We start from the raw sequence: 142,956 nt of genomic DNA on the forward strand, positions 1-142,956 counted from the left end.
GAAACATCAGGCTTCTATTTGGGTTTGGTGGTTAAGAGCCAGGTTTCTTGCTGTTTTTTTCCTTATTCCTTCCTTCTTGAGCTTTGTTGCTTTCTTGCTTGCCTGCTTTTTTTTTTTTTTTTTTTTTTTTTGCTTTTTGGGTCACACCCGGCGATGCACAGGGGTTGCTCCTGGCTCTGCACTCAGGAATTACCCCTGGCGGTGCTCAGGGGACCATATGGGATGCTGGGAATCGAACCCGGGGAGTCGGCCGCGTGCAAGGCAAATGCCCTACCCGCTGTGCTATTGCTCCAGCCCCTTGCCTGCTTTTTTCTTCCTTCCTTCCTTCCTTCCTTCCTTCCTTCCTTCCTTCCTTCCTTCCTTCCTTCCTTCCTTCCTTCCTTCCTTCCTTCCTTTCTTTCTTTCTTTCTTTCTTTCTTTCTTTCTATCTTCTTTCTCTTCTCTCTTTCTCCTTTTTTTTGCTTTTTGGGTTACACCTGGCAATGCACAGAGGTTACTCCTGGCTCTGCACTCAGGAATCACCCCTGGTGGTGCTCAGAGGACCGTATGGGATGCTGGGAATCGAACCCGGGTCAGCCACGTGCAAGGCAAACGCTCTACCCGCTGTACTATTGCTCCAGCCCCATTCTCTTTCTTTCTTCTCCTCCTTTTTCTTTTTAATTTGTATTGGAGTCACACCCAGCAGTGCTCAGGAGATATTCCTGTGCTCTTGAGTAACCTTTTTGATGCTCAGGGGATGATATGTGGTGCCAGGGATTCAGCCAGGGTCATGGCCATTACAGCCGCATGCAAGGCAATGCCTTACTTCCTGTTTCAGCGCACTATCCTAATTTTTTGTTTTTTTTTTTAAGAAAACTATTACATTCTCTGCTCCATCATTGTTGTTGATGTTGCTGCAATGATAGGAAGCCACACACACACACACAGAGACACACACATCCCTCATTGAGGTGCTGACACATTTTTCATTGTGGCACTTGCCAAAGTCACAATCCTTTAGTTGTGGGCTTGCATACAGTATAGCCAGGGGTCACGCTCTTTTTTGGGGGTTAGAGTGTTGGGATACACCCAGCAATGCTCACCTGGCTCTGTACTCAGATATTAATCCTGGCAGTGTTCTGAGGACCATATGGCAGGCTGGGATCCTAGTCAGCCTCAAGAAGGTGGACTCATTTTGAGGGGGTGGGGGTGGGGTACACTCAGTACTGTCCAGAGCTTACTCCTGGCTCTGGATTCAGGAATCTCTCCTGGGTGGCTCATGGGACCATATGGGAGGCCAGGGGTCTAAGCCAGTTCAGCCACGTGCAAAGTAAGCGCTCTAGCCCCAAGAAGTAGTACTCTTTGGTTGTAGTGTTCAAGCACACTCTGGTGGTGCTCACCAGGGATCACAATTCCTGCCTGCAGTGCTTGGACATCCTTTAGTTGTGGTGCCAGGAATCACAAAGAGCAGGTGACAGGCTTCAATAGCAGAGATGCTAAGATTTCTCTCTCTCTCTCTCTCTCTCTCTCTCTCTCTCTCTCTCTCTCTCTCTCTCTCTCTCTCTGGGTCTCTTTCTCCTTACTTTTGGGCCACACTCAACTACGCTCAGGTTTTACTCCTGGCCCTGCACTCAGGGATCACTACTGGTGGGGCTCAGGGAACGATATGAGCTGCCAGGGATCAAACCCAGGTCAGTTGCATGCAAGGCAAATGCCCTAGCACGTACTATCTGTCAACCCCAAAACCAGTGTTTTCCAGCCTCTTTTTCACTGTGGCTCTCTTCCTACCTGTAACACCCATCCTGTATGTCCCTGTTCTACCAGTTGCCCCCACACACCCAGTCTCGTGCCATGGCCCTTCACTTAACGGACTTTCATCTATGACCTCTAGTGAACTATCCTGGGGAACCTCAGGGGGGCATATGGCCCCCTGTTGAGAAATGCTGTTTAAAGCCACTGAGTTGTTGCTCCATGCCCCAGGCCAGGCCTTTTGACCATGCTTTATCTGTGTTTCCTGCAGTGCTCTGAATTCCTGGGGAAGGAATTAAGTACCAATCACAGTCAGCTCAGGTCATAAGATCTCTTTCTCAGCTTGTTGCAACTGAGCCACGAATTAGGGGATTGTCCCTGGGTCTCTAGTAGTCTCTCAAGACCACCAGGGCAACTTACCTGCTCAGCTTCAACATCTATAGACAGGCAGGACACTCCTCTCTGAGGCAGGTAAGGAACTTCTCAATGTCTCACCTACCTCCGTGTTCCCAAGTCAGTAATCCTTTGCCTCCCACCCACCCCCCTCTATCTCTTGTTTTATCCCTTCCTCCCTCCCTCTTTCCCTCCTTCCCTCCCTCCCTCCCTCCTTCCTTCCTTCCTTCCTTCCTTCCTTCCTTCCTTCCTTCCTTCCTTCCTTCCTTCCTTCCTTCCTTCCTTCCTTCCTTCCTTCCTTCCTTACTTTCCTTTCCTTTTTCTGGCAGAGGGATCTCCCAAGCAGTGTTCAGGGGATCTGGGGATCACTCCCAATGGTTCTCAGTGAGTTGCAATAGAGCAGAGGTGCTGTGGGAGTGGGCTCCAAGGCCCTGCCCGGCAATGTTCGCGAGCCCATGTGGTCCCAGAGATCAAAGCCACATGGCAAGTGCCCCAAGCCCTGTACTCTCTTCGGTTCAGGTTAGAATTTCTTTTGGTTTTATGTGGGGTTATTTTGTTGACGTTATTTTTAGTTTTGGAAGTCTATATCCTATGGTGCTCAGGGGCTATTCCCGGCACTGTACTCAGGAATGAACCCTGGTGGTGCTTGGGAGAACCATATACAGTACTAGCGAAGAAATTCGGTGCCCATACTTTCTTTCTGGCCCTAAGTTTCTTTTTTTTTCAGTTTTTGGGCCACACCCATCAGTACTCAGGGCTCACTCCTGGCTCTATATGCTCAGGAATGACTGCCGGCTATGCTCAGGGAATTGTATGTGGGGTTTTACCCAGGTTTTACCCACTTTACCCACATTATCTTTCTGGCCCCTGTTCGGGTTTTCTTAACTGGAGAGCTAGTTCATGGGTAAAGGCACTTACCTTGCACCTTACTGACACTGGTTCGAATCCCCAGCACAGCATATAGCCCACCAAGCACTGCCAAGTCAACCGAGCACAGAGCCAGAGCCAAGAATAACTCCTGAGGGGCCAGAACGATCATAGAGCAGGTAGGGCACTTGCCACGCACCTGGCTGACTCTGGTTCAACCCCCAACACTCACTATGGTTCTCCACGCCAGGCAGAAGTGATTTCTGAGTGCAGAGGCAGGAGTGAGCCCTGAGCATCATCAGGTGCTGGGAGGGGGGGCATATGGGATGCTGGGAATCAAACCCGAGTGCAAGGCAAACACCCATCCCATTGTACTATCACTCTGGCTCCGTTTATAATATTTTTATTTGTTAATTATGCCTCAAAAAAGCTGTTAAAGTAAAGAGGGGTCGGGGCTGGAGCAATAGCACAGCGGGTAGGGCGTTTGCCTTGCACGCGGCCGACCTGGGTTCGATTCCCGGCATCCCTTTCGATTCCCAGTTCAATTCCCAGTCCCCCAAGCACCGCCAGGAGTAATTCCTGTGTGCATTAGCCAGGAGTAACCCCTGTGCATCGCTGCGTGTGACCCAAAAAGCAAAAAGAAAAAAAAAGTAAAGATGGGCCAGAGAGCTAGCACAAAGGTAAAGAAGGCACTTGCCTAGCATGCACCGAGACCACAATCTTGGCTCAAAACTCGGCACAGCATTAGTCTCTTGAGTACTACCAGGCGTGGTTCCTAAGCACAGAGCCAGGTATGCTCACCCCTCTGAAAAGGTAAGCTTTTATTTCTGGGTGTCTAGGTGCCCAGGATGGAGCCAGGTATATTGGGATTCCATCCGAGGAAACGGGAAACCTGCTAGTCAAACACTTTGCAGTCTTTTATATTACCAGCAGGGGGCGAGCGACAGACATTCTACCTCTATTTGACAGTTTCCTGTCTTGCATCCAGAAGGGTCCTCACAATATAGAGGTACTTATACTCTGAATTAGTCCTTAATTGCCTCTTATGGTTAAAAGGCTACTCTTTTGAGACAATCAGCCCAAGGTTAGTCTAGTTGGACTAACTAGAACATTTTTATTTATCCAATCCTTTATTCAAGAAAGGAGCCTGAAATGATCTGCCTCTCTAGGCTGGGTTCCATGGTTACCCAGTTTCTGACACTTGAAGCTGACTCAGAAAAGATAGTTTCTGACTTTTTAGCTTATTGGGAAGCTGAGGAAAAATCACACATACTTACACATAGAAAGCATGCAAGCACTCATGCACACATACATGTGCACACACAATCTGTAGTCAGATTCACAATGGCCTTTCTTTGGCATAATGCAGGTTTTGGCTTCAGCTTTGATTGCTGGGGTATTCTCTTCAGGGAGCGCATTTCAAATAGACATTGTGCCAAAAAGCACAGAAAGCCGATCTCTTTCCTCGTACCTTTGTTTTAGAGATCTTGATTGAGTTTTGTAAAGGACCACTTGGGCTACTTGGGTTCTCTCTCTCTCCCCACACTTTAAATACTGCTTCCCCTGCCCCATCCCTTTCCTTTGTTGTTGTTGCAAAGACCAGAGAGGCATAATATATACTCTTGGTTGTGATACTTGAATACTTGAGTATTGTGCTCATCAAGCTGCAGTTTGCACAAAACCTACCCTTGAAAACTTCCTCTTGCGGGCCCGAGGGATAGTCCAGCTGGTACAGTGTTTGCCTTGCACGCAGCTGACCCAGATTCAATCCCTAGCTTCCCATATGTGCCCCCCCACACTCCCCGTGCACTGCCAGGAGTAATTCCTGGACATTGCTGGGTGTGGCCCCAAAAGCAAAAAAAAAGCTATTATATATTAAAAATCCACCAGAACAAGAAAGAGTCAATGAAAACCTAATTTCCCACTCTCAACCTCAACAGACGCAAGAACCCAAGGCCAATGAATTCACTTGCTTGCTCATTACTGCTCTCTTCCTCTCATACTTTCTCTCCTCTCTCATTTTTGTTCTCCCTCTTGATCGCTCTCCTTCCTCCCACAATGCCCTTTACCATGATCTTTCTTTATCTGGGTGACCCCAGGTGTGCTATGTAATTTCTAGGTCTTGTGAATAATTTGTTTTGTTTTGTTTGGCGGCCATACCCGACTATCCTCAGGGCTTACTCCTGATTTTGTTCCCAGAAATCACTGCTAGCTTGGGGAACCATATGGGGGTGCTAGGGATCAAACCCAGATCAGCTGCAACCGAGACAAGCACCTTAGCCGATTCCTCATGCGTGAGGCTCGTGCGAACGTGTGGAGAGGGGCCTTGAGCATGGCTGTGGCTAGGTTGCCACATGTGCATAGTGGCAACTATATGGGATAATGCAGCTTGTGAGAATGAAGTGACATCAAATGAGAAATCATCCTGGTTTGGAAGACGGAGAGATCAGTAATACGCCAGTAAATACTAGGGCGGTGAGGAGCAGGAGGAAGGAAAGAAGGAGCAGAGGCTCCTTAGTCAGCCTCAGTAACTGTTTTGTTTTAGTTTTTCATTTTGGGACCACCCCCAGCTGTGCTCAGGGGAATGAGACCCATCATTTTACTGGTTTTGGGATATAAATACGCCACGGGAAGTATGCAAGGCTCTCCCATGTGGGCAGGAAACTCTTGGTAGCTTGCCAGGTTCTCCCAGAGGGAGAATTAGGCTATAAGAGGTTGTGCGGCTGCTTTGCTGCTTTGCAGCTGCGTGGTTCAGGGAGCTTGGTTTTATTGTCTCTGGATGTTGGTTGTTGGTGGGATTACACGGCGCCGGGGGCAGTCCCTGGGTGTGACCGCCTAGCTACTGGAAAATGGGAAATCTGGGCGGAAGAGGCAGTCCCTATCTGAGCAGACTTGGAGGTCTCAGCCCCGAGTCCCACACACCTGCACTCAGGAATTACTCCTGGAAGTGCCCAGGGGACCACATGGGATGCTGGGAATCAAACCTGGGTCGGCCGCGTGCAAGGGAAATGCCCTACCTGCTGTGCTATTGCTCCAGCCCTCAGGAAATTACTTCAAAGGATCTTTAAACTGAGGGACTGAATCGTCCTCTGGTTATGTTTCTTCTCTAGCAGGAAGCAAGAATATGGGAGCATGATGCCCAACAAAAGAGACTGGGGGGGGCAGGGAGAGAGAGAGAGAGAGAGAGAGAGAGAGAGAGAGAGAGAGAGAGAGAGAGAAAGGGAGAGAGAGAAAGGGAGAGAGGAAAGTAAAAGTGTCTGCCATAGAGACGGGCTGGGGAGCTGGGAGGAGGAGGGTGGCAGGAGGGAAACTGGGGACACTGGTGGTAAGAAATGTACACTGGTGGAAGGATGGGTGTTGGAACATGGTATGACTGAAACCCGACCATGAACAGCTTTGTAACTCTGTATCTCATGGTGATTCAATTTAAAAAATATATATGGGAGCATGAAAGATATTTATTGGTGAAGTCAGAGAAAGAGTACAATGGGAAAGGCACTTACCTTGCACGCAGCTAACCCAAGTTTGAGGCTCAGCACCAAACAGGATTCCCTGTGCCCGACCAGTAGTGATCTCTGAGCACAGAGCAAGGAGAACACCCTGAGCAAAGTCATGTATGACCCCACAAAACAAACAACCCCCAAGATATTTATTAGCTTTGATCCCTCCTCTCTCCAAGAAGAGGCAGGAGGAGAAATCGCTTGTTGTGGAAAACTACTTGGTGGCAAACAGAAGCAGGATGTAGGACTGGAGCGATGATAGTGCAATGGGTAGGATGCTTGCCTTGCACAAGTCCAAGTTGGGATTGATCCCCAGCATCCCGTATGGTCTGCTGAGTGCTCCATGAGTGATTTCTGGGGGGCTGGAGTGATAGCACAGTGGGTAGGGCATTTGCCTTGCACGCAACCGACCCGGATTCGATTCCCAGCATCCCATACGGTTCCCTGAGCACCGCCAGGAGTAATTCCTGGGTGCAGAGCCAGGAGTAACCCCTGAGCATTGCTGGGTGTGACCTCCAAAAAAACAGTGATTCCTGGGGGAGGAAAAAATAGCAAAATAAAAACATGAAAAAGAGCAGTTCATGAGTGTGAAACCAGGAGTAGCCCCTAAGCTCCACGGGGTGTGACCCCCAAACAAAACAAAACAGAACAGAAGCAGAAACTAACTTCCATGGAAACGATAGAGGCTATTGGGCAAGCTATACTTTTTACTTTTCAACTTGGGAAATGCACCTTAAGCTTGACATTCAGGGAACTTGGAAAAGATAACTGAGTTGGTATCACCTTTCAGAGCTTCTCTATCCTGCCCTTACCCTGACACCCTAGAAAAGCATAGCTGGCATGTGTCCCATTCCCTCTCAGTATAGCTGCCCAAGTAATGACACCAAGTCAGAGAATCAAGAAGTCACAAAGAGGAAATTCAAGGGAGGTCTTTCATAGTCAGGGACCTGGGAGGGAGGGTATGCAGACGCAAGTAGAGCACTGGAGTAGGGACTATGACCTCTTTTATTATCACAATCAGAGCTGCCTTCTCGGAGTAGTTGCATGCAACCAATCCGGGTTTGATCCCTGGAGCCCCACATGGTTTCCCAGAGCCCACCAGGAGTGATTTCTGAGTGTAGAGCCAGGACTAAGCCCGAGTACCCCATGGTTGTGACCCAAAAGCCAAATAAATAAATAAATGTCTTCTTGAAGGAAAGCAAGACATGAAGGCATGCAGTAATCTATACAAATTTTATTTTTGTATTCGTTTGATGGAAACAAGCAGGTGTCAGCATTATGCAGGCACAGAACAAAAGGAAAAGGAAAAAGAACTCCAGTGATCCTTGCAGTGATATGCACACTATTTGGTTTCAACAAGGACAGGAAGTTTTACTGTTAGCTTCCTGCGGGAACTCCAGTTTCTGCACCTTCCCCTGCTGCCTTTCAGCATCGCGATAGAGCAGGGATTTCTGGGCCTTCAATCGGCAAGCCAGGCACATGAAAATGGACTCCACATTCTGGCTCTCTTTGGGGTCCTTGGCCGATGTCTCAAACAAGAGCATGTTGTGGGCATCGGCAAATTTCAGGGCTAGGTTGGAGGGCACCTGGATCTGTTCCCTCAAGTCACACTTGTTGCCGACAAGCACTTTCGGGACCAGTGGGGGCACAGCATGCCCGTTGCATTCTTGGATCCACATTTTGAGGTTGGTGAAGGAGGTCATCTTGGTGACATCATAGACGAAGACCACTGCGTGCACATTGCGGTAGTAATGTTCAACCATGCTTTTGCGGAAGCGTTCCTGACCTGCCGTGTCCCACACCTGAACCTGAAAAACAAGAGAGTCCACATCTGCATTCAGAAAAGGAAAGATGACTGGATAGGAGCAAAGATAGATCTGTGACAGGAAAATCAGGGAACCGTGGCAAGTCCTGCCACGGTCTGGTGACAGTTGCTTTCAGGACTTAATAAAGCTTGTTTGTCAGTATACTACCTAAAGCACAGAGCCAACAGGACTGCAAGCCTGAGACCCAGACTATAAGAACCCAACTTAAAAATGTGACTGTCAGGGCCAGAGTGATAGCACAGTGGGTAGGGCATTTGTCTTGCACACAGCACACCTGAATTCGATTTCCAGAATCCCATATGGTCCACCCATGCACTGCCAGGAGTAATTCCTGAGTGCAGAGCCAGGATTAACCCCTGAGCATCACAGGATGTGACCCAAAAAGTAAAAAAAAGTGTCTTCTGCCTTAGGGGTGGGAGGGAACTCGGGGACACCGGTGGAGGGAAGTCGATAATGGTGGTAGGGTTGGTGTTGGAACATTGTATGCCTGAAACTGTATTGTGAACAACTCTGTAAATTATAATACTTAATAAAAAATTGTTATATATTTCTTAATAAAAAAATATATATAGTTTTGGGGTGTCACCCCGCAGTGCTCAAGGGTTACTTCTGTCTCTCCACTCAGGAATTACTCCTGGTGGTGCTGGGGGAACCATATGGGACGCTGGATTAAACCTGGGTCAACTACATGCAAAGTAAATGCCCTACCTGTTGCACTATTACTCCAGCCCAAATTTTTAAAAGATTTTGAACTCCTGGCCCAGGGAGGTGGATCAAAGGGCTGGAATAAATGCTTTTATGAGGTAGGACCAGTTTCCATCCCCAAGCACTGATCTGGGAGCAGTCCCTGAACACTGCTGAGTATGCACCATCCCCACCATAAGAAAAAAACCCACAATACAACCAAACACATTTGAATTGAGTTGTTGAAAATCCTGGGGCCTAAAGGAGTAAAAAGGATAATGCTTTTGCCTTCTGTGTAACTGATCTAAGTTTGATCCTCAACACCGCATCATAAGTCCTGCCAGGAATAATTCCTGAGCACTGAACCAGTGAGTTAGCCCTGAGAACTGCTGGGTGTAGCCCAAAAATAAACAAAAAGGTCTAAAGGCTTTTAGTTGAAAAACTAGAAAGCAAATTGATCCACTTGGCTAGAAGGCAAATTGGCAATAGTATCCAAAACCTTTAAAATGGTCAAAACTTTAAGAACTAGAATCCTACTTTCAAAAATCAATACAAAAGAAATAGCAGAGATGAGGCCAAAATTCTGTACATATATTTAATCCGTTTTATTTATATTTCTTAAAAAACAGAAACAGGGCTGGAGCGATAGCACAGTGGGTAGGGCGTTTGCTTTGGATGCGGCCAACCCAGGTTCGATTCCCAGCATCCCATATGGCCCCCTGAGCATTGCCAAAAGTGATTCCTGAGTGCAGAGCCAGGAAAACTCCTGTGCATCATCGCCGGGTGTGACCCAAAAACAAAAACAAAACCAGGGGCTGGAGTGATAGCACAGCAGGTAGGGCGGGTAGGGCGTTTGCCTTGCACGCGGCTGACCCGGGTTCTAATCCCAGCATCCCATATGGTCCCCTGAGCACCGCCAGGGGTAATTCCTGAGTGAAGAGCCAGGAGTAACCCCTGTGCATCGCCAGGTGTGACCCAAAAACAAAAACAAAAAAACCAAAAACAAACCCAGAAACAGGGCCATAAAGATAGTACGGAGGTTAAGGTGTTTGCCTTGCATGCTGCCAACTCCAGTTCAATCCCCTGAGCACTGCTGAGAGTGACTTCTGAGCATAAGACTAGGAGTAGCCACTGAGCACTACCAGGTGTGACCCAACCCCTCCATGAATAAAGAAAGTAAAACAGGAACCAAGTTATTGGTATAGTTCAAGTGACCTAGCATGGGCAAGGCCCTGAGTTTTTTTGTTTTTTGTTTTTTTTTGGGGGGGTCACACCTGGCGATGCACAGGGGTTACTCCTAGCTCTGCACTCAGGAATTACTCCTGGCGGTGCTCAGGGGACCATATGGGATGCTGGGATTTGAACCCGGGTCGGCTGCGTGCAAGGCAAACGCCCTACCCGCTATGCTATCACTCCAGCCCCAAGGCCCTGAGTTTTATACCTGGGTTTGATCCCTGCCAGTACAGGGCCCTTCCTGCACCACTAGGCACACACCAAATCTGGGACTTGTAGCCCTTGACCACCACCAGGTATAGCACTGTAGCACTGTCGTCCTCTTGTTCATCAATTTGCTCTAGTGGGCACTAGTAACATCTTCATTGTGCGACTTCTTGTTATTGTTTTTGGCATATCGAATACGCTAGGGGTTGCTTGCCAGGCTCTGCCATGTGGGCAAGATATTCTCGGTAGCTTGCTGGGCTCTCCGAGAGGGACAGAAGAATCAAACCCGGGCTGGCCACGTGCAAGGCAAACACCCTACCTGCTGTGCTATCGCTCCAGTCCTACCACCAGTAGGACTCTTATAAAACAAGGAAGGAAGGGAAGAAGGAAGAGAAGGAAGTAGGAAGAGAGGGAGAGAAGGAAGAAATGGAAAGAAGGAAGGAAGGAGAAGGAAGGAAGGAAGGAAGGAAGGAAGGAAGGAAGGAAGGAAGGAAGGAAGGAAGGAAGGAAGGAAGGAAGGAAGGAAGGAAGGAAGGAAGGAAGGAAGGAAGGAAAGAAAGGAGAACTGGAGACATTGTTCAATGTGTCCAAGCACATGCTGTGTATACAGGAGCCCCAGGTGTGATTTCTGGCACCTCATGTTTCCCTGAGCAACACCAGCAGTGATCCCTGAGCACTAAACTTGTAGTATCTTCTGCACACCATCACTTATAGTTCAAAAACCAAAATTAAAAAATAGGAAAAAACTTCTGGAACCAACCAACTGCTCACTAGGGAAGGAATAAAGTGGGACCAGAGCAAGAGTATAAGAGTTAAGCTGCTCGCCTTATAGGCTGTAGACCCTAGTTTGATCCCCAGTGCCACACGATCTCCTGAGCCCCATGCATCCCTGGAAGGCTCCAGGCACAGCCGGGATAGTGTGGATATCCCTGGCACCGCAAGACCTGAACAGCCTGGCATCCTTAGGCCCTCATGTTGAACTGCCCATCTACTTGGCTAAGAACTCCCGGAAGTCTCTCCTGCTTCCCCTGAGAACTGCTTGGGTGGGGTGGGGCATGGCCCAAATAAAATGTACATTTTCCAGTGGCTATTATGCTGTCATAAAACTGTTTTAAAGAATACGGGCCAAAAAAAAATAGGGGTCACAGAAATAGAGATAGTACAGTGAGTAAGGTGCTTGCCTTGCACACGAGTGAAGCAAGTTTGATCCCTGGCATCCTATCTGGTCCCCTAAGTCCACCAGGAGTGCTCCCTGAGTGCGGAACACTGAGAACAGATAGGTGTCTCAAAAACAAAAAAAAAATGAAAGGAATGAATGGTAGAGGAAATGCTCACAAACTATAAGTGACAGGGTTGGGTAGATAGCTCAGAGGGCTGAAGTGCATGCATCGCATTTGGGAGCCCAAAGTTCCATTACCGGCACCCATGATCCCCTAAAAATCACTTGGGATAATAATTCCTGAGCACAACTGGTGTTACCCCCCCGCAAACGAAAATACATGTGGAAAAATAGATTTTTAATGGGATATGATCCCAATTATTTACAAATATTAAAGAAATATTTACAGTGGAAAGACTGAGACACATTAGACCATTAATGACTTTTTTTTGGCTTTTTGGGTCACACCCAGCGATGCACAGGAGTTACTCCTGGCTCATGCACTCAGGTATTAACTCCGGGCAGTGCTCAGGGGACCATATGGGATGCTGGGAATCAAACCCGGGTCAGCCACGTGCAAGGCAAACGCCCTACCCGCTGTGCTATAGCTCCAGCCCCTAGACCATTAATGATTCTTTATGGCAGTAGGAGTATAGTTGATACCTAGTTTCTTTATTTTTTCCCATATGTGTCTTCCAAATTTCCTCCTGCAAACACGCATCACCTTGTTTAAGGGTGTGTGTGACTTTCCATGTCTTTTGGGCCACATGCCTAATTCTCAGAGGCCAATTCCAATTCAGTGCTGGTGGGAGAAAACCACGTGGTGTCAGGGATCCAATTACAGGCTTCCAAATGCATAGCATGCACTCCTGCCCTTTGAACCATCTCCCTGGCCCTTTGTATGACTGATATTTTTTGGGGGGCATACCTAGTGGTTGCTTGGGAACTACTCTTGTGTTACCTGGTCGGGGGGCTCAATACCAGTGATACTTCAGTATCAAATACTTTTGATACTTTAGTCCTTTGAGAGACCTCCTCAGCCCTATCTATCACTTTCTGTTTGTTTGGGGGCAACATCTGGCAGAGCTCAGGGCTTCCTCCTTACTCTACACTCAGGAATCATTCCTGGCAGGGACTGGGGGACTATATAGGATGCTGGGGATTGAATCCAGGTCAGCTACTGCAAGGCAATTTCTCTACCAGCTGTACTTTGGCTCCCTGACCCCTGTGTGTTACTTTTTATGATTTTCCCCCATTCCCTTTGTTGTTGCTGTTACAGTGATGACCGCGGTCAAGTATGTATTGGTTGTGATGCTTACACACTTGACTGAGGTGTTTGTGAGGTTGCACACTTTGGTTGCCTTGTTCACACACATCTGGCTGAGTCAGAGCTCACACACTTTGCACAGCCAGGAATCTAGGAAAACCAAGCATTCAAGATGGTATTTGGTGCACATGGGCTATGCTGAGGATCAAACTCATGACCTTGTGCTTACAACAACAGGCTCTTTCAGTGAAGGCGTCATTCCCTGGATCCGTGAATGATTTCTGAAAGAAAACAATTCTAGGGACTGGAAAGATAGTGGGTAGCATAGTAGGTAGGGAGAGATAGTGGGCAGGGCTTTTGCCTTGCATGCACCCAACCTGGGTTCAATCCCTAACATCCCATATAGTCCCTGAGCACTGCCAGGAATGATTCCTGAGCGCAAAGCCAGGAGAAACCCCTGAACAATGCCAGGTATGCCCCCGAAACAAAACAAAACCAAAAAAACAATTCTAGGAGCCAGAGAGATAATACACCAGGCAAGACACTTGCCTTGCACACTGCTGACTTGGTTTCAATCCCAATCCCTGGCACTCCATATAGTTCCCTGAGCCTTGCCAGCAGTGCTTCCTGAGCACAAAGTCAGGAGTCAGCCCTGAGCACCATGTGGTGTGGCCCCCCCAAAGAAAAATTAAAAAATAAATAAAGGAGAGAGAAGAAGGAAGGAAGGAAGGAAGGAAGGAAGGAAGGAAGGAAGGAAGGAAGGAAGGAAGGAAGGAAGGAAGGAAGGAAGGAAGGAAGAAGGAAGGAAGACAATTTCATTTTTTTTTTTGCTTTTTTGGGTCACACCCAGCAATGCTCAGGGGTTACTCCTGGCTTTGCACTCAGGAATCACCCCTGGCGGTGCTTGGGGGACCATATGGGATGCCGGGGATCGAACCCAGGTCGGCCGCGTGCAAGGCAAACGCCCTACCCGCTGTGCTATCACTCCGGCCCCGACAATTTCATTTTTTAATCTCACATTTTTAAAAAAATTGATTTTAGTTCATGTCTTATATAAAAATACTAATTTAGCTCACTGGATTTTTCTTTTGTGCCTTGTGCCTTAGCTTTGGGAAATGCACGATATCAGTAACATATGTAAAGCCAATTCCCAGGGAATACTCTCGAGTCAGCACACATTCAACCACAATCTATTTCCCTTTATACATCCAAAGTCTTGAATAATGAAAATTCATATTCATAATGATGGTCCTAAGGCTCTATACAATTCTCAGTTATTGAAGAAAATTTGGTTATGGTCACTAATTGACTACTATGGCTCTTACAACAAAATACAGCCTTTATTTAGAGTTAGCACTCAGTAAGTATAATCTAGTAAATATAATTGAATCTCTTTGCAGAGTGAAGATCTTACAGGGTCCCAGAATCATCATTCTGAGCATCAATTTTCATTGTTTATCCTCTCCTTCATCTTCTTTATGGATATGGTTGTCATGGATTTTTTTACATGACCTTCAGATTTCACCCACTCCCTTATTTTAATGGGGGTTGGGCACATCCAGCAGTGCTCGGAAGCACTTTCTGGCTCTTTGCTCAAGAATGACACCTGGCAATACTCAGGGAACCATATGTATTGCAGGGGATTGAACCAGTATTCGCAGGATGCAAGACCAGTGACATAACCCCTGTGCTATCTTTCCACCTGAAAGTTGTTCTTTCTTTTTTAATTATTGCGCCATACCCGGCAGTGCTCAGGGGTTACTCCTGGCTTTGCGTTCCAGGGTCAGGCCTGGTGGTGCTTAGGAAACCCTATGATTCCAGGGATCAAATGCAGGGCCTCCTGTATGCAAAGCATATGCTCCACCCAACCCCTTGAGCTATCTCTCTGGCCCCAGATTTTCACTTTCTGTTTTGATTGACTTTTTACCTTTTTTGTTTGTTTGTTTGTTTTTTTGGCTGTCCTCAGGACTTACTCCTGGCTCTGTGCCCAAGGATCACCCTTGGTGGGGCTCGGGGAATTCTGTGCTATGTCAGGGATTAAATCTGGGTCAACCACATACCACATGCATGGAAACACCTGACCTGCTATATTATCTCTCTGGTTCCTTCTATTTTGATTTCCATGTCCCAGCCCCTCCTCTTCTCACTCCACGACTCAAGATAAGACTTTCACAGGAGTAGAGATTCTCATTTCTCTACTCCACTGTCTATGCATTCAGCTTTCCTAGTCCCGGACTGTATCAGCACAACATTCTCCCTGTCAGGTAAATGAGATGGCCCTCTACAACAGGTTGCGTCCAATGGAAATTTCTGTCTACAGTTATTTTCCGTGAAATGTGGTTTCAACCTGCTTAGCTACAACTCTTTGGCCCTGTTAGTTGGCCTGACCTCACAGAATTGGTGGCTTCCTATATGCTCTATCCAAATGGGACCCATTATTTAAGGTTCACTCCCTGCTTCTACCCTTTTCCTAAAAATTTCAATTTCAACTGAATGCCCTTTTGGTAAGTTTGTTTGAGGGCCACCCCCTTCAGTGCTCAGCGCTTACTCCTGGCTCTGCTCAGGGACCACTCCTCGTGGGACTTGAGAGATCAAATGGTGGACTGAAGCAATAGTTGCAGCAAGGAGGGCATTTGCCTTGCATGCAGCTGACCCAGGTTCGATACCAAGCATCCCATATGGTCCTCTGAGCACTGATAGGAATAATTCCTGAGTGCAGAGCCAGGAGTAACCCATGAGCATCTCCGGGTGTGACCCAAAACATAAGAGAGAGGCCATATGGGGTGCTCAGAATTGAACCCAGATTGGGTTTGTGCAAGGCAAGCTCCCTACCCACTATACTATTAGTCAGGATCCTCAATGCACTTTTCTTATGAATATCTATTGTACTTTGACTGTGCACTATGCCATTTAGAATATATCTGGTTGTTCTCAAATTGTGTCCTCATTGTTCTGGAGTCTCTTAAGCTAAAGGATAAGTTCCTCGCCCTCATGGTTGTCACTGTTGTCAACATATCCTCATCATTCTCATTATTAAAAAGCAGTAGTGGGCTTAAGGGATAGTGCAATGGCTAAGGTGTTTGCCTTGTATGGCAGAATGTTCCTCAAGCACCACCAGGAGTGATCCTTAAGTAGAGAGCCAGGAGTAAGCACTGACCAATGGTAATGTAGCCCCGAAACGGAAAGAAAAAATAAGGACAGAAAGGGAAAAGAAAACAAAAAGAAAAGAGAGAGGAAAGGAAAGGGGGAGGAAAGGAGAGGGGAAGGAAGGGGAAGGGAGAGGAGCTGAGGGGAGAGGAGGGAAAGATAGCTAATGAGCACTGCAACCAGAACACACAAAAGCACAACTAAAAGTGTTCAACCTCCTGCTTATCTCTCTCTCTTTTTTTTTTTTTTTGCTTTTTGGGTCACACCCAACAATGCTCAGGGGTTTCTCTTGGCTCTGCACTCAGGTATTACTCCTGGCGGTGCTTGGAGGACCATATGGGATGCAAGGGATCCAACCCAGGTCGGCCGAGTGCAAGGCAAACGCCCTACCGGCTGTACTATCACTCTGGCCTCTTCCGCTCATCATTTTGACTAGGTGTGCAGGACCATGACTAGGTGTGTGATACCAGTCAGTACAACAACAATAACAAGCGGTAAAGTGGTTAAACAGCAGTATTGCCCCGAGTCACCAAAATCTGAGTAGCCTGGCATCCAAGGTTCTGCCAAGGTGGTTTCTCAAGGAGCATTCAACTTTGGTGATCCAAAACCAAAACCCAATAGAAAGCAGGAACCCCATAAGCTCCTGGGAGATTGATTTCCTCAAATTGAGACAGAAAAAAACAAGGGCTGCCAAGAGTAAGCCCTGAGCACCGAGGCTGTGCCCACGTCACCTCCCCACCCCTCCCTCCCCCCTCCTCCCCTTGCCCCCACTCCTCCCCCTCCCCCGCTCCCGCCAAACTAAAACAGTGAAGACAGAAAAGATTTTCTAGGACTGCAGTGACAGTACAGTGGGCAAGATGCTTCCTTCCAGTCCGGCTAACCCGGGTCCAATCCCTGGCACCCCATATTGTCCCCTGATCACTACCAGGAGTAATTTCTGAGTGCATAGCCAGGAGTAACCACTGATCATTACTGGGTGTGGCCCCAAACCTCCCTGCCCTCTATAAAAGGGAAAATTTTTTTTCCTGTTTTAATTTGGAGAAATTACATACAACCTTCTCCACAAAGCCATTCTCTGCTTTTATTCACTCAGGAGAAGCCTGTGTTTTTGCTTAAATGTGTATTTCTCTCTCTCTCTCTCAAACACAAACTCTTTAAGTAAATTTCTTTCAATAAAACGATTTTACTTTGAGGCCAGAGCAAGAGTAAAGTGCATTGGGCACTTGCCTTACATGTAACAGACCCAAGTTTGATCTTTGGCACTCAGTAAGATTCCCCGAATCCCCACCATGAGTGTCTTTGAGCACAGAGAAAGGAGCAAGCTCTGAGCACTGCTGGGTGATTCTCCCCCCCAATACTATTTTACTTCACTAAACATTTTTCTGGGGCCCTAGCCATAGTACAAAGGGTAGGGCACTTGCCTTGTACACACCTGACTTGGGTTTAACCCCAGCATCCTATATGGTCCCCCAAGCACTGTCAGGAGTAATTTCTGAGCAAAGAGCCAGGAAAAAACCCTGAGTACCACCAGGTGTGGCCCAAAAACAAACAAAAAAAAACCTTTTCTCTATCTGTTACCGCTCTAAACAGGAAAAAAGAGCATGCAGGCCACTAACTGAATGAGGTCAGTTCAAGGAGAGCAGGTAGTGCCTGGACCTCACGACCACTTGGCTTCCACTACCCCACCTCCACTTCCGGCCATCGGAACTTCTGCCGGTGAGGGAGACAGGCCCTCACAGCCTGCAGGCATGTGACAGATGCTTTAACACCATGAGCTCAGGACTCTAAAAATACCTGCCCCTAGCAGGGACACGGGTGGGAGCGTGTGAGGTCTTTGAGGCTGAGCTGCTTGGCTTTGGGACTCTTATTTGGGGGTGGGGGTGGGGTCACACTCGTGATGCACAGGGGTTACTCCTGGCTCATGCACTCAGGAATTACTCCTGGCGGTGCTTCAGGGGACCATGTGGGATGCTGGAAATCGAACCTGAGTCGGCCGCGTGCAAGGCAAACGCCCTACCCACTGTGCTATCACTCCAGCCCCGCTCCTGGAAGTCTTGAAATGCTTCTTGGGAGGCTCCAAATGGCTGGAGGCACGGCTCCCTTTCCAGCTCTTCATAAACTCCACCTCAAGCTCTTTGCAACCCTGTCTGTGGGAAGCAAGCTGCTCAGAGCAGAAAATAGTCAACATGGCGTGGCCTCAGGGCCGACACAAAGGGAGAGCACAACGGGCAGGCTCGCTGCCACCAGATGACCTCGTTTTCACGTGGTGTTTAGTATCCCAGCTCTTCTTAGAGCCCTCATGAACCTGATGGAGTATGGTGGCATCTCATTCTCCTTTCACTGGTGTTCTACTCATCCGCTCCTCCCTTCCTGTGGGTCACAGCCACACAGTGGTCTGGTGTGCCAACTGCTCTTTAGCCACAGGTGCGGTCCCCAGATCCTTATCTCTCTGAAGGCCAGTGAGGCTGGGGGTGTGATAGAGTAGACCAAGGTGGTCCAATCAACCGTCTGCAGGCAACTTAACAGACTCTCTTCAGTGTCCTCCTTCGGAAACCGAGAGCAAAGCCCCGAATCTTGTAGGGATGTTGGGAGGAATAGCATTCCCCGTGAGTACAGGTCACCGTGTCTGATACACACTCGCCTGCCTTCCCCATCCCCCATAGCCCCTGCAGTGGCAGACAGACCCAGCGGTAGCTCTGGCATTGCAAGGGCCTGGCTCCCCACGCCTCAGCTTCCTGATGAGAAACCGGGCCCAGGGAGTCTCACAGGACAAAGAGGTTTTTTTTTTTTTTGGCCAAATATCAAGGGCTCAGCATGAAGGTGAGTCAATGTCATGATCTCTGATGGGTCATCAGCTCTGGATCCAACGGGCCTCGTCCTGGAAAGCACAGAAAATTTGGCTTCTTGGTGAGGCGAGAGAGCCAAGGGCAAGGCAGACTGGTAGTGAGGGAGAGGAGAGAGGAATGCTAGATGGAATCGTGCCATAGGATGGCTGGAGGCAGGTCCCAACCCACTGGGGGATTAGGGTGGAAGGTTGAGGCCCCGTGGGAGATGCCGCCAAAGAGAAATTTCACCCTTTGCACCACTTTCCTGGGGCTACGGCTGCCTGAGCAAGCTTTAGCACACACCCCCTCCCCGAACCCCGCCCATGCTCTGAGCTGACATGGGTATTTCTTTTCCCTAGGAGATACACCTTTCTATAGAGGTGGCCTGAATGTCATTTTGTGGGGGAGGCCCGTGGGGGCAGGGCACAAGTGGAAAAGGAGAGTTAAGTAACACCTACAACCTCTGCCTGTGTAGGGTAGCAGAAAAAGTTGCAAACTTTCTATTTCTTTATTTTTTATTTTTTGGGTCATACCAAGCTCTGCACTCAGGAATTACTCCTGGCGATGCTTGGGGGACCATATGGGATGCCAGGGATTGAACCGAGGTAGGCCGTGTGCAAAGCAAACACCGTACCCGCTGTACTATTGCTCCAGCCCCTCTATTTCTTTTTTTCTTCCTTCCCTCCCTCTTCCTTCTCTCTTTCCCTCCCTCCCTCCCCCACATCTCTTTCTTTCTCTCTCTATATCTTTCTTCCATTCCTTTTTTTTGTGTGTGTTACACCTGGCAATGCACAGGGGTTACTCCTGGCTCTGAACTCAGGAATCACCCCTGGCAATGCTCAGAGGACCATATGGGATGCTGAGAATAGGTCAGCCACGTGGAAGGCAAATGCCCTACCCACTGTACTATTGCTCAAGCCCCTTCCTTTCCTTTTTTGTTCTTTCCTTTCTTCCTTCCTTCCTCCCTTCTTTCTTTTGATGTTTGGGTCACACTCAGTATTGTTCAGGGGTTAGTCCTGGCTCTGTGCTTGGGGATCACTCCTGTTGGCCTTAAGGAACCATATGGGATGCCAGGGATTGAACCCAAGTCAGCTGCATGCAAGGCAGGTGCCCTACCTACCCACCCTACCTATCGCTCTGGCCCTCCAAGTTTCAAACAATTTTTTTTTCTGCTCATAGGGAACACACCAGGCTGTGCTCCAGGGTTACTCCCAAGCTCTGTGCTTAGGAGTTACCCTTGGCAGTGTTTCTGAAAGCATATGATGTTGGAAGTCAAACCGGGCCTCTTGCCTGCAAAGCACACGCTCAGCCCCTTGAGCTCCCTCTTGGGCCTCACAAATCTGTTTCCACAGGCTGGACTAGCCCCTCTGCATTTGGGCTGCATGCAGCAGGCTGACACCGAGACTGTCCAAGAGGGGGCCAAGCCAAAGAGCAGCTGGAGCAGAGAGAGGCAGCAAAACACATACGGAGGGTTAATTCACCATTAAGTGCACTGGCAAAAGATGGAAGCTCAAAGCCCTGAGGAAGGCATGATGTCATTCTGACTACAGCAGCTTCATAGAGAACACTTAGTCTGCCTCTGTCTCCTAGGTATTGCAATACTATAAAGTCTCTCTCTCATTTTTTATTTGATTTTGGTCCATATCCAGTGATGCTCAGAGGTGACTCCTGGTTCTGCATTCAGGAATTACTTCTGACAATGCACGGGGGACGAAATGAGATGCTAGGGATTGAAACTGGGTTGTAGCACGCAAGACAAGTTCCCTACCTGCCCTACTATTGCTCCAGACCCTACAAGGTGTTTTTGCAAGAGTTCTGCAAAGGAAGAAGGAACCCACTGCCCTAGGTGCCCAATGCCATGACCAACTTAGGTTTGCCTGGTCTAGAGGATTGTGCTGGAGAAGAGTGTACCCAGCTTGTGGGAGGAACCAAACATGCATGAGGTGACTCGATGCACTTTTACAAAAATGGATTCTGAGGGGCTTGTGCCATCATGCAGTGAATATAGTAGGGTGTTTGCCTTGCGTGCGGCCGACCTAGTTCGATCCCCAGTATCTCATATGGTCCCCTGAGCACCACCAGGAGTAATTCCTGAGTGTAAAGCCAGGAGTATTGTCTGGTGTGATCTCAAAAAGCCAAAAAAAACCCAGATTCTGAGCCTTCTCTCTACTTCTCTTCCACACTTCCAAGTACCATGCCAAATGTGGCACTCTCCAATGTTTTTCTTATTTTTGAGATGTTTGGAAGCCACACTCTTCTGTGATCAGGGCTTACTCCTGGCTCTGTGGTAAGTGGTCATTCATGAGGGTGCTGGGGTAGGGTGCTAGGTGTGGTTCCGGAATTGAACTGGGGCTGGCCAAGTAGAAGGCAAGACCTTAACCCCTATATTTGTCATTTTTGGTTTGGGGTCCATACCCGACAATGCTTAGAGCTTTCTCCTGGTTCTGCTCTCAGGGAACACTCCTGATAGTGCTCTGAGAACCATATGGGATGCCAGGAATTGAACTTGGTTTGGCCATATGCAGGACAAATGCCCTACCTGCTTATACTATCACTCCAGCCCCTTAATTTCAGTATTCCCTCTCTATCCCCTTAAAATGGCTATAAGTTGGGGCTGGAGCAATAGCACAGTGGGTTGGGTGTTTGTCTTGCACGCAGCCGACCCGGGTTCGATTCCCAGCATCGCATATGGTCCCCTGAGCACCGCCAGGAGTAATTCCGGAGTGCAGAGCCAGGAGTAATCCCTGTGCATTGCCAGGTGTGACCCAAAAAGCAAAAAAAAAAAAAAGGTGGCTGGAAGTGAGGTGGTGAATGCTTGGGCCAACAATACTCAAGGTTTACTCCTAGCTCGATGTTCAAGAGTCACTCCTGGCAGTGCTCAGGGGATCATACGCAGTACTGGAATCAAACTGATGTTGGCCATCAAAAAGGAAGGCAATTTGATCCCTGTGCTAACTCTCCAACACTCCAATGCTTTTAGACTAAAAGGGGCCCAGTAAGATTTAGCTGAAGGGTGCCAGAAAGATAGTACAATAGGTAAGGTGCTTGCTGACCCGGGTTTGATCTGCAGCATCCCATTGTGTCCCCTAAGCACTGCCAGGAGTGATTCCTTAGTGCAGACAAGAGTAACCCCTGAGCATCTCTGGGTGTGGCCCCAATCACCCGCTCCCAAAAAAGAAAGATTTAGTGGGAAGCTGGCTGGAGAGATAGTACAACAGGTAGGGCACTTGCCTTAAACAGGGCCATCCTGGGTTTGATCCCCAGCATTTCATATGATCCCACAGGCCCCACCATGGGTGGTCCCTAAGCAGAATCAAGAATAAACTCTAAGCACTGCAGGGGGGAGCACCAAAATAAACAAAAAATTTCCATTGAACCTATGACAGACACATAATGGTCATAAGGGGAACCTCTACCCTTCCTTTGGGGGCTGGGGTTGCCTCCACCCTTCCAAGGCTGACATTAGGAAAGACTCTCCGATTTCCCATTGGCTGTGCTTCTGTGTCCCTATCACTGGTGGCCTTATGGGGGCTGATGCATGCTTCTAAGTTAGGCAGCACTGCACAGGGGAAACACTGCCAAAAGAAAATCAGGCAACAAAGACCTAGGCCTGTGTGGTCTTGGACAACCACTCTCCTTCTCCGAGTCTCTGTTGCCTGCCTGTAAAACAAGGGCTTTGGAGTGGAGATTCTCTATGGTCTCTTTTCAGATGGGAACCTTCTCTGAGATCATCAAGGTGCTCAGAAGGGAAGGCCCAGCTACTCACTTCCGTGTCTGCATTGCAGCTAAGGCAGCATCTTGAAGGTTCCTGGGACTTGGGGTTATAATCCTGGGCCCTTGGCCTGGAGATTCCTAAATTGGCTGCTCGGCTTGCCACCTCCCCCGCCTGCCCTTTCCTGAGGCTAGAAGTGGTCTCCCTCAAGTAGAGTGCAGAGGGGGCGAAGGAGCTTGGGCAGTGATCCTGCCCTGTTTCACAGAAGGCGGGAGAGTCAGGGAGTGACAGGCTTAGGACTCCACGGTCAAAGACTGATGTTCAAGGTCTGGAGTGACAATACAGGGAATATGGTGATTGCTTTGCCTGTAGCCAACCTGGGTTCGATTCCTGACACCCCATATGGTCCCCAGAGCCCTCTAGAAGTGATCCCAGAGTGCAGAGCCAGGACTAGGCCTTGAGCACCACGGGGTATGCCCCCCAAAAAACAAGCTAAAAAGACTGAAGCTCAGTTGCGTGCAGTGTCCACCTAGTTCGTTCTGCTTTCTTTGGCTGCGGACTAGGAATGAAGCAACAGGACTCATTCCATAGGATGGCCGTGAAGATCAGATAGGGCAGTGCCTGGCAAGTGCCTAGTTGGAGCTCATTGTTTATTCAACAAATAGAACTTGTTATTAACAGTGCTGGAAGTTTTTCTCAGGGCTCACGTTAACCAGGAAACGCTGGGCTACAAGTGGGAGGCGGCAAGTGGGACATGGGTGCGGGAGACCAAATGGGCCTTTAAAGCCCTAGGGAGGGCCCCATAATTCAGTGAGTAGCCGGGACAGTTAGATGAGTCCAGCCCCCAGCAGGAGCCACCCGGGGCATAACACTGGAAGCCGGAGAGATCCCACTGAGAGGCCACGCCCTCCCCAGAGACCTAGCCAGGCCCTGGCGCTCTAGGAGGGCTAGTCATGACCGACAGTTTGGCAGCAACCTTTTATTGTTGGCTGTGGGTCTCAGGCCACCTCGCCCGGTCCACACTGGACTTTCCCCTCTCACCCCAAGGGGAAGCCTTTGGCAGGGAGTCACCTCCTAGCGGGGTTTTGGCACTTACTCCTTGAGAAAGTCCAAGCCAGCTGGAGTGTGGGGCAAACATCTTCTCCTGTGGGGCTCAAGAGCTAGCTGCCATGCTGGGCTGTCTTCCCATTGACAAGCTCCCCAGCCAGCGAGCCCTGGGTGGGAGCAGCCATAGCCGGCCCACTTGGAATCCCTTCCAAATCTGCCCTCTGAGGTACCTCCCCAAGTGTTACAAGGCACAAGTGTCCTCTTGGTTTTCTTTTCAAGTTTTTGAGTCACACCCAACATTATTCAGAGCTTACTCCTGGCTCTGCACTCAGGAATTACTCCTGGCAGTGCTCCTGGGTAGGGATACAGATCACCCCATTCTGAATCCCCAGCATACAGAATACTGGAGATCATACCCAGGTTGGGCATGTGCAAGGAAAGCACCTTTCCCTCTGTACTGTCTCTGCAGCCTATCTTGGTCCTCTAGACAAGATCATCTTCCCTTCAAAGTCTGTGTTAAGCACTTAGCTGCAGGCGCTGCGGTACTGAGCTTAGTTAGGGTTTAGAGAGTTACACTGTCACACACATTGCCCTTTGGGAGAAAGTCCGGAAATCTTTGGCAGTGACTATAGAATCCAGTTTGCCAAAGTACTAGGGTATTCAAGGGAAGGAATTTTTTTAAATCCCCCAAAGGCATTGGGTGGTGACCTTCTCCTCCCATTTGCCATTTTCTAGCTTTCTCCTCCTCTTTCTTTAAGATGCCCAAACCTGGTCCGAAGAGATAGTACAGTGAGGGAGGGCACTGACTTTGTACACGACTGATCTAGATTCAATCCCAGGCACCCCATAGGGGCCCCAGAGACCGGCCAGGAGTTGCCCCTGAGAACAGAACCAGAAAGAAGTCCTTGAGCACTGCCATGTGTGATCCTCCAAACCAAAAATAAATAAGTACATCTACATAAAACTGTATTTATTATTATGGGGGCTGGGGTAAGCCCCAAGCACTGCTAGGTTGGCCCTGACCCAAAAGCCAAAAGAAAACCAAAAACATAAATTCCCAAATCCTTCTTCTTCCATCTACATAGCAACTGTGTTTATTTCCTCTATCTTAAATCCACAGAACTCTTTTTTTTTTTTGGCTTTTTGGCTTGGGTCATATCCAGTGATGCTCAGGAGTTTCTCCTGACTCTACACTCAGGAATGACTCTTGGGGCTGGAGTGATAGCACAGTGGGTAGGGCGTTTGCCTTGCACGTGGCTGACCCCGGTTCGATTCCCAGCATCCCATATGGTCCCTTGAGCACCGCCAGGAGTAATTCCTGAGTGCAGATCCAGAAGTAACCCCTGTGCATTGCCAGGTGTGACCCAAAAAGAAAAAAAAAAAAGAATGACTCTTGGAGATCCTGGCGGGGGGGGGGGGGTGCGTAATCCACAGAACTCTTAAATCTGCAGTTTGGTACTTGATTTTAAATACACGACAGCATTCAATTATAATGTTTTCAAGGGTCCAGAAGCACACCCAGAAATAGATTTTGACTTTGGACTTAGTCATGGTTTATAAATCCCCGAATTTCATCACTTTACATCAAAGAATCTGATGCACTGGGAGACATCTCAATCAACAAAGGCCCGAACCTGTGCTTTAGGAAAGGGCAGAAACTAAGACTACTTTGACTAGAAAAAAGAAATTGTAGGGGATTGGCGAGGTAGGGGCAGAGCGGCATGTTTTGCATGCAGGAGCCCCAGGTTCAATTCCCAGAACCATATGGTCCCCCAGCACTGTCAAAAGCAACCTCTGAGTACTGAGCCAGGAGCAACCTCTGAGCACAGTCAGTGTGACCCGGAAACAAACAGAAAAAAGCAAGGCAAAAAAGGAAAGGAGGGGTCACAGCAAAAATACAGTGAGTAGGGCATTTGCCTTGCATATGTCAGACCCAGATTCAATCCCTAGCATCCCATCTATTTCTCTGAGCCCCTTCAGGAGTCATCCCTGAGTGTAAAGCCAGGAGTAATCCACAAGCACTGCTGGGTTTGCGCCCCATCAAAAAAAGGTAGTGATTTTGGGCCCTTGGGGTATATTCCTGGGAGAAAAGTGACTGACATAGAATCAGGCTGGTGGGCGGGAGGGAAACCAGGGACATTTGCTGAGGGAAGTGGACACTGGTGAAGGGATTAGTGTTGGAACATTATATGCCTGAAAATCATGAATAACTACGTAATTCACAGTGATTCAATTAAAAAAAATTAAGAGGGCTGAGCAATAGTACAACAGGTAGGGAATTTGTCTTGCATGCACTCAGCCTGGGTTCGATCCCTGGGAATCCTATATAGTCCCCCGAGCACCACCAGGAATAATTCCTGGATGCAGAGCCAGGAGTAATCCCTGAGCATTGCCGGTGTGTTCCCAAAAGCCAAAAAAATAAAACCCCACTTTTTTAAAAAAAGAAAGATAAGGGCTGGAGAGATATTAAAGAGGGCAGAGTGCTTGCCTTGCATGTAGCTGATCTGGGTTTGATCCCTGGCAACCCATATGGTCCTCCAAGCACTGCCAGGAGTAATTCCTGAGTGCTGAGCCAGGAGTAATCCCTGAACATTGCCAGGTATGGTCCAAAAAAAGAAAAGAAAAGAAGAAGGGTAGTGATTTCCCATCCCATCCCCTGCAAATGCTAAGAGCAAGAACAACAAAAAAGATTATTTCAAAATGGTACCAGGCTAGCGAGATAGTACAGCAGGTAGGGCACTTGCCTTGCACATGGCTGACAGAGATTTAATCCCTGGTACCCCATTTCATTCCCTGACCCCTGCCAGAATTGACCCTTGAGCACAGAACCAGGAGTAAGCTCTGAACATGCTAAATGTGGCCCCAACATCCCCATTCCCTCCAAAAATGGTGACCCATCTTCTCGACCATGAGGCTCAATTATTCTTTTTTTTTTTTTTGCTTTTCGGGTCACACCCAGCGATGCTCAGGGGTTACTCCTGGCTTTGCACTCAGGAATTACTCCTGGCAGTGCTTGGGGGACCATATGATGCCGGGGATCGAACCCGGGTTGGCCGCGTGCAACGCAAACGCCCTACCCACTGTGCTATCACTCTGGCCCCGAGGCTCAATTATTCTTAAGAGAGTTTCCTGACCAAGATCGACAGCCCATCTTGCTGACACCAGTGCCTTTGCCCATTTTTTGTTGTTTTCTGGCAGTGCCAGGAATGGAACCCAAGGCCTCCCGCATGCAAAGCAAATGCTCTAACATGGAGCTATGTCCTGGGACCGTTGGCTCACTCGGTGAAGCCACTTTCAAATATTTATTTTGGCCAGGAAGGTGACTCAAAGAGCTAGTGCCCGCACATGCTGTGTATGCTGGGGGTAGGGTTAAATCCCTGGAACTGAATGGTCCCCTGTGTACTGTCCCCTGAGAAAACCCCCAATTCCGTGTTAGGAATAGCTCTAGCCCCTGAGAATCGCCAGGTGTAGCCCTCAAACCAAACATTATATATATTCATAACCTAAGAGGCTGCAGTCTTGTACGGGTTAGACGGTTCGCCATTCTCCCCAAGTTACTCAGCCCTTTTTTTCCTCCATCACTCACAAGAGAGGCCTCATGGTTCATTTTGGTTCAGCTCGGTAGGGGATTCACCATCTTCCCAGAGTTTAACCATAAACTCAGAGGGCCATTTGTGGGCCTAATGGAGTCGGTCTTCGGTGCCCAGAGCTGTTTGGGGGTGCTATTCTTTTCCAGTACCCTGGTACATAAAATTGCCCTTGCTATGTCCTCTCTCCTGCCATCTTTTGCTCCTGGAAATATTCCTGTCCTATCAAATTTCTCCCTTTTCTGGGCCCCAAGTGACAAGGACATCGGTACTTAGTCTGTTTGATCAACTGCAGAAGCTGGGAGGCGAAAGAGCTTCCCTAGGCCCTCAGATAAGTTGCTCCGCATTTCATAAAGACCTGCTGGGGACAATACCAAGAGAATGGAGGAAGAAGCAGTTCATTCATTAGGTACCTGGGACAAATAAAGAAGGTATGATTGGAGGGGAGTGTTCCAAAAGAACAAGTTCCATCTGTTATGAAGGAATGGAGGGCCACCGACCCTGTCTCAATTTCATTAAAAGGGCTCATGGCTTGGTGCCAGAACCATCCACTCCACCCCCCATTCCAACTCAGCCTTCATCTTAATTATAAAGCCGGAATTTAAAATACAGCCCATTCATTCTCTGCAGATCGCTGTCCTTCCCCCACCCCACCCTACCCCACCCCATCCCATCCCTAATGCCTCGGGGCTTAGCCAAAGTGGTCCTCGTCAGGTGACCAGTGATCGACACCCAAGAGAGAAAAGAGACCTCAAAATGTATCAAGAGCTGAGGGGTCCATTCCCACTTCCCCAGGTTGAGTGATGTCTGACACCTCCCCCGCGCAAGGTGCCGCTGCGCCCCTGCTCAGGGTCAAGGATGAGATTAAACCTGTACATCGCCGCCGCCGCCGGGGCTGTCAGGCAAAGGCAGGAATTCAAGCTCTTTGCCCGCCCGAAAAACATACAAACAAACAAACAAACAAAAACCAATCAAGTGAGGGTGGGAACGGGCCTCAGGGTCCACGGAGGAATGAGCAGGGTCACTGGTCGGGTGTTTCTATCCACCAGAGAGACGCCGCAGGCGAGGCCCCCTCCCAGGTCCCCTCCCTTCCTGGACCTGACCCGCCGCTTCCTTCACCTTGATCTTCTCGCCCTCGATTTCCACCGTCTTCTCCCTGAAGTCCACGCCGATGGTGGCTTCCGTCTTGTCGGGGAAGGTCCCCCCGCAGAAGCGGAAGGTCAGGCAGGTCTTACCCACGTTGGAGTCCCCAATCACGATGATTTTGAAGATGCGAATCTGCACGTACTGGTCCAGCGACGAGTCGAGCTCCAGGGACGCCAGGCCAGCAGCCGAGGCGGGCGGCAGGTTCCCCTGGCCCAGGATGGGCTGCGCCATCTCCCCCGGACCGGACCGGGGCCCCAACCCCCCTCGAGGGCTCTACACAAAGAAAACGGCCACGTTCGTGTGCTCGAGGCGAGCGAGCTTTGTGCGTGTATGCGTGTCTGTGAGTCTGTGTCCGCCCGTGTATGCGTGCGCCCGCAACGTGAGCGCGCGCGCGCGTGAAGGGGGTGCCTCTTACCCCAGGTCCCCACCCCACCCCCCCGCTTCCTTTTCCTCCAGCCAACCCTCCTTTGCAGCTCCGAGGCAGCAGCACAAAAGCCAGGAAAAGAAGAGACGGGTGAAGAAGCTGCCTTCCGCAGTGCCCTCACCCGGGACGCTCATGCATTTGATCCAAACGCATCCCCAAGTCCCTGCCGCACCTTTGCCCAGACCCTCCCTAGCCTGCACCCCAGGGACATCCGGGAGGGAGGAAACCTAAGAAGGTCAAGGATTGGGTGGGGAGAGCCTACGCACACTACCCTGGGATGGTCTATTTCTCTTTACGCCCATTTATATGATAGGAGGCCGGCTCCCCACCCCCCCACTTTCTGGGAGCGCACGGGAGCAAGGCTGGGAAGGACAAAGAAGAGCTGCACCATTTTTGAAGCCCTTCGCCTTGGGAGCAACTGAACTCGGCGCGGATTGGTGGGGGGCTGGCGGGGGTGGGGGGAGCCCTCTTTCACCTCCTGGGCAGCTGAGCCGCACGCGTCCGCGGCCCCTTCTCTTGGCGTAAATGGATGCTCTGTTTGATTGAGCAAGCAGGTGCACTCGCGTCCCAAGAACCCAGAGAGAGCGCTGCTGAAACAAACCGTGGGTTTGTGGGGACCGGTGCAGCTGAGAGCAGGGAGTCGGGGGGCACCGGTGTGCGAGTACGAGGGGTGCTATTTCTGTCACAGACTTGCCAGATGTAGCTGGCGGGGTGGGGGGGGGGCGGGAGGCGCGTGCCAGGCGCCAACCTCCCCTCATCACACCACGAGCACCCATCCTCTGAATGTTCAGGAGAGCGGCTCCCATTGGCTGCCGCAGTCGGTTGTGTCTGACTGGCCAATGGGGAACGCCCGCTGTGGAGAGGGCCAGACGCTAGGGAAGGAGAAGGTGGCGGGCGGGGTGCGGGAGGGGGTTGGTGGGGGAGCTAGTGGTGGCAGCCCAGCAAAAGGGGACTTTGTTTCCGGAGCTAACCGGACCCAGGCAGCGGGATCTTGGAGCAAGAGAGAAACTTGACAGGGTGTTGCATGCCTGTACCCTCAGTATTATCCTAGATCCATCGGGAATACTGATGTATGGAAGGGAATTGGAACCCCCCTAGGAGGGTTCACCTCTGTAACTGAATGTGGACTGAAGTGATTGGGTCTAATTTGCCCGATGTCTAGAAAGATGATAAATAAATAGAATTTTTTTCTATTTCATTTTCTTCCAGTGGTGGGCACACCTGGTAATACTCAGGGGTTACTCCTGGCGGTGCTCCGTTATCCATATGGGGTGCCAAGGTTCGAACCTGGGTCGGTAAGGTGCAGGCAAGTGCCCTACCGCTTGTACTATGTCTCCACCCTGAACACAACTTGTTTTTCTTCTTTTTTTTCTTTTCCTTTTTTTTCCTTTTGTTTCTTTTTTTTCTCTTCTTAAACAGAACTTTCTTAAGGGTGATGTTAGGGGGCAGCTTCCCAAAGCGTCATACATGTTGGTCAAGACCAATCAATATTCCCTCACCCCAGAATTCGGTTGCAGGTTCAGGATTTATTTGAAATCAGCATTCTTGCAGCCCAATTTTCAAACAATAAAACACTCTTTTGAGCTTTTCAGACTCTGCCTTTCGTCCCACATATCATACAGAGTAAGAATGTATTGACATATGCCAATAGTAGCAACACTTGAATTATCTGTTAAAACTTTCATTTTTCTGATTTTGTTTGTTTGTTTTGGGACCATACTCGGTGATGTCCAGGGGTTATTTCTGGCTGCGCACTCAGGAATTACTCCTGGAAGTACTCAGGGGACTATATGGGATGCCAGGGATCAAACCCAGTTCAGCAGCATGCAAGGCAAATGCCCTCCCCGCTGCACTCTCACTCAGGCTCCATGCCACATTCTTTTAAAACTCCCAAAGTTATCTATTCACATAAAAGGAAAAGAGGTCCGGTATTCTAGCCACACAGAGAACAGCAATCTTATTTGTGTGTGAGGCTTCAATACAGAAGAAATGAATAAGACTCATTCCATTTCCACTAAGAGAAAAATAATTCATTGCACAGGTGATGTATTTGTAAGCAAATTGCTCTGCCAATTCCAAATTACTCAAAAATCGCTTGGGTTTTCTAGATAATAAGCTTTTATTAACTGAGTGAACTGATTTATTTAGAGCTAACTCCTTTGGCAGTATGTGGGTTACCCATTTTTAAAACCCTAGATTACACTATTCAATATGAAAATTGTGGAGGATTTTATCTTGGTTAATCCAAGGTTATTATTATGTCAATTACTGGACCCGGTTCAGCCCAAGAGATAGTACAGTGGGGAAGGCGCTTGCTTGCCTTGCATGCTGCTGATCCAGGTTGGAACACCAGCAGGAGTAATTCCTGAGGGCAAAGCCAGGAGTAACCCCTGAACAGGTAGGTGTGGCCCAAAACCAAAATAAATGGAGGGGGTTAACTACTTATTTACACAAAAACAGTCAGTTGAATGGAAAAAAGCTTTGCCAGCCTATAGCCAGAATTAGAACTCACTTCCTGAGGGAGAAAGTATTATATCTGTTGAGTAAGAGAAATAATACAGTGAGTAGGGTGTTTGCTTTTCACACAGCAGACCTTAATTTGATCCCTGAAACTACACTGCATCCCCTGAGCCCTTCCAGGAATGATCCTTGAGCACAAAGCTAGGAGAGAGCCCTGAGCACTGCCAGGTGTGGCCTCCAAAACCAAAAAAATAATATGTCTACACAATAAGGTTATTTAGATCAATGCTCCCAGCAAAAACTTGTCACTGAGTCTGGGTTTACATTTTATTTGTAGGGTAAAAATATTGATTTATGGGGCTGAAGGAATAGTACAGTGGGATACGGTGTTTGCTGTTCACGTGACTGACCCAGGTTTGATCCCTAGCACCCCATATGGTTCTGCCACGAATGATCCCTGAGCACAGAGCCAGGAATAAGCCTTAAGCACTGCCAGGAATGGTCTAAAAGCATGCAAAAAATTAAAACAACAACAAAAATTTTCATCAATTTTTATGATTTCTGCAAACATGTTATCTCAAAATGGGCTCCAAAGACTGGAGTGATAGTACAGCAAGTAGGGCATTTACCGTGTATGTGGCCTACTGGGTTTCATCCCGGCATCCCATATGGTACCCTGAGCACCAGCAGAAGTAATTCCTGAGAGCAGAGCCAGGAGTAAGTAACTCCTGAGTATCACCAGGTATGACGCAAAAAGCTCCCAAAAATGGGCTTAATATGCTGACAAAAATTGTTACCTCTGTGGGGTGAGATTTGGAGGAACTTTCGTTTATAATTTGGAACTAGTTCAAGGAGTGAATATTGCTTTTGCAGACAAAAAAAGATTAAAATGTTTTAAATGAAAAGGACAAAAATAAACTCATAGAAAATATTGCAAAAATAAATGTGCTGTACAATGGCCCTTCTTGATGTTAATCATGCATTATTTTGTGTCCTACTCAGTGGTGCTCAGAGATTACTCCTGGCTCTGTGCTCAGGAATCACTACTGATGAGCTCAGGAAACGGTATGGGATGCTGGGGATCAAACCTGGGTCAGCTGCATGCAAGGCAAGGCAAGCATCCTACCCACTGTACTATAGCTCTGGCCCTAAATCTGTATTATTAAATGCTTTCAAAATTGTTTCCAGAGGTACATGGTCATCATGATTTTGACAATGTTTTCCATTGCCTCCTTCACCAACAGATATGATCGATTTTTTTTCTTTCCAAAATTTCATTTTGATAAAGCACCATGAATTACAAAGTTATTCATAGTTAGATTTTTGACATACATTTCCTCATCACCAACCAACCTAGCCACCTGTGTCAAATTCCCACCACCAGTATTAGCCACCAGTGTTAAATTCATACCACCAGGTTCCCAAGTTCCCTCTCCTAGACCCCCACCCCCACCCCAATCCCAGTCTGCCATCTTCACTGGCACCTTTTAAATCTAGTTATTAAAATTTGTGTCTCGAAGTTTCAGTGTTGTTGACTCTGTGGTTTGAATACTTAGCTCTACCATTCCTTGACATGTCCCATGTATCTGAGTCCCCTTGACCCCTGCCCCCATTGCTTGTCTTCTATCTCTTCTCCCCTTCCCCTTCATTCTTTTTCTTTCCTTCTCCTACCTAATCTCTGGGGCCAAGGGTGATCTAGGCATCTCCTTTATTAAGTACAGTTACGGACTTATAAACTTTTGTGCTTACGTTTCAGTCATACAATGATTGAGTACCCATCCCTCCACCAGTGCCCATTCTCCACCACCAATGTTGCCAGTATCCCTCCCCCCTCCATCACCCCACTCCGCCTCTGTGACAGGAGGATTCCCTTTTACTCTCTCTCCTTTAGGGTGTTGTGGTTTGCAGTGCAGGTATTAAGTGGCCATCAGGTTTGGTCTATAGTTGACTTTCAGCATGCATCTCCCATCCTGAGCTGGCCCTCCAAACATCCTTTACTTGGTGATACCTTCTCTACTGAGCTGCCTTTTCCCCCAGCGTGTGAGGCCGGCTTCCAAGCCATGGAGCAATTCTTCTGGTCCTTATCTCTACTATCCTTGGTTGTTAGTTTTCCATTCTGTTACTTTATATTCCACAATGAGTAGGCATCTCCTTTTATTTATTTATTTATTTATTTATTTATTTATTTATTTATTTATTTATTCCGTGTCTTTTTTTAAACAGTAACAGATTTACACATTTTCATACTTGTGTTTCCCTCATACAATGTTTGAGCACCCTTCCTCCACCAGTGTCCATTCTCCACCACCAGTTGAACCCAGTATCCCTCCCACCTCCTAATCCCATCCCTCGTCCCCCCGCCCTCCCTTGCCTCTGTAGCAGGTAATTCCCTTTTGTTCTCTATCTCTCCTTTTGGGTGTTGTGGTCCGCAATAGGGGTATTGAGTGGCCATCGTGTTCAATCTATAGTCTACTTTCAGCATGCATCTTCCCTCCCGAGCGGGTCCTCCAACCAGAGCTTACTTGATGTTCCCTTCTCTATCTGAACTGCCTTTTCCCCCAGCATGTGAGGCCAGCTTCCAAGCCATGGAGCCAACCTCCTGGTACTTATTTCTACTATTCTTGGGTGTTAGTCTCCTACTCTGTTATTTTATATTCCACGGATGAGTGCAATCTTTCTATGTCTGTCTTTCTCTCTTTCTGACTCATTTCACTTGGCATGATACTTTCCATGTTGATCCACATATATGCAAAATTCATGACTTCATCTTTTCTAACAGCTGCATAGTATTCCATTGTGTAGATGTACCAAAGTTTCTTTAACCAGTCATCTGTTCTTGGGCACTCGGTTTTTTTCCAGATTCTGGCTATTGTAAACAGTGCTGCAATGAACATATAAGTGCAAATGTCATTTCGACTATACTTTTTTGCTTCTCCGAAATATATTCCCAGAAGTGGTATTGCTGGGTCGAATGGGAGCTCAATTTCTAACTTTTTGAGCAGCATCCATATTGTTTTCCAGAAGGGCTGAACAAGTCGGCATTCCCACCAACAGTGTAGAAGGGTCCCTTTCTCCCCACATCCCCTCCAACAGCGGTTGCTTTTGTTCTTTTGGATGTGAGGCATCTCCTTTTAAACCTCATTCAGTTTCCTCATCTAGATACTCTAATTATCACATATAAGTGATATCATCCTGCATTTGTCCTTCTTCTTCCGGCTTACTTCATCAACCCCTATGGAAAATAGTATGGATTGTCCTCAGTAGACTTAAAATTGAGTAATGCTATGATCCAGCAATTTCACTTTTGGGTATCTACCCTGAGGAAAACATTTATTCAAAAGGACATATGCCCATTACTATTTATTGCAGCACTCAGAACAATTGCTAAGATTTGGAATCAACCTAAATGTTCAACAACAGATCAGTGATCATGAAGATGTGGTATATGTACAAAATGGTATATGGAATAGTATGCAGCTTTAAGGAATGATGAAATCATGCAATTTTCTGCAATATGGGTGAAACTGGAAGATATCATGTTAAATTTGTATTTCAACAATCCCTTCTTTATTATTGGTTTTTTAAAATGGCATAGAATATGTAACTCAGTGTAAGAGCATATTTGTGTTTTTTAGCCTTGGGTTTTATCCCTGACATCCTCCACCAAAATTAAGTATTTATATAATAGAAATGGTGATAAATAATATTGGATGAGGCCTTTAAAATATTGCTAGAGAGGATAGTACAGCAGGTAGGGCACTTATCTCGCATATGGCTAACCTGGATTCAATCCTCAATAGAGCATAATGTCCCCCGAGTATCCCACCCCAGCCCCAGAAGTGATTTCTGAACATGGAGCAATGAGCAAGTCCCAAACACCACTGGGTGTGGCCCCAAACCAAAAAGTAATAAAATATTAAATATAATTGGGAGGTTTGGAGGGGTCATTCCTGATAATTGACCTGACAGTGTTGGCAGGATGTTTCAATACTTGGGCCAGGAGATGCAGTGCTGCTCTGGCTCAGAGTTCTGAGGGTCATCCTTGGGGTGCTCAGGCGTCACCAGGCTACACCCAGCATTTCAAGGGAGGCATGAGGTGTTGGGCATTGAACTCAGAGCCTTGTACCAGCCAGTACCATTGTACCACAAACTCTAGCCCTTTGTGTTATCACCCTGGTCTCAGATATAATATTTTTGGGGATTGGACCACACCCAGAGATTCTCATGACTTACATCTGGCTCTGAGCTCAGGGATCACTACTAGTGGCAGTTATCACTACTAGCTCAGGGGACCATTTGGGATACCCGGTATCAAACCCAGGTTGACCACATGCAAGGCAAGCACCCTACCTGCGGAACCATCATTCTATCCCCACCAGATATAATTTTTACCTTGTTATTATTACTACTAGTATTTTGGTTTGGGGGCCTCATGGAGCAGTGCTTGGGCTTACTCCTGGCTCTGCACTCAGAGTCACTCCTGGCAGAGCTAGGGATGGTTGTAGATGGTAATGAGGAGTTATATATGGTACTGGGGGGTTATATAGGGTTATATAGGGTGCTGGGGAGTTGAACCCAGGCAAGCACACTCCTTGCTGTGCTCTCTCTCCACCCTCTTACTATATTGTGAAATCATATTTTAGCATATATTGCTCAAAGCACCACTAAAGGGAATTCTGAATTTTCACTTAATGAAGACTGATTTCTAGGTTAAACCTTCCCACACAATGCCGTGTTTCATTTCGTATTCCAATTCCATTGGGAAGAAAACAAAAGAAAACTGTATTCACAAGATTAAAGCTAAACTCTTGCCAGTTCCAAAACGGCCTACACCATTACCTAGCCTTATCTACTACCTAGTATGCAATTCCCCACCCTGACAATTTGCTGTACTTAGTGTTATACCTCTAAGCTTTTCATTTTAAACAGCATGCTTTCTATAAGATACTTTACAAATATTAACTCATGCAAATTCATAGCAACCCTGTGAGACTGGTAGATGATAAGAGTGAGGTCCAGTTAAGTGTCTTGTCCTAGATGTAGAGCCAGGATTCCATCAGGCAAAGAGCGGACCCAAAGTCCACAGTGCTTGACCACTAAAATGATCACCTTTGGTCCTAAGGTATTCACTGTCTGAAATATTTCTCTTCCTCTATTGCTGATCTGATTTTTACTACTGGTGTAATAGTGAATTCAAGACGCAATTCAAGTACCTCGTGCTTGTTTTTAGAAACACACAGAGGTGTGTTCTGGGGCTACAGTAGCAGGAGACCGCCAAGCACCTGATACAGTATCTAGGACCCAACTGCGTAAACCAAAACGCTACTTGGAGAAAGCAGCAGGAGACCGCGGGGCACTTGGAACAGTGTCCAGGACCCAACTGCCTAACACAAAACGCTACTTGGAGAAATTGTGCGGAAGGATTACTGGTTCCCCGCCCCCCCCCCCCCCATAGTGGTCTGCTGGGAAAGTGCCAGCAGTGACTAAAAGAAACTCGAGCCGAGAAACTCAGACTTCTGGAAAGACGGGAAGTGGACTTTAGCCAGAGAAGCCGGAAGGCTTAGTACGTAGTCGGTAGTGACCGAAAATGAAACCAAGTGCGGTGCCGAGGTCATGCTTTCGTGAGATGCTGCAGTCAGTCCTCGCCACTGACAACGGCGCTGGCCCGGCCACAACTGCAGGCAGAGAGAGCCCCCACAGCTTCCTCCTCGGGCACTTCGCCAAACCCGCTCAGCGCCCCCCCACCCCCCACCGCCGTGTGGCTTCTGAGCCGCAGACACCCGCGAGCGGCCCCGGCGTGCGCCCGTGGACGCGTGGGAGCGTGCGCGCAGGCGCAGGTCCTCTTTGCGGCGGGCCAATCGCGGCGCGGCGCCGGGAGGCACGCCTGCGCAGTGGGGCTGCGCTCGCGCTTCCCCTTCCCCGGCCGGAGCCGGCCCGCCGCGCCGTCCAATGCCCACCCGGAGCTGGAAGGAGGAGCCTGCGTAGAGTGCGTGTGAGCGGGCTGGCTCCGACAGGGTTTGACCGGTCGGGCGGTGCGTGTGCGAGAAGAAAGGAGAGCAGGTCGGAAGTAGCGGCGCCGAAATGTTCCGGTGTGGCGGCCTGGCAGCGGGTGCTGTGAAACAGAAGCTGGCGCCCTTGGTGCGGACAATGTGTGTCCAGGGTCCGAGGCAGAGGAATCGGCTTCCAGGTGACTGACCCATCCCGAGCAATCCCCCCCCACCCGGCAAAGGCCTGGGCGCCGGAGTTTACCCATGCCCCGCAGCCCTTCCCAAGCTCCCATTCTCCCTTCCTCTCCCCTGCCCCCGCCCCTGGGGAGGGGGGTGGAGGAGATTCCAGTCTCAGTTGCATGATTCCGAATTGGCGGGATCCAAAATAGGACTTTCGCAAGCCCTGCCGAGCTGACCTTCAAGGGAATTAGAAGCCAGGAGCCGGCTTGAGGCCTTTCCATGGGAGGGTTTGGCTGTTCAGGCAGTGCAGAACAGAGCCACCTCTCGGGCCGCCTTTTAGAGCAAGGAGTAGTTCTTGCAAACGGTGAGGCTTGAAACTCCAAGCCTTCTGTAAGCAAGGGTGTTATTTGCTCTACCTTCCAATCCGCAAAGGAGATCTCTAGGTTTGAGTGCCCCGCGAAACAGAAGCGTGGCCGTGCTGAGTGAGGAGATATTGGCAGTTCACCGGGCATGGCAGGAAAGTTGGCCCCGAATTAACTAGAGATGTCTGGTCAGGCAATTCTTGGTGGACTTTAAGGCTTCAGTGGAACGCTTTGCAGGACGCATTGTTTTGGCCCTTTAGAGCTGGCAGGGAGTTGGTGGTGCAGTTCAACCCACTCGATTTTATAGATTATAAACTAAGACACAGAGAGGTGAAATTGCTTGCCCAAGGTCACATACCTAATTAGCAGGTAGAGCAGAGGATACTTTGCCAGTTTCTAGGTTCCTAATTCCCTTGCTATAACTCCACACTTTTTTAAAGTTTGATGATGGAAAATGAAGACAATTCATTCCCATTTAGCCCATTGTGCATCAGATATCTGTGAATTAAACTGAGTATGTCTTTGGGCGTGGGAGGGCTAGGGGTTTGGACTACAATGTCCGTGCTTGGGGAAGGCTTCTGGCTCTGCTCAGGGGCTCACAAGAGGTTCCAGGGATGGAACCAGGATCAGCCCACATGTAGGCAAGTGCCATAATCCCTATTCTGTCTCTCCTGCCTTGAGCATGTCTTGAGCCAGTTCATTTTCAACCTGGTCAAGTTCAATGGGGAATTAATTATTCTCCTGTAGGAGGTGGGCTTTTTAATCAGTAATTTTTGAATGGCTACTTTAACCTTCTGCATTCTTTGTAATAAAAAGTGGAAAACATTTCTAAGATTGTTAGTATTTGCACTGTTCAAATGCACGTTTGCACAGTTTTTCCAGTTGCTATGCCTCAAAAAAATGTTTCTTGATGAGCATATTTGCCATGTGTCCCCAAACATACTGCACTTTGAGCTTAAAAACTTCTGCTTGTGGCCGGAGTGATAGTGCTACTTGCCTTGCATGTGGCTGAACTGGGTTCCATCCCTAGCACTCCATATGGTCCTCTGAGCTTGCCAGTGTTGAACCCTGATCACAGAGCCAGGAATAAGCCCTGGGCACTTCCGGGTGTTACCCAACAAACAACTTTCTCCTTGGGGCCAGAGAGATAGTACTTGAGTTAAGGAAGGTACGCCTTGTGTGGGGCCTACCTGGTTTAATCCCTGGCACCACATAGGGTGGGTTCCCGGAGCATGGCCAGCAGTCACTCCTGAGCATAAACCACATGTGCCCCTTTACGACAAAACCAACCAAACTGAAAATAGCTGTCTTGACTTTTAAACTAATACCCCCCCCCGCTTTTTTTTTTTTTTGCTTTTTTGGGTCATACCTGGCAATGCTCAGGGCTTACTCCTGGCTCTGTGCTCAGGAATTACTCCTGCTGGTGTTGAGAGACCATACAGGATGCTGGGGATTGAATACGGGTCAGCCGCATGCAAGGCATATGTCCTGCCAACTGTATTATCATTCCAGCCCCATAACACTCTTCTGTGATGTCATCTGTATGGATTCTGTGCATTCCAATGATAGTCTAATACACATTGCACAGAAATTGACACAGAAACTGATGTAAGCTGAGGTTTTCATCCACACTGGCCTTTTAAACTTTATATATTTACTTTGCTTTAAATCCCAACTCTGGGGCCAGAGTGGGTATAATACAGCAGATAAAGCACTTGTTTTTTCCTGATAATGGTTCAATCCTAGTACCACATATGGTCCCCAAGTACCACTATGCGTGGTCCCTGAGCACTAACCAGATGTGGCCCCTGAAGGCCCCTGTGTATTCCCCTCTTTTCCAAATTCACTATTTTAACCAGCATTCTGAAGTCTGACCAAAGTTCATCTATTATATTTGGATTTGCAAAGTTGAATTGATTTATTAGACGTTTGAAATTGGTTGTTGATACTTGAACTACTGAAAAATAGTCTGAATGGGCTGGAGTGATAGCACAGTGGGTAGGGCATTTGCCTTGCACGCAGCCGACCCGCGTTCGAATCCCAGCATCCCATATGGTCCCCTGAGCACCGCCAGGAGTAATTCCTGAGTGCATGAGCCAGGAATGACCCCTGTGCATTGCCGGGTGTGACCCCCCAAAAAAAAGAAAAGAAAAAGAAAAATAGTCTGAATGTCTAAATACAGTGTTTTTCTATTGCATGACTTTGCTTGAAGGCAGTCTGTTATAGAATATATTCTGACTTCCTGACCCATCACTTTATAGATACTTATTTTGGGACCAGGCACTAAAATACAATATCACCTGTCTTTAGAAATGGGTGAGAATGTAGTCACAACTTCAAAAGAACATTTTATCATTTTAGGAATTAGTTCTGCCTTGTAGCTTAATTACTACTTGCTTTAAATCCAATTTATTTTCCCCGTAGCATCCACCATAGGTTTTGCCTAGAAGGAGAAGTGGTATCTTTTTTTTGCTCTTTTGGTCACACCCAGCAATGCACAGGGGTTACTCCTGGCTTTGCAATCAGGAATTAATCCTGGCAGTGCTGGGGGGGGGACCATATGGGATACTGGGAATCGAACCTGGCTCTGCTGTTTGCAAGGCAAATGCCCTACCTGCTGTACTATCGCTCCAGCCCCGGTATCATTTTTTAATCTAGCATATATCCCTTCTCTTCCACCCCGATCCTCGATTTTTTTTAAAGTCAAAATCCTGGGGCTGCAGCAATAGTATAGTGGTAGGGCACTTGCCTGCGTGTGAGCAATCCGAGTTCAATCACCAGCATACCTTATGGTTACCCAAACACTGCCAGGAGTAATTCCTGAGTGCAGAGTCAGAAGTAACTCCTGAGCACCACGGGGTATGGCCCCAAAACAACAAACAACAAATAAACATGCCAAAATTTTTATTTATTCATTTTTTGCATTTGAAATATCACTCGATGACATCCTTGGCCTGTAATTATTTGCCATAGTCTTTTACTACAGCACAACTGCAGCAAACCACTTTGTAGGGTTTCCCTTCTCTGTCAATTTTACAGAGACTGACCCATTTCCCATAGTTTCCTGTTGCCATCAACTTGAATTAGGTTGATCTGGTGTTCAGCACAAAGGGCCTCCACCATCCTGATGTACACAGAATCATCACAGTTGGATGCAAGCACACAAAGATGGGCTTGGCACTTCTCTAAGGCTTTAGCAGCTTCACAGATTTCCTGTGCAAGGCCATCGTGAAGGAGGGTGGTTTTTAGTACTTCTTGTAGAGCAATATTCACCCTTGCTACACCTCCAGCAGCAATGCCTTCCTTGGCCATGATGATGGGTTATTGATGGGGCTGAATCTTGAGGACACCTGAGCCTTCTCCACAAAACTCCCCAGTGGCAGGGAAAGAGCCCAGTTCTTGGCCAGAATATTAGCAGACCTACTTGAAATGATATCACATCTGACCCCGATTGTCAGGTTCATTTCCCATCCTTTGCTGCCTTTTGCCTTAAAATCGTAATTGTCAGGCCTGAAAGATCATGTAAGGAACTTGCTGTTCCTAAGGCCAACCCTGGTTTCATTGCCAGCAAGGCTTATGGTCCCTGAGTACCGCCAGGAGTGATCCCTGAGCACTACTTGGTGTAGCCTGACGCACGCAGCACCCCCAGCCCAAATCATGATTGTTCCTGTTTGTTCTCTTTGTCATCTCTTCCCAGGCATAATTGGCAGTAACTAATAGGTACTGTTCTATGTGTGCATTCAGTGCCGATTAGCAGGTAGGTTAGGGAGTGGATGTTCTGGTCACCACATGTTCTGCCCGAGAAATCAAATGGATCACTGACCCCTGACCTTAAATGATTAAACATGTCCCTCTGTTCAGAAATCCTTCTCATCTCCTTAAAAAACAAACTGGTGCATAATTGCACGGACCTGCTTTCCAGTGTTCTTTTGTGAGCAGTGTTATTTCTTGTGTGCTACATAAAAGTTGAAGACTAATTAGCAGTATAACTAATAGTAATGCCGCCAGTCTCCTTCAGACAGCTTTATCAGATTGCTTAGACGAATTAGGTAAGTAGTAGACCTTTATAAATCAAAACTTTACAAACACACACCTGGCCTGTCAGGTGTTTCTGGATTTAGGAATCTAAGGTTCGAAAGATGGTGTATTTGAGGAGCATAGGTTATATGAATGGCTAAAAGCATAGGATTTGGGGTTGGTATCCTCGGATTGGAATTCCAGCTTCATAATATACATGTTCTGAGATCCCATTTTTTTCTCATCTCTTAAAAAAATGTATGTGTGTTTGTGTGTTAAATCCCCTGTCCCTAAATGGGCATATTTTCACTTCTGATGGTTGGCATTATACTGCACATTAAAAGTACTGAATAAATAGCCATTATGACTGACCTTGTGTCTTTTATTTATTTTATTTATTTAATTTTTTAATTATAAAACGGTGACTCACAACGTTATTGATAGTTCAAAAATAAAAACCAAGAAAAATGGAAACTGGATTCCTTCTGTGCAAGTATTCAGAGTGCCTGGATACCACCAAATGATGCTATGATTTTTGAAGCCTGGAACATCAATAATCCTTTCCCCACTTTATTTTCCCAGGCAAGGTTTTCCAGAAGAATATGTGACAAGTCAGATTTTTCTGCACTCAGTTAATACATTATGTTTTGTAGAAAATTTCTGACATTTTCAGAGATCTACTGCATATTGTATCTCTCTTCTTGACCGAACTCCCAGAAGCTGCCAGTTTACGTCAACCTAATGGGCCACATTCCCTGGAAAGCCACGTTCTTAACAAACCCATTGTTGTGATTCACAGGCTCAGACAAGTTTGGAGGGAAATACTTTTGCTAAGGGGTTACACATTAGGTCTGTAGGTGCATGCAGATCTCACCAAGGTCTGCACTCCCTTTAGCTGTGATGCTCGCACACATGCTGTTCAAGAGTTGCGTTTGGAGTTGAAGGCACACAAATTATGGTTGTGCTCATTAGGGTCACCACAGGGCTGACATGGATTCACTGGGGCATATACTTCCAGGTTATGGCACTCGCACAGCTTTGGGAAACACTTTTGATTGGATAATGATGGCCCTTTCCCTTGTTTCACTACCTAAGAACTTAGACAAAACAACGCTGAGCAATGCCGAGCTCCTTGCAAAGCATTACACCCCATTTTCCAATATTCAGCAGAGTTGGAGTGATAGCGCAGCGGATAGGGCATTCGCCTTGCATGCGGCTGACCCAGGTTCAGCTCCTCTGCCCCTCCCGGAGAGCCCGGCAAGCTACCGAGACTATCTCGCCCGCCCAGCAGAGCCTGGCAAGCTACCCGTGGTGTATTCGATGTGCCAAAAACAGTAACAAGTCTCACAATGGAGACGTTACTGGTGCCTGCTCGAGCAAATTGATGAGCATTGGGATGACAGTGACAGTGATACACTGATACAGCAGAGTTGTCAGGGATGTAGTTCAGTGATTGAGTACATATTTTGCATATGTGAGACTCTGAGTTCAATCCTTAGCACCACCCAAACCAAACCAAACCGAATAGTAGCCCAGTTCTTCCCTCCCAAAGTATGCCACGCTTAACAGTAGACCTGGGATTCTGAGCTGGAGAGAGACCTCAAAAGACTGAGCCATATGCAGGAAGCCCTGGTTCCGTCCTTGGCACTGTATGGTCCACCGAACACTGCCAGGAGCAACATTTGATCCCTGAGCTGGAAATAGACCCCTGCACCACCAGGGCTAGTCCAGAACCAAACAACAAAAAAGAAATTGTATCCTATTCATTTTGGTGCCCTCCTTATTTTGTTTGGTATGTGGCACATAGTAAATTCTCAGAAACTAAATCCTACTGTCAAGGACTTATAATTGCAAAGGACTTATATATGCAAGGACTTATATTTCCCTTTGCCGTCTAAATCATGTTCCCTTTGGTGCTTTCATTAGATGGCTTACACTATACTATACTTACTGCTCAAGTTCTTTTATGATACCTTAAAAAGGACCAAGAAAGGTAGTCACATTGGATTCCTTATAAAGGGGAACCTCATGTCTAACTACAATGGACAGGTCATCTAGGCTTCTCCTGATTTGTAGCCTATCCATGTCAGAAAAGGCAGTTTGCAGGACCAAAGACATAGGAAAAGGGCTAACATGCTGGCCTTGTATGAAGCCAACACAGGTTTGATCCCTAATCCCATATGTGGTCCCGTGCGCACTGTTAGGAGTAGCCCCTGAACACTGCCAGGTGTGGCCCAACCCCCACCAAAAATAGGGGGGAAAAGGAAGAAGTAGTTTGCTATTCTATAAACAAGATTCAGGATCCTAGAAACCTATTAACTAGGAACCCTCAATGCTTCATTTGGGTAGGTGTATTTCTGGAAAAGTTCTGAAAGTATGGGAAAGCAGATTATGAAATCTACAGAAATGAGCTAGCTGACTTTGATAGGATTCAAATGCTGGGTCTGTGGTATTTGAGGCTGCTAATTTATTACCAAGCATCCAGAAAGAAATGGAGTGTGCCTAATACATTTTGCATAGAATTCTTCAAAATGGTCAGTCCTTTATTGAATGGTAAGAATTTATATTTTTACTCATTTAGTCAACAAGTAGCCATTAAGCAAACACCTATTATGTGGCTCTGTGGAACAGCAGTTCAAGAATTGAATCCTTGTTAGGAACCAGAGCAGTAGCATAGCAGTTAGGGCATTTGCTTGCACGCGGCCAACCCAGGGTTCGATCCCTGGCATCCCATATGGTCCCCCAAGCACCTCCAGGAGTAATTCCTGAGTAATTCCAGGAGTGAGTATTATCAGGAGTGGCCTCAAAACAAGAACAAAGAAAGAATTGAAGCTGTTTTCTCACCATCAGACATGCACAAAGTCTCGATTTTAATGGTTCCAGTTGGTAAGAAGGAACTTGTATGATGATTGTTATTTGATGTGATAGAGCTCCGCAGTACTGCCGCAATGGCAGTCCTGTAATGTGTAAAGATAGAAAGGATTTGACCCTGCCTTCGAGGATAAGAGCAGTACCTTTATGTGCAGCCTGACTGCATATGTTGGACAGGTCCCTTGGAGCAATGCTGAGAGGCCAGAGAGATGGTTGGTGTCCGCATGGTAGTAAAAAAGAGGAGTGAAAAAAAGCAAAAAATACAGTGTTTCCAGTCCTGTCCCAGTTGCTTGAAAATTTGAAGCTATACAGGAAGGGGGGGCAGAAAAGTGTAATTTTATGGGTATAACAAAATTGCAGGTGGGGTGAGCCATGAACATCTTACAGTACATACCACTTTTTTTTTTTTTCAAAACGAAAGTCACATCCTAGGCCAAGAGTCACAGGGCTGAGGGCTGGAGCGATAGGTCAGTAGGTATGGTGCTTACATGTGGCTGACCAACTTCAATCCTGGCATCCCATATCACTGTATCACTGTCATCCTATTGTTCATAGTAACGTCTCCATTCGTCCCAGCCCTGAGATTTTAGCAGCTTCTCCTTACTCATCTTTCCCAACGATCAGAGGCTTCTTTCAGGGTCAGGGGCCTGTTATCATTACTGTTTTTGGCGTATCGAATACACCACAGGGAGCTTGCATCCCATATGGCCTCCCAGATACTGCCAGTAATAATTCCTGAGTGCAGAGCCAGAAGTAAGCCCTGAGCATCTCCAGGTGTGCCAAAAAAGTCCCAGGGCTGGGGCTGGAGTGATAGTACAGTGGGTATGGGTTTTGCCTTGCACACTGCTGACCCCAGTTCAATCTCTGGCACCTGATATGGTGCCCTGAGCACAGCCAGATGTGCACCCCCCCAAATGCAAGAGACCTGGGTTCCACCTCTAGCACCACATTATTCCCCCCAAGTGCTGCCAGGAGTGGCCCCTGACCTTGAATTGCACCCCCAGCAACCTCACTCAGCTGAGTTGAGAGTACCTTGTTAGTACTACAGGTGTGACCCCCAAACAATAACAAGCCACTTCTCAAGTATGTAGGGTTAGATGGACGATGATGATAGTACCATATTATGTTTCTTTTCAAGCACTACAGTTTAAATGTCAACTAAGTTGCTTTTTAGGAATTCATTTTGCTTTTTAAAGCCTTTTTTGGGCCAAACATGATGTGGCCCAGTGGTGGAGTATGTGCTTCTGTGTGAGGTCCTGTGGTTAGATTCCCCAGTATGACAGAAAAGGAAATAAAAGCCTTTTTGGAAGAGTGAGTCAAAACTGCCTAACTTTACCCAGCGTACTCATTTTTTAAATCAGTTTGTGAAAAGCAAACATAACCGGATATACACATTAGTAGTGTAGTAAGACAAAGTTGTTATGGTTTCTGGACTCAGGGTCTTCTAAGGGATAAATGGAAAGTTTTTCTTTGATTTTTGGGACCAGACATTGCCTGCTTAGGAGGTGTTTCCAGCTCTGTGTTCAGGAGAGACCCCTGGTGGTGCTTGGCAGACTGTGCTGGGGATTTAAACCAGGATTGGCGGTGTGTGAGGCAAGCACCTTAACCCCTGTACTAGCTTTCTCTCTGGCCTGATAAGTGGAATTAAAAAAAAACTCTTTGCAGTAAAGAGATGTGAATGAAGTCACTGAACTAAAACTTAACCACATGGAGCATTTTCTAACGAGTTTCATTTTCTAAGTATTGAGTATTGTCAGTTTATACAGACTGCTGCTTCATCATTTTTAGGGGGTTATGAAATTTAAAAGCTGCCCAGATTGAGGTAATCTTCCCCACCCTTTGCACATGTTTTTATTTTCATGAAATGTTAGTTCCAAATACAGATCATATTAGTTTCAATGCTAAAGAAGGATTCTAAAGCAGGTCAGAAAATGATGGGGGCCAGAGCAAAAGGAAAGTGGGTAGGACGTTTGCCTTGCAAGCAGCCAACCCTGATTTGATCCTTAGCATCCCATATGGTCCCTTGAGCACCATCAGGAGTAATTCCTGAGTGCAGAGCCAGGAGTAACACCTGAGCATTTCCAGGTGTGTCAAAAAAAAGCCAAAACATTTTGAAACGGGCCTGAGTGATAGAACAGTGAATAGGGCACTTGCCTTGCATGTAGCCAATTTGGGTTTGACCCCCCGACATCCCATACGGTCCAGGAGTAATTCCTGAGCACAGATCCGGGAGTGACACCAGAACATCTTCAGTGTGGTTGCCCCCCAAAATTAAATTAAGGTTAAAAAAATCCAGTTAAAAAATACATAGTTCCATGGGACCGGAGTAATAGCACAGCGGGTAGGAGGTTTGCCTTGCACGCAGCCAACCTGGGTTCAATCCCCGGCATCCCATATGATCCCCCAAGCACCACCAGGAGTAATTCCTGAGTGCAGAGCCAGGAGTAACCCCTGAGCAACGCTGGGTGTGACCCAAAAAATACATAGTTCCGGGGCTGGAGCAATAGCATAGCGGGTAGGGCATTTGCCTTGCACGAAGCCGACCTGGGTTCGATTCCCAGCATCCCACATGGTCCCCTGAGCACTGCCAGGGGTAATTCCTGAGTGCAGAGCCAGGAATGATCCCTGTGTATCGCCAGGTGTGACCCAAAAAAATACATAGTTCCTTATTTATTTATAATTCAGCAATAAAAATAGGACTCAAAATCCAGTTTGTACAAGTCACTTGCCAGTAAAACGTGACTTAACTTAGAGATAATCTGATTACTGTTTTTTTTCTATACCCCACTCGGTTTGATTCACTATCAATACAGCACATGTGGAAGTGGGTTGTCCCCTCTTGCTGTGCTGGCTATTACTTTCTCTCTGCTCCTTGTACCATATATAAGACCACACAAATCTTGGGCCACATAGATAGTACAGTTGTAGGCACTTGCTTTAAACATAGCTGACCTGGATTGGAGTCCCAGCACCATGTATAGTCCCCTGCACTCCTCCAGGAGTGATCCTTGAGCACAGAGCCAGGAGTAAGCCCCGAGCATTGCAGGGTGTAGCCCAAAGCAGTAAAAATTGGGGCCAGGGCCATAGTACAGCTGGTAGAGCGTTTTGCTTCGCGCTCGGCCAACCTGGGCTCAATCCCCACCACCCAGCATCCAGATAGTCCCCTCAAGGCCCACCAGGAGTAATTCCCCAGAATACAGAACCAGGAGTAACAGTTGAGCATTGCAAGGTGTACCCCCCAAAAGGACAAACTAAAAACCAACATCACATATATATATATATATATATATATATATATATATGTACATACATATATATGTAAAGATCACTCAGATCTAAGTTCTGAACTCTGCATATTCTGAGGAATTTAGGCAAGAAACTGCAGATCTGGAATTACCCCTCTCCACTGCAGTTGGGAAAGCAGAGCAGTGAGTTCCCTGTCTCTACCCTCTACAGACATACGGGAATACTGCCGTAAGCATCCAGTCTGTTTGTCTTTTAAGACCTAGTCTGACCAGACCAGGAATAACTCCCAACCACTAGACCAGTGTTTCTCAGTGTGGGTGATACTTGGCCCTGGAGGAGGGGGGCATCGTGGTGGGGGCCTTAGTAGCTTGTGTGCAGGCGTGGGGGCACTGTCCGCTTAATATTCAGGGGAGCTCTGAGTTTTTCTGAGAAGGCAAAAAAGTTTGGGAACCTCTGCTGTAGGTCCATCGAGTCTCAAAGCATCAGCATCAACTGGAAACTTGTTAGGAAGATAAATTCTTGTGCCAGAAAGAGAGTACAGAGGTTCAGGTACTTGCCTTGCATGTGGCCAACCCTAGTGCAACCCCCCAGCACTGCATAGGGTAGGATCCCTGAGCCCCATCAGGAGTGATCCCTGAGCACTGCTGGGTTTGCACCCCAAAACAACAGCAACAACAAAAAAGACAAAAATCTTGATTCCTACCTCATATCAGCAGCTCAGGAAGAGAGATTGGCTGTAAGTACAAACCATCCAGGGAGTTCTGTTACATATTCATGCTCTAAGAGCAGGATCTGCAGATGACAGCCTACAGGTTAAATCCATATGTTGTTGTTGTAGCTGTATTTTTGCTTTTTGGGCCACACCTGGCGATGCACAGGGGTTACTCCTGGCTCTGCCCTCAGGAATTACCCCTGGCAGTGTTCAGGGGACCATATGGGATGCTGGGAATTGAAGCCGGGTGGGCAGCGTGCAAGGCAAACGCCCTACCCGCTGTACTATTGCTCCAGCCCCAAATCCATATGTTTTTGTTTGTCCTTGAGCTAAGAATCATCTTTACATTTGGGGGTTTGCTGAAAAAAATTGGGTCAGATATGAAATTCACATTTTTTTTTGCTTTTTGGGTCACACCCAGCGATGCTCAGGGGTTACTCCTGACTTTGCACTCAGGAATTACTCCTGGCAGTGCTTGGGGGACCATATGGGATGCCGGGGATCGAACCCGGGTTGGCTGCGTGCAAGGCAAACGCCCTACCCACTGTGCTATTGCTCCAGCCCCCTGAAATTCACATTTTAATATCCATATGTAAAGTTTTATTGGCTCACAGTCTGCTTCATTTTCTGGTATCTGATCTGTGACTGCTTTGAGGCAGCAGTAAAACTGAAGAGTTGCAAAAAAAACTCCAAAACAACTGAAGAGTTGCAACAGCAACCCTCCGGCCCACAAAGCTATGAAAGAATTGGGTCCGTCAGAGGAACAAAGTTTGCTAACTGCTGTTCCAAGTACCTAGTGAACAAACTATCACAAGTCAAGAAGGTACTGAGCCTTTGCTTCACAAATCTATGAAACTCTTCTATATTCCCATATGACTGTTGTTAGGATCAGCAGATTATGGCAAAACCCTATGGCTTTACATCGGCATAATCTTTCTATAATTTTGGGAGAATCAGAGCCAAGTTGTTGATGATGTTTCACATTTTTCCATGAAAAATATCCAAAGTTCATTTTGGTCATGGTGATAATTCATTTAAATTTTTTTCTTAGTTGTCTTCCTTTGGACTCTAACATTTCTGTCTTCCAGGACACATTATTTTTCACAAAAGATTGAGCTGGCCTGATTGCATTGTGTTCCAGAGTCTCGTGATTTTTATGCCAAATTTGAGCAAGATATTTAGATTAGGCCTTAAGTGGTAGTTCTAATGTCCCAAGAAACTTGTCATTGCTTTTCCTATCTTCTTCCTCATATCTCTGTATTTACTTCATTTATGGTGAAGAGATGAGAGAATTTGTTTGTATGTTTTTGGGTCACACCCGGCGATGCACAGGGGTTACTCTTGGCTCATGCATTCAGGAATTACTCCTGGCAGTGCTTGGGGGGCCATATGGGATGCTGGGAATCAAACCCGGGTCAGCCGTGTGCAGGGCAAATGCCCTACCTGCTGTGCTATAGCTCCAGCCCCCGAAGAGAGAAATTTTTGATGAAATAGGCAAATTGTTTTGGCATTATTTCTTCTGGAAGCTAGAATTTTCCACTCTGGACACTATCAAATCATCATACCCTTAAACACTCCAGCAACTTAGACCGTGCGTTTCAGTATTTGTCATACTTCTCTGTACAGTTTTGATGATTTCCCCCCCTTAACATGTAACAGTGAGCATCTCATGCAGCCCAGTGGGCAGTAAGTATTTGTAACAATGCATCAAAGTTAGTCATAAAAATGTATTAACTGTTTTATTTTTGTATGTGTGTGTGTCTTAATAAATTATGTTCCTTAGGCAACTTGCTCCAGCGATGGCATGTTCCTCTAGAGTTCCAGATGACAAGACAAATGGCTAGCTCTGGTGCACCAGGGGGCAAAATCGATAATTCTGTGTTAGTCCTTATTATGGGCTTATCAACAATAGGAGCTGGTGGATATGTAAGTAGAAAAGCAGCTTGTGAACAGAAGCTGCCAAACAGCTCCCTTTAATAGACTCGGTGCTGTTCTGCTTTTAAAATTTGTGCAACTAATTTTCCTTTCTCCTTTCGAAAACGTTTTCACAAGTCTTTCTTTAAAGCGCCTACTGTCTAATATCGTATGAGAGCCAACTTGGGAATGACTGAAATGTAATCTCATGTTGATCAATCTCTGCTCTTTTGATTTGTCTTTTTTCTCTTTTCTTGAAAGCCGTTGTGATTTCTTGGATGTTACTCACCCACCAAATCATACCTGTGCCCTTGGATGTATGTGACACAGGAACCACATACGGTCAAATTTCATTGCAGCCCCTTAGTACAATATATGGTTTTGACCCCATTGTCAAAATACTCAGCTCCAGTTAGACTTAGAATAAGCAGAAAAACACAACAGTCTTCAATCCAAAGTACTGAACAGTTTTTCCTAAAAGGAAAAAAATGTGTTTTTTGCCTTAAAGGGAAAAATATAAACCCCATTTTTTCCTAAAGGGAAAAAAAAACATTTTTTTCCTAAAAGGAAAACCTGTCCCTGAATCTCACCAAAGACTACATTGTAGATGTAGGCTGAATATCTACAGTTTTAGAATGTCTGAGGTGAGAAATACGATTTGAACTGCTCCAGAAGTATTATTAATACCCTTTTTATCTCCTTAAATGAACTCTGATCAGCTTAGTTGGTCACAGGAATGACTCTGCAGGCGTTGGTTTGCTTTTCCTGGTTGGCAGGCTTTGCTGTGACTAAGCAGATCATTCTAAAGTTGGATCATGTAAGGTTGAATGAACCAAGTTAGATTAACACCTAGTAACACCCTCGATTGAAGGAAGCTGCTTTACTTACTGCGAGTAAGTAAGTAAACGGTAGGCTGCCAGTACAATTTTAATTCTTTCTGCAAGACAAGACCAGGAACTTACCTGTTTGTGTTTTTTTTTTCCTCCTGGATCCGGAGTCTTAAAAGAGAAAATAAGGGACCTGAGTGTTCTTGGAAACTACCTAGATCCTCATTGCTGACCTGACTTTCAGATGCATGAGTTTAAATCAAATTAGAGTTAAGATAGCAGATATTGAGGAAAATATTCTCCAAATCAAGAGCGAGCAGCCTTCCTCCCCACCCCCGCCTTTTTAAGCACAGGGTAACCAAAAATGCTTCCCTGCCTTTGTGTTGAATGTTTCTTCATTAATTCTTAGTGCTTTTTCTCTTTCCCTTTTGTTTCTGTCTTGGCCCTATCTTTACCTACAGTTGCGCAGTGTCATCACCTCCGGTCCCCTTCTAGATCACTAGCGTCCACAGGTGCTTCTGGGAAAGATGGCAGCAACCTAGTGTACTTCTTAATTGTAGGAGCAACAGTCACTGGGGCAGGAGTTTATTATGTAAGATGTTTACACTAAAATATATTTTTGGGGCAGGGTGGGGTGAGACCATGTCACTAATGAAAACTTGACCCATTAGAACACAGTGAAATATTCACAGCATGTGCTTTCTACAGATTTTTTTAAGGGACATTGTTAGTCACTGTGGGTTGGGGGAGTGGGGATGCTCAAATCTCTTTCTTCTGGACTGATGAACTTTTTTGAGATATATCTAAAAAAGCATCTATTTAATGGTTATTACTAGCCCTTTAAAACTTCTGCCAGTTTCCCACTTTGTTTTTGAATTCATGTTAAATTACATTGCGCTTTAGTGCTGTGTACCTAACAAGACAGTGTCAGAGAGAAAACATGAGTCATTTAATTTAATTTATTTATTTTGCTCTTTGGGTCACACCCAATGATGCTCAGGGGTTACTCCTGGCTCTGCACTCAGGAATTATTCCTGGCGATGCTCCAGCGACCATATGGGATGTCCAGAATGGTCCACTGTTGTGCAAGGCAAATGTCCTACTATCACTCTAGCCCCACATGAATCATTTTAGGTACAACAACCTGTTTTTTGAGAAACAATTAACCTTCTTTTATGGTGAAAAGGCATTTTATTGAATGCTGCAGAGGAGGTGCAAAGAGCCATAGAAATTGCAATATCCCCCCTCCCACCCTGCCCCAGACTCTATTTCAAAGCCAATTCATTTGTCAGTGTCCCTTTTGTCATCACTAATTTAGTCAAGCTAGTGGCTGAAGTGGTCCAAGCTAACACAGTCATGTAGTATGCTTTCTTAAGTGCCTCTTATTTGCAATTCAGATACTACCTTCCGAGTCTTCACTTTTCGATTTGATAGTTCTCTCAGCTTTCCCCCCACCTCTTCGAACCCATTCATTCAATAGTAGATGTGAAGTCTTTGTGTCTGATCTTTTTCTAACAATGTAAACCTATTTAACTTCTGGTTATGTTGCTGAACCAGAGTTGGATGGTCTCCACAGAGCTGGCCAGGCAAATCTCTTGATGTCAGACCATAGGACAAGGCCAGTCATTATTGCATTCCCCCACCTTAGAATTATCATTGAAGTACAAGATCCTCTCAAGCCATTCAGTTAAATGCCTCATTGCCCTCTGTGTTAATCCAACCTTGGTGACAATAAGGCTACTATATTACAGTGGTTTTAGGTGAAATGATAAGCTTTTGTCTACATATAATGGTTACTGAACTAATTTATTGGGTTTACTTATGGCTCTGTGCCTAGGGAATCTCTCCTGGCTCTGGGCTCAGGGAACCATATGTGATACCTGGAATACAATCCAGGTGGTTGCATGCAAGGCAAGTACCTTACCTATTGTACTATCTCTCCAGACCCTACTTTGGAGCTTTATATTATGCTTTATATCATTAAGGACTTGACCTGGAACCAAAGAGGTAATACAGAGAGTGAGGTGCTTGTGTGTGGCCAACTTTGGTTCAATCCTCAGCACCAGAAGGTCCCCCCAGGCACCACTGAGAGCAACCCCCAAGCATAGAGCTGAGAGTATCTGCCATGCACTACCAGGTGTCTCCAAGTCACTCACAAAATAAAAAAGAAAGACATGATATATGGTGGCTGAGGTCCCCACCCCCAAAACTATTTAATCTCAAGAGATCTATTAACTTCACTGTCACTGTCATCCTGTTGCTCATCAATTTGTTCGAGTGGGCACCAGTAACGTCTCTCATTGAGAGACTTATTGTTACCAATATGCACGGGTAGCTTGTCAGGCTCTGCCATGCGGACTTGATACTCTCAGTAGCTTGCCGGGCTCTCCGAGAGGAGCGGAAGTATCAAACACGGGTCGGCCGCATGAAAGGTGAACGCCCAACTGCTGTGCTATCGTTCCAGCCCATCTATTAACTTAAAATCAGAATTTTAAAAATCAGAATTCAAGGACAAGAGCGATAGTTCAGGGCTTGGGCTTAAGCTGCCTGCCTTGCATGTGGCTGATCCAGGTTTAGACCCCAGCACCAGATACGGTTTCCTGAGCACAGAGCCAGGAGTAAGCCCTGAGTATCACTAGGTATGGCCCAGAAGCCAAAAATTAAAAAGAAAAGAATAAGAATCTCCATTATTAATTTTCATAAATGTATGATTATTTATTAACGTGATCGGTTTTCACATCACTAAATTGTAAATCTTTTGCTAATTGCAAAGTGGGGCTACCAAAATACCTAGAAAAAAGGCAAATGTTTAATATGTCTCTAAACTTGTTTTTACATAAGAACATTTACTTAAAAACGAAATATAAAAATACATGTATCTACAGGTAAATAAATCTATGACAAAGTCATTTATGTCCTGTCCTCACTTAAACCTCAAGATATTTCTTTTTTGTTTGTTTGTTTGTTTTTGCTTTTTGGGTCACACCCTTCGATGCACAGGGACTATTCCTGGCTCTGTACTCAGGAATTACCCCTGGTGGTGCTCGGGAGCCATATGGGATGCTGGGAATCGAACCCGGGTTGGCAGTGTTCAAGGCAAACGTCCTACCCACTGTGCTATTGCTCCAGCCCCTATTTCATGTTATTTTGTGGTCTGCTCTTCCTCTCTTGTGTGAAGCTGTTCAAAGGTGTAAGAGGGCTGAGGCTATTTTTTTACTTTGTTTTTTTTATTTTGGACCTCACTTGGCGGTGCTCAGGCATTACTCCTGGCTCTGCACTCAGGAATTACTCCTAGCAGTGTCCGGGGAACCATCTGGGATGCCAGAATCGAACTTGGGTCCACCTTGTGCAAGGTACATGACCTACCACTCTACTGTCACTCCAGCCCTGAGGCTATTTTTGGATATCCCTTTGAACATGACCCTTTGACTCTTTTGTTGTTGTTGTTGTTGCTTTTTGGGTCACACCCAGAGATGCTCAGGGGTTACTTCTGGTTCTGCACTCCGGAATTATGCCTGGTGGTGCTCAGGGGACCAGATGGGATGCTGGGAATCAAACCCGAGGTCGACCAGTGTGCAAGGCAAACACCCTATCCGCCATGCTGTTGCTCCAGCCCCGACCCTATGGACTCTTATTGATCAGATCAAGCCTTTTTAATTTTTTATTTTGTTTATTTGACAGAAGAAGGGTTTGGAGACATACCTGGCATTGTTCAGGGGTTATTCTTGGCTCTGTACTCTGAGGTTATTCTTGGCAGTGCTCAGGAGACTGTGTGGTATACCGGGGTTGAAACTGGGTGGCTGCATGCAAGGCAAACACCCTACCCACTATACTATCACTCCATCCCTTCAAGCATTTTTTTTTGCTTTTTGGGTCTCACCCGGCGATGCACAGGGGTTACTCCTGGCTTTGCACTCAGGAGTTACTCCTGGCGGTGCTCAGGGGACCATATGGGATGCTGGGGATCGAACCTGGATCGGCCGCGTGCAAGGCAAACGCCCTACCCGCTGTGCTATCGCTCCAGCCCCCCTTCAAGCGTTTTTAAAGTAATTTTTTTCAGGGTGAGGGGAAAGGTCATACCCAGCGATGCTCAGGAGTTACTCCTGGCTCTGCACTCAGCAATTACTCCTGGCGGTGCTCGAAAATTCAACCTGTACTATCACTCTGGCCCTACCTTCCTTTTTTTAAATAAAAGAATAATATTTAGGGTCTAGGTAGATAGCTCAAGATCTGAGACTACTAGTCTTATCCCTGGCACTGTGGTTCCCTGAGCATCTCTGGGTATCACAGTGGTGACCCCCAAAATACACTGGGTATGGCCCCAGTGACTCCCAGCACCACCAAGCAGAGGCACCATCTCATTGCCAGGCCTGAGCAGCTAACCATCAGACTCACAATGCAGGCCAAGCATCACTCGGAGAGCCTCTACTTTAAAAAAACAAGAAGTCCAGCGAGTCAGGCACCTCCCTTACCTGTAACTGACCTAGGTTCTGTCCCTGGCAGCAGAGCATGCGCAGTAAGCCCTAAGCACCACTGGGTGTGGCCAACTTCTCCCCCTATAAAACATTAAAATTTAAAAAACATTTAGGTATGGGTAAATGCTGGACTTGAATATAATGTCCAATGCCAAGATTTTTTAAAAATGTCCTTCCTAGGCCTGGAATGTGGCTCGGCGGTAGAGCTTGCTTTGCATACCTGCTTTGAACGTATGAGGCATTGGGCTCAATCCTCCACATCCAAAAAGGAAAAAGAAAAGCTTTCTTCCTAAAATGAAGGTTACTTGAGTTCAGTTTCTTTTATGAAGTCCGTGGTAAATTCAAGGAATAGCATTGCTTTTCAACAAACAGTTTTTTTTTTCTTTTTGGGTCACACCCGGCTATGCTCAGGGGTTACTCCTGGCTCTGCACTCAGGAATTACTCCTGGGGGTGCTCAGGGGACCTTATGGGATGCTGGGAATCGAACCCGGGTCGGCCGCGTGCAAGGCAAACACCCTACCCACTGTGCTATCGCTCCAGCCCCTCAACATACAGTTCTTATTTGTATTTTGGGTCCACAGCTTGCAATGAGCAGGGGTTACTCCTGGCTCTGTGCTCAGGGTTTATTTCTGACAGGGCTCAGAGATGTGTATGGGGTGCTGGTGATCAAACCTGGGTCGGGTATGTGCAAGGCAAGCACCCTACGCACTGTACTATGGCTCCGGCCTTCAATATACAGTTCTTATATTTCTAGATCATTTATATCAGAGGTTGGCTTTTTCTAGGCTCATAAGTTTTAGGTTCATGTCTCAAGGTTCAGGCTCCTAATTGCCAAATGGCCCCTCTCTAAGGGGCGAGGGCCATAGAAATAGTTGCAGACTGTGTTTCATCTTTCACTTGCAGTTAATTAACTGGGATTTCATTTCACTTAAATTCTTTTCTTGTTCAACCCAGGGGATAAGAGAAAGCAATAACAGAGGCTGGAGTAATAGCACAGTTTGCCTTGCACGCGGCTTACCCGGGTTCGATTCCCAGCATCCCATATGGTCCCCCCAGCACCGCCAGGAGTAGTGCATGAGCCAGTAGTAACCCCTGTGCATCATCAGGTGTGACTCAAAAAGAAAAGAAAAAAGAAAAAGCAAGAGCAATATACTTAAAATTAGCACTTTTTCATATCCCTAATAACTCTAGTGCTGTGTATTTAAAACAACAAATAAACTACTCGTAAGACTAAGGCGTACCCACTTTCAGTTGAAAGGATAGAGACAATGTTCTGTTTGAAATAGATCCAATATATAAGCAAGATCTTTCACCCTTAGTTAAATATCTGAACTGTAAAAGGATGGATAGTTCACAACTAAGATGTAGTCAACCATGTTTCCTGATAATCTGAGCATCCATATGCTTAAAACCCCTATCAGGAAAGCTTCTGCATGGCTTCTTACCGAGGGCCACACTGATTGGCTTCACAGCTAATATCTAGTCTAGTCCCAAGCCCCTTTTGTAAAGTTCAGCTCTTCCTGGTGTTTGATTCTTCTAGTATAAAATGTTTTCCTGGGTCTGGAGCAATAGCACAGCGGGTAGGGCGTTTGCCTTGCACGCGGCCGACCCGGGTTCGATTCCCAGCATCCCATATGGTCCCCTGAGCACCGCCAGGAGTAACTCCTGAGTGCAAAGCCAGGAGGTAACCCCTGTGCATTGCCGGGTGTCACCCCCCCAAAAAAAAAAGCAAAAAAAAAATAAAATGTTTTCCTTTTTATCTTTAGGTACAACATCTCAATAAAATGTGAGGAAAATTCTTTATATAAAGCCTATGGAAATCTGTAACATTTTTCTCTCTTATCTATATTCTTTCCACACCAAATAATTACACAGTTATCATTATTACACAAAAATCAATGTTTTTATACTTCTTAAATCATTTTGAGGGCCAAAGAGTATAGCCGTAGAGCACTTGCCTTGCCTGCAGCCGACCCAGGTTCGATGCCCTGCACTCCATAAGGTCCCCAGCCCTGCCAGGATCTCAGAGCCAGAGCTCAGAGTAAGCCCCAAGCGCCACTGAATGTGGCCCAAATACCAAAAGAGAAAAAAAAAAGAAAAGAAAATTATTCTGCCTTCGTGGTTTTAACTATATGTAGACAATCGCTTCTCATTTAAGTTGAAAGATGATGATATCTCGTGTGGTATGTGCAAGTTGCATAATGAAATAAAATCTTCGTGTTTGAACCCACAGGCCTACCTAACTATAAAAGATAACAAAAAGAGATATAATGAAAGAATTTCAGGCTTAGGATTGACCCCGGAAGAGAAACAGAAAATGGCTGCATTATCTGGTGAGTATGATTTTCAAATCTATGATGCAGTATATGATGGGAAAGTTATAATCAGCTTTTCATATATCCTTTAGCTGTAATGAGGGCGAGATTGTAAATTCTGGAAGCTATTATATTGCCCCAGATCAAGGTTCAATTTGTTCAGGTGTTTGATTGGAATTTGGGATTTGAGAATCAAAATAAGGGGTTGGAGAGAGAGCAGAGCGGGTAGAGCACTTACCTTGCACATGGTGGCCAACTGGAGTTAGATCCCTGTCACCCCCCCATATGGGTCCCTAGGACCCTCCAGGAATGATCCTTGAGCCAAGGCCGAAGTCAGCCATGGGCAGTGCCAGTTTGCCCCTGCCTTTAAATAAATAGAAAAAAAAGAAAAAATTAGTGGTCATTATGGTTCATTGTTTTTCACTCCTATGAGGCAATGAAATGAATATTAAATTTAAAAGACAGGTTTGGTGAGGAACGTTATTAGCAAAGATATAGAGGCCTTTTTTTTCAACAAGGGGGCATTGTTTTGCTCTTTTTTGTTTCCCCTTGGTATTTTGCATTTTTTGTCAAGTTAAAGATGTATTTTTTATAAAGTGTAGAGCCATAGCTGTCAATTCCATCCAACATAACTGGCTTGATTTTTTTAGAAAGGACTGTTTTAATCCTTTAATGAGCCCCACAGCTCTGTGTGGGTGATTCACATTGCTTTCTTCAAATAATCCTGCTTTATTCTTGATCATTGTATAATTACCCCCAATTGACCTCCGGGGCTTGCTCCCCGTTTATTGCTAACAAAGGGTGAAACTGAACTTGCTATTTTCTGGTTGTAATTAGGAAATTAATGGGGAGGGCAGGATCCTCCTGATATGTACTCTCTATGTGCTCACTAATATATTTCAGAAACATTTAAGCAAGGTGCTAGTTCTAACAGACTAATAAATGAACAGAATTGGCAAAATCATCTCTTTTTTTCATATTTCTCTGAGCTTTTTATTGCGAGGATCCTTTGACTATTGTTAAACATTTCAGGGTTGGCTATCTTTTGGGGACTGGGCTAGAAATGGAAAGAAGCTGAGCATCAGGTTTATCCCAGAGTGTTTTCAAATCTGTCTCTTTCCTGAAGTCATCCTGACTTCTACAGGTTGTTCGAGCCTCCTGCCTGGTCTCACTAGCCTTAAAGCTGAGAGGCCTGGAGGCTTTTGCACAGCTTACAGAGTTGAGTCTTTCCCTGCCTTTGGGAACCTAGAGAGGGGAATCCTTTGTAGAGATGGTGGCTTTTTCTATTTTCCTTTTGGGTCTCCCCTGGTGATGCACAGGGGTTACACCTGGATCATGCACTCAGGTATTACTCCTGGTGGTTCTTGGGGGAACATATGGAATGCTGAGAATGGAACCCGGGTCGGCCACGTGCAAGGCAAACACTCTACACGCTGTGCTATCGCTCCAGCCCCAAATGTGGCTTTTTAAGTCTATGACTTCCAAATTTGACCTTATGTGAGTGCTTGAGTAGAATCATATTTTGCCATTGAGCTTAAATACAAGTAATTACTCAGTTGAAGATGTATAGGCCTACTGTTGAAGAAATCATACTGAGAATGCAGTAAAACTTAGAAATGCTAAATCTAACAAATGCATTTTCTGTTCAATGTTAGTGCTTCAGTTTTTTTATAAAGTTATTCATGATTTATCACATTCAGTATACCAACACCAATCCCACCACCAGTACACCTTCCCACCACCATTATTTCCAATTTTCCCAACCACCCCTCAAGCCTGTACCGATAGCAGGCCATGAATATTTTATATTGCTTGTTATAATTCACTAAAAGTAATGAAAAAATATTTCCTTATAAGGTGGTGTGTGAATATTTTTGTAGCTTACCATAGAGCCATTAAGTCCTTGTAGAAGAGATTATTAACATGCTGTTACCTTTTAAGTCTTATATGTTTATAATTTCTTAATTGAGATTGGTTGCCCTCTACTTTATATCCCATCCAGTGTGGCGTGCTACTCCTGGTTTATCAATGGTGGTAGAGTTTGAGATGTTGCTCCATGAATTCAAAATTTTTGAATGGGGTAATACAGATGGAGTTAATTTTTTTTTTTGCTTTTTGGGTCACACCCAGCAATGCACAGGGGTCACTCCTGGCTCATGCACTCAGGAATCACCCCTGGCAGTGCTCAGGGGACCATATGGGATGCTGGGATTTGAACCAGGGTGGGCCGCGTGCAAGGCAAACACCCAACCCGCTGTGCTATCACTCCAGCCCCGGAGTTAAATTTTTAACGAGATGGTGACGTTGGGTGCCAAGACAGAAACTGGCACGGGGTCTGGAAGCATCTCTGCAATTTCTTGAGTCTCTCCAGGGACTTCTGAGTCCCTGGATCATGGCTGATTAGTGAGTTTATTTGGCACCAAAGGCAGTTAATGTGTGTGACCACCAGGCTTCTGGAAGTACAGGGAGATATGGGGAGGTAGCTCATCCCCCAACTCCATGTGAGCCTGGAGATTTCAGTCACAAAACCCACATACCTGAGTTTTTGAACCGATCAATTTCTGGATGAGACTCATCCTGAGTAGTGAAGTCCAACCAAGAGCACGGCAGAGATTATGGAGTGTGGATAGTTTTGTCTGCCGGGGCTCTGTGTGGGTGGGTGGTAGGCTCACCCGCCCCCTCCCTCCCAGGTGCCCCAGACAACTTAATCTGGTGCAGAGTACAGAAGCATCTCTGCAATTTGTTCATATCTTTTGAGATTTATTTATGAGTCTGTGCATCATGACCCGTCATCTCTTTTGGGGGAAGGATGGAAAGTATCTTTCCCTTCTCACTCGAAAGGGGTACTGCTGGGGCTGGAGTGATAGCACAGTGGGTAGGGCATTTGCCTTGCACGCAGCCGACCCGGGTTTGATTTCCAGCATCCCATATGGTCCCCTGGGCACTGCCAGGGGTAATTCCTGAGGGCATGAGCCAGGAGTGACCCCTGTGCATCGCTGGGTGTGACCCCCCAAAATAAAGCAAAAAAAAAGAGAAAGGGATACTGCTTTTCCTGTCCCATGCGGATACTGTGAAGTTTGTTCAGATTATTGTTGGTATGATATTTTTCTGTCTTTACTGTAAAGGATTGAGACTTGTGCCGGGTGGTTTTCCCCATGGTGACATCAGAGAATATGGCAATTCACTCTCTGTGGTCTGTTGCTAACAGCTCCGGGAGGAGATTCAATTCCTCAGGTCCGAGTACCAAGTCATGCTCCATTCCTGCTCATCGGTGGTGGCACTGCTGCCTTTGCTGCAGCCAGATCCATCCGGGCCCGGGATCCTGGGGCCAGGGTAAGGCGTTTCAACATGGTCTCTGAGTACTTAGCCAAAGTGACCCCTCTTTGACCTATGCCACTTACTGCTTTGCCTCTGACAAGCATCATTATTTGGTATCTGAAGGTACTAATTGTGTCTGAAGACCCTGAGCTGCCATACATGCGACCCCCTCTTTCGAAAGAACTGTGGTTTTCAGACGATCCAAACGTCACCAAGACACTGAGATTCAGACAGTGGAATGGAAAAGAGCGAAGGTGGGTTTACTTACAGGAAACCGGGCCTCCAGGGCAACTTCAGTTCAGCCTAGAATGGGTCAGCATTCTGCAGGGACTCTGGGCAGTCTATGGGCGGGATGACCTGACTGTGACTGGTGGTCACTCACCAGATTCTGGTAACCACATCAATCTAGTTCGCAAGGTCTCCTGACTTTCTTGATTCTAGTCAAAGTTACTTGGGTTGCAGTTTTTCCCATTAGTAATCCCTTCCTTTTTTGGTTTTGTTTTGTTTGGGGGCCACACCCAGCTGTGCTTAGGGGTTGCTCCTGGATTTATACTCAGGAATCACTCCCTGTGGTGTTCAGGTGGGCCATATGAAGTCCTGGGGATTGAACTGGTGTCAGCCGCATGTAAGACAAGCACTCTGCCCACTGTACTGTTGCTCTGGCCCCCTCTATGGTGATCCCTTTGATAATGGACAAAGTTGTACTTATTCACCTGCTTACTTCACCCCTACTCTCATGTTTCATTCCCTAGCAGGTTACATGCTTCCAATTATGTTAACTGGCTCTTAATTATCTCATGGTTAAGGCCCGTTCTGGATAGTTTATTTGGGCGAGCATGTGAATACCAGCTCCTTTTTTTCCTTTTTTTTTACTGAATCACTGAGATGCAGTAAAAAGGTTCTTTATGATTGGGTTTCAGTAATACTGAATGTTCCAACACCCATCCCTTCACCAGTGTACATTTCACACCAACAGTTTCCCCACTAACACCTGCCACCTTGACAGGCACATTACCAAGTTCAGTGGTTTCACTTATAATCTCATGTTTTCAGCATTGTTGAGTTTGTTTGTTTGTTTGTTTTGATTTTTGCTTTTTTGGGTCACAACTAGCAATGCTAAGGGATTACTCCTAGCTCTGCACTGAGAAATTACTCCTAGTGCATAGGGGAACATATAGGATGCTGGGGATTGAACCCAGGTTGGCTGCGTGCAAGGCAAATGTCCTACCCGCTGTACTGTCGATCCAGCCCCAGCGTTGTTGAGTTTGTGCTTTGGATATATAACTTCTTGTACCATATGGGGAGTGCTGCGGGTAGAACCTGGGTCAGCAGTATGTATGACAAACACCCTTCCCACTGTACTATTGTCCCAGCCCCTTCTGGTGATTCTTTTCTTTTTTATTGAATCACTGTGAGATACAGTTACAAAGCTTTTGTGATTAGGTTTCATTCATACAATGTTCCAACACCCATCCCTCCACCAGTGTACATTTCCCACTACCAATGTCCAGTGTCCCCAGTCTCCCTCCTTCCACTCCCCAGCCCTCTGTCCCCAGCCTGCCTCTATGGCAGGCACTTTCTCTCTCTCTGTCTCTCTCTCTCTCACTCGCTCGCTCCCTCTTTTTCCTTTTGGGCATTATGGTTTGCAGTACAGGTACTGAAAGGTTGGTATTTGTCCCTTTATCTCCTTTCAGGACTCAGTTCTTGTCCAGAGCAATCATTTCTAACTATCATTGTCATAGTTCTGTGTCTGTTCTAACTGCCTGACCCAAACCCTGCAACTTGTGGCAAGCTTCGATCCATGGACCAGCTATCCTGGTCCTTTGTCTCTGCTGTCCTTGAGGAATACCAGCTCTTTGAATGTTCCTCTGTTATCAGTTTGAAGCGACCCTAAATCCAGCACAGGGTTTCTCAACCTCAGCACTGTTTACATTTTTAATTTGTTTGGAGACCACACCTGGGGTCACACTGTAGCACTGTCGTCCCATTGTACATTGATTTGCTCGAGTGGGCACCAGTAACGCCTCCATTGTGAGACTTGTTACTGTTTTTAGCATATCAAATATGCCACGGGTAGCTTGCCAGGCTCTGCCGTACTTGCGGGGTACTCTCAGTAGCTTGCCGGGCTCTCCGAGAGGGACGGAGGAATCGAACCTGGGTCAGCCACATGCAAGGCAAATGCCCTACCTGCTGTGCTATCTCTCCACACCTGGGGTATTCAGGGCTTACTCCTGGCTCTGACTTCATGGGTTCACTTCTGGTGAGCTCCAGGCACCATATTGTCTGTGTGCAAAACAAGAGCCTGACTCACGGTACTAGCTCTCATGACTTTGTTTTTGGGCCACATGCAGCAGTGCTCAGGGCTTTCTCCTGCTTTGTACTCAGGGTTCACTTATAATACAGCTTGGGGGGATCATATGTGGTGCCAGAGATTGAATACAGGTTGGCTGAGTACAAGCCAAGTGTCCTACCCACTGTGCTGTCTCTCTGGCCCCACTGTTGCCATTTGGAGCTTGATAATTCCTTGATTTAGGGACTGGCTAGGGAATTATAGGATATTAAACAGCATACCCACCTTCTACTTATTAGGTAACAATAGCATCCCTCCCCCAAGTTCCTATAGCCAGAGATATCTCTAGATATTGCCAGATAGGCTAGTTGCCCCCAATTGAGAACCACTGGTCTAAATTTCTACTGTGTTGACCAAGTATTTACCTCAAAGGGCTGTAATAGATGCAGAATTCCTGGGTTCAATCCCTGGCACCACATAATAACCTAAGCACCACCAGGAGCAATCACCAAACCCGGCGGAGCCCTGAACACCACTGGTTGTGCCCCTCAGATTTATTTTTAATTTATTTTAGGCACCACCATTGTTTATAATATAAAGAAACACAGTAGGGTATAACAGACAGCCTAAAGCAACAGAAACTGAGAACTGTGCTGCAGTAGGAAGATGGAAAGAGTTTTACCACCTCCACGCGGGTGGGGGTTGATAGTTGTCCCAAGTGCATCTGACATTTTCCTATTCTTCTTTGTGCAGCATATATTTCCAGCCACCTTCTTTCTACGTCTCTGCTCAGGACCTGCCTCACATTGAAAATGGTGGCGTAGCCGTCCTCACTGGGAAGAAGGTGAGCTAGTGGGCTGCTTCCTTTGTCAGGTCCCATGTACATGTGCATGGGGACAAGTAGTTTGGTGGCCTGCTACCATTTGTATCTGCCTGGTTTACCGTCTTCCATCAAATGAGAATTTAATCGTTTTATGTTTAGTATTGCCAGTCCACACAGCAGAGTTGGTCTTTCTGAGGAAAAAGAACTGAGCTCAAATTCCAGAGTATCTTGCCAGCTAAACTTTCCCAGGGAAGTCAAAATCACTGGGGTGACCCTCAAAGCTATTTCCTGTGGCCTGTGCTTCTGTCCTTCCTACTATTCTCCACCCACCCATCTATGCTGTTAGTGATGACAGGCGCTATCCATTATGCAAGATAGCAAAAGGATCCAGGCATGTCTTTTCGAGATCCAGGGAGGCTTGCTTTGTTGTTGTTTTGTTTTGTTTGGGGGCCACACCCAGCGATGCTCGGGGTTACTCCTGGCACTGCACTCAAGAGTCATACCTGGTGGTGCTCAGGGGACCTTACGGGATGCCGGGGATCAAACACCAGTGTACATTGGTGTGCAAGGTAAGTGCTTTACCTGCTGCTGTACTATCGCTTCTGCCCCTAGGAGGAGGTTTTTGCATTTCTGTATTTTGATTTTGTTAATGGGACAGTTTCTTAGACTGTGGTTGTTAGATAGTGTTTGGAAACTGATGGTGATATCGCAGTAGAGAGGCAGGACGGGTTACTGGAAGTAGTAAAGCCCAGATCAGGCAGAATCCTGAGCAGGAGTGGAAGCCTTGCTCTATAAGAGAGATAGACCCACTTCTCTGGGAAGGGATATTTTAGGCAGAGAAACTGTAGTTTTTGTAGACAAGCTGGTAATGAGACATGTTATAAGTATTTTCTTATGCAGATAACACAGAAGGTCCACCCTTTGGGGTCAGAGAGATTGTACAGTAGGTAAGGCAATTCTCTTGTACATAGCCGAGCCGGGTTCAATTCCCAGCACCCCATGTGGTTCCTACTAGGAGTAATCCCTGAGTATAAGGTCAGGAGTCTGCCCTGAGCTCCAGGAGGTATAGTCCAAAAACTAAAAACAAAGAAAAAAGAAGAGGTTTGGGGGTCAGGGCGATAGGACAGTGGGGAGGGTATTTGCCGCATGCAACTGACTTGGGTTCAATCCCTGACATTTCAGAGGCTCCCCTGAGCACCATCAGGAATAATTCCTGATTGTAGAGCCAGGAGTAACCCAATTGTCTGGTGTGACGCAAAAAGCACATTTAAAAAAAGAGGCTTAGAGAGACAGTAGAAGGCTTATGGGGTTTACTTTGCATGTACCTAACCCAGCGTCAGTCCCTAGCCCTATAATATATGGTTCTCTGAGAGCACTCTGAGCACAGAGCCTGAAGTAAGCCCTGAGCACCACCGGGCTAACTCCTCAAAAAAAACAAGACAAAACAAAACAAATGACTTCACAAAGCAGATTGCAGTGTACAAGGCCAGTGAGTATGAGAAGAATCCTGGGAAAGGGCCACATCAGAGTTTCAAGGAGGATGTGTTGTGCAGGTCAGTGTAGCAGAGAGCCTGGGTTTTTTGGGGGGTCACTCCCAGTATATTACTTGGGGACCATGTGATGCAGGGAACCGATCCTGGACCTTCCACATGCCAAGTATGTACTCAACCTTTTGAGCTGTCTCCCCAGCCCCTACAGCAGAAGAACCAGGCAAGCAGCACAATTATGAAAATGACCCATTGCAGAATCCAGGGGATGATCACAAAGGGCTGGGAGTGAGTACTTTGCACGTGAGAGGTCAGAGTTTGATCCCCAGCACTGCGTAGCCATCCTCTTCCCCGCCCCCAGCCCTCTGCAACACACACATTGCAGGGCGAGGCCCAGGAATCTTCCAGCAGGAACTGGAGCGATAGTCCAGGGGGAAGGATATTTGCCTTGCAGGCAGCTGACCCAGGTTCGATCCCCAGCATCCCCTATGTACCCCCAAGCACTACCAGGAGTAATTCCTCAGTGCACAGCCAGGACTAACCCCTGAGCATTGCTGGGTGTGACCCAAAACACAAACGAAAAAAGAATCTTACAGCATGATCATGTTTTAGGAAATGCCTGACTCATTTTTGGCATTGCAGAGTTAGAAAAGAGATGACTCTTGCAAACGGCATAAAGGCACAGAGGTAGATGGCAGTTGGACAGAAGCTAGAACAGGACAGAGAACCAATGGCAGGCCTTTCGGGATGCGCCCGACAGACAGAGGCATGCTGGTGGGCTGCAAGGCAAGAGGTGGCGGGAGAGGGGGCATGAGTGGGTGGCTCACCGAGGAAGGTTGTGGGAGAGGGAAGGGATGGCAGGTCCAAGGCTAGAAACAGAACAGAGATGACGTCTCATCCCAAAAGCTAGAAGAAAGGAAATAAAATTGTTTTGTGGGGGAGGAGGAGGCCTCCCATTTGGTACTCAGGAAGCCTAGGGCCACCTACTGGCCATTGCTTTTTTTTTTTTTTTGGTTGAGGGCCACACCCACAGGGTGCTCAGGGTTTCCTCCTAACTCTGTACTCAGGCATCACTCCTGGAGGGCTCAGGAGACCAGAGGGGTGGTGTGGGAGGCAGGAATCAAGCCCGGGTCGGCAGTGTGCAAAGAAACCGCTTTACTCGCTGAACTATCGCTCCGGTCCCCCGCTGATGACTCTCAGCCAGCTGTACCATCATTTCAGGGTAAGGACCCGACGATGCAGTGCTGCTGAGACTCTGCAGTGCTGGCGATCCCTGGGCCATCACAGCAGTGCTGGGGTCTCCAGGGCCACACCCAGTGGTACTCGGAGGCTTCCAGGTTGCACCAGGTGATACTTATGGACCCATGCGGTATCAGGAGTTTAACCCAGGTTGGATGCTGGCATACGCCTTACCCATTGTACTGCCTCCTGGTCACAATAGTAAAGTTTTTTATTCATGGGTTGGGTAACCAAGGAAGATCTCATCTAATGGCTTCACTTATTTTCTTTTTTTAAAAAAAATTTTGAATCACCGTGAGATAGTTACAAGCTTTCATGTTTGGGTTACAGTCACACAATGATCAAACACCCATCCCTCCACCAGTGCACATTCCCCACCACCAGTATCCCCGGTATACCCACCTTTCCCACCCTCCCCCTGGCTCCATGGCAGACAATATTCCCCATACTCTCTCTCTACTTTTGGGCATTATGGCTTATAACACAGACACTGAGAGGTCATCATGTTTGGTCCATTATCTACATTCAGCACACATCTCCCACGCCAACTGATTCATCCAGCCATCATTTTCTTAGTGTTCCCTTCTCTATTCCATCTGCCTTCTCCCCTCCGCTTTTGAAGCAGTCCAGCTATGGGGCAATCCTCCTGGCCCTTGTATCTATTGTCCTTGGGTGTCAGCCTCATGTGATGTTATTCTATACTCCACAAATGAATGCAGTCCTTCTATGTCTGTCCCTCTCTTTTCTAACTAATTTCACTTAGCATGATGTTCTCCATGTCTATCCATTTATAAGCAAATTTCATGATTTCATCTCTCTTAACAGCTGCATGGTATTCCATTGTGTAGATGTACCAAAGTTTCTTTAACCAGTCTTCTGTTCAGGGGACCATATAGGATGCTAGGGATCAAAGCCAGGTCAGCTGTGTGCAAGGCAAACGCCCTCCCTGCTGTTCTGTCACTCCAGCCCAAGTCAAGGTTTCTGGGAGGACAGTAGTTTGATGTGATTCAGAGAGAAGGTGTGGACCAGCTTCCAAGATTTCTGTGGGAGGAAGTATGGCCAGGGGATGGCCGGATAATAGTGTCTTTGGGCTTGGGAGCTGAGGGTATAAGAATCTAGAAGCACCATGAGGAACCGTTATTAGTAGTGTTGTAAACCAAAGGAAATAAAATTTAAGAAATATAGAGGACTGGAGCAATAGTACAGCGGGTAGGGTGTTTGCCTTGCACTCGGCCAACCCGGGTTCGATTACCAGCATCCTATATGGTCCCCCGAGCTCCGCCAAGAATAATTCCTGAGTGCATGAGCCAGGAGTAACCCCTGTGCATTGCCAGGTGTGACCCAAAAAGCGAAAAAAATTAAGAAATATATAACATTAAATAAAATAGCTCTCCATGATACCCCCCACACAAAAAAATCAATAATCTGGAAACAGTAGTAGAAAGCTGAGCAGGTCTGGAGACTGTGAAACCCATCTCCTGGAGGGAGGAGTAGGGGTGAGCTAGAAGTCTCTGCATCAGTAATCCTTGGCAAAGTTTCGAGTTTCCAGTGAAGGCGTGACTTTAGGGAGCGCGTCCTATCAAAATGTTGAAGTTGTGGCCAAAGAGGTAGGGCAGAGGTTAAGGCATTTGCCGTGTACTCAGCCAGCCCTGGTTTGATCCCCAGGACCACATAGGATCCCCAGAGCACTGCCAGGAGTGATCCATGAGCCCAGAGCCAGGAGTAAGCTCTGAACACCACCAGGTGATGCCCAGCTCCTCACCCCCATTGCTGAGGCTAGAGAAGAGCTGTTTAGAAAGAAGGAAAAGGGGGCTCGAGTCATAGCACAGCGGGTAGGGTGTTTGCCTTGCACGCAGCCAACCCAGGTTCGATTCCCAGCATCCCATATGGTCCTCCCAAGCACCGCCAGGTGTAATTCCTGAGTGCAAAGCCAGGAGTAACCCCTGTGCATCACCGGGTGTGACCCAAATTAAAAAAAGAAGAAAGAAAGAAGGAAGAGTTTCAGAGAGCCCATCTGGACAGCCTCTTGTGTCCGTTTCCTCAAACCAGGCAGGGATTTTGACCTTGTAGTGACTTACTCTGCTGCTGCCTGCTTAGGAGACGATGCCCTCTAAAGAAAGTTTAGATACCAGAAACTAGTATCGGTGATCACCCAGAAATAGACTGCTGTTTATTCTCTTATTTTGACAGTGGGATGGGTTGGGGCCATACGCCCAAAGTGATCAAGAGCTACTGCCAGATCTGTGCTTGGAGCTCGGTCTAAGCAGTGCTCAGTAAAGCATATACACCCGGGGATTGAGTCAAGGTTGGCCCCATGCAAGGCAAGTGCCTTAAGCACTGTAACTATCTCTCTGGTTTCCAGAAATAGATTCTTTTATTTATTTATTTATGTATATATGTATGTATGTATGTATGTATGTATGTATGTATGTATTTATAGATTGGGAGGATCACAGCCAAAGGTGCTCAAGGCTTATTCCTGGTTCTGAGCTCAGTGATCATTCCTGTTTGAGCTGTTGGGACCATCTATGGTGCTGGGGTCACCCTAGCCTAAGGACTATTTCTTGGGCCTGGAGACATTGTCCAGGGTTAAGTGCGCATGCTGTGCCAACCCCAGTTTGATTCCTGGCACCATATGGTCCCCCAGGCATTGCCAGGTGTAAAGCTGGTAATCCCTGTTGCCATAGCACCGCATTCTTGGAGCCTCACATTGAACTACTGAACCAGTTGGCTGAGATGTGGCGGGCGGAGCCCGGGGGCCTCCCGGGAGCCTTTGGGAGCCATCCTCCTCATCCCTGTTGCCCCAAGGAACAAAGTCTCCTTGTGCTGACAGCAGATTAGGTTCTTCTAGAGACCGCTGCTTCCAGATGTTTTGGAAGGAGCTGCACAACCCTGTGGTTATACTAAAAACCACAGGATGGTATACTTTAAAATAAAATGGGGGCCGGAGCGATAGCACAGCAGGTAGGGCGTTTGCCTTGCACGCGGCCGACCCGGGTTCGATTCCCAGCATCCCATATGGTCTCCTGAGCACCGCCAGGGGTAATTCCTGAGTGCAGAGCCAGGAGCAACCCCTGTGCATCGCCGGGTGTGACCCAAAAAGCAAAAAAAATAAAAATAAAAAAAATAAAAATAAAGTAAAATGGTGAATTTTTTTCCCCTGGCAAGTACTCCAGCTGAGGAGTGAAGCCACAGCCAGCATATTTGCAAACACCCCAATGAAAGCAGTGCCGTGCAGTGGTGTGCGTGTGACAGTAGCAAAGGGAAGGGGGTGATTAACAGAAAAGGGTGAGGTGTAGGGGGGGCAAAGAGATAGTATAGCAGATAGAGCTTTTGCCTTGAACATGGCCGACTGAGGTTCCATCCCAAGCATCGCATATGGTCCCCCATGCACCTCTAAGAGTGCTTCCTGAATGCAGAGCTAGGAATAACGCCTGCCAGGTGTAGCCCCAACCTTCTCCTCCCCCATGGAAAAAAGAAAACAAAAGGACGAGCTTTACATTGGATGGGATGTAAAGTAGAAGGCAACTAATCTTGATTAAGAAAATATTAACACACAAGCTTTACATGTTAGTAATCTCTTATACAAGGGCTTACTTGCTTCAGGGGAAGATACAACAATCTTCACACACTTTCTTTTTTTTCTTTTTGGGTCACACCTGGCAATGCACAGGGGTCACTCCTGGCTCTGCACTCAGGAATTACCCCTGTCGGTGCTCAGGGGACCATATGGGATGCTGGGAATTGAACCTGGGTCGGCCGCGTGCAAGGCAAATGCCCTACCCACTGTGCTATCACTCCAGCACCTTCACACAGTTTCTTCTAAGGAAAACTCTTTTGGATTTTTTTCTATGATTGTTCACAATAATTTACTACATTTACTATAACAACACCAATCCCACCACCATCACACCTTCCCACCACCGTATTTCAAATGTTTCCACCCCGACCCCCAAAGCCTGCCCCCAAAGCAGGACCTAAATAATTAAGGAAATCTTTTTGGATCATTTTTAGCAAATTATTCATAGCAAGCAATACAAAATAAATCATTTAGGGCCTGCTCTGGGGCAGTCTTGGGTGGTGGTTGGGAAAATTGGAAATAATGATGGTGGGAAAGTGAAATGGTGGTGGGATTGGTGTTAGAATATTGAATAATCATTGTGAACAACTTTTTTTAAAATATCACTGTATCACTGTCATCCCGTTGCTCATCAGTTTGCTCGAGCAGGCACCAGTGACGTCTCCATTGTGAGACTTGTTGTTACTGTTTTTGGCATATTGAATATACCACGGGTAGCTTGCCGGGCTCTCCAAGAGGGGCGGAGAAATCGAACCTGGGTTGGCCACATGCAAGGCAAATGCCCTACTCACTATGCTATCACTAGAAAAGAATTTTTTTAAGAAAAGGGTAAGCTTTAAAGGCGGGAGACCCAGTAGAGGAGGTAATGTACTGGCTTTGCATGTGGCCCCTCCCAGTTCAATCCCTGGCACTATGTATGGTTCTCCAAGCACCACCAGGAGTGAACCTTGAGCACAGAGCCAAGAAGCCAGCCCTGGGCACCATCAGATGTGGTCTAAAATAAAAAACTCACCCATAATCGTAGTAGTAGTAACAATAATAGTAATAAATTGTGTCATTAATTGGAGCACAGCGGGTACGGCTTTTGCTTTGCACGTGGCCGACCCAGGTTCGATTCCTCTGCCCCTCTCGGAGAGCCCGGCAAGCTACCGAGAGTATCTCGCCCACATGGCAGATCCTGGCAAGCTACCCATGGTGTATTCGATATGCCAAAAACAGTAACAACAAGTCTCACAATGGAGATATTACTGGTGCCCACTCGAGCAAATTGATGAGAAATGGGATGACAGTGATACAGTAATAAATTGAGAAGGTGACCTGCATCGGTCATAGCTCAGGTAACTATCAGGCTGGCTCAGCTTTATGTCTTCTTGTGTGTACGCATCAGGTGGTACAGCTGGATGTGAGAGGCAACATGGTGAGACTCAATGATGGTTCCCAGATAACCTATGAGAAGTGCTTGATTGCGACGGGTGAGTGTTCCTGGCCGTGGCTCTTCCCTGATCCAGCTCCTCCCACTTCTGTTGTAGAATTCCTGACCTCAGGGCTCCAGCAGCAGTACAGCGGGGAGGGTGCTTACCTTGCCTGCAGCCGACCTGGGTTAGGCCCCCAGCACCCCATAGAGTCCCCCAAGGCCTGCCAGGAGTGATGCCTGAGCACAGAGCCAGGAGTAAGTCCTAAGCACCTCACGGGTGTGGCCCCAAGACCCAAAAGAAAGGCCCGGGGCATGAGTGATAGTACAGCAGGTAGAGTGCTTGCTTTGCTGCCTTTGCATGTGGTCAACCCAGGTTTGATTCCCGATATCCCATATGGCCCCAGGAGCCCACCAGGAGTAATTCCTAAGTGCAGAGCCAGGAGTCAAACCTGAGCGTGAAAACAACAAATAAACAACACCCCCACCCCCCAAAAAGTCCTTACTTAATCCAAGACACAGCAATACCCCAACTCTCAGGAGTGGCAAAGGTCTTGTCTTGGTGCAATGGCAGCTCACTGCGGCCCATCTGGATGAGTCTTGCTTTCCATCCCGAAGAGGGCACGGATGGCTCTTGAAGAGGATTGCCTCTTTGTCCCCTTGCCTGCTGGCTTAGCTCTCGCCCTCTGCTCTCTCCCCTGAAAGCGACAGACCCTTGGGGGAGTCCATTGCAATTCCAATCAGTAGTCCAGAGAAGGGACTGACGTGGGCACGTAAACAAACTGGAGCCACGCACTCCCGGTAAATCCTCAAAGAAAACAGGAGAGGCTGAGGCGCCAGGTGGCCATCCAGGGGAGGGCAGGCTTCGTGAAGAGTGATTCTCAGTGGGAACTATTGAAAGCCTACCGTGCGGCCGAGGTGAAAGCACGCGTGGCACAGCCCCGCTGCCGAGGGGGTCACTGTTTGGCCTGGCTCTTGCTTGTGCTAAAGGGCTTTGCCTTTTCTTCTTTTCTAGGAGGCACTCCAAGAAGTCTGTCTGCCATCGATAGGGCTGGAGCAGAGGTGAAGAGTAGAACAACCCTGTTCAGAAAGGTAACTGTCTGCTTTAGTGCTTTCATTGAGTTGAGTTGGAAGAGGGAGCAGAATGTACCCACCCAGGAGTTGGGACACCCAACTCCTATTCCTGGCTTTTCAGTGGGCTTGCTAGCTGGCCTTGCACGAGTCGCTTCCTCTCTTTACACCTCAAATTCCTCACTCAAGGGTTGTGAGCTCCTGGGAGAAAAAAAAAATACATGCTGTGTTTTTATTGCTGGCCATCATTCCTTCCAGTTGCCCTGCAATAGTTGTTTTTTTTTTCTGGTGCCTTTGAGTCATTGAAATGCCTCCATAGCCTCTTGACAAATTTCACAGTAAGTGCTATTGTGGAGACTCTAGGAAGAAAAGAGCAAAGTGGGGAAGGAAGGTGGAGGGGGTGTTGCTGCTTAACATTATGCTTGTGATAACTGCTGAAATTTCATGGGCCACCCTTAGTGCATATTTGAAAAGATATGTGCTCTTCTGTTTTTTTTTTTGGGGGGGGGTTGTTGTTGAGACACACTGGGCAGTGCTCAGGGCTGACTCCTTGTTCTGCGCTCAGGAGTCACTATTGGAAGGTTATGAGGGAAAATATGGATACCAGGGATTGAAACCAGGTTGCCACATGCAAGACAAGTGCCTTGTCCACTGTACCATCACTCCAACCCCTGTACTCTTCTTAAAATTGCTTTATGGGGGCCGGAGTGATAGCACAGCAGGTAGGGCATTTGCCTTGCACGCGGCCGACCTGGGTTCAATTCCCAACATCCCATATGGTCCCCCAAGCACTGCCAGGAGTAATTCCTGAGTGCAGAACCAGGAGTGACCCCTGTGCATCGCCAGGTGTGACCCAAAAAGCAAAAACGCTTTTTGGTGGGGAGCGGAGCCATAACTGACAGAACTCAGGGGCTACTCCTGACTTTGTGCTCACTCCTGGTGGTGCTCAGGGCACCATATGCAGTGCTGGGGGTTGAGTCATATGCAACAGAAGCACCATATCCCCCGCACTGTCTCTCCAGCTCATGTAAGTTCTTGTTAGAATAGTTTGTCACCTTCAGCATAGTTGGCATTTGGAGCCAGATAATTGTTTGCTACAGGGGCTGCCCAGACATTGCAGGATGTTTAGTAGATGCCTACAAGCTGCAGTGGACGGCTCCCTTTTGTGGCAGGCAAAGATGTCTACAGATAGTGTAGTGAAGTGAATAAGGCACTTGGCTTGCACACAGCCAACTCTGCTTCCATCCCGGGCACTGCCTATGGTCCCTGAGCACTGCCAAGAGTGTCCCCTGTGCACAGAGCCAGGAGTAAGCCCTGAGCACTGCTGAATGCGGCCCCGAAATAAAGCAAAAGGAAAAAGAACATGGCTCTGGACTTTGCCCAGGGTCCCTCTGGGAAAGAGGAGACAAAATTTCCCCCACTTGAAAGCCACGGTTGCTAACCAGTTTTCTCATGAAGAATGAAATTTACATCAATACCATCGAGGCTATTACCGAGCTGCTGTTTTAGATGGAGATTTTTGTCAACAAATTGCCATTGTCAAAAATTTCCAGGCAAGTATTTTTTGTTACCATCCTCTGGCCCTTTGGGGCATCAGTAGACTAAACTGATGTGATCCTGCAGATTGGAGACTTTAGAACCTTAGAGAAGATTTCCCGAGAAGTCAAGTCAATTACGGTTATCGGTGGAGGCTTCCTTGGTAGCGAATTGGCCTGCGCTCTTGGCAGAAAGGGTGAGTATTGAAGGAAATAGAATGTGGTCAAGGAGGGGGATACCTAGATCACCCTTGACCCCTGAGTATAGGGAGGAGAAGGACAAAAGCAGGAAAGAAATTAAGGTGGGGAAGGAAGAAGATGAGAAAGGAAAGTAATGGGGGATTAGGGGTCAAGGGTCAGGGGCTTCCGGTTTATGGGTGACGTGGAAGAGTGGTGCAGCTTTATACCCAAAGCACAGACTCAACAACACCGAAAGCACGAGGTCTAAGCGACAACCATAGAACTCGGTAACGTACTGTCGAGGTGGCAGGTGGGGGTGGGGGAGCATGGGAACACTGGTGGTGGGAAGTTGACACTGGTAGTGGGATTGTTGTTGAAATACTATAGGCCTAAAATTCAACTATCGATAAATTTGTAAATCACAGTTCTTTTAAAAAATATTTTTGGTAAAAGAAAGTGTGAGTACTGGGAGGAATGACCTCAATCTTCTTCCCACTTGTATTTGATCAAAAATTCCAGAGTAGAGGGAGTTTAAGGTGTAGAGGGCAGAAGGCTCAGCACTCTCTTCGCTCAAAGGAGGCATCCCTTAGTGACTGAAAAACTGTCACCTTGAACAACTGAGCAGCAATTCTTTCTTTCCTTCCCTCTTGCTCTGTGCCAGGGCTCCTTAGAGAGAAAAATGTAGATGTTGCTTGTCTTGGGGACACAGCTGGTGGTGCTGAAGGCTTATTCCCAACTCTGCACTCAGGAGTCATTCCTGGCAGGGCTCAGGGGACCATATGGGATGCTGGGGACTGAACCCCAATCAGCCGAGTACAAGGCTAGCACCCTATCCGCTGTGCTATCATCCCGGCCCTGCTCTTACCATCTTAAGAGCTCACTTCCCAGGGGCCAGAGTGATAGTACGGTGGGTAGGATGCTTGCCTTGGCATGAGGCTAACCCAGGTTTGGTCCTCAACATCCCATACGGTCCTCCAGCCCACCAGGAGTGACACCCGCCCACGCATAGAGTCAGGAGTAAGCCCTGAGCACTACTGGGTGTGCCCCCCTAAATTTAAAAAGAAACAAAGATGGTAAGAGCAGCGGAGGGACTAAAGCATTGTATATATCTTGGAACTGGTGCCCCGTGAAAGTCACAGCCGTCCCTCAGACACACGGTGGCTCTCAGTGCGACTGACCTGGGTGCTCTAGTTGGACTGTGCCGTGGCACCCAGTTTGTCTGATGTTAGTTTTCAGCTCTGGAAGTCAGGTTGTCCGCTTGCAAAGGTGCTGCCCACTCAGAGGAGTCTGGGCATTCGCTTGAGGTGAGGTCTGACTGTGGGTGCACGGAGTTCACCAAATGTAATGAAACCCAGGGAGAGTGGGTCCTGGGACCTGTTGGGTTGACCTTTCGAAGAAACTTAAGCAACCAGCCCACACCCCAAAGAAAGATCTGGCCTGCAGGGCAGCATTGCCCCAGCCGGGGAGAAAAAGGCTTCCTTGCTTTCCCTTTACTTCTCTTCCTGTCTTCCTCGGATTGGCGTTTGCCTCCTGCTTGACCTGCTTCATTTCTTCTTCCCAGCTCGTGCCTTGGGTACAGAAGTGATTCAGCTCTTCCCCGAGAAAGGAAACATGGGGAAGATCCTCCCTGAATACCTCAGCAACTGGACCATGGAAAAAGTCAGACGAGGTAGAGAGACTCTTGGCATCTGTTTCCTCCCTCCCTTCCCTGTGAGTTAGGCCTCAAGCATGGTTTGCTCCTTGGGGTGCCTGTGGAGCAATAAGCTAGAGCACCGGCAGATGAGCTGTTGGCTCCTTTCCGTCGCCAGTCAGCCAAGTGACCATAGGTGTTCTGAGTCTGAGGCACCACCTTCCTGGATAGGCTGCAGATAAGGAGCTCCCCGACTTCCCTTCATCCAGGGGCTCCTGGGCTCAGCCGCAGGTCTTGTTTGCCTTTGCAGAGGGCGTGAAGGTGATGCCCAATGCTTTTGTGCAATCAGTTGGAGTCAGCGGTGGCAAGTTACTCATCAAGCTGAAAGATGGCCGGAAGGTAAGGAGGGTTCACCAGACTGCCCCTCCCCTCTCCTCATTCTTACTCCTTCATTTGATACCAATTAATTTTCTTGCAGTTGCCATTACCCTGTAATTTTCTATAATGAACGGTCCCTCCAGCAAAATAGAGGATGATGACAGTCAACGTGCAAATCACTTTTGGAGATCTTAGTCTAAGTGGATAGATTGCTTCTATATGTCTGGGGGAGAGGCGGGAGGAGTGTGTTAGGCCAGCGGTGCTCAGGAGCTCTTCCTGGCTCCGTGCCCAGGAGTGACCCTTGGTGGTGCTTGGGGGACCATTTGTAGTGAGGAACTAGAGGCTGCATGTCAGACAAGCACCTTAACCCCCCTAACTATCTCTCCAGCCCCTAGAGTGGACAGATTTTTTTTTTATTCATTGCTCTGTATTTTTAAGAATTGAAACACCATGTGGGACTGGAGCGATAGCACAGTGGGTAGGGCGTTTGCCTTGCACGCAGCCAACGGGGTTCGATTCCCAGCATCCCATATGGTCCCCTGAGCACCGCCAGGGGTGATTCCTGAGTGCAGAGACAGGAGTGACCCTTGTGCATCGCTGGGTGTGACCCCCCAAAAAAAATTGAAACACCATGAATTAAAAAGTTACTCATGATTGACAGGGCCAGAGCAATAGTACAGTGTGTAGGGTATTTGCCTTGCAAGCAGCTGACCTGCATTTGATCCCCAGCATCTCATGTGGTCCCCTGAGAACTGCCAGGAATCATTCCTGAGTGCAGAGCCAGAAGTAGCCCCTGTGCATCACCGGGTGTGGCCCAAAAACCAAAACATCCCCCCCAAAAAATCCCAAGAACCTAAAACATAAAGCAATTCATGATTGAGTTTCAGGCGTGCAGAGTCCAAACACCAGTCCCTTTACCAGTGTCCACTTCCTTCCACCAGTGTCCTGTTTCCTTCCTGCCCTTTCTTCCTTTTAGACACTGTGGTTTACAATAGTGCTACTGCTAGGGGATTGTGCATATATCACTTTATGTCCTTTCAGCACTCCGTCCTCCTCCAGATTAACCACTTCCCTCCACTGTTGTCCCTAACCTACCCCTCCACCCTGCAGTGGCACACTTCCTACTGAAGACCGGTTCTCATGCTCTTTGTTTCTTTCGGCTTTTGTTGCTCCCCTACTACATCTCTTTATATCCCACTTATGAGCGAGATCATTCTGTGTCCAGAGTGGGCAGCTGATATAATAGGGTATGTGTATGCAGAGCAGAAGACTTTAGATCTTGAAAGGGGTTTCCAGAAGCTGGAGCAGTAATACAGCAGGGAAGCTGCTTGTCTTACCCTGGTCCAATCTGGGTTCAGTCCCTGGCACCTCACATCGTCCCCTAATCGCTGCCAGGAGTGATCCCTGAACACAGAGCCAGGAGTAAGCCCTCAGCACCTCTGTCTGTGGCCTCAAAACCCAAGTAAACAAAAAGCCTTCTTCAGAGATAAGATCACTAGTGATTTTTTTGTGTTTGTGTGTGAAGCTCACGTTCTTGGTGCTCTGATACCTGCTTACTCTGTCGTGTACATGCAGACTGTGGTCACGGAGTCATTCCCTTTTCTCCTCAGGTAGAAACTGACCACATAGTGGCAGCTGTGGGCCTGGAGCCCAATGTGGAGTTGGCCAAGACTGGCGGGCTGGAGATAGACTCAGATTTTGGTGGCTTCCGGGTAAATGCAGAGCTCCAAGCACGTTCTAACGTCTGGGTGGTAAGTGTGCTGTGGCCCTGCCAGGCACAATTCCATGAGTCTGCCATGTCCCCTGTACCCCCCGCCGCTTCCTATAAGGCTTATCTCCTTAGCTGTGCACTGAAGCTCTTTAGCAGCTTACCCCGCCAGGGTCAGGGTGTTGGGAGGCCAAGGGTCAAGAACGGAAACTTGTGAACAGATTTACAAGATCAGGGATGGCTTCAGGCCACACGCCAGTGGAAAAGGAAATGAACTGTGTGTGCCTGACAGAGGAACGCTCTTCCGGCTCTGCCGTTGGCAGCAGCCTTGGACTGGCGCTTATGCAGAGCTTATAGACTGACCTGCTCTTCCCTTTGCCTGCATGGGAGTCCAGGGAGCAGAGGAGATAAGGCAGCTTTATAACCCTCCCTGAAAAGGAAAACTACCCCCTTTTCATTTTCCTTGTATCCTATTGTTAACAGTTTCTAAACACCATTTAAGACACAAATTAGACACTAGTATGTGGGAACCGTGAGGTAATTTCCCCATTGTTCGATCAATGCAAGTGTTTTGTATTTAACTATGGATTCTGCTACTAAGGCCACAGGAACCTGGAATGGTATTTTCCCCCTGAAGACATTTTTTTTAAATAAAGGATGAGATACACTGCAGGGGCGGGTGGGGGGGCTGCAAAGAGATAGTTCAGCAGGAAGGACATTTGCCTTGGATCTGGCCAGCCCAGGTTTGATCTCTGGCATTCCCATGGTCTCTCGAGCATTATCAGGAGTAATTCCTGAGTGCAATGCCAGGAGTAACTCCTGAGCATTGCCAGGAGTGTCACGCAAAAACAACAACAACAGCAAAATAACAAAACTCAGTTATGGCACACATGCTCTAGCGTACTCTTCTGTTTCTTACTTAATAGTATCATGGACTGGAGCGATAGCACAGTGGGTAGGGCGTTTTCCTTGCACATGGCTGACCTGGGTTTGATTCCTCCATCCCTCTTGGAGAGCAAGCTACCAAGAGTATCACGCCCTCACGGCAGAGCCTGGCAAGCTACCCATGGTGTATTTAATATGCCAAAAACAGTAACAAGTCTCACAATGGAGACGTTACTGTTGCCGCTTGAGCAAATCCATGAACAATGGGACGGCAGTGATACAGTGCTACTAATAGTATCATGCGGGGTCTGGAGCAATAGCACAGTGGGTAGGGCATTTGCCTTGCACATGGCCGACCCGAGTTCGATTCCCAGCATCCCATATGGTCGTCTGAGCACCGCCAGGGGTAATTCCTGAGTGTAGAGGCAGGAGAAATCCCTGTGCATCGCCAGGTGTGATCCAAAAAGGAAAAAATAATAATAGTATCATGCATTTGCCACATTGCTCCAGATTCGTAAAAAGTTTAATGACTGTGTAGTATTCCATGAAGGTGGATTGTGTGCTTTATCTCACCATTTTTTGCGTGTTGGATTTTTTAGGCTGCCAGGGGCGGTGTGGAGTCTCAATAGTCACAAAGATCTAGAGAGAGTAAGAGAGCTTGCCTATCACATTCTCCACGAAGCTGGGCCAAGGACTTTCTCCATTTGAAACCCTCAGCTCTCTTTTTTTAAATTATTTATTACTTTTTTTATTACTGAATCACTGTGAGGGTACAGTTACAGATTTACATATTTTCGTGCTTGTGTTTCAGTCATACAGTGCTCGAGTACCCATCCTTATTAATCCATACCTCTGCATTGGCATGGCACTCTAGTGAAGACTCACGTTGCACGTCCCTCAGCTAGGCTACACACTGCCTGAGGGCAGGGTCTTGTCCCAATCATTTTGTGCAGAATAAGTAGAGTTAAAAAAGTACTTCCCCCAAACCTCACTTCGGCAAAGATTTCTAGGTAAGGAGCTATGGCATCAAAAAATATATTCACACATTTAGCAATCATCATCATCATCATCATCATCATCATCATCATCGAATTTCTCAAGCGGTCTCAGTAATGTCTCCATTAGTCCTAGCCCTGAGATTTTAGCAGCCTCTCTTTACTCGTCCTTTGCAATGGTGCCACATTGGAGGCTCTTTCAGGGATAGGGGAATGAGACCCATCATTGTTACTGTTTTGGCATATGAATACACCATGGGGGCTTTGTGAGGCTCTCCCTTGTGGGCAGGAAACTCTCGGTAGCTTGCCAGGTTCTCCCAGAGGGAGAACTAGGCTATAAGATGCACTTCCGGGAGCTTGGTTTTATAGTCTCTAGATGTTGACCGTTGGTGGGATTACACAGCGCCAGGGGCAGTCCCTGGGTGTGACTGCCTAGCTACTGGAAAATGGGGAATCTGGGCGGAAGAGGCCCATTCCCGATCCGAGCAGGCTTGTAGGTCTCAGCCCTGGGTCCCACACACCTGGGTTCCTCTACTGGTTCCTTCATGCGTGAGGCTCGTCCGAACGTGTGGAAAGGGGCCTTGAGCATGGCTGTGGCTGGGTTCCGGGGCTCTGCTCAGGGCGGGGAGGGAAACTGAAGCCCACCCACTCCCAGGGACCCCAGGGAAGACAGCCAGGTGCAGGGGCAAGAGACTCTTTGCTATATATAAATATATATTTATATAGGAAAGAATATTCTGCAAATCAAATTTGTTCTATGGTCTCTTTGCCAGGGGCAGGATGAGAAGAAATAAAACCAAGTTGGAGCATAGGAGATGGATTTGAGATGTGTGGAAGTATACAGTTGCTTTTTGCTTTAAAAAATGGAATCATAACTGCCTTTTGGTAATATAGGCAGAATGCTGGCCCATAGAGAAAAAAAAATTAATGAATGGCACTGCCCCACCACTGAGCCCCGTTTTATGTCCTGTCTTTAACTTGGTTTCTTGTCATGCATTTATGTAATGTCTTTGTCTCCAAAGGCAGGAGATGCTGCGTGCTTCTACGATATAAAATTGGGTAGGAGGCGGGTAGAGCACCATGATCATGCTGTGGTGAGTGGAAGATTGGCTGGAGAAAATATGACTGGAGCTGCTAAGCCCTACTGGCATCAGTCAATGTTCTGGTAAGAATTTTGTTCCCTGAGAGTTAAACTGTTTAGAAACAAAAGGAACAAATTACTAGAACATAAGTTCCGGTTTGATCTCTTTATGGGTCAGTTATCTTCATACAGAGGTGCAATCATTCCATATCAGGTGCAGATATTCTGTCTTTCTCGACCTTCCCCTTATCAGCAACCTTCTGATAAAAGGGTCCCATTTGGTGAATGAATAAAGATTGCATCAACCCTCTCAGTTAGAAAGCTCAGAGTGCAAAACTGGGGTAGGTCATACACAAGTATGCTGTTAAGTATAGGCAATAGTGTATTTTAATTTGGACCTTGCTGTTAATCCTAATAATATCAATATCCTGAAAAAATGGTAGCCCATGGGACTGGAGTACAGCGGGTAGGTCGTTTGACTTGCACGTGGCTGACCCAGGTTCGATCCCTGGCATGCCATATGGTTTCCTGAGTATCACCAGAAGTAACTCCTAAGTACAGAGCCAGGCGTAAGTAACCCCTGAGCATCACTGGATGTGGCCAAAAAAACCTCCCCAAATAGTAGCCCATTCATAGAGAACCCTGAAGGTTGAAGTTCAAAACCAGGCCTAATTATGCAGTGCTGGATCCATGGAGATATTACAGTGGTAGGGCGCTGCCCCGCATGTAGCCAACCCAGATTTGTCAATCCCTAGCATCCCATATGGTCACCTGAGCACAGCTGGGTATGCCTCAAAACAAAAAAATTTATACACTTCTGTGGCTCAAGAAAGTTAGCAGCGCTCATTTCTAAATGCTGGCCTGTTAGGCATGCTTTCATCTTGTTGATTTGAAGGAAGAGACACGTAAAGAAACATCAGGGTCTTAGAAGCCTTAAAGTTATTTCTGTCAGAGGGAAATTTCTCTGCTGATGGGAGTACATTTTTGGACAATCACACAATTTCATGAGTGGGTAGCACAAACCCAACAGATGCATTTCAGGGTCAACAAATGTAAGCTATTGCACTAGGGAAAACAGTAATCGGGAACCTTACAATTATCAGTTCAGTCTCAGGAACAAAAATCTAAGAAGTAATTGTAGACTGTTCCCAGAAACAGACCTGTCTGGTGAGCTTCTGCCTCCTAGATGATAACAAAATGTAGAACCCCAGAAGCAGACCGTCTCACGTAGCCTAGATGATTCCAAAGCAAATCTTGGTTAGCCTAGATGATTCCAAAACAAATCCTAGTTTGTTGCCGTAGTAAGCCTTTCATGGAGTCCCTAGAACATTAGGAGAGGCATGGTGATAGTAGGGAATGTTTCCGAGAAGAGCAGTTAAACTAAAATGACCCAACAAAGTGGCCTCTTTCAAAAAAGCAGTGCAGTCTTGGAGAAGTAAGGCTAAGAACATGGATTACCAAGAGTAGCACACCACATTTATGGGGTGTAAAGTAGAAGGCATCCAGTCTCGATTAAACTCTCTCTCTCTCTCTCTCTCTCTCTCACACACACACATATATATATATTATATTATATATATAGCACACAAGGCTCAACTTTTCACAATACATTAGTAATCTTTATAAAAGGGTTTAATGGCTCCAGAGTAAAATACAATAGTCTTCACATACTTTCCTCTAAGGAAGATTTTTTGGATCATTTTTAGCAGATTATCCATAACCAGAAATACAAAATAAATTATTTAGGTCCTGCTTGGGGGCAGGGTTTTGGGGGTCGGGGTGGAAACATTCGAAATGGGGTGGTAGGAAAGTGTAATGGTAGTGGGATTGGTGTTAGAATACAAAATGTAATAAATTATTGTGAACGACTTCAAAGAGATTCAGAATTCATTCAAAAAAAGGAAGGCTAAGAAGAAAATACTGTCAATGAATGAAACCATAAACTATAGGGGCCAGAGCAATAGTACAGCAGGTAAGTCATTTGCCTTGCATGTGGCCAACCTGGGTTCAATATCCAGCATCCCATATGGTCCCCTGAGCACCACCAGAAGTAATTCCTGAATGCAGAATAATTCCTGAGCATCTCCAGGTGTGATTTCCCCTCCCAAAAAAGCAAAAAAAAACACCAAAAAAACATAAACTATGTCAGATCCTGAATTCCAGGAGTATGGGACACTCTGTAAGGCACCCAACCAAAGGACAGTTTTAGGTTGGGTTGAAAATAACATAGTGACTACTAGTTGTGCCTGCATTCACTATGACCTAAAGGCATGAATACATAGAAGGATGTGCAGATCACTGTGTGGAGGGCTGAGGTGTAGGAGGGCATCGTAAGAGAAACGCTGCATGGTGTAATCGTGTATCTTTACTACTTTTCCCAGGAGCCCTAGCTGGTAGCAGACCGTTCGGAGTTGCACATATCCCAGGTTCTCCGATTGGCTTGCAAGTGGGGTATCATCAAGAATATGCATGCTACTGTGTCATTCTTTACATCCCTTAACGGAACACCCACTTCTCTCTCTTTAGGAGTGATTTGGGTCCTGATGTTGGCTATGAAGCTATTGGTCTTGTGGACAGCAGTTTGCCCACAGTCGGTGTTTTTGCAAAAGCAACGGCACAAGACAACCCCAAATCTGCCACAGAGCAGTCAGGTAAGGAAGCCCAGTCATTTCTCTGGAAAGTGTTGAGAAGCAGCGACCCAAATTCTCTTGAACAAGGGGTTTCTGTATGGGCCACAGGGAACACTCAGCGGAATTCCTTCTTCATGCTATGCTTAAAAACACTGGTCTGCGAAATGGTGCTGGTGCACGGATTTAGAAAGCTTGAAAAACTATAGTCCACTGAAGTCATTTTAACTGCAGGTCTGAGGACCGATATTCGGACAGGTGCTAGTCCACAGACGTAAGACGGTTGAAGAACCCTGCTTTCAAATAAACCAGACCAGGGGCTCGAGTGATAGCACAGCGGGTAAGGCAATAGCCTTGCACGTGGCTGACTCAGGTTTGATTCCCAGCATCCCATACGGTCCCCTGAGCACCATCAGGAGTAATTCCTGAGTGCAGAGCCAGGAGTAACCCCTGTGCATCGCCAGGTGTGACCCAAAAAGCAAAAAAAATCAAATAAACCAGACCAGGACCTGAGAAATAGTATAGCAGGTTAAGGTGCTTGCCTTGCATCTAAGCAACCCGAGTTTGATCCTCAGCACTGTATAGGGTTTCTTGAGTATTACTAGGCACAACTCGTGAGCACATAGGCAGGAGTAAGCCCTGATCACAGCTGGGTATGGCTTCAGACTTTAAAAAAGTAAATCACACCAAGAGAGATAGTCTGGGGGATTAAGGCACTTGCCTTGCAGTGTAGGCCATTCTGTTCATTCCTTGATACTACACACCGTCCCCTGAGCACCACCATATGTGGCCCAAGCCCCTTCCCCCACTCCCCATATTAAATAAAATAGCAGTTGGAGAGATAGCAGTAGTACCCTGTTTAAGGTGCTTGCCTTGTACACAGCAGACCCAGTTTGACCCCTAGCCCCATGAGGAGTGATCCCTGAGTGCAAAGCCAGGAGGAAGCCCTGAGCACCACCGGGTATGGCCCCAAAACTAAAATAAAGTGAATACAAATAAATAAACCGAACACCAAATTCTTGCTCTTTAGTGGTCTTGAGAGTTAGCGAAATCAGGCACCATCTAAGGCTCTGCACAGAGGCCAGTCCTGTGGCTCATTTATGTAGCTTTTTTCAGGGGAATAGGAAGAGCTGCCTGATGAGCTTTACAGATGATGGGGTGGCAGGGTGCTGCTTTGATTTTGGAGTGTATGTGCAGCGTGGCGGGGGGAGTTGTTGTATTTGCTTTCTGCTAATTTCAAGAACGCAGTCTGAGAACCCTAGCTTGGGACTAGGGCTGAGTAGTTATTTAGTGGCCTTCAGTTTCTTTTTTTTTTTTTGCTTTTTGGGTCACACCCGGCCATGCACAGGAGTTACTCCTGGCTCTGCACTCAGGAATTACCCCTGGTAGTGCTCAGGGGACCATATGGGATGCTGGGAATAGAACCCGGGTCGGCCACATGCAAGGCAAATGCCCTCCCCGCTGTGCTATCGCTCCAGCCCCCTGTCCTTCAGTTTCTTTGGCCACATCTCACTGCCTCTTTGGAGGGGAGGTACCTCTTGGAATGAACCATTCTCACGCACACATCACATTGCTGATTTCATTAACTCCTAGCCCTGGTCTCTCTCCCTTCCATGACCTTGGCTAAAGTTATTGAACTTGTGTCCTCTTGTCTAAGGCATTTCAAGGACCCATTGCTCTGTAAGATGTAGAAAGCAGTGACGCAGGTTGGCTGGTCCTTTCCCAGTATGATCCAAGTTGATTCTGTGCGTGCACCACCCCCACCCCTCACTCCTCACCCTCGCCACCAGCTTTAATTCTGAACTCTCCTGGGAAGTGGATCCAGGAGAGGGACCCAAAAATTTAGCAAATTCCAGGTCACTGCTCTGTCCATCGGGCAATATTACTTGGAGCCTGTTTGTTCTCAGAACACAAGGTACCCCCCATACCACCACCCCCTCCCCTGGGAAGAAGCACCACTAGAATGGTATTCCCATATAGTTGTGCTCTATGCTTTGCCCACGTTCTTTTTTGTTTGTTTTGTTTTTTGTTTTGATTTTTGGGTCACACCGGCAATGCACAGGGGTTACTCCTGGCTCTGCACTCAGAAATTACTCCTGGCAGTATTTAGGGGACCATATGGGATGCTGGGAATCGAACCCGGGTCAGCCGCGTGCAAGGCAAACGCCCTACCCGCTGTGCTATCGCTCCAGTCCCTTTGCCCACATCCTAACTCTGTGTTCCAATAGAGTTTTTGCCATGATGGCTGTTGTCTCTTCTGCTCTGGGCAGTACATTAGCCAAGAGATCTGTGCTTGAAAGGTGACTCACACAAAAGAAGAACTGAGGGTTTTGTATTTTTTTTGGGGGGGGGGAGGGAGCGTATTTTTGTTTTGTGAACCATACCCAGTGGTGCTCAGGGCTTACTCCTGGATTTGTCCTCAGGGATCATTCCTGGTGGACTTGGGGGATCATATGGAGTGCCAGGAGTCAAACTCGGGCTGCGTGCAAGGCAAATGTCCTACCCACTGTACTGTCACTCTAGCCCATTTTGCAGTTTCATCACTGTGAAAGGAAATTTTCATTTTAAGCAGCGGTCTCTGGCCAGTTGAGTCCTAGAACATACCATCTATCATAGACTGTTTCTCAAAGGGCAATATAGGTCTTCTGCATTTTGGAAAGAAACAAATCCAGTTACCAGGAAATAGTCATTGGGCGATTACATTTAAAATCAGAGCATACTAGACATGATGAATTTCATTGCATCATGGGAATGAGTTCTACTTGATCATTGTGAATTTTGATCTAATTGATGTAATAGTAAAGGTAATCTACTAATAAAAAAATTAAAATCAGAGCATAAAGTAGGCAAGTTTGGGGTCAACCTGAACACGTGCCCAGGGAAAAGCAAGGAGCACCTTGTAGTGGTCATGTTAATGAAGAAGAGCTGGCAAGGGCTAAGGTTTACCAAGAGGTTATGTAGAAAGACCAGGGGCTGGGGAGAGCTGAGAGAAAGACACCCGCTTTGCATGCTGCCAACCTCAGTTTGATCGCTAGCACCACAGAGTATCACCCCAACGCAGCCAGGAGTGATTCCTGAGCACAGAGCCAGGAGTAAGCCCTGAGCGCTGCCGAGTGTTGTCCCCAAACAAAACAGAACAGAAAAGAAAGATCATCTAGAAGCAACTCAAAGCCAGTGTTGGAAGACACAGGGCCATCTCAAACTCCCCCAAGCTCATACTAATGGGTTTTACCTTTGTTTCGGAACGGGGGATGACCACAGGGACTGGGATCCGATCAGAGAGTGAGACGGAGTCGGAGGCCCCTGAAATCGCTCTTCCGGCCAGCAGCCCTGCAGTGCCCCAGGCCCCTATGGAAGGGGAGGACTATGGCAAAGGTGTCATCTTCTACCTCAGGGACAAAGTGGTGGTGGGGATCGTGCTATGGAACATCTTCAACCGGATGCCAATCGCTCGGAAGGTAAGGGATCTTTTGGAGCATCTCAGGGAGGCTGGGGAGTGCGGGCTGCAAAGGGCGCCCAAGACTTCATCGGGTACCCATTGTTGACACTGCATTGTCCCCAGGTCAGATTGTGCCTGAGGAGAAAAAAGGCGTACAGCTAGTTCCAGAACAGTGTTCTTTGGGGTATTTTTTGGGTTTTATTTTTATTTTTTTGCTTTTGGGGTCACACCCAGCGATGCTCAGGGGTTATTCCTGGCTCGTGCACTCAGGAATCACTCCTGGCAGTGCTTGGAGGACCATGTGGGATGCTGGGAATCAAACCTGGGTCGGCCACGTGCAAGGCAAATGCCTTACCTGCTCTACTATCGCTCCAGCCCCCAACTGTTCTTTTTTCACTTGGGTCTTGGCTGGGAGCTGATGCCATCTCTTTCGGAGTTAGCAGAAAGCTGTCCCCTACCCCAGCTCCCTCCTAGTGTGACACCTGGGAACCGGCCCAAAGGTGGGTCTAGTGACCAAGTGTTCCTCTCTCCTGCAGATCATTAAGGATGGAGAGCAGCATGAAGATCTCAATGAAGTAGCCAAACTGTTCAACATTCATGAGGACTGAAATCCCCTAGTGGGTCAGCGGCAAGCGCTTCTCTGTGCCCGATGGTGGCTCGCAAGAGGAGAGGGGCATTTTGTATTCAGCAGGCCTCCTCTGTGTGTATGAGTGTAAGTGATCAAGTTCTCTGCATTTTCAACTCTGTCGGTAAATTTGGAATGACTCCACATCACCCAATAAAGCCAGATTCTTCTAAATTCAGTCCATTGTCTTTGAAAGGGAGTGGCCTTGTGAAAGTTCTGTGTATTACAGAGCAGGGGCCCAGGGAAAGAGCTATAAAGGGCTGGAACACTTGCTTTGCATGTGGGAGCCCCAGGTTTGATCTCTAGTACCACACGGTTTTCCCATTTTTCCCAAAAATAATGCTACTAGGGGCTGGAGTGATAGTACAGCAGGTAGGGTGTTTGCCTTGCACACGGCTGACCCGGGTTCAATTCCCAGCATCCCATATAGTCCCCTGATGCCACCAGGAAGAATTCCTGAGTGCAGAGCCAGAAGTAACCCCTGTGCATTGCCAGGTATGTCCCAAAAAGCAAAAAACCATAATAATAATAATGCTACTATCAGAAGAGACCCCTAATCACTAGTGGGATTAGCCCCTAAGCATCACTGGCTATGGCCCCCAAACAATGCAAAGTGCAGAAATCCAGTCATTTCAAGCTACCACACGCTTTTTCTCAGCCCTGTATCCCCCTGTCTATGCTTAAAGCTGCCTTCAGGTCCCTGAATTTCTCTCCCTGCGCCACTGTGGACTGCTGTGGCCGCTGTCTGCCGTGCTGCCTGCTCAGAGTTCAAGCTCGAGTAGGTCTCTAGGAAAACTTACTTGACCCTTCTAAACTCGTTCCTGTATATGTGTCTCCCTGTTGCTCTTCAGCTTTCTTGCCACCATGGCTTGATGATCTTGCTCAGGCTTCTAGCTCCATACTTTAATATGGGGCCAGCTGACAGTATGTGCTTAGGAAAGCAGCAGTGAATATATGAAAGAATAAGCAGATGGGAGAGACACCACATAACTGGAACAACACCTGTCCATGCCCCCCTATCTCCCCAGAACGGAATTGTCCCTGCAGGGAGTCAGCAAGGACATTTATCACAAAAGGTACATCCAGACACTTGGAGCTTCATGGCTACACCCGCAGACAGACCTCTGGGTGGGTCATGATCCCTTGACTCATTCACCCGCTGTCCCCTGAACTTGGCACCTGCCTGCTCCTAATCCCTCTTACTAAAATATGTCCTGGGCAATATCTTCCTTTACAGCTGATTTCTTAGAATAGAATCAAAGTTTCATAAATCCTTTTTATTTTGATTTTGGGCTATACCCATCGATGTTCAGGGGTTAAACCTGCCTTTGCACTCAGCATTACTCCTGGTGGTGCGTGGGGGAACATATGAGATGCCAGGGATCAAATCTGTAACGGCCATGTCCAAGGCAAATGCCCTGTCCACTGCACTAGTGCTCCAGCCCCTCATAAATCCTATTTTTAATTTCAAATTAAACTTTTAAGGGCTGGGAACGCGGCTCAAGTTGTAGAGCGCATGCCTTGCATGTGTGAGGCCCTCAGCTCAATCCCTAGCACCACGTGGACCCCAAGTGGAGCCTGGAGTGTCCCTGGCCTCGTAGGCATCACTTGCCATGACCCTCCAATTGTAGTAACAATAACAAGCCTAACTTTGGGGGAGTTGGGGCAACACCTTACGGTGCTCGAGCTACTCTGGTTCTGTGCTCAGGGGTCACCCCTGGTGGTGCTAAGGGAGCAGCATATGCAGTGTCAGAGATCAATCTGGGGTTGTTACATGCAAGGTCGGTGCCTTAACCCCTGCACTATCTCTCTAGCTGAACAAACTGAGCATGGAAAAATAAAATTTGATGGGGCTGGAGTGATAGCACAGCGGGTAGGGCATTTGCCTTGCACACAGCCGACCCAGGTTCAATTCCCAGCATCCCATATGGTCCCCTGAGCACCGCCAGGAGTAATTCCTGAGTGCAGAGCCAGGAGTAACCCCTGCGTATCACTGGGTGTGTGACCCGAAAAGCAAAAAAAAAATAAATAAATGAAAAATTTGATGACCGGAGAGATAATACAGGAGTTAAGGCACTGGCTTTGCATGAAACTTGCCTTGATTCCTGGTACCAGATACGGGCTCCCAAGCACCTAAATGTGACTCCTGAGCACTGCCAGCATTACTTTGAGGGGTATTACCATTCGGCAAAGTAAAAATAATTCTTATTTCAATTAAAGGCAAAGTTGTACTGCTTTCAAGAGCCCTGTTGCCCATTTTTTGTAAAAAGAAAATTATTACTAGTCTAGATTCACCATCGTTAGGTTTGTTTAATGGGAACTGCAGCTATAATTAAATCCTTTTCAATGGCAAAAGAAAACAAATGTCGTTTTTATAAAAATTAGTGACTTTAAAACAGGTTCATACTGTATGTCCAAAGATTTAGTGAAATAGGGTCCGATGTGGGGCTGGAGCAATAGCACAGCAGGTAGGGTGTTTACCTTTCACGCGGCCGACCCAGGTTCGATTCCCAGCATCCCATATGGTCCCCTGAGCACCAATCACTCAGGGGTGATTCCTGAGTGCAGAGCCAGGAGTAACCCCTGTGCATCGCCGGGTGTGACCCAAAAAGCAAAAAAAAATCCATTTGTTGGAAACTAGATACCCAGTTCCTTGTGAAATGAAACTTAAAGTGCAGTCATAATTGCGGCTGACAAAGATATTGCTAAGACTAAGAGCCCAAAGTAATTCACAAATCATTTTTAAAAGAAGAGAGCATGAAGATGTCTCTTGTTTCAGTATTACGGTTTAGTGGAATTCTCTGACAGTTGCTATTCTTGTGTGAAATGTCATTGTAATTCAGTTCATCAGCAGGAAGCGATCTTTTTGACTAATCAAAGTTCATTGTGTGCCTACTGTGAGCCAGGCAGATGCCAGAAAAGGAAGATGAAGAAAACCTTCTCAGGGGGTGGAGTGACAGTCAAGCAGGTAGGGCTTGCTTACCTTGGGCACAGCTGACCTGAGTTCAATCCCTGGCAATCCATGTGGTCCACCAAGCCCCAGCAGGAGTGATCCCTGAACCCAGAGCTAGGAGCAGACCTTGAGCACAGCCGGGTGAGGCCCAAAAAGCAAAACTCATTTCTCTTAAGGAGTTCCTGGTATCAGTGAGGAAGACGGACATGAAAATGAAGAAGTACAAGACAATGAACTGTGTTTAATATGAGACAAAATACCGTGGACTCATCAAGAGGTCAGTGGAGAGAACAACCAGAGAATCCATCCTGTGTCACCCATTGTTGCCAAGGCATTTCCTAAAGTACTCTTTGGCTCCTGTCCCATCCTCTACGTGTTGAACATGGTATAGCATTCCTTGTCACCAACCATAACAAGTCTATTTCTGTTTTGTTTTGTTTTTCTGTTTTGGGTCACACCTGGCGATATTCATGGGTTACTCCTGGCTATACACTCAGGAATCACTCCTGGCAGACTCAGGGAACCATTATGGGATGCTGGAGATCAAACTCGGGTCAGCTATGTGCAAGGCAAGCACCTTACCTGCTCTGCTATCATTCCAGCCTACTACATCAGGTCTAAAGGCTACTCTAAAACTCCTGATCTTAGTCTTCTTTGCAGGTGTAAGCTTCTTTGCCATGACTTCTTATGCACATATGCCTGTATGCATACACATCTGGTCCCCTGCTATCTTTCAATGAGTGTTTAGGGATGGGAGAGATAATACAGCAGGTTAAGTGCTTGTCGTGCACATGGCTGACCCGGATTTGATCACTCCCACCTCATATTGTCTCCCAAGCCTGTTAGTATGATCCTTGATCAAGCGCAGAGCCAGGAGTAAACCCTGAACACAGCCAGGTGTGGCTCAAAAACAACAAATCAGTGTGTTACAAATGGGCAAAGCGAATAATAAATGGCCAAAGACAATAGAACCTGCTAACTGACTACAAAAGTGAGCTTACTAATATTGGCGGTTGGGAGATAGATAGTAGGGAACCCTGAGACAATGGCGGAGAGAAGTGAACAGGCTGGTAAGGATGTGGTTTGTTTTTTCAAATTTTTTTTTGTCTTGGGACCACACCTGGTAATGCTCAGGGGTTACTCATGGCTCTGCACTCAGGAATCACTCCTGGTGGTGCTTAGGGATGCCAGGAATCAAACCTGAGTCAGAGGTGCAAGACAAATGCCTTACCCACTATACTCAACAAATATGTGTTTCAGGATCAACCCCAGTTCAAGCCATTGTACTGCATACGGTCTCCTGAGTACCACCAGGGGTCACTCCTGAGCACAGAGCCAAAAAGAGCCCCTGAGCATGGCAGGGTGTGGCCCCATTCTCCTCCCTCCCCTCAGAAAATAATGTGTGGTTATGTTCTTCACATCTGGAATACCAGCCATCCCTATTCCCTTTGTTACATCCAAATCCTGCTCATTTTTTAGGGCTCACATCAATTCCTGTCTTGGTGATACAGTACCACTTGCATCAGTGCCCATGCATGATTTCTTATATCTCTGAACAATTGTTACTGTCATTTTCGTCCCATTGCTCATCGATTTGCTCGAGTGGGCACCAGTAACGTCTCCATTGTGAGACTTCTTGTTACTGTTGTTGGCATGTCGGATACACCACGGGTAGATTGTCAGGCTCTGCTGTGTGGGCAAAATACTCTTGGTAGCTTGCGGGGCTCTCCGAGAGGGGCGGAGAAATCGAACCTGGATCGGCCATGTGCAAGGCAAACGCCCTACCTGCTGTGCTATCGCTCCAGTCCTCCATTCAGTCCAGGGAGATAAGTAAACTTTTCCTTAATGAATACTACCATTTTTATACTAAAAAAAAGGTTACATTGGCTCCTTTTGAATTTTATTGTTGTGAGTGTGCATGTGTGCACGCGCATGTATGTGTGTGTATAAATGCAAACTTCCTTTCAAAGCAGTCTGAAAAAGAGGTCAGAGGGTCTAGCACTACAATTGGCAGGATGGCGCATGTGTTTGTTTGGCAGAGTCCCCATTAGGAGTCTTGCCAATTCCTGCTGATTGCCTAATACGTGTTGTATCTCCTCTTCAGGTTGAAACTAAAATCAAGGGGTCCAGGGAAATACTACAGAAGCTTAGAAGCTAAGCTAAGACCCTTGCAAAAAAAGAAACTAAAAAGGTGGGGTTAAAGATAGTTATGATGGGGACAGTAGTAAAGCAGATAGGGCATTTTGCCTTGCATGTGGCCAATGCAGGTTCAATTCCTGGCAATATATATGGTCCCCTGAGCACCACCAGGAGTAATTCCTGAGTGCAGAGACAGGAATAACTCCTGAGCATCACCGGCTGTGGCTCCAAAACAAAAAAAAATACAGTGGGCTGGAAAAACAGTATAGTACACCTTGCTTACTTGCCTTACTACACTGCATCACTGTATCACTGTCATCCAGTAGTTCATCAATTTGCTCGAGCAGGCACTAGTAACATCTCCATTCATCCCTGTCGCGTGCTAGTGTAGCCCAATGGCGTATTGGGGGGTCTTTCAGGGTCAGGGAAATGGGGACCATGGTTGTTACTGTTGTTGGCGTATCGAGTACGCCACGGGGAGCTTGCCAGGCTCTACCGTGCGGGCTGGGTACTCTGAGTAGCCTGCCAGGCTCTCTGAGAGGGATGGAGGCTTTGGGGGCAGCCTCTAATCACCTTTACAGGTGTTCCCAGTCTACCGAATGTAAGCTTTTGGTCGACTGGCATGTTGTCAGGAGCTGCACACTGACAAACACGCACCTGCCTGCATCTCTGGGCAGCATCTGGGACATCTGCGGCCTCAGGTTGATCTCCTTGAGGTTGATGGGCCGGGGCAGGCGGCGATCCTGTGGCCGCCGCCACAGTTTCTCTGTGCCCCACCACCACCATTCTGTCCGAATCTTGCAAAACAGCCAGCGATGTCCATCAGGAATCATGTGTAGAGTTCCAGCAGGGATCAAGTGTAGAGTTCCATGCCTGATGTCTAAGGCGAGATGGTGAGCTGGGTTCGGGAGAGCGCAAGGGGTTTGGATGGCGTCAGCACCATCTTGCCTCCAATCTTACTTGCCTTACTTACAGCAGGATAAACCCTAAGCATGTGTGATTGTGGCCCCCAAACCAAACAAATTTAAGAAAAGATGCTTATGATGTCTCTGTCATTCAAACATACCTATTTCAGTAAAGAGGACCCACAAGGTGCTGGAGAGATAGTAAAGTGGTTAAGGTGCTTGCTTACCTTGCATGTAGCTGACCCAGATTCGAGCCCTGGCACCCCATATGGTCCCCGAAGCAGTTCCAGGAGTAGTGATCCCTGAGTGCAGAACTAGGAGTAAGCCTTGAGCACTCCCTCTGTGACCCCAAAATTTTAAAAAAGACATCTGGTGTCAATTTACTGAGAGATATGTTTAGCTGTTACAATAAATCTTTATACTGAGAATAACCGTTTGTAGTTTTCTTCACATTTAAAACATTTTATGGGAGTGGCATTGGGCCAGACCTGGCAGTGCTCAGGGCTTACTACAGATTCTCTGCTCAGGAGTCACTCCTGGCTGTGCTCAGGGGAACCTATACCGTGTCCTGGAGCAAACCAGGGTCAACCGCATGCAAGGCAAGTGCTTAAGTATTCTATCTCTCTGGCCCCACATTTTCACATTTTATAAAAAGCCACAGAACTTTCATCTGTGTTTGAAACAACTGAAAGGTAAAGATCCTATGTCCCCTTCCATCTGAACTGGATTACATTTCATTAGTATGCCTCCCAACAGCCAACTGGACCATTAGTGCACCACTCATGCCACTGACAAGAAGGCCACTGATGGACCCGGAAGCAGGTGAGAAGCCAGCCTCGGTCCCCACAGACACCAGCATGCCACCTCCAGAGCCAGCCAGATGCCAGACACACTGCCCACCATGCCAGACTGGGAACATCATTGTTCTTTCTTTTTAAAAAAATGGGGGGCGGGAACACCCACTAGTGCTTACTCCTGGCTCTGCATTCACTCCTGGTAGAGCACAGGGGACTGTATGTGGTACCAGGAGTTGAATGTGGGTCGGCCTCATGCATGGCATGCACCCTGCTCATTATACCATTACTCTGGCTTCCTGTCACTGTTTGCTTTGTTTGGAGGCCATATCCAGCAGTGCTCAGGGCTTACTCCTGGCTCTGCACTCAAGAATTACTCTTGTCGGTGCTCAGGAGACCAATGGGATGCCAGGGATCGAACCTAGGTTGTCTGTGTGCGAGGCAAACGCCCTACCTGATGTGCTAGCGCATTGGGCCCGGGTTCGGTTTTTCAAGTTGGGGTGTGTTAAGGAAGCCCAGGGGTTCCTCCCCCTGATTCTCATAATCCAGGCCAGCAGTTCAGTGCAAGAGTCTGAAGATGTGCTGTGGTATAGTTCACGCCAGAGGTGCTCCAGGGCCTCCAGAACTCAATGCTTGGGAAACCATGCCATGCCATGGATTGAACAGTAAGGGTCATGTGTAATACACAACATGAGCCTTAAGCCCTGTATCTCTCTGGCTTCCGGCTTTTGCTTTCTGCAAGGTCCGCTGGGGGCCTGGGGGTGCTTGGGAAGCCGCAGAGCAGAGACTTTTCCCACACCTCAAAAAACACCCTGACTGAACCAGTCCTTGGTTGCTTTGGTGGATAATACCAGATAACCGGGGCTGACTGTAAAAATGCACCTTTACCTGGTAGTCCGTGATGCCTGCAGTTTGGGCTGTTTATGGGACTTCAGCCTTCCCCAACCCCATCACCACCCACTGCCACAACTTAACTTACCATAAACCCAGATGCATTGAATCAATCCAGGCCCCCAAGAATGGAAGGGGGCAACTTCTGGCTGGGCACATGAGCGCTGCCAGTTGAGGTTTACCAGCCTGTGATCAGCTGAGCCACAACACAGAGCAGCAGAGTACCCACCACCCCCTGCAGGGGACCGTTGGGGCTCAGCCAAAGCATCCGGCGCTGGGAACCCACTAGCTGGATCTGAGCCTTGCTTTTCTCTGCTGTTTGACAAATGATATCCCATGGTACCTGGGCACCTCATCAAGATGGTGCAAGCCTTTTGCCAGGCACAGCAGAACATGGCCTCTGAGTTGTCAGCTGGAGGGACGGATCTGAGTACCGGAAGTGGGTTGCATTAAATGGGGGTCCGCGTAAGTCTCTGAGTGGAGGATGAGGCCAACCTCTGTGACTTTTTGGGTGGTGCTTCTCGTCATCCAGGCCTGTTTTGGAGACGTGCAGCTGAAAAGGGTGGGAACTCCACAATGACCTGCTTCCTTGAAGGAAGACCAGCCACTTCTCTAGAGACCCATTTATACAAAGAAACGCTCCCCTCCCACCACTGCCCCTTCCCTTTCCCGCTCCTCTCAAGTTTGGCCGTTTCAACATCCCCTGCGGTCCTTCAGTAGCTCCACCTAAAGCCAGCCACCCTTGCTGCCCCAGAGGATTGCGAGACCTCCATCCCAGTGCCCTGCTCTGGGCAGCAGGGAAGTCCTACTGCGCCCAGAGGTGAGGCAGGAATGCCTCTGGCTGCTTTCCCATCTTATCGGGGATTTTTTTTTTCTGGCGGGCACAGACACATGTACACAAAACCACACACAGAGACACACAGCGCAAGCCAGTGCTGACGTTCCCCTGCCTGGCTGGGTTCGACATCTGGGTGTGACTCGGTCAGAGTACAGGGAGGGTCTAAATATTTAGATACTGGACTGCCAAGGCTTGGCTGCAGAGCAGGGATTGGCTCTAAAGGGACACTTTGTGAAAGAGAAAAGGAGTCCCCCCCCCCAGTTACACACACTCAGATCTGGAAGTTGGCCCGGGCCTGTTGGCCAGACCTTAGTGTTAGTGCAAACTGGCCTGTCACTCAGCACTAAGTCTGGTGCTGTTGAACATAAACAGTTTCTCCAGATATTAGTATACAAGGCCACTCTGAGTGGACAGCAACGAAAACCAGAGCAGTCCATTGTCCAAACACCACGCGAATTTCAGAGGTCCCTAAACAGCACCCCCACCCTAACTAATGGTGTGATATTCCTGTCTTTACAGATGTCAGTCTTTCTTTCGGTCTAGTCTGCTGTCCTTTGATTTGACAACATCCCCATCAACACATTACCCTGCTTCCTGCCAGTATCTGATGTAGAGCCAAACCTGGTTTCCTCCAACCCTTCCCCGAAATTACCTTGCTTTGGCCCCAATCCTTCGAGAAGTCCTTTCTAACACTCTCTGCTCCTCTACGGTGTGCATGTCCCTTCACTGCACTGAGCAACAAACCCAATTTGTTCCATTGCAAGAATGACCAGCACGGTACTCTCTGAGGGGACGGCATTGATGGTAAAGAAAGAGAGGGCCAGAATTGCTTCCAAAAAACCCTCAACCAGGCAGACCCCCCCAGCAGTTCCTGCTTAGCCTGAAACTTTCCTGAAAACCTTACCTCAATCCTACAAAGCCTCCAAGGTCTGTCTGTGTCTCTGCTGGGGAAACCCCAGAAAGTCACTTCTGGTGTCGGCAGACAGAGACAAAGGTCCCTGGCTCCTCACATACTATATCTTGGCCTTTGCAACGCAAGACAGAGATGCTTCTGGACAAACACGCAACGGGGGGTGAAGTTATGAGTCCATCCATCCACATGTAAATGTATTTCTTAGTCAGCCTGCAAGTATTTGCTGTGCAAGTACCACAGGCCTCCTATGACAGGCCCTGGAGATAAGAAGATGAGTAATAGAGTCCCTGCCCTCAGTGGCTCTATAACAGACAAAGCCACAGGAACTATGAGCCCAGCCAAAAGTGCTTGGAATCAAATGGATGCGTTCGGACTGAACTTCATTACTCAGAACTTCCCATCGTTTCCTTGGTCTGCTTCTATTCAGTCTGGACTTTTCTTTCACTGACCAGATCATGGTTCCACTGCCACTCTCTGTGTCTCCTCTGTCACCTCCATGGACAAAACAGCAATCTGATCAATGGGCTAAAATGAATGCATGCAATATGCTAAGGATGGATTATGGAGTTGACGTTCTTCATTCTTCTTTTCCAACAGAAAGATACAGAGTTCAGTTGTTTTGCATGTAGCCAATCTGGGTTCAATCCTCTGAATATCAGGGAGTAGTCACTCAAATACTACACTCACCATGCATGGTCCAACGTACTTCTCCAAAGATACATTTTTTTTTCTTTTTGAGTCACACCCAGCAATGCTCAGGGGTCACTCCTGGCTTTGCATTCAAGAATTACTCCTGGCGGTGCTCAGGGGACCATATGGGATGCTGGGAATTGAACCCGGGTCGGCTGCATGCAAGCAAATGCCCTACCTGCTCTACTATCGCTCGAGCCCAAGATACATCTTTTTGGGGGAGGGGGATCACACCCAGCAATACTTAGGGGTTACTCCTGGCTTTGCATGCAGGAATTACTCCTGGCAGTGCTCAGGGGTATGGGATCCTGGAGATGGAACCTGAGTTGGCTGTGTGCAAGGCAAACACCCTACCTTCTGTACAATCACTCCGGCCCCCCAAAGATACATCTTGCTCTTTACTTTTTCTCAGTCCTATTTGGGGAGTTGGGGGGAGGCACATCTGGTGATGCTCAAGAATCTAACTCTGCACTCAGAAATTACTCCTGGCATCGGGAGATCATATATGGATGCCGGGGATCGAACCTGGGTAGGGTGCTTGGCTGCATGTAAAGCAAGGGCCCTACCCATTGTACTATCTCCAGTCACAGTCCCTTTGTCTTTCCTCCGTTCTCTCAGAATCTCTGAGGTGTTACCCTGCGCCACCTCTCCCCTTGTGTTCCTTCTCTGGGGGGTTTTGTCTTCAGGATCTGGAAAGTGCTCCCCAACTGTGTTTTACATCTCCAGAGGCAAACAGAAAAAACCCCCTCTTAAATAAAATGAGGAGGACTAAGGCCGGAGAGACAGTACAGGGAGTAAGGTGCTTGTCTTGCACATGGCTAACGTGGGTTCCATACCTGGCACCCCATCGGGTTTCTCAAGCCCTCCAGGAATGATCCCTGAACCTGGAGCCGGGAATAAGCCCTGAGCACAACTGGGTATGGTCCCAAAACAAAACAACAAAATTGGACTTTGTGAGCCGGGCACACAGCTCAGCTCTAGAGCACTTGCCTGGCACATATGCGGTTTGGTTCCCGGTACTGCTCGAAATAGAAATAACAAAACCAGGGCTGGAGAGATAGCATAGGGCTTAAGGCTCTGCCTTGCATGTGGCTAATGCTGGCTCCATCCTCAGCACCGCAGAGGGTTTCACAAACACTGCCATGAGTTATCCTTGAGCTCAGACCCAGGAGTAGGTCCTCAGCACCACTGGGTGTGCCGCCCCCCAAAATACAAAGAACAAAAAAGGATTAACCGTGGTTCCAATAAAAGGTGACATCCTTTAGTCTCTCCCCCACAAAAGGTTGGATTTAAACAGACTTTCTCCAGGAAGTCTTTAGGGTGGGATTGTTCTCAGTTACAAACACAACACATACATTCCAGCAGTGATCGGGAAACCTCCTTCATGGCATAGAAGCCCCAAGTCCCACAGGCAGCCTTTGCTCTTAGTCCTTGATCATTTCCACACTGACCGCGCCTTGGCAGAGCCATACCAGCAAGTGCAGCGACATGTGAGCCAATGATCTCACAAGCTTCACCACCTGGCTCTAAAGGATAGTGGGAGGGAGAGAGGAGAGGTGGGGGGGGAGTGGTGGGCGGGAGGAGGGGTGGGCGGGAGAGAAACTTGGGACATTGTTGGTGGGAAATGTACATTGCTGAAGGGACCTTGGGAAATGTACACTGAATTTGGAACATTGTATGACTGAAAGCCAATCATGAACAACTATGTAACTGTGTTGGGAAGGTACATTGGTGCTGCTGGAACATTCTATGACTAAAACCCAATCAGGAACAACTTCGTAACTTTCTGTGTATCTCATGGTGGTTCAGTCAAAAAATTTAAAAAGAATATGCAAATCAAGATAAATAAAGTCTTTTTTTTTCTTTTTGGGTCACACCTGGCCATGCACAGAGGTCATTCCTGGCTCTACACTCAGGAATTACTCCTGGCGGTGCTCGGGGGACCATATGGGATGCTGGGAATCGAACCCGGGTCGGCCAAATGCAAGGGAAATGCCCTACCCACTGTGCTATCACTCCAGCCCCATAAAGAGTCTTTTTTAATACTGAGGTGTTTGTCTTAGAAAGTGATATTGAGGTAAATATATTTATTTTATATCACTCACTGTCACTGTCATCCCATTGCTCATCAGATTTGTTCGAGTGAGAACCAGTAACGTCTCCATTGTGAGAGTTGTTGTTACTGATTATCGAATACACCACAGGTAGCTTGCCAGGCTCTGCCGTGCGGGCGAGATACTCTCAGTAGCTTGCCGGGCTCTCCGAGAGAGGTGGAGGAATCGAACCCGGGTCGGCCGCGTGAAAGGCAAACACCCAACCCGCTGCGCTATCACTCCAGCCCATTTATTTTATATATGTAATATGGTGTAACATAACATACAATCACTGTCATCCCGTTGTTCATCGATTTACTCAAGCGGGCGCCAGTAACATCTCCATTCATCTCAGCACTGAGATTTTAGCAGCCTCTCCTTACTTGTCTTTCCCAATAGTTGGAGGCTCTTTTCAGGGTCAGGGGAATGAGACTGTTGTTGTTACTGTATTTGGCATATCGAGTACGCCATGGGAAGCTTGCCAGGCTCTTCCATACCTAGTCTATACATCTTACTAAATAGTCTAGAGATCTTTCTGGTCAAGAAAAAAAGAAAGAAAAGAATATGTAATATAATCAATATATTTATAATGTAGCAATAGCACTGTTGTCCCATTGTTCATCTAGTTGCTTGAGTGGACACCAGTAACGTCTCCATTGTGAGACTTGTTAATGTGGGCATCTGGTTTCTCATTTCCGTGGGAATCTTCAAACCAGTGGCACTGTGGTGGGGGCAGCGGTGAAAATGGAATGTTTGGACTCATGGTCACCTGGCCGGAGCAATAGTACAGCCGGTAGGGTGTTTGCCTTGCATGCTGCCGACCCAGGTTTGATTCCCGGCATCCCACGTGGAGTAATTTCTGAGTGCAGAGCCAGGAGTAACTCGAGCATCGCCAGGTGTGAGCCCCCCAAAAGGCCAAAAAGAACAAAGTCACCTAACCTGGGCAAGGCCAGCAGCGAGTTCAATGAGTGACTCCCTCTGGGCTTTACCTAATGTGGGTGTCTGGGCAGTTCCGGGCCTCCTGCACTCCACAGTCTTCCCCTTGGTGGGTGCAAATCTCATTTTCACAGGGAACTCCGGTTCCAGTTCCGAAGCTCGAGTAAGGGAAAGAGTTCCGCGACGCCGCCCGCCGCCCCCCGCCCCCCTAGTGTAAGGCGGATGATGCCCCAAACGACACCTCTGTGCAAAGATGCAAACATGCCTATCCTTGCGGACGTTGCCGATGTGTCCACCCCGCCCCCCGCCCCGCCGCCGCCCAGAACAGCGCAGTGACCCGGCTGGGCTAAAGTGCGGAGAGCTCCACCGGGGCTACTACCCTATCAGCTGACCCCCACGAAATCCTTCCCCCACCACCACCCCCGAGCACGGAGCCGCCCTTGCACGCTGGACGAGACAAAAGAGGTGGGGGTAGGGGTGTGGCTGGAGCAGGAAAGCGATTGAAGGGAAGTTTCAAGGGGTGTGCCGGGGCAGATTCTCATGAGTCAGCGCATTGAGCTGTGTGTGACTTCATTGCTTCCCGAGAAGAGGCGCCCGGGGCAGGAGGCCGTTCAGAGTGCAGCAGCAGAAAGGTCGGGGCTCCCGACTGTGCCTGCGCCAGGCCGGGTCAAGGCCAGCCAGGCCGCTCGGGGCTGGGGCAGTCCCCGGCCGGGGAGATCTCGGGGCACAGGATCTGACTCCGACTCCTCCTGCCACTCCCGTCCTTACCCACTCTTCACCCCCACGGCCCCCGCCGCCACTTGGGCCTCCGGGGCACGCGACGCTAGCCGCGCGCACGCTCGGCCTGCAGGTGGCGCTGCAGAGGCGCCCCGGGCGCCCAGCTGGGGGCGAGGGTGGGGCTCCCAGCCGGAGCTTCTCCCGGCTTTGGAAAGCTCTCCCCGAGCAGGGAGGGGCCGCCACAACCTCCAGGGCCTGGTGGGCTGGCTACGCCCACCCAAGCGGTGCGAGACTGCAGAAAGGCGACCTCTTGCTCCGCGGGCGCCAGCTGCAAGGCTCGTCAACCCTCAGGCCACCCGCCTGAGCTCCCTGCAGAGCTGGGGCGGTTTGCACCTTCAGCCGAGGGATTGCGGTTTAGGAGCTATCTTTGGTCCCTGGGAGGACGCCCTGGACTCAGCGGGGGATAGAATTGAAACATTGAGTCGTGGCTCGGGGCGTTGGGGGTGGGTGTCCCTGAACTGACACCCTCTCACTTGCTGCCGTGGAGACCTAGGCAGGCATCTCCAGTACAGGGCGAGGCTGGCCAGCGCCCCGGTGCAGGTGCCCGTCTGGGCCCAGGGCGCCACCAAGATAAGCTCCAGGGACCGAGTCAGCTTTGGTCTGGATTGAGGCCAAGAGTTAGGGATCCCGTGCTTGACGATCCGGTCTTCTGCAACTATCTACGAAAGCACCACGCTACGGAGGCCCACCTGGGGCTCAAACTTGCAGTTTCTGCCCCAGCAGAGCTGTGTGGAACTCTGCAGGCTCCGTGCTCTAAAGCCATGCTGCGACTATCATTCTGTGTTGTTGGTTCATAGCGACTGTGTCGTGAACATATTGCGAGTATCCGGCACAAAAATAACCTGTGGCCTGACACCTTTCAGCTGAAAAAGAAAAAAAAAACCAACCAAGTGCTTGGTGGCTCTCTGCAAGCCTTTCCAGAGGCTTCCGTGGCTATGCCCAGGATATAGCTTTGCATGGTAGCACTGTAACACTGTCGTCCAGCTATTCATCGATTTGCTCGAGCGGGCACCAGTAACATCTCCATTGTGAGGCTTGTTGTTACTGTTTTTGGCATATGGAATATGCTACGGGTAGCTTGCCAGGCTCTGCCGTGCGGGCGAGATACTCTCGGTAGCTTGCCAGGTTCTCCGAGAGGGATGGAGGAATCGAACCCGGGTCAGCCACATGCAAGGCAAAGGCCCTGCCCGCTGTGCTAAGCTTTACCGTATTAAATTCATGGATAGAGCGTGTCTTCCTTTTCTGTGCCACGATAGAAAAATTGTGCCTGGCATTGGTGTTCTGGATGCCTCTTCTGCCCTGATGGTTAGTCCAGCATCCTTGCCTTCAGGATATCCAACGCCATCTGAGAAAGTTATCTAAGGATTTTCCATCAAGAGGGAAGGGGGAAAAAATCCAAAGGATCCTAAACGTTCCCAGGTTTCAATGTGTGCCAGGAGAAATACTGTCTACTCCCGCCCAGACCTCAGCGCCTGGGCCTCCTTCCTACAGGGCGGTACCCAGCTATTCCTGGAAAGCCCCTCCTTTCTCCCAACCCCCTCCCCAAGGTGTCCGCTCCTTTAGTCTGCAGTGTCATTTGGGCAGTACTTGATGCCCCCATGCCCTTTCAGCAGGCATACCCACCTGAGCTCAGGGCTTACTCCTGGCCGGGCTCGGGGGACCTAGGTGGTGTGCTGGAAATTGAACCCGGACTGACTGCAAGCTAAGAAAGCTCCCTACCTGCTGCACTTATTACTATGACCTCTGCCTGCACTTTCTTTCTTTTTTCCTTTCTCCCTTTCTCCCTCACCCCCAGCCTCCACTTCCTTTCTTTTTGTCTTTGGGCCACACCTGGTGGTACTCCCGGGGACTATACGGGGATACCAGGGGATCAAACCCAGGTCGGCTGTGTACAAGGCTTACCCGCTATACTCTTCTTCCGCTCCTCCTGTCCACATCCTTTCTCTGTCCAGGCCTTGTCCTGCCTAGGTCTGACGCGGCTTCTCCGGCCTCCAGAGCAGGCCTTTTCTCCAAGAGGAGGGCCAGACCTCGGGCCTCTCCCTCCAGTCTGCCCGGTAGGTGACGGGAGAATATCTGATATACTAATTTGTGTTAATGTGATAATGGGTGCTAATTGGGTCACGTGCTAACCTCGGGCCAATTTCAGGCTGGCCTCCCCGTTCTCAACCCCAAGTGGAAGCTGCAGGGATGGGAATTTCAGGCTGACTAATCTCAGCGGCCACAGCCGGCTGGAGGGGGTGGGGGAGTGGGAGGAACCGAAGCCCCAGGGAAGATCCCAGGGTGCTGGTGCCTTCAAGCTGGGGCTTCGGGTTTCAGTTTCATCCTTGGCTGACACTTGAGTTTCCCTTCAGCTTCGCTCCCCTCTCCTGCTTGCCCCCGCCCCACATTTGGACGGCTGACTTGACTTGGGCCAGCCCTTCCCCACTTTGGTGAGGGGAGACATGGGAAGATAATTTGGCAGCGAGGAGGAAAAAAATGTACACGTAGACGCCCTCAGACGCACATGCTCACATAACCACTGCTTTGAAGACCCCCACCAGCACAGGACCTCCGCCGACACACGCACAGGGGGACTGGACACTCATGAGCGTGATTGAAGCCCGTGCACGTGTGTAATCTGGCGTGTGCACGCACGCACACACACACGCACACACACACACACACGCGCGTGCGTGCTCGCGCACACAAATATGGTTCCGCCCTCCTTCACATCTGGGAGACCCACATGCACGCACACAGAGGCAGGCAAGGCCCATTCCACACACAGACCCACACCCACCCTTGCAACTCATCCACAAACCAGCAGCGGCGGCGGCCGAGTTGGACGGCTTCCTCAAAAGAGGGCTGGAAAGTTTGTTTGCTGCCAGTGGAGGGGCCTAGGCATTCCGTGAAATGACTCACAACTGCACCTTTATAGGCACGAAATGCTGTCATTTTCTGGATTCAAGAACAACAACAAGCACCCTCCACCCCTCTGGGGGCAGGGTGGGGGGAGCAGGGTGAGGAAACTGAGGGTGGCTGCTTTCCCATTGGGTCTCTGTCCAGCCCATGTCTCGGCCATCTGTCCTCGCCTTCAGATGGAGAATCAGCTATTTACTGGCACACACTGCAGCCCTGGATAGGGTAGGAAGTGGGCAAAATTGGGGATTTATTACCCCCGCATACACCCACACAGCCTCTCTCTCTGCTCCCCCTTGACCAACTCAGACCCTCGGACCTGGGATAACTCTCTTTCCATTCAAGAGCTCTTCCCTGGGGGTTGGAGCGATAGCTCTGTACTTACTCCTGGCTCTGCACACAGGGGTCACTCCTGACGAGGCTTGGGGAACAATATGTGGTGCTGGATAGTGAACCTGGGCCTGTTGCACACAAAGCAAATGCCTTACATGCTGTACTATTGCTTTGGGCGTCTTTAAGTTAGTAATGAATTGGGGCTGGAGCGATAGCACAGTGGGTAGGGCGTTTGCCTTGCACGCGGCCGACTCAGGTTCGATTTCCAGCATCCCGTATGGTCCCTCAAGCACTGCCAGGAGTAATTCCTGAGTGCAAAGCAAGGAGTAACTCCTGAGCATCGCTGGGTGTGGCCCAAAAGAGCAAAAAAAAAGTTAGTATTGAATTTATTAATTGGCAGTGTCAGGGATCAACCCAGGGCCTCACACGTGTAAGGCAAGTACTGTAGCCCTGAGCTACACCCCCAGCTCTTCAATAATAAATAATCTCTTGAGGCTGGAGTGATAGCACAGTGGGTAGGGCTTTTGCCTTGCACACGGCCGACCTGGGTTTGATTCATGGCATCCCATATTACAATTGTGTTAATGCTTATTTAGCACCTCGAGCACCACCAGGAGTAATTCTTGAGTGCACGAGCCAGGAGTAACCCCTGTGCATCGCCAGGTGTGATATTATAATAAAAATAATTTTTTTTTGCTTTTTGGATCACACCCGGCATTGCACAGGGGTTACTCCTGGCTCATGCACTAGGAATTACCCCTGGCATTGCTCAGGGGATCATATGGGACGCTGGGAATCAAATTCGGGTCGGCCGCGTGCAAGGCAAACGCCCTACCCGCTGTGCTATTGCTCCAGCCCCTATAATAAAAATAATATTAAATAATCTTTTTAGAACAACCACTCCTTCATGCTGCTCAAATCCAATTTGGGACTTGGGGGTTTCTGTTTTAGATCTCGCTATAGCCACAACATGAAAGCCCAAGGAGTTATTGAACATATCAATGGAGGAATGTTTGATGGCTTTAACGAATGGAGGATATGGTGGTGCTGAGGTGCTAAATAAGCATTAACACAATTGTAACCCTGTTGTTTCAGCAAAAATTAAAAAGAAAGAAAGGAAATAATGTACCTCCAGGAGTGACCTCGAAGTACAGTAGCAGAACTAGACCCTGATTGCCTCTAGGTGTGGTCCCCAAACCTCAAACAAGCAAAAAACCCAGAGGAGGCCAGAGAGTTAGTACAGGGCTTAAAGTGCTTGCCTTGCGTGTGGTTGACCACGTTCAAATTCCCGGCACCACATATGGTCCCCTGAGCACTGCCAGGGGTCATTCCTGAGCACAGAGCCAGGACTAGTCCCTCTGGGGGCTGGAGTATAGTACAGCAGGTAGGGTGCTTGCCTGCCACGCATCTTTGGCATCCCACAGGGTCCCCCAAGCACTGCCAGGAGTGATTCCTGAGTGCAGAGCCAGGAGTAACCCCTAAACACTACCAGTGAGGGGAAGGGAAGAAAGGGGAGGGAAAGGAGGAGAGGAAAGGAGAAAGGTGAGGAGAGGGGAGAGGAGAGAGGAGACAGGGGAAAGAGGAGAGAAGGACCATGTGCAGCGCCAGGGATGAAACCAGGGTCAGGCACATGTAAGGCAAGTGCCTCGCCCTCAGTATTGTCTCTTCTGGCCGTCACTGTGGAAATTTTGTACTGGCCCAGTGGTTTGAATAGAATTTATTGAGACCAAAGGATTAAAGGAGCTGGGGGAAAGAGCAGTCACCTGTCTTGAAAGAACCTGGAGTAACAGTGTGCAGAAGAAAATAGGCTATAAGGCACTGCTGGTGTGGGGGGAAGGGGAACACAGAGAGGCTAGGAAGGTTATCAGGGTGGAAAGGCAAGCGGAGTGTAGAAGCGAAGGTGAGCCGTGGCTGACCCGACACAGGGCATGAGCAGCCAGGACCCATCTGAAAGCCAGAAAGGATCTGCTGAATCTGCTGAAAGGATCCCGGAGCGATTCTGAATGGAGGCTGCAGGAGAGTCAGAGGTGGAGGTGAGGAACAGGGCTGGAAAGAGAGACGGAAGCCATGCTAGATCCTGGAGGTGGAGGTGAGGGGCATCCATGGCAACTCGAGAAGGGGAAAGCCTGCCAAGTCAGGGACTGAGCCGCCCGCAGAGACAGCATGGCTGTCTTCAGGAATGGTGATCTCACCTGCCGGGGTTTACCCAGTGCCTCAGTGGAAGATCACTGGGGAGCCAGGTTGGGAAGGGCCAGCAGGCTGGGGGGCAGCAGCAAGAAGTTCTTTTGATCAGGCAGCCCCCTTCGCCATGCCAAGAGGAAGCCTTCTCTTCCGGCTCTTCCATGTCTTGGCCATTCAGCCTTTTTTTTTCTTTTTTGGGTCACACCTAGCGATGCACAGGGGTTGCTCCTGGCTCTGCACTCAGGAATTACTCCTGGCGGTGCTCAGGGGACCATATGGGATGCTGGGAATTGAACCCGGGTCAGCCGCATGCAAGGCAAACGCACTACCCGTTGTGCTATTGCCCCAGCCCCTCAGCCTTGTCTTTCAGCTGTGTTGTTCTGATTTTTAACTTTTTTTTATTTTTGTTTTTTGGGCCACACCCAGCGATGCTCAGGGCTAACTCCTGGCTCTGCACCCAGGAATTACTCCTAGCAGTGCTTGGGGAACCATATGGAATACTGGGAATTGAACCCGAGTCAGTGGTGTGCAAGGCAAGCACCCTACCTACTGTGTTATCCACTCCAGACCCTCTCTTTTGATATTTGCAGGGTGTAGGGACTCAAGCCAGGGTCTCACATCTGCAAGGCAAGTGCTCTACCACTGAGCTATGTCCCAGTCTCGCTTGGAAGCACAGACACTCAGAAGAGTAACCCACCCGTGGCCCCTCAACAGTACCTGGCCTGATTCTCTCAAACTTGCTCCTGAGAGCAGGTTGAGAAAATAGAAATGAAGATAAATGAGAGACGTATCTTATTCAATCCTCATAGCCTGGTGAAGGGGGTCCTTAGTTTAAAAATTCACTTTATTGGAGCCAGAACAACAGTACAGCGGGTAGGGCATTTGCTTTGCACATGGCCAACCTGGGTTCCATCCCTGGCATCCCATATGGTCCTCCAAGTACCACCAGTAGTAGTTCCTGAGTGCAGAGCCAGGAGTAACCCCTGAGCACTGCCAGGTGTGGCCCAAAAAACAAAACATAGGTTTTTTAATGAAAAATAAAATTCATGGAGCGTATGCTGCCCGAGCCCATGTGCTACCTGTGCCATGTGTTGTGGCCGAGCACACGTGGTGCCCGAGCACATGTGTTGCCCGCATCTCCCCTCTTGAATGTGTACTTTCATATCAAATGCTGGGATGTGTGCTGCAGCTCTCTCTGCCTTTTGAAAAGCCTGGATTCTCTCTTAAGCATATTACTCTGTCTTTCTCTCTCTCCCTCCCCTTCCTCAAAAATCTCCAAATAAAATCTGTTTTTACTTTAAAAATAAATAAATAAAATGTGTGCTATTTAAAGGACTTGGAGAGATAGTATAGCAGGTAGGTGTTTGCCTGGCACGGGGCCAGCCCGGGTTCAGTCCAACACATGGTCCCTTAAGCCCCATCAGGAGTAATCCCTGAGCAGAGAGCAAGGAGTAAACTCGAACATCATGGGGTGTGGCCCCAAACCAAAAATAAAATCGCATTTAAAAAAAATACAGAAGAGTGGCATTTGGCTCAGTGGTAAAGTGCCTGCACTTGCAAGCTTAAGATCTGGGTTCAATCCCTTGCGCTGCAAAAAAAAAATTTTTAAATAATTAAAAATACGGAAAGTGAGGCTTGGGGAGTTGACGTGACTATTGAAAGATGCACAGCTGGTTTGTTTTTGTTTTTTTGGGTCACACCCGGCAGCACTCAGGGCTTGCTCCTGGCTCTGCACTCAGGGATCACTCCTTGCAATGTTCGGGAGACCATATGGGGTGCCAGGGACCGAACAGCGTCGGCTGGGTACAGGGTAAGTAAGCTACCCTCTCCAGTCCTCTGCAAGGCTGGTTAACGGAGCAGTTAGAAGAAGAACCCAGGTCCGGCGGAGACCACTGAACTCAGTGAATGGGTAAATGTGTTGGAGGTGGACGGCGGGGGCGGTCGATTGAGTTCTCTAAGGGAGAGAGAACAGGAGACTGGGCGTTCACAACCAGAACACCTCAGACATGGACAGAAAGGATCTGGAACTTTCTCCCAGCACTCCCTGTCGGGCTGCCTAGCACCTGTTGCACCAGCCACTCTGCAGTTCCCCCTGCCTTCCCAGCCTCCTGGCTTCTCCCATACAGGTGCTCTCGGGGCTCCCCTTCTTTCTGTCAGAAGTTCCCCCCCAATTCCGCAGTCATCCCAAGTCCACGAGATGCGTTTGGCGGGGACGCCATGATGGCCCGCCTGGGGGTGGGGTGGGGCGGGGCGGGCATATCACTCTGGAATTGCATCCTCCCCGTGGCACCCACCGCCCGCCCCAGCCTCCCGCCGGCAGCAACCCGCCGGCCTCGACAACGCCAGCGGGAGCCTCAGGCTCGGGAGAGCCAGAGAACGTCGCGCTCACAACCGAGGGGTCCCGCCAGGCGGGGGTCACCACGATCTTCCCGCCCCCCCACCCCCTCCCCCGGGCCCCGCCAGACCCCGGAGGCCGTGATCGACTCTGCGCCGGCGTCATGGATGGGTGAGCAGAGCAGGGAGCGGAGGACCTGGGCGAGTCAGCGGGCAGGGCAAGGGGGCGCGCCGGGGGCGCTCGGGCGAACGCTGCTCTCGGAGGGGCGCGGGGGTAGAGGGGCGCCAGGGAGCCGGCGGGGCCGGGGGCGGGCGGGGGAAGACAGCACCCCCCCCCCCGCCGGCCGTGCGGGCGACGCCGAGGGAGGGCCGGGGCCGCAGAGGGGCGCTGTTTCCCGGAGCCGCCTGGGCCCTCCCCTCAGCCGGCCGCCCGCCCGCGGTCCCTCCCGTCGGTCCCTCCCTCCGGCTCTTCCCTCGCACCCGCCCCTCCGCCTTCGCGCCCGCCCCAGCCGCCGCCGCCTGCGGGGACGTGTGGGGCTCCGAGCACTCTCCCCACTGCGCCCGCCGCTCTCGGTGCGGGGCTCGACCGGCTCGCGGCCCCCCTGCCCGGGCGGCCCCGCGCGCCGCCCCCCTCCCCCGCCCCCCGCCTCCCTCCCCCCTTCCCTCGAGCCGGGCGCTCCCCGGCGTCGCGCGCACACACACGCTCACACACACACTCACACACACACACACACTCACTCACTCACACACACTCTCACACACACCCCCCGCCGCTCGGCGCCCCCCGCCCCCGCCCCCTCCCGCCGCTCCCCTCCGGCTCGAGCCCTTTTATCCCGCGCCGCCGTCTCACCTGGTATTTGCATCTCGCCCTCCAACTTGCCATTGGCGCGACGTGTGGGAGAGCCGCGCGCCTCGCCCGCCCGGACCAGCCTGCCCCGGCGCCGAGGTGAGTCACGGGCTCGGGGCCGCCGGGCCGGGCGGGCACCGGGGAGGGGGGCGGCCGGCCGCGCTCACTTCCACTTCTCCTTTCGGCCCGGCTCCTCGCCGGGCGCCACCCGCGCGCCGCCGCCTACAGGAGGGGCCGTGGGGGCGGCCGGGGAACGCGGGCGCGCCGGGCCGGGGGGCGGCGCCCCTGGAGTCCCCCCGCACCGCCGCCGCCAGCGCGGTTTCCACTTCAGGTACGTCCGAGGGCGCCGCCGGCTCCAGCCTTCGGGGCGGCGGGAGAAGTTGGCGAGAGGACGGGGGGGGGACGCGGCAGGGGGCGGTGGCGGTGCTTAGGGGGACTCGGGGGCGCCCCGGCGTGTCAGGGTGGGGGGCTCCCCGCCCCCCCGCGAGGGGGGAAGGGTGGGAGAGACGCGGCGGCGTGTCGAGTCCCGCCCGTGCCGCGCCTCGGCGTGTGCGCTTTGGGGAACTTGGTGCTTCTCCTCCCGGCCAGGGGACGGGCGCCCGGGCAGCTGGGGGGGGGGCTGAGGCGCTGCTGACAATTTTTTTCTCGCGCCGGGGAGCGATTCCGGCCTTCCTGACGGGACCGATCGCGGTAGGACAGCGCCTCGAAACTCGCTGCAAAGTTGGGGGTGCGGATGAGGCCGGCGGGGGACTCTGAAAGCTTTGCCCCAAGCGGGGGGCGGTGTTGACGGGGAAGGGTGCTTTATTTCAGTGGACACACGCCGACCCCCCGGCTTTCCCACTTGCCTCACACAGCGGCGTCTGGCGGGGGCGCCTGGGGGGCAGCTAGGGATCGCGCTCCCCGCCCCCCCCCCCAGGAGATTGGCGGGCTCGGCGGCGTGGGCTCGACCCGGGAAGCCGGGCGCCCGCCGGCCCCGCAGTCGCGACGACGTCTCCCGCGTTGCGGTGGCCCCGCCGTTTCCACGGGCTCGGGGCTTGCGCCTCTGCGCCACGAGGGGGCCCCCGGCGACGGGCACGCGCCGCTCGGGGGCGCCGGCTGAGGCGATCGCCTCTGCGGGGCTTCTGCGGGGTGTCGCCGTGCCCCACTCAGCCCGCAGCCCCGCCCGTCGAGATCGATGCGGGGTGAAGGGGCGGTGGAGGGACTGACTGAGCTTTCGTGACGGAGTCACCTCCTGACCTCTGGGCACCTGCATCCCGCCCGTTCTCACAGCCCCCTTCACCACCCGGAACGGCCCCGAACCCCAGGATTGCGGGGGGGCGTTCGACTCCCGCCCCTCATCCCTCTTGCCCCGCGATTGGTGCCTGTCTGGTCCTGCAGCTTCTTTCTGGTTAATGTTTGACTGTTCATTGCGCCTAATCATTTTAATTAGCTCTTAAAGTGGGAAGGAACAGTTAACCTTGGACTTCTCGATTTGGGGCCTGGTGGGGCCTCCAGTGGGAGGAGTGCTTGGGAGGTAGGAGCAGCGGAAGTGAGGTCACCACCCCAGGGCCTGAGCCACCTCCAGCGGCCAGGCTGGGCCCCAACAGCTGGTGGGCACACCCATTGGGGACTCATACCCGGCCCCCAGCTGACCCCTGGCCCTGAGTGCCAGGTTGGAGGGGTGTGTGTGTGTGTGTGTGTGTGTGTGTGTGTGTGTGTGTACCGAACTAATGCGCACCCCTTTAGGGAGCTGGGACCTTTAGGCAATAAAAATACCTAGGGAACACGTATGTGGGGTAAGAATGCAGATGGCTCCTTCCAGTTAGTTACACAGGGTTTTACGGGTTATAAAGCTCTTTCTCAACCATCTATCCTGTGCACCCAAACCACCTCCTGGGGAGCTCTCCTGAGTTGGCTGAAGACAGTCACCGGCCACTTGCTGTCCCCACTACTGTATGGGATAGGCTATGCTTGCACGTGGTTCACGTGGTCCAGGGTTGTCTCTGCAGCCAGGTTCAAAGCCCGGGGTAGATGTCTTAGAGGTTTGTGTTTGGGGGAGGGAGTGGCTTCGGGGAGCAGGCTCCCCGTTGCCACCCTCACCCAGCCTCTAGCTGTGAGCTGAAGGAGTGGCTTGTTTGCAACTATGTCTGGCATTCCTCCCACTACTGCACTGTTTGTTCAGGACCGAGTGCCCACCCCTGGACAAGCTGGGGGCCGAGGGCCCCCCTCTCCCTGCCTGATGCCAAGTGGGAGCACATTGGATTCCATCTCTTTTGTCTGATATTGGGATCTCAACAGCAGGGTGCTGGGGTCTGTCAGGCACAGACCTGAAGGAGAGGATGTCCAATTTGTCCCTTGCAAAATGCAGAGATAGTATAGAGGTAAGGCACTTGCCTGGCATGCGATCAGCCCTGATTCCATACCCTGCATCACAAAGGGTCACCCGAGCACCACCAGGAGTAGTCCATAAGCACAAAGCTAGGAGTAAGCCCCGAGTACTGTAGGTGTGACCCCCCCTCTCTGGCCCCAATAAAATACATTTTTGTTTGTTTGGGGACCACACCTGGCAGTGCTTAGGGCTTACTCCGGGTCTGCACTCAGAATCACTCCTGGCAGTGCTTGGGGGACCATCATAGGGGATGTTGGAGCTCAAACTCGGGTTGGCCACGTGCAAGGCAAGTATAATATTGCTCCGGCCCTTAAAATAAATTTTAAAAAGTCAAAATAGCCCTCGCCTGCAAATTTCAGACCTATTGTCTCCACGAGGACTGTTCAAATGCAGACTGATTTCCCGGGGAAATTGCTGCTCTTAAGCTTGGCCTTGGTTCTTGCCACCCACACCTCCCACTCTCCACTTTCTTATTTAACCTCCGATTCCTGCAGCCAAACCATCTGCATCCCCTTCCCGGCTTTATTGTTTACCAATCATGTGACTGTATGCCTCAGTTTCCTCACCTGACAAAGGCAAGCTCTCTAATTAGACCACATTGAGGTGTGAACACATTAGTACATGGAAGTTACTTATTAGAAGTGTGTGTGTGTGTATGTGTTTTGTACCCAGCAAGAACTAGACTGGTGATGATGTCACTCTAATGTTGTGCCCAGAACTCAGACTAAAGTCAGCACATGTTTCCTGAGAGCCAGTGCAGTACCGAGCACCAGCTAAATAACTACAGAAAATAGAGGGGGAAAAAGTCATCATCTCCCTTCAGGAATGGGTAGACTTCTGGGGTGGGGGTGAGGGGACAAGCCAAGTCAGACAGGAAGAACTAGGAGACCACAGGAAGAGTGACGGTAATTCAAAGTCAGACTGGCATCCCTGGGCCGGCGTCCAAACGTCCCAGTTTTGGGAGCTGCACCTTGCTTGGGCCCCCTGACTGGGTTCCAGAGGGGGATGCTCTCCACCATCTCCTGAGGACAGAGACCTGCCCTGGGAGGGGGGTGAAGGAGAGGGAAGGTTTGACCCGGGTGCCTCAGGGGACTGCAAGTGGCAGACATTCAGTGAAGTGATTTGCTGGGTTCCTGGGCCGGATGGCGTGACTCGGGGTCAGCCCGCTCACTGCTTGGAGCAGCAGAGCCCCTCCTGGCCTGTCCGTGGACGCTCCCCACACAGCTGAGCGGGCCTTTGGGTGGCCTCCTCTCTTCAGGTATGGGTCCCACCCCCACCGGGGGCCCAAGAACTCCTTTGGTTCTCGTTCCAGGATTTCTAAACTGCAAAGAGGTTTCTCGCTTCGCTGCCAATTTATTCCCTTTGTGGTGCCCAGACCGAAAACTAGTTCGGCAGGGGAGACGGAAAACTCATCTGACGGACCCAGAATCCCACGAGAGCTTTCCTAGGGGTCGGAGGCTTTTCTCATCAACACCAACCTGCCTGCAAATCTCGAGCTGCTGAGCTTTGTGTGGCCTGTAATCGCGGCAGCCAGTGCCTGTAGCTGGGGCCCCAGCTCCGGTTGCCAGGGAACTGCTGGTCGGGGTGCTTATGAGGGTTCTGACCTCACAGGGTCTGCTAGCTTCCAATTCAGCAGACATTTATTAACACCTACTGTGTGCCCAACCTGTGCTAGGCGCTGTGGGGGAGTGGAGAGAAGGCGGTAGTGGGGAGAGAGATGACTAAGACACTGAAAACAATCAAAGGCGAGGATAGGCGGCCACTGTGGCCGGTCAGGTGCTAATTGTGCTCCTTAGAGCAGGGGATAGGCAGCCCCAGGGCTGTGAGGTCAGCAGCGGCTGGAGGAGGGAGTGAAAGCTTTGTGAGCCAGGAAACCAGAAACTGAAGCAGATTTTAGCAAGACATTGAAGGGGGGGGGCGCGTTGGGCGCAACTTGGTCTCTCAGTTAAAGGAGAAAAGGCACCTTTCTCTCTCTTCCTTGGCTGATCTTCAGGCTGATCTTCAAGGCCAGGGTAGTTGTTAGGGTCAGTGCCAGACCCATCAAAGAACAAGTCAGTGATAGGGCCGGAGCGATAGCACAGCGGGTAGGGCATTTGCCTTGCACACGGCCAACCCGGGTTCAATCCCCGGCATCCCATATGGTCCTCCAAGCACCACCAGGAGTAATTCCTGAGTGCAAAGCCAGGAGTAACCCCTGAGCATCGCTGGGTGTGACCCAAAAAGCAAAAAATAAATAAGAACAAAAAATAAAAAACAAAGAACAGGTCAGTGAGTGTGGGTGACTGGGTGCAAAGCCGGAGCTTCTCTTAAGGAGAGAGAAAGTAGTTGGCCCTGGGCGCAAGTGATAGTACAGAGGGGAGGGCCCTTGCCTTACATGCAGCAGATCCCGGGTTCAATCCTCAGCAATGCATATCATCCTCCAAGCCCCTCGAGGAGAGATCCCTGAGCACAGAGCCAAGAGTCAGCCCTGAGCACTGCCAGATGTGAACCAAAAACAACAAAAAAAGAAGCTGGCCCTGACCCAAGAGTCCAGGGTATTGACACGAAAGGTAGCGAGGCTTCTTTGTCATCCAAGTGCAGAGGATTTAATTTTGAACTCTCTTCTCGGGCCACACACACACACAGAGGCCCTGGAAAGAGGGGGAAAGGGAGGGTGGAGTGGTAGGGGGCACCAAAGGGACAGGAAAACTGACACTCCACAGGTGTTCTCAGCAGGCATAAGCTGGTTGGCTACCACCTTTCCCCAGCTTCTGAAATTTCCCTGGAAGCTCATAAGTTCAGGTGGAGGACAGGCATGTTCAGTTTCTTTTTTTGAAATACATCGTTACAAAGTTGTTCAGATTGGCTTTTGGTAGTGCTGTGTTCTAACCCCCCATCTCTGCACCAGAGTACATTTCCTACCACTAATGGCCTTTGTTTTCCTCCCCCACCTCCAAATGTGCAAGTTCTTTCTTTTTTGTCTTTTTGTTTTTCTTTGTGGGGGTCACACCTGGCGATGCTCAGGGGTTACTCCGGGTCTGCACTCAGAATCACTCCCGGCAGTGCACTCAGGGTTACATGAGGGGCCCTCCCCCCTGTACTATCACTTGCCCCCAGGGCCAACTACTTTCTCTCTCCTTAAGAGAAGCTCCGGCTTTGCACCCAGTCATCCACACTCACTGACCTGTTCTTTGTTTTTTATTTTTTTGCTTTTTGGGTCACATCCAGCGATGCTCAAGAGTTACTCCTGGCTTTACACTCAGGAATTACTCCTGGTGGTGCTTGGGAGACCATATGGGATGCCGGGACCTAACCTGGGTCCACTGCATGCAAGGGAAACACCTTACCTGTTGCACTCTTGCTCCAGCCCCCAGATGTGCAATTTCTTAACCAAAGTATCCAGTGAATTCTACCAGATTCCTAGCACCAACCACTGGGCCAGGTCAAGGGCAAGGACTAACCTTTTTATTATTTATTTATTTATTTATTTTTAAAATTTTTTGGACTAACCTTTAAAAAAAGAAAACAATTTTGCCACATCTTTGTCTTTAGTGCCTGGGAATAGAGGGGGAGTAACTTTGTGCTTGTTGGGTTTGATTGCTTAAAAACACTCAGAGGGGGCTGGAGCAATAGCACAGCAGCTAGGAAGTTTGTCTTGCACACGGCCTTGCACCTGGGTTAGAATCCCAGCATCCCATATGCTCCCCCAGCACCGCCAAAAGTGATTCCTGAGTGCAGAGCCAGGAGTAACCCCTGTGCATCGCTGGGTGTGATGCAAAAAGCAAAAAACAAGACAAAACACTCAGAGACAGGGTAAGAGAGATGATATAGTGAATAAGACACTTGCCTTGCACACAGCCTACTTGGATTTGATCCCCTCACTGCATACAGTCTCCCAAGCACTGCCAGGAGTTTTCCTTAAGCACAGAGCCAGGAGTAAGCTCAGCATAGCTGGGTGTGGCTGCCAAACCAAAATAAATTAAAGCATTCAGAGGCATCAGAGATATTGGGACTAAGGTGCCTGCCTTGCTCATGGCCGATCCCATTTAGAATCTCAGCACCAGGAGCAAACCCTGAATACTGCCAGGTGTGGGTCCAACTGCATTCCGACCCCCCCAAAATAACACTCAATAGTGGGGATATATCTCAGAGGTAGAGCACATGCCTTGCATGTATTAATTAGGCCCTGGGTTCGATATCTGACATCCCCTATAAAAAGAAAATCCTACAAGTCACACACATATCCCAGGTCTCACTTCTTGCTCTCTCGTATAGCTCTTGCCCTGCCTTCAGCCCAGCACACTGCAGCAGTGCAGACCTATGAGATCGTCCTGACTTTGGGAAATTGTAGCCTAAGGTGTGTTTCAGAGACTCCAGTCTACTTCCAGGATGAGGAGGGAGGTCAGTCACCAGGGAAGGGAGTTTCACACAGGAGGGTCTGCAAGGGCAAGTGCCTGAATATTTCTTAAGCTAACAAGGAAAGTTAAGAGTTGAAGCAGCTTGCTCAGGCTGAGGTTCCCACATGCTTTTTAACAATCTGAAACTAATCAGAATTCCTATTTATTTTTTAAATTCAATTATTTAAATATTTAAATACAATTTGGAAAGGCTGGAGAGATAGTATAGAAGCTAAGACAACTCTTTTTTTTTATTTTTTGGGTCACACCCAGCGATGCACAGGGGTTACTCCTGGCTTATGCACTCAGGAATTACTCCTGGCGGTGCTCAGGGGACCACATGGGATGCTGGGAATCGAACCAGGTCGACCGCGTGCAAGGGCAAATGCCCTCCTGCTGTGCCATCACTCCAGCCCCACAATTCTTGCATTTAGCCAGCCCCAGTTCAAATTCCAGCATCACGTAGAGTTTCTTGAGCACTGCCAGGAGTAACCCTGAGCACCACCAGATATGCCCCCTGCCAAAAACAAAACAAAAAAAAAACCCAACAATTTTAGTAGACAAATACAAATTATTTTGGGGGGTATTTTTTTGTTTTGGGACCACAATAGCGGTGCTCAGGGCTGACTCTTGGCTTTGTGCTCAGGGATCCCTCCTGTTGGGGCTCAGGATACCATATGGGATACTGGAAATTAAACACAGGTTAGCCACATGCTGCACATGTGCCCTGACCAATGTACTATTACTCTGGTCTCTTGAGGGTGGGGAAGATTGGGACAGATCTGAGAATTCTAAGGGTCTGCTTCTGGCAGTGCTTGGGGGGTTCATGTGACACCAGGGATCTATGCTCTGCTGAGGATAGAACCAAGGTTGACCATACACAGGTAAGCATCTTAATACCTTTACTGTCTCTCCGGCCCGAGATGAAATTACTGATGAGCACGTACTTATAATATGGTAGACATAAATGAATTGCATACGTATATTTGATAAAGAAACACATTGGGCACACAATGACATACTTCTATTTAGCTGTAAAAGGATAGTATTGGGTATTGAAAAGGTTGAACTGTTACAGAAACTTCTATCAAGTGTTTACATTTAGTGGAGCGGGAGCAATAGGATGGGTTAAGTGACTTGCCTGGCATGCATGTGACAGACCATGTTTCAATCCCTCTCTCACTAACGGTGCCCTGAGCACTACCAGTAGTGACCCCTAGCATGGAGCCTGGAGTTCCTCTGAGAACTGCCTGGTGTGGCCCCAACCCTCTCTCCAAAGAAAATAAAATAACAAAATAAAATGCTCACATTTATACTTCCCTCGCAGGTGAGCGCACGATACCTGATGGAAACCATGAATAAGTGTTAGCTGTTATTCGTCCACTGGCTAAATTTAGTATTATTTCCCTATCACACCCTTGACTTTGCCAGGCTCCAGGAACTATCAGCCACTTCTCTGGCAGTGGTGACTTGGCCTGGTATATACCCATTCTGGAAACCGAGAGAGAGAGGGGCTGGAGAGAAAATACAGGAGTTAAGACTCTTGTCTTGCATTCAGCTAATCCGGGTTCAATCCCCAACACTGCATGCAGTTCCTTGAACATCACCAGACTAGCCCAAGTAATCCCCACCAAACAAAAAAGAAGCTTAGAGGGAGGTTTCCCAGATCTTTCTATTAACCTTTGGTTTGCTCTGCCATCAGGAGGTGGGGAAGAGCAATATTATAGCAGGTAGGGTGTTTGCCTTGCATTTGGCCAAGTCGGGTTTGATCCCTAGCACCCCACATAGTCCCCTGAGTCTGTCAGAAGTTATCCCTGAAAGCAGAACCAGGAGTAAGCCTTGAGCTTACTCCATGTGTGCCCCCAAATAACTATAACAGAATAAAATAGGGAGGGGATGTGGAAGAAAGTGTGTGTAAGTGGCAGGCAGTGCTTCAGTTGAGAACAAATTCCAGTCTTTATTATTTTTATTTATTTTATTTTATTTTATTTTTGCATGTTGGTTCACACCTGGCGATGCCCAGGAATTACTCCTGGCTCTACTCAGGAATTACTCCTGGCAGTGCTCAGGGGGCCATATGGGATGCTGGGAATCGAACCCAGGTCCGCCACGTACAAGGCAAATGCCTACCCGCTGTGCTATCGCTCCAGCTCCTTTACTATTTTTTTTTTTTGCTTTTTGGGTCACACCCGGCAATGCACAGGGGTTACGCCTGGCTCATGCACTCAGGAATTACTCCTGGCAGTGCTCGGGGGACCATACGGGATGCTGGGAATTGAACCCGGGTCGGCTGCATGCAAGGCAAACGCCCTACCCACTGTGCTATTGCTCCAGCCCCCCCTTTACTATTTTTATAACATCACTTTTTTGTTCGTTTCTTTTGGGGTCACAACCAGTGGCCATTCCTGGTTTGGAGTAGTTCCTAGAGGTGCATGGAGGGGGACCATTCAGTGCTGGGTATCCAACGTGGACCTCCAGCATGCAAAGCCTGCACTCCAATCTGGCCTGGCCCTAACATTGCCATCTTTATCTCTTCACACTCTCAGTCAAAGCAGGAGTATGCTGCGAGCAGTTCATTCCTTTGAGAGAAGACTTTGGGTTCCACCCATGGGAACTATTTAGCAATCATCAGTTTGTTATTATTACCCTATTGGGCCCTCTGGCCAACCACTGCTTACTCCTTTCTGTAGAATAGATGTTGGGTCTGTTCTGGGCCAATGCCCTGAAGCTTTGTGTTGGGAGTTGGGGTACGCCTTTAGTCTAGAAGAGTTCCTAGGGGGCTGGGGACCTCTTCCATTCCACTGGTCCCCCAGGAAATAACTTGCATATGTTATCAGATGAATAATTTTATTTGAGGCATTTGTGACAACCCAAGGGGCAGGAGGCCCCAGGATAAATTGGACCACCTCCCAGAGACTACTCCTGAGCCACTTCAGTCCATTTCTGGGTCCCCATGTCTTGAACCCTTAGGTTGAAGTGCTGGGCCTTGGAGAATGGGAGAGTGGGCAGTTAGTCTCAACCTCCAAATCCTGATGACCTGATGACCAAGAGGTATTTAGCTATAGATTTAAGAGATAATCTGTCTTTTCCCTCAATGCCCCCAGAGGCTAGAGAGGCTGGCTTAGATCTGCTGCTTCTGTGAGAAGCCAGGCACAAAAGACACCTGTCTCAGTAGATGACCTGCTTTCCAGGGTGACACACTGATTTTAGAAAAACACAAAGGCCCATCCCCTCTGCTCTGAAGGATCTAAACCCAGTTGTAGAGCTGTAGTAGCACACATGCCCTTATCCGTATAGCAAGCTGGACTGAAGGACTCACTGGTCCTTGGCACCTAGTGTGATGCTGAGGGGGGTGACTGATTTCTAGGATCTTGGTCCTCTGTCTAATCGAGGAAGGCTTCCTGGAGAGGGCAGCTGACCTTTCAGAAGCGGAAAGAGGGAACCTTGGCTGAGCTATAGGGGCATTCCAGGGTGGAGGTGGGGGATCCTGGGGGGAAGACAATAACATTGATGTAGGAGTAAGCAAGAGTCAAAACAGCAAAAGCCCATTAGAAGCAGCACATTCAGTTAAGTCCCAAGATTCAAAGACTTTATCTCTCTCAAAGGAATGTGTTTTTAGGAGTGCATGCATGTTTTGGCTTCTTTCGTCTTTACATGGTAATATTATTTTGTAGTTAAATTACATAATATCAAAGCAAAATTACAGAGCATTACTGGGTTGGTAGTTATTCTTGTTATTTTATCCAATCTGGGAAATTTGGTTCATTTTTCAATAATCTTACTGTGGCAATATTAATGTATAATGAACAGCACATATTTATTTATTATTTTATATTTTAAGATTTTAATTTTTACTTTGTTGTTTGTGGGCCACACCCATTGGTACTCAGGAGCTGTTTCTGGATCAGTGCTTGGGGGGTGCTCCCTTAGGTGCTCAGGGGATCCGTGCGGTGCTGGGGATCAAATTTGGACCTCTCACATGCAAAGCTTACAAGTCAGTCATTGGAGCTATCTCTTGGGCCCATTTTTTTTGCTTTTTGGGTCACACCTGGCATTGCACAGGGGTACTCCTGGTTCTGGACTCAGGAATTACTCCTAGCGGTGCTGGGGGACCATATGGGATGCTGGGAATCAAACTCGGGTTGGCCGCATGCAAGGCAAACGCCCTACCCGCTGTGCTATCACTCCAACTCCTTGGGCCCATTTTTTTTGCCCATTTTCCAATGGACTGGATTTCCTGGAGTTGTGTTCTGAGAGTTCTTTCTTTGTTCTGAGTACAAGACCTTTATTTAGCAGGTACATGCTTTGTAAAGATCTTTTCCTGGTCTGTGACGTGTTCTTTTCATTCTTTTTCATGTCTTTTAAAAAGCAGATGTTTTTAATTTCGACGAAGTCCAACTAATTAGTTTTTAACTTTATGGATCATGATTTTACTATTGTAGCTAAGAACTCTTCACCTATCTCGGGGTCACGAGTACTGTCTTGTTTTCTTTGGAAAGTTTTATAGTTTTATGCTTTATTTTGGGGCTTTGATCTATTTTGAGTTCTTTTTTTTTGTTTAGCGAGTTTAAATACAAATTCATTTTTCTTTTTATATGTGGATATGCAATTATTCTGGCACTGTTTGTTGAAAATGCTATCGTAAATCTACTGCAGTTGTTGTGTGTCGGGAACTATTTGTGGACACCATAGTATTTCATTGATTGATCTATTGGTTAACATTACAGCAGCATCAACTCTTTTGATTCTATAGTGCAGCAGTGCTTGCAGCCTACTCCCACCTCTGTGAGCCAGAGTTGCTCCCAGCAGTGCTCCAGAGATCAAACTGGGGTCACCTGCATGCAAGGCAATTGCCTTAATCCCTGTACTTAGTTTCCATCCTTTATAATCATTCTTACAATTAGGAAGTTTTAGCTTGATCTCCCTGGCTTTGTTTTTTTCTGTTTTTGTTGTTGTTGTTGTTGTTTTACTATTTCAAGTTCTCTGCATATGGATTTTATATTACTTTCTGTTTTGGGGGGTTGTTTTTTTTTGGTGTTTGGTCCATACCCAGCAGTGTTCCTCTTAGCTTGGTGTGTATGGATATGGTGATAGGAATCAAACCCAGGTCCCCTCCATACAATGTCTGCACTCAGTCCATTGAGTTCTCTGGTTCATTGGAATTTTAGAATCAGAATATCAATATCATTTCCTTTTGAATTTACTTTGGAGGGCTTAGCGGTTGGGCCACACCCAGTGGTACTCAGGGCTTACTCCTGGCTCTTACTCTTGGTGGTGCTTGTAGGACCACATGTGATGCTGGGAATTGAACTAGGGTTGGCCACATGCAAGGCAAATGCCTTAACCCTTATACTATCTCTCTTGCTCATTTTTTGGTTGTTTGGGGAGAACCACATCCAGTGGTGCTCAGGAACTACTCTTGACTTAGTGCTCAGGCAGTGATTTGGGGACCTTGAGGTTCCAGGATTCAAGTCTGGCCTTTCTGCCTATAAGCCTGTGTTCCAGCTCTTTGAACAATATCTTCAGCCCAGTATCATTTTCTTTTAATACTTGAATATATCCCATTTATATGTATTGTTATAACATAGATATTATATGTAACATATTATAACAGATATTACAAGTATTACTCTTGTAATATTCCTTTATCCTTAATATTGTCATTTTAAAAGATGCTTATCAAAAAAGAAAAGATCAAGTCATTTGCTGCAACATGGATGGATATGGAGAATATTATGTTGAGTGAAATCAGTCAGAGAAGAACAAATTCAGAATTATTTCTGCCGTATGCAAGATATAAAGAAACTTTGTAAGGGAATATCAAATGCCCAATGGTAATAGAAATGAAGTGCAAGTCTTTACTAGGAAGCTCGTCACTGGGGCAGGGGTGGAGATCAGTTAGGGGAGGGAACACTAGGTCAATATGGGAGGGGAAAGTACCTATCACAGAGGCAGGGGTGGGGTGGGGTGGGGAGTAGGAGGGAATATTGGTGGAGAGTAGTGGACACTGATGAAGGGATTAGTGTTGGGACAACGTACAACTGAAACTCAATCATAAATATCTTTGTAAATTTGTAATTCACAGTGATTCAATTTTTCAAAAGTATGTTGGGTCAAATGCAAAGATTTTTTTATAAGAGGAAGGCAAGTGCCTTCCTTTATCTTCTGAAGTTGTTAGGAATTGATATAACAGAACCACAAGCAAAAACCGATGATTTCCACACTACTGAAAACTGTGATACCTAAATAAATTTGTTTGGAATTAGAAAAAAAAAAGACCTCTGGGGGGAGAGGGAGGTTGGACCACATCTGGCAGTGCTCAGGGTTTAGTCCTGACTCTCTGCTCTGGGATCACCTCTGGTGAGGCTCTGGGGACCATCAGGGTTTCTGGGGATCACACCCAGGTCAGCTGCATGCAAGGTAAATGCCCTACCCACTATACACTGTACTATCTCTCCAACCCCCTCCATTAATTGTTTTATAAAGTCAATCATGTCTTTTCTTTTTCCCTTTGGTTTCTTAGATTTGTAGGGGGGAGTGGTGATTTGGGCCACACTTGATAGTACTTTGGGGCTACTCTTGAGTCTGTGTTTGATATTGTTTTCACTGATACTTAGGGGACCATGTACCACTCAGCGGTGCTGAGGATCAAGTCAGGGTGGGTTGTGTGCAAGGTAAGCACCTTAACCCCTGTCCCAACTCTCCAGCCCAGCTTTTTATTTTTTCAGTTTTTGATTTTTTGGTTTGGGGACCACATCCGGCAGTGCACCCGCCTTTCTCCTGGCTCTGCACTCAGGAGTCACTCCTGGCAGTGCTTAGGGGACCATATGGGATGCCGGGGATCAACCCGGGTCACTACATGTAAGGTAAGCACCTTAACCACTCTACTAGTTGTCCAGCCCTCTGGCTTAGCTCTAAAGATGTATTCTCCTTTCCTTTGTTGTTGCTGTGATGGCTGGAAATTGCACACACTTAGTTGTGCTTCCAGAGATTCGCATACTTTAGTGGCAATGCTAAATTTCCAGTGGAGTTCGTACATTTTTTAGTTGTGGTGCTCACACATGTTTGGCTGTGGTACACCAGAGACTGCATGCTTAATGGTGACACTGGGGATAGCAACAGCAGAGGGCTGGGGTTGCTCTTGAGCATCTGGAACACTGCTGGGGATTGACCATGTAGTTTCATAGGCCTCAGGCTGACAAGGCAGGTGGTTTGGCCACTGAGCTCTCCCAGGGCTCCATAATCCCTTTTCAATCATGTCTGACTAGACAACAAAAGACTTCTTTTAAAAAAAAGTTTAGCCAGGATAGGACAGGGGTTAAGACTACTGTGCCTGCTTCAGTCCATGGCACTGCATGTAATACTCTGAACCACCAGGAGTGATCCCTAAGCACAGAGCCTAGAGTAAGCCCTGAGCAGCATTGGGTATGAACCCCCGCTGCAAACCAAAAACAAATTAAACAAATGAATAAATAGTTTGTCCTCTTATTGCTATCCTCACACCCCATTTTGGGAATCATTTTAGCTCTTAGACCTGAGCCAGTCTTGTGAAGTCTTTGTGAGGGCCCAGTGATCAGACCACCACCCAGTATTCCCTGTGTGGAAACACTATGGTTTTGTACAAAGAGACAATGCTTTGATGATGATCGTGACTCCGTTAACCATCAACCAGCTTCTCAGTGCTGCTTGGAAGAAATGACTCTAATGGGTATTTGTTGCCCCTAATGGAGGCTTTGGAATAAAAGAGGAAAAGTAATATTTGAACCCTGGATAGCTAACCCCCACTTTACCCCATCCCCACCTTTATTTTATTTTCTTTTTGGGTCATACCCGGCGAAGCACAGGGGTCACTCCTGGCTCATGCACTCAAGAATTACTCCTGACTGTGCTAGAGGGACCATATGGAGTGCTGGGAATTGAATCCGTGTCGGCTGCGTGCAAGGCAAATGCCCTACCCGCTGTGCTGTCGCTCCAGCCCCCCATCCCCACCTTTAGACTATAGCTCTCATATCCCAGTTTCTTTTTTCCTCTTTTCAGGGGCCCTCAATAGGGCTGAGAATTTACATAGTTTCAATTCTCTTGTTTGTATTTGGGCCACCCATGGCTATATTCAGGGTCACTTATGGCATGCTTGGGGGGACCCTAACGGGTGCTGGTCATTGAACCCAGGTCAGCTGCGTGCAAGGCAAGCACCCTACCCACTGTACTATCTCTCCAGCCCCACATGGATTTAATTCTTGAGTACCCAGAGCACGTAAGCATCAGAAAAAGATAAAATAGTTCTTAATCCCATGGGCTTGGCTGCCCATTTAAGGAAGAAGGATGTATACATGAGATAATAAAGAGTAATTTGAGACTTTGGAGGTTGGAGAGATGCTGTGGTCAGAGTGAAGGTCCATGGGAGTGTATAATAGGAGGATCCAGGGTTGTGGATTAGTGTTTTCATGGTATAGCCACCTCCACGGGTTGGGGATCTTGGTTGCGACCTTACTGGCTGGGCACTGGTCGATGAGCCAAAACAAGAACAGCGAGGCCATGGCAAGCCTGAGAAACTCTGTGAATGAGCCTGGAATGTTTCCTCAGGGGACCATGAGGAGACCACTGGGCTTGAAGCCCAGGCTGGAGTTGGGAAATCATGGGAAACAGGGCCGAGTAGGTAGGGTGGGGTCAGACTGTGAAGGACCTTTGGAAACCAAGCAGATGAGTGTGGATTTCAAAGCTCTGTTGAGTAGCTCTCTTAAATGTATGCCCTGGAGTAGGACTTGGCACCATCTCAAACACTGTGGGAGGGACAAGACAGAGGCAGGGCCATGACCATAATGGAATCTTCCTCATTCCTAGTCCAATGGGCTTCCTGCTACACTGTGCCAAGTTGTTCATGTCACAGACTTTCACATTCACTCCTTATAGCTTCCTAACCTGCGGAGATGGTGACAACCAGTATGCTTGCTCCATGCTAACGGTGTGACCAGAGGAAGAACCAGGGGCCAGAGCGATAGTACAGCTGGCAAGGCGTTTGCCTTGTATATGCTTACCCAGATTAAATTTCCAATATTCTCCATGCTCCTCTTCCCCGCCCGAGCCCGCCAGGTGTGATCCCTGAGTGCAGAGCCAGGAGTAAGCCCTGAGCACTGCTGGGTGTGCCAACCCCCACTGCCCGCCCCAAAATAACCCCCAAGAGGTCGATCCACCAAGAAACATCCTCTTGCTCACCTTCTCATTGGTCTGCTTGCCCTCTTGGCCCCGTGCAAATCACTTCCCAGTTTAAAGCAGTGTAATTCCAGAAGGCTGTTTTTTTTTATTTTGGGGTGGTGTGGGCTGCATCCAGGAGTGCTCAGTAGCTTAACCCTGGCTCTGTGCTCAGGAGTCATTCCTAGCAGTACTCAAGGACCATACATAGTGCTAAGGGATTGAACTGGAATCAGCAGCATGCAAATCAAGAAAGCAAGTACCTTAACATGTGTACTATCTCTGGCTCCTAGAAGGCTATTTTACTTAAATTGCTTTTTTAAAAGTAAAACAGATTTTATTTGGAGGTTTTTGAGATAAGGGAAGAGACAGAGAGAGAGAGAGAGAAAATAATGCTCTCAAGGGGGAACACGAGCTTCTCCAGGGGTGGAGAGGGCCGCTACACACATCCCAGCATTAGATAGGAAAGCCTGAAAGTACACATCTCAAGAGGGGAGATGAAGGCAACACTTGTGCTTGGCCATGTGGCACAAGTAGCACATGGGCTCGGGCAGCATATGTGCGCTTTACTTGTTTAGTGTGGGGGGAGCATAACCAGCCATGCTCAGGGCTTACTGCTGGCTCTGTGCTAAGAAATCACTCTTAGTGGTTCTCGGAGACCATATATGGTGTCAGGGATTGAACTAGGGTCAACCATGTACATGGCATGCACCTTAACGACTGGTGTTATCTCTGCACCCCACCCAACCACACCCCATGGAAATGTGTTAAGGAGAGAGGTGACACATTCACCTTATAGCAGCCATTAACACAAAATGGTCTAAGACCTTTCTGAGTGGTGGGGAAGCCTGTTTCTGGGGAGTTGGGAAGAGTCTCTGGCTGCTCCCAGAGAGTAGTAATGGATATATGTAGTGAGGAAGGGACAGGGGGCCTGGGCCATGACAGCCATGTGACATGACATGCCTGTGGTAAGAGCTCAATCATGGCAAAATTGCTGGAGTTTTCCTAAACTTTCCCATCCATGTGCCCTAGAATTGAATTTCCCACCCAATTTTCTAGAATTTAGACTATTGAATTCTAGAGAGACCAAGAATGGACAGTTTCATAAAAATCCAAGTATGGTATTGTATATATATACATATATTTATATATATATATTGGTTTTTGGCTACACCGAGTGGTGCTCAGGCATTACTCTGGCTCAGTGTTCAGGAATCACTCCTGGTGTACTTTGGGGGGACCATAATGGGATGCTGGAGATCAAATCAAACCTGGCTTGGCTGCATGCAGTCAAATACCCTACACATTGTACTGTCTCCCCAGCCCCCCTTATCTTTTTTAAACTATTATTTTGCAGCATCAGGAATCAAAGCCAGGCACCATATCTCACACATGCAGAGCAAGAGTGTTACTACCCTGAGAAGCATCCCTGGCCCTTGGCATTTTATCTTAGTCTGAATGTGGCAATCTGTTGCCTAAATCACTATTTTTCAAAGGGTCACTGATGGATCCAGGGAGATGGTGGTGGCCTGGGTTACAATTGGGGACCGCTTTCTGTTTATTAGATTAAAGAAGGTGGATTTCCAGGGGGAATGATTTTTTTTTCTGAATAGAAGGCAATTGGCCAAATTAGTTTAGGAACCTCTGGCCTAAATAGATTTAAATTGATTTATCAATGAACAAAATGAAAACCCCATAGAAGATGAGCCAAGTGTGAACTGTGGCTCAAATTCCTGCTCTGGGGCTCCGTCAGCTTTTGTTTGCAGGTCCTTTCCCTGTGGATAAGTTAGCATATGAATTTTCAGGCTCTTAGCCCAAAGGACTGGAAGGAAAATCTATTATCTCCTATCCCCTTCTGGTTTAAACTTATTCTATGGGAAAATCTTAGATTTTATTGGAACTTGCCACACTCCAGCTTTTGAGCTGGTGAACAGATACCAGAGTGGGATGGAAGGCGGCCTGGAACCCTGGAGTCTTCAAAGTCTGCACAAGGATTATGCCCACGGATTCCCCAGCTCTCATCTTCCTGCACACTCAGCTACAGTCCTCATTCCATTCAATCTTTAGCTTCATATACTTCCTAGTTTCTTCTCTGTTCTTTCCTCTTCTTTTCTTTTCTTTCTCACACCCAGTAATGCTCAGGGGTTATTCCTGGCTCTGCACTCAGGAATTATTCCTGGTGGTGCTCAGGGAACCATATGGGATGCTAGAGATCGAACCCTGGTTGGCCATGTGCGAGGCTAACTAACACCTTACCTGCTGGACTATCACTCCGGCCCCTACTTCTTAGTTTCAAATCCCAAACCAAAAGAAAACAAAAACACAAGCTGAAGAGATAGTACAGGGATGAAGATGCTTACCTTAATTGACCCTGGTTCAATCTCTGCCACCACCTGGTGCCCCAAGCATCACAGAGCCAGGAGTAATCCCCAAGCATCACTTGTTGTGACCAACCCCTTGCCCCCAAATAACCCCACTACTGTCTATACTCTCAGACTCCTCCAGATACTGCCCCCATCCTCCTCTTGGTGGCTAAGAGCAGAAGAGTCAGGGAAGCTCTCCAAGCTACACAGCCTTCTCAACAGCCTGAATGCCTTAGGCCTGTCACTGTAGCTCCAAGAGAGAGCAGATGACCTCAGAGGAAAAAAAAAACCGGAAGCTCTCCCCTAGCTGGGGCAAAGGGCAGCAAGGCTTGTGTGTATCTAGGTTTCACCCTGGCAGGCTCTCCGGGCCTGTGCCAGGCAGGGAGCCTTCCAGTATACCCCCTGCCTGCCAGGGGCGCGGGGTGGGGTGCTCCAGAATGCAGGGGGGCCTATGGTGATGAAAGCATAGCAGGTAGGGCTCTGGGCAAGCCGGTTGGGCGTGGCAGGGCAGGCAGCTGGGTGAGGCCCAGATTCCCCAGGCTGATAAAGCAGCCTGTAAACACCCAGCCAGGGGAGGGGGCAGAGGGCAGACAACCAGATGGCAGAGGAAGGGGAGAACTGGAGCCCAGGCCTCGCTGCAGGAAGTGGGGCTCAAAGTTGAAACATCCTGTCCAGTGGGGGCTAGCCCAGTGGCCCTCAGCAATCACTCCCTCCAGCCCCCCCAAACCAAACTCAGCAACAGGTAGAGTGGCCCAGGCACGAGTCCAGGAACCTGATTCCTGACACCTCGACGAGACCCGATCCATCGTCTCTAACAAGGGTGGTCAGCCACTTTGAGGACCCGATGACGGGGAGTCTCCATGTGACTCTCACAGGGAACAACCTGGCCATCATTCCAGGGCGTCAGGGGAAGCCCCTCACATGCCCTGGGCCTGCCACAGCACCCCAGAGCCAGAGGCCTAACGGGCCATTCTTTTCCATCTTGGGCCAACAGTGCTTGATGATGAGACCCACAGAGGGTTGAAGGCAGCAGAACCTGCCTTAGGGATCACCAGTTACTTCACCAGTGGGGGACTCGGAGACCCCAAGAGGAGCAAGGACTTGGCGCCAGCCATGGCACACTGAAAGGAAAGGCCCGGTTTTGTCTTTTCCATTGGCAGCCTTGTTGTTTTGGGTCCAGCCGCCAACCTTAAAACATCAGGCTGGCCTGGCCTTGCACACTCTCTGAACTTGGCAGTGATCCCTGCTTAGGGTTACGACAGGCTGATAGGAGGAAAAGAGCCTCAGAGTCATAAATCAGAGGGTTTGGAGTCTGGGTTGAGCTGCTTGTTGACTTTCGTTTGGCCTCGAGTAAGCAGACCCCCTTTCTGCACCTCGGGGCTTAGATACTTTTTTTTGGGGGGAGGGGACTTTCGAGTGCTGCTTAGGGGGCCCTGGATCCTCTCCTAGCAATTCCCAGCCGACAGAGCTGTTTGGTTGAATGCAAGGACCAAGATTTCGGGACGGCTCAAGCCCTGCCATGCCAGAGGACCTTGCGGTACTGGGGATCGAAATCAGGTCTGGTGTGTTCTAGGAATAAGTCTTCACCCCTGGCTTAGTGTTGGGGGTGACCCCTGGTGCTTCCCCGGGGGATCAGGCGATGCTGCGGATCAAACCCAGGACTCCAACATGCAGAGGATGTGCTCCAGCCTTTTGAGTCATCTGCCCAGCCTTCATGTTTTATTTGTTCATTTTGGGGGCCACACCAGGCTACTCCTGACTCTGTACTCAGGGGTCACTCCTGGCAGTCCTTTGGGGGACCAGGGTCAGAGGGATGCAAGACAAGTGCCTTACTGCCTGTACTATCTTCCCTGGACACAAACATTAGCGTTATTAAGAGTTCACTACCAGTCCATTTATCTAGAGTGTATGAGTCAGCGACTTTAAGAATACTCCCAGAGTTGTGTATCTGTAAGCACAGTCTATGATAGGTAGAATACATTCCTCTCTCCATAAAGAAGTCCCGAATGCATTAGCAGTCACTCCTCATTTCTCCCCAAGCCCTGGGTTTCATGTTGAAAAGACATTGTCTGTAAAAGTATTTGAGGCCGAAACTCCCAACAATGTTGTTGAAGACTGTGGGTTAATCCAGCTTATTGGGAACTTCCAGTTCCCAGCAAGAACTCACACAACCGAAAAGAATAGGGTGGGCCTAGTGATAAACCCCTGATCAGGCGCCTGGCACATATGAAGTGTTCAGCCTTGACTTTCCATAAATATTTGAATAAACATGTGAACCAACACCCTGTGATAAGAACCCAGACTTACATTATGTGTAAGCAGAGAGCAGTTGTATGTTTATAGGGTAGGGACCATGCCATGGCTACTCCGGACTGAAGCCTGGAACTCTCCAGAAAAGTAGGCTGCAGAGGTACAGAAACACTCAGCCTCCTTTATCAACAGAGCTGGACACTGTCTCCTCCCCGCAGTGACTTTCCTTCATAGCTGGGCACAGAGGTTCAATATGTCACCTTTTGGGTATACACTTGATTTGGGCAGTTTGGGTTCACTTGTCAGTTAGAGCTTGGGTGAGATGGAGTTCAGAGGAGGAGGCAGAGGGACGCAGGCCTGGGAAAGTATTGAGTGGGTACCACAGAAGCTCACATTCTTCAGACTTGGTGGGCTGGATGGGCTCAATGGGGTGGGCTCATGATTCGCATGCAGTGTTCCATTCCTGCCACCCACTGGTCCCCTTGAGCACCACTGCATATGTCCTAAAAACCTCTGAAAGAGGGGCTGGGAGAGATAGTACAGAGTGTAGGGCACTTACTTTGCATGCTACTGACCTGGGTTCGATTCCCAGCACCCTATATGGTCCCCCAAACCCACCAGTAGTAATTCCTGAGCGTAGTCAGGAGTACCCTCTATGCATCGCTGGGTATAGCCCCCCAGAAAACATAAAAAGCATAAAAGCAGGGGCGCGGCGAGATAGTATAGTAGGCAGGGCACTTACTTTGCATGTGGTTAACATAGACTTGATTCCCAGTACCGCATATGGCTCCCTGGACCCTCCAGCGATGATCCTGAAGACAGATTGTGTCTCCCAAATCCAAAGATTAAATTTAATTTAATTTCAAAGAAAGAATGTAGTTATTTTATAAGACTGGAATCTATACAGGGTGGTGGGCAAGTATGGATTTTGAGGTCAAGGACTCTGCATTTGACTTCATTATTTAGAAGGTGGCACACCTGTGCTCAGAGGCCACTCCAGCCCACCCTATACTCTCGGGGCTTGAACCTGGGGTCCCTGTTGTGCAAAGCGTGCACTCTGGCCCTTTGAATCATCTCCCTGGGGTTGAAGTTCTGCCCCAGGAGAACATTCTCACATTCTCTCTGTGTATGTTTGAGGTGCCAGGGATCGAATGCATGGTCTCACACATGCAGGACATGTTCTCTACTGTCGTGGCACATTCCTCCCCTACCCTTCATTCTTTTTTTTTTTTGAGTCACACCTGGCGATGCACAGGGGTCACTCCTGGCTCTACACTCAGGAATTACTCCTGGTGGTGCTCAGGGGACCATGTGGGATGCTGGGAATTGAACCCGGGTCAGCCGCGTGCAAGGCAAATGCCCTACCCGCTGTGCTATCGCTTCAGCCCCCCAGCCTTCTTTCTTGGTGGGCACTGTAACCGTGTTATGTTACTTTGTCTGAGTTTCTCTCCTGCTGGTTTGAAAATAGGACTACATCGGGCCTGGGGATGAGGCTCAGTGGAGAGTGCAGCCTCCAATGGGTGGGGCCCAGGGTTGTTTCCCAGCACCTCCTCACCCCCTCCATCAAAGGAGTGAGACTGGGTGTCATCTGGGATGATGAGACTAGTGATAGCATCTCATCACTGGTACAGTGGTGAGGGCACATGCCTAACATGTGCCTGACCTGGGCTCAATCTGTGGTACTGCATGGTTCCCCGAAGAGCCCTGGGCACAGCGCTAGAGAGCCCTGAACACTGACAAGGTAGCTTAGATAGGTGTCCCCGGCACCATAGGGCCTGGATAACAGTGTTTGGGGGGCCCGCATGGCCCTCCTAATGATACTTGCTTGGCCTGCCTGTGCAGCTTTAATGATTCAGTGCTTGGATCTGGGTATGCCGTCCTGTTTGAGCCCAAAGATGCTGGGGACCACCAGGTGTGGCCAGGGATCAGACATGGAGCCCAGTGCAATGCAAGACATGAGGTCTAGCTGTTTGAGCCAGCCTTCCAGCTCCAAATCAGAATTCTTTGGAGGGCGGTGGTATTGGTGGGGTCATTCAGGAGATTATTTTGTGCCGGGTATTGAGCTGGATTTGGTCACATATAAGGCAAGCACCTTCACCACAGTACAATCTTTCCGACTTGCAAAAATAGAATTCTTACCAAAAGATATTTCACTGAAAGTCGAAAGATCAAAGCGCATAGTGGTTGGGACTAAACTGAGGCTCAAACCCCAGCTCTGCAGCGGACAAGTGGCTTTGTAAGGCTATTAAAAGAATTAAAGGCAGGGCTGGAGCAATAGCACAGCGGGTAGAGCGTTTGCCTTGCACGCAGCCAACCCGGGTTCGATTCCCAGAATTCCATATGGTCCCCTGAGCAGCACCAGGGGTAATTCCTGAGTGCAGAGCCAGGAGTAACCCCTGTGCATCGCCAGGTGTGACCCAAAAAAGCAAAAAAAAGAATTAAAGGAGTAAAGAATTAGGCCAGGTCTTGCATGCGGCAAAACTGGGTCCTCCCAACCCCAGCACTATATAGGGTTCCCTGAGCCCAGCCAGGAGTGATCCCTAAGCACAGAACCAGGAGTAAGTCCTGAGCACAGCCAGATGCACCCCCGCCAACTGCCAAAAAAAAAAAATAGTGCAGCTATTCTTGCTTGTGGCCACCCCGGGTTCGAGCCTGGCACTGTGATCCCTGAGCTCAGTGCTACGAGTAAACCCTGAGCTCCTCCAGTGTTGTCCAATCAAGCAAACAGAAAAAGAATGAAAGGAGATAACTGAAGGAAATCACCTGGCACGCCACCAACCCCACAGCTCATCCCCAGTAAACGCAAATCCCTGTCAGCCTGTTAAATTTTACTGCTTGGCCCCTTTCCCCAAAAGGAGAGAGAACTTGAAGTGACATTAAAAGGCATGAAAGAAAGTCTTGCCACGTTTAAACAAGTGTCCACGCCCCCTCTGCCGCTCTCCCAGCAGGCTCGAGACCCCTATGAAGAGCCACACCCTCAGCCTTCAGACGTGCCCAGCACTAGCTCTGCTCAGACCAACTCCTCTAGTGCTGGCCTTGAGCTGGCACTGATCTCAAGTGCTTGCATTCCCTCCTCCCAGTCTGGCCCTATTCTCCAAGCACGTGCCAGCTGCTCTGAGGTGGGCTGGAAACCAAACCTGGGCCACGTGTATGCGCTGCACACGTAGGGAGGGGCTGGCGGGAGCCCAGGTGCACATGTTGTCTCCAAAGCTTCCTCGGCACACTTCCCCCACAGCTGTGAAACAGAATTTATTCCCAGTTTGGAGGGGGGACTTTTATAGAGCAGCCACCCTAAGGGGCAAAGGGGCCTGTCCCCGGAGCATGAGATCCTATTTGTCTTGGGGGACAGGAGGGCTAGCATGAAAGAGTCTCTGATGTCTTTAGGGAGGTGTTGGGTCCTTGTGGTGCTCAGGAGCTATTCCTGGCTCTGTGCTCTAGTGATTCCTGACGATGCTCAGGGGACTATACACAGTGCCAGGGGTTGGACTGGGCTTGGCTGCATGCAAGGCAATTGCTGTACCGCCTGCAATAGCTCTCTGAGCTCTCTGCATTTTTTTTTGCTTTTTGGGTCACACCCAGCGATGCTCAAGGGTTACTCCTGGCTTTACACTCAGGAATTACTCCTGGCGGTGCTTGGGGGACCATATGGGATGCCGGGGATTGAACCCGGGTCGGCCGAGTGCAAGGCAAACACCCTACCCGCTGTGCTATCGCTCCGGCCCCCTCTCTGCATTTTTGTGGGGTGGGGATCATACCTGGACTTATCTCTCTGGTCCCTGGTAATTGATTTTTGTTTTATTTGAGGGGTTTGGGGTCAAAGCTGGAGGTATTTGAGGGTCGCTCCCGGCAGTCCTCAGGGGATCATATGGTGTCGGGGTCAGTCACATGTACGTTACTGACCTGTACCAGCTCTCTATCCATTGAACTGTTTATTCTCACATGGAGATCCAGGGGAATGTGTCCCTCTAGTTTATCAACTACTAACCGCCTATTCCAACCATCAAGTATTCTAGAACCATCATCATTAGCTTCTAAGTTGACTTCAGGAGGATGAACAATGGGGTGGGGTGCCTAGGCAACCCCACTTCTAACTCATTACCTTATGATAACCTTGAGGAGCTGGTCGCCTGTGCCTAGGGTTGGTCCATCACAGACTCACTGCTGGGAACCCCACCTTTTAAGGTATTTCCAGGTATAAGTCACCCCTCCCCCCATACACATATCAGCAGCAGCAATGGAATGCGACAGTTCCCTCTTCCTTCACACAGAAAGAGGGGCCACAGAGATAGTACAGTGGTAGGAGACTATTTGCTTTGTGTGTGGCTGACCCAGGTATAATCTCCGACCTCCATATGGTCCCCTGAGCCCTGCCAGTAGCAATCCCTGAGCTGATAGACAGATATAAGCCCTGAGCAACGCCTAAAGTGGTGGTCCAAAATTATAAAAAAAGAAAAGAAAATGCCACTAGACATGCCCCACATGTAATAGAATACTTCACTCTCCCTCGCTGCCCGCTGCCCTTTCAGGAGCGCTGGGAATAAAATGAGGTAGAAATAGGACATGGCACTGATTTCCATGTCATCTGTCCCTTTGAAGGCTCTCACCTTGTGTGCCAGTCCTGGGCTCTTGGGTTTTATCCTGCCCCTCTATCCCAGGTCACCCTTACCCCCGAGACTGGTTCTCATTGCCCTTAGCATTGATAGCGCATTCTTGCCGCTAATCTCCTACTGCTGGCCATTCTGTCCTTCAGCCTGACAGCTAGATAAGGTGATGAATTCAGTGTGGGCCCCTCTGCGGATCCAACCTCAATCCCGCCACAGGCCCCTGCTCTCCCCACTCTGAGCAGACTGGCAGTGGAGCTGCTGGGACACCCCTTGTGTCTACAGCTCTGCCCAGAGGGCAGGGCGGGCAGGCGGGCGGGCCTGTGAGGGAACCTCCCACTCTTCTGCACCGCCCCTCCCCGCCACTGTGCCTTGCCCTCCCTGACTCGTGGGGCGGGCCGAGGCGGGGCCTGCAGGCCCAGAAGGGGAAACTGCTGAAACCCCTGGGACAGGAAGTGGCAGAGAGGGGCTGTTTCCTCTGGTGGAGCGGGGAGAGCCAGCCCTACCTAACTCCCACTCCCCTGCCTTGCCTGGCTATTGTGAGCTCTGGGAGATCTGGAGAGAGCCGAGAGCCCATGTTTCCCTCTGCCTCTCCTACCCCCACAAAGAACTGGAGGCTCTTGGCTCATCAAAGGTGGGGGACGCTTTGGGGAATTCCTTTAGACGAGGCTTTCTTCATTGCATAGGGAAAGAGTTTCAAGAAAGGGAAGACACAGGTCAGTTGAAGGGAAGGGGCCAGTGAACAGATGAATGTGGAACCAAGGAGCCCCTGGTAGCTCTGGGAAAACCCCATCCAGGCAGGAGAGTTTTCCTGGAGCTCTTGCCCTGAGAAAAATGATCAGAATGGTGACTGCTCAAAAGTGCATTGGTAGGTCCGGAGAGATAGGACAGCGGGTAGGGCATTTGCCTTGCACGTAGCTGACCTTTGTTTCATCTGTGGCATCCCATATGGTCCCTCAAGCCCACCATGAGTAGTGCCTGAGTGCAGACCAGGAGTGGACCCTGAGCACAACTGGTGTGGCTAAACAACAAACAACCCCTCACAAAGTGAATTGGGGAATTGGGGGCCAGGATTGTGACTAAGAGAGAGACTCCATGCCTTGACTGTCTGACACCCTGGTTTGATGCACAGCACTCAGAACAGAAAACATGGGGACAGAGTGATAGTACAGTGGATAGGGCCGTTGCCTTGCATGTGGCAGACCCAGGTTCCATCCCCAGCATCTCATATTGTCCCCTGAGCACTGCCTGGAGTAATTCCTGAGTGCAGAGCCAGGAGAAATCCCTGAGCATTGCCGGTGTGAGCCCCCAAAAATACTCAGACTTCCCCCCAGGAAACAAACTCAAGTACCTGCATTGGAAATGCAACAGCTTGCTGACAATGTTAGGAGCCAGGGGTAGGGGGTACAGATGGCTAAAAAGGTGAGTGCAGTGCTCTCTTGCTCGTGTGTGCGTGTGTGTGTGTGTTTATGTGTGTATGTGTGTGTGTTGAGGCCGCACGGGATGGCGCTCAAGGCTTACTCCGTGGCTCTATACTTAGGGATCACTCCAAGTTGGCTGTGTGCAAGGCAACCACCTGAACCCCTGTACTATCTGCTTAGTTCCTGGGGACTTTGAAGTGGGCGTTATTGTTATTGCATTGTATGCCCAGGATGCAAAATGCTAACAAAGTGGCTCCAGAGACCCATTGTGCTACCGTCCCCATTTCTGCCATCCCTGGCACCAGGGGCCTACACGGTAGTGGAGCTGCAAGCCTGGCCTAGAACTGAAACTAGGCAGAAAGTTGCAAGCGCTGAAGGAGAAAGGTGGCTTCAAGTCACACCCCCACCCTTGCCCCCACCCCCCACCCCGCCCCAGGAAGGCCTGCTTGTTTCCAGTGGTGGGGGTGGGAGGAAGGGAGGAACAGAAGCAGCCACCAGAGACTAATTAAATTCATTAGTGGGGTTTTTAGAAGCTGGGGTAATCTGTGACTGGCACCAACAGGATATTAAGTCCGATAACTTTTATTGAAGGGACAGTGTTCTTTGTCAAGGCCTGTGTGTCCTAGAAACTGATGCAGAGGCTCCCAGCCTCAGATCGGGGACTCCCCTAGGCAGGAGAGGCCCCTCCCAAATGTCTCCTCCCTCTCTGGCCATCTCCTGGGTCAGCAGAAGCAAAGGGCAGTCTATGTATCCTGCAAAGAGGAGCGGCAGATGCCAAGAAGGGGTGAGACCATGTCTTGGGCCTCCCTGGTCTCCCAGTGAAAAGTAACCCAAACGATCCCACGGTTACAGCAAAAATTTCGCTTGCTAGTGGGTTCTTGACAATTGTAGAAAAGATTTGCATACAACACTCAGGGGTGTAACAAGTTAAGAGTTTAGATGCTAGAGCAGGTCCAGGGGGTAGGGCGCTCGCTTGAACTCAGCCAACCCAGCTTTGATCCCCGGTACCACACATGGTCCCCAGGAGTGATCCCTTGAGTTCAGAGCCAGAAGTAAGCCCTGAGCACCACTAGGTATGCGCCTCCTCACAAAAAAAAGAAAAGAAATTAAGAGTTTATTTAGTTCAAGTTGATGGGTCTGTGTCCCTCCCCAATGTCCGGGCCTCTCTCTTTACTAGCGCACGGCATCTCTTTCTGGTCCAGACCCTGATCACCCTCAGTGTAAGATGGCCTGGTCTGAATCTTGTCACTGGGTCTCTCTTTGACTGTGCCCCAACAATTCTCTGTCATCTCAGCCTTCCTGTCTCGGGCCACGACCACATGCACTCAGTACCATGTCTGTGGCCTCTGAGCCCTACCTCATTCTGCCCTTTGTCTGGGCACGCGGGCCCTACCTGATTCTGCAGTCTGTCTGTCTGGGGAGTAGGTGAGTGTGCCAAGAGCGAACGTGGCACACCAGCCTGGCTGGGGTTTCCTGTATCTGTGATTTCCCACCCTAGTCATCCTAGCATCTCTTCTTGGTAGGATACCTTTTCGTGTGGGTGAGATTCAAATGATCAGAGTAGATTCATTTGAGAGTAACAGTTCATTTGGTGCTCCACGACTTATTTACATTTTCTGGAGCTTCACCCTTCCACTCCCACTGTCTCACCGTATCCATCCCTTCTACCATCCAACTGAAGACAGAGTCCTTGTAACTTGCTCCATATCGCCCTGCTCCTTGCTGGAACTTCCAAGCAACCTCTCTTTCTGCACGCCCTCCCCTAAGCCTGTCTGTGTCTTCAACACAGCCGACCCCCTTCAGACAGCAGCCAGAGGCCCAGGACTGGCGAGATAACAACAAGGCCACACATGTGCAGAACACATTTAACGTTCTCAGACTTCTCCACCTCCATGTCTGTGTTCACACTGACCCCGTCCCCCAATTTCTGTGAATCCAGGGCTCACTCAGCATGCACAAGCTGAAGCCAAAGGCGTCTCTTTTGCAAAGCCTTAACTGCTACCTTCCCTTGGAAGGTAGTCTTTCCTCCTCCTTCTGACACCTTAGCTTGACTTCTTTTGAAGGTTTTTTTGGTGGGGGTGGGAGTTGGTACTTGGGGGCTATTCCTGGCAGTGCTTCATGAACTGCATGCATCCCTGCCCTTTGAGTCATCTTCTCGGCCCCTTAGCTTGCGTTTTTTGGCAGGTTGTTTTGCTTGTTTTTTGACCACCACAGGCAGTTCTCAGTTCTCAGGGCTTACTCAGGGGTCCGTATGTGGTGTCAGGGGTGGAACCAGGGTCAATCATGGCAAGCCCCTTATCCCCTGTACTAACTCTCTGGTCCCATTTGCTTACCTTCTTTTTGTTTGTTTGGGGGCCACATCCGGCGGTGCTCAGGGCTTAATCCTGGCTGTGCACTCAGGAATCACTCCTGGTAGTGCTCGGGGGACCCTATGGGATGCCAGGAACGAACCCAGGTTGGCAAGTAAGTGCCTTACCCACGGTACTATCGTTTGGCCCCGACTTCACTGTCACTGTCACTGTCATCCCATTGCTCATCAATTTGCTCGAGTGGGCACCAGTAACGTCTCCATTGTGAGACTTGTTACTGTTTTTGGCACATCAAATACGCCATGCATGGGTAGCTTGCCAGGCTCTGCCATGCAGGCGAGATACTCTCGGTAGCTTGCCAGGCTTTCCGAGAGGGGCTGAGGAATTGAACCTGGGCGGCCTCGTTCAAGGTGAACTCCCTACCCGCTGCACTATCGAAACAAGCTCTCGGCCCCAACTTGACTTTTTTTTTTCCTTTTTGGTCCAGTCACACTCAGCGATGCTCAGGGGTTAAGCCCTGGCTCATGCACTCAGGAATTACTACTGGCAGTGCTTAGGGGACCATCTGGGATGCTGGAGATCTAACCCAGGTCGGCCGCATGCAAGGCAAATGCCCTACACACTCCGGCCCCCCCCACTTAACTTTTTTTTTTCTTTTTGGGTCACACACACCTGGCGATGCACAGGGTTTACTCCTGGCTTTATACTCAGGAATTACTCTTGGCGGTGCTCAGGAAACCATATGGGATGCTGGGAATTGAACCTGGGTCGGCCGCATGCAAGGCAAACACCCTACTCGCTGTGCTATCACTCCAGCCCCCCCCCCCACACTTAACTTTAACTTCTTAAGGCAAGTGTTGGCCAAGTATGGCCTGCAGGTCATATGTACCTACGTGCCATCTGTTTTTGTATAGCCCATATGCTAAGAATAGTCTTCACATTTTAAAGTGGAGAATACTTTCTACTCTATGAGCATGATCCAGAGTTCAAATGTCCACCGATGAAGTTGTACCAGAATGCAGCTTGTTGATTTGCATACTCTGTGTGACTGCTTGTGTATTGTGAGCTGACTTGCTGTGACAGAGGTTCTAGGAGCAGAGCTGACACCTAAAATATTTAGTCTGATCCTGTGTGAGATAAGTTGGCTGCTCCTGTACTGAAGGCTTTAGTCCCCCTTCAGGGTGAATAGATTCTTCAAGTTCATTTCTGAGGTTGTCTCAGAGCACGTGTAGATAGAGGTGTGGAGCACCAAATATTAACAGATTTTTTCATCTGAAAGCATATCTGGACCCTGGCTATGCCAATAATAGGACATTAAACGGCGTGTTTTCTGCTTTATGGGTCTCATCTTTCTAACCCTGTGATTTTTTCTGGTTAGGGTGCACCTAGCTGTGCTCAGAGGCAGTGCTGTGGTGCGATGCTAGGGGGTTACTCCCAGTGGTGCTGATCCAACGGAACACTGCAGGGCTGGAGAGTTAGACAAGAGGCTGACATGCGTTTAGTCCCTGGCACCCCATATGGTTGTCTCCTGTTCCCCAAGCATCGCTAGGTGTGACCCCAAAATCAAAAAATGAAGAGGAAAAAGAGCACTAAATGCTGGATAGATAAGATAGTACAAGATAATATAGGGGTTAAGGCTCTTGCCTTGCACACATCCCAGTTTGGTCCCTGATACCACATGTTGTCTCCAGAGCACTGCTGGGGAGTGATGCTTGAGCACAGAGTCAGGAGTACCTCTGGGCATGCCCCCCCAAAAAAGTAAATAAGATCTCCAGACTGAGCTTTTTTTCTTGACCACTGTGTGTTTAGGAAATGGGGGTGTGCCTTGTAATACTTGGACCCCACCTTATGGGCCTGAGATTTTGGTGCTAGTGCAGCCCAGCGGTGCTGGGGACCACAATTGGTTGTGCATGGGCTCAAAATCAAGGCCAGCTGGAGGAGGTCAGGTGCTTGGCTTGCATGTGGCTGACCTAGTTCAGTCCCCAGTACAGTCCCCAGCACCTAGTATGGTCTTCCGATGCCTGTGGCAGAAGTGATCTCTGTGCACAGAGCCAGGAGTAAACCCTGAGCGCCACCAGGTGTGGCCCCTGAACAAATAAATAAATAAATAAATAAATATAATTAAAAGAAACCATAAAACCTAATAGTTCAGATAGGAACTTCGGGTTTCCATGCCTGTGCATATGTTCAACCCACGCCCTTGACACCAGCCTCTGGCCCCCTGCAACCAATCCTCCCTCCCACAGCCATGCTCATTTCCTCTTTACATAAATGTTAGAGTTTGTGGGGCCAGAACAATCGTACAGCGGGAGGGCACTTGCCTTACACGCGACCAACCTGGATTTGATCCCTGGCATCCCTAATGGTCCCCCACCCCCCCACCAGGAATGATCCCTGAGTGCAGAGCCAGGAGTAAGTCCTGGGTGTGATCCAACCCCCTCTGCCTTCAAAAAATTAGTTCTTGACCATGCCTTGTTCCCTTTCCTCACCTTCATTTCATCCCTCCATCTCCAGTTCCCTTTCTTCCTGGACCCCGTATTCAGAATAACACAGATCAGCCCAGGAAATCCAAGGACAGATCAGAGAGCTTATTCCTGCATTAATTGACTGGCCTTTCTGACAGCCTTGGTGCTCAGTGTCCTGATGGCCCTAGGGTCCCTTTCACAGAAGGGGCAAGTAGCCTGCCTACACCCAGAGCAGAGCGGGAGTTTCTTGCTGGGAAGCCCGTGCCCTTCCGGTCCGCTGGGGCTTCTGGGATTCATCCCGGTGGAGATCCATAGCTGCCCCAGACTTGCCTTAGCCCCTGCTCCCCCGTGTCTGGCTACTGCGGTGCATTCTCCCTGCCATTGGCTCCTCCTTCACTTCCCAGAGTTTAGTGGCCCTCTGCCTCCTCCCTGTCCCTAGAGCTCTGGAGGAAGATAGGGTCGCCACAGGCACCTCCAGGGGGTGCTCTTTTGGCCTTCTTGGGCAGGACCCCTGGGAGTCATGGCTGCTGGGGAAATAGGTTCCCTTTGTCAGTAACCCTCCCCCCACTCCTCCATTGGGGCTTCAGTCCTGCTCATCTTGCCACATAACCACAACCCCAAGGGCTGGGCGGGGTAAAGGCGGTGAGGACGGGACTGGGAGCCCTCTACCA

The 142,956-nt window shown here is 48.7% G+C and overlaps 2 protein-coding genes, 1 non-coding gene and 1 pseudogene across 6 annotated transcripts; 2 read left to right on the forward strand and 2 right to left on the reverse strand.

Moving 5' to 3' along the window:
• Positions 1-7,707: 7,707 nt before the first annotated feature.
• On the reverse strand, positions 7,708-28,750 carry RAB33A (RAB33A, member RAS oncogene family). Its single transcript, XM_004606360.2, has 2 exons — positions 28,302-28,750; positions 7,708-8,296 (listed from the first exon to the last, which is right to left on the reverse strand). The coding sequence occupies exons 1-2, from the start codon at positions 28,557-28,559 to the stop codon at positions 7,841-7,843; spliced, it is 714 nt and encodes a 237-aa protein (XP_004606417.1). The 5' UTR covers positions 28,560-28,750; the 3' UTR covers positions 7,708-7,840.
• An 8,377-nt stretch (positions 28,751-37,127) lies between these two features.
• On the forward strand, positions 37,128-100,056 carry AIFM1 (apoptosis inducing factor mitochondria associated 1). Of its 4 annotated transcripts, XR_008627300.1 has the most exons (18): positions 37,128-37,399; positions 50,371-50,513; positions 58,038-58,137; positions 61,328-61,452; positions 61,561-61,691; positions 64,481-64,571; positions 72,244-72,328; positions 73,283-73,359; positions 74,962-75,070; positions 76,615-76,722; positions 76,994-77,082; positions 78,672-78,812; positions 81,672-81,814; positions 84,257-84,381; positions 87,619-87,815; positions 88,333-88,508; positions 91,551-91,651; positions 97,461-100,056. XR_008627300.1 is itself a non-coding variant. In XM_004606357.2 (16 exons), exons 1-16 carry the CDS (start codon positions 37,294-37,296, stop codon positions 88,402-88,404), a joined length of 1,842 nt encoding a protein of 613 aa, XP_004606414.2. In that variant the 5' UTR covers positions 37,128-37,293; the 3' UTR covers positions 88,405-88,589. The 4 variants fall into 4 exon arrangements, 2 of the variants coding, with proteins under 2 accessions (XP_004606414.2, XP_004606415.2); XR_008627301.1 differs by lacking the exon at positions 91,551-91,651 and having other exon boundaries at positions 97,461-100,055; XM_004606357.2 differs by lacking the exons at positions 91,551-91,651; positions 97,461-100,056 and having other exon boundaries at positions 88,333-88,589.
• Positions 39,075-46,964, reverse strand: LOC129399946 (40S ribosomal protein S12-like; annotated as a pseudogene).
• On the forward strand, positions 41,635-41,765 carry LOC129400695 (small nucleolar RNA SNORA19). The gene has a single exon (XR_008627882.1). It is a non-coding gene; the product is annotated as a small nucleolar RNA SNORA19 (small nucleolar RNA).
• Positions 100,057-142,956: the final 42,900 nt, after the last annotated feature.

Source organism: Sorex araneus, chromosome X (assembly GCF_027595985.1).
Source record: "Sorex araneus isolate mSorAra2 chromosome X, mSorAra2.pri, whole genome shotgun sequence".
Taxonomy (NCBI): domain Eukaryota; kingdom Metazoa; phylum Chordata; class Mammalia; order Eulipotyphla; family Soricidae; genus Sorex; species Sorex araneus.

Bases quoted from the DNA above. Each gene is read 5' to 3' on its own strand.
- AIFM1 (XM_004606357.2), top strand. From the start codon at position 37,294: ATGTTCCGGTGTGGCGGCCTGGCAGCGGGTGCTGTGAAACAGAAGCTG. The intron at 75,071-76,614 runs GTGAGTATTGAA...TCTTCTTCCCAG, and splicing joins CTGCGCTCTTGGCAGAAAGG to CTCGTGCCTTGGGTACAGAA. The intron at 76,723-76,993 runs GTAGAGAGACTC...TTGCCTTTGCAG, and splicing joins CATGGAAAAAGTCAGACGAG to AGGGCGTGAAGGTGATGCCC.
- RAB33A (XM_004606360.2), bottom strand. From the start codon at position 28,559: ATGGCGCAGCCCATCCTGGGCCAGGGGAACCTGCCGCCCGCCTCGGCT. The intron at 8,297-28,301 runs GTGAAGGAAGCG...CTTGTTTTTCAG, and splicing joins TCGAGGGCGAGAAGATCAAG to GTTCAGGTGTGGGACACGGC.